This window comes from Dermacentor silvarum, chromosome 1 (assembly GCF_013339745.2).
Source record: "Dermacentor silvarum isolate Dsil-2018 chromosome 1, BIME_Dsil_1.4, whole genome shotgun sequence".
In the NCBI taxonomy this organism is placed as follows: Eukaryota; Metazoa; Arthropoda; class Arachnida; order Ixodida; family Ixodidae; genus Dermacentor; species Dermacentor silvarum.
In genome coordinates this window covers 233,698,477-233,810,028 of record NC_051154.1, presented here as the reverse complement: position 1 = coordinate 233,810,028, position 111,552 = coordinate 233,698,477, and the positions used below count along the sequence as shown (strand labels likewise).

At 45.9% G+C, this 111,552-nt stretch overlaps 1 protein-coding gene and 1 non-coding gene across 2 annotated transcripts; one reads left to right on the top strand and one right to left on the bottom strand.

Moving 5' to 3' along the window:
• Nucleotides 1-34,786: 34,786 nt before the first annotated feature.
• Nucleotides 34,787-34,858, bottom strand: Trnat-cgu (transfer RNA threonine (anticodon CGU)). The gene has a single exon. It is a non-coding gene; the product is annotated as a tRNA-Thr (tRNA).
• A 1,449-nt stretch (nt 34,859-36,307) lies between these two features.
• LOC119437815 (sodium-dependent multivitamin transporter-like) lies at nt 36,308-88,753 on the top strand. The gene is made up of 16 exons (XM_049660118.1): nt 36,308-36,383; nt 36,791-37,207; nt 43,718-43,783; nt 45,454-45,505; nt 48,413-48,480; nt 53,402-53,565; nt 55,316-55,456; nt 64,736-64,865; nt 68,925-69,013; nt 71,567-71,676; nt 74,596-74,663; nt 77,113-77,199; nt 84,669-84,826; nt 85,342-85,442; nt 86,036-86,130; nt 87,810-88,753. Exons 2-16 carry the CDS (start codon nt 36,827-36,829, stop codon nt 87,894-87,896), a joined length of 1,797 nt encoding a protein of 598 aa, XP_049516075.1. The 5' UTR covers nt 36,308-36,383; nt 36,791-36,826; the 3' UTR covers nt 87,897-88,753.
• Nucleotides 88,754-111,552: the final 22,799 nt, after the last annotated feature.

The following is a 111,552-nucleotide window of genomic DNA, read 5'->3' as shown; positions in this document are numbered from 1 at the left end:
TCGTGCCCACTCTGCTGCAGTTAAATATTAGGTTCTTCCCATCTGAAGCACACAGCATAACGGCCCTGGCCATGACGTGGGCTTTTGGTTAACTAGTCTATACTAGAAATAGCTTTTTTTATCGGGTATCTCATGACAAGTGCAACGACTTATGCCATAGTGCAAAGCACATTATTGTGAGCTTCCCTCCTGGTGAGTGAAAAGGTGCAACTGTAAAATTGACTGTCCGTTCGGTATGGAAAAAAAAAAAATGTTAGGGCTTTGGAGTTACTCGTAAGCATTAGAAGTGCTTTGTCATTATTGATATATATTTTTTAAAGGATAGTGGCATTTACTTCTAGTGATTGATGCCAACATTGTCGCCTACTTTTATTCACTCCCTCAATTTTTCTTTTTCTTTTTTTAGTATTGGAAGAGACAGTATAGTTGAGAAAGAGTTCATGCTAACCGTTCATAAACCATCACGAAACGTTCATAAACGAAGTTCTGACATAGTTCTCGCACTGGAATACACAAGTCGCACGATGTGAAAAAAGAAAAAGAAAAGAGAGAGAGAGAACAAATAGCTCATCCACTCTGCTCAATAAAATGACACATACCGTCGTGTTTCTAGATAGGTTTTGTTTGACGAACCGCAGTGCTAACACACTACGTAGTAGAGAATTTCTTTAAAGATGATGAACATGATCACATAACTGCTACAATGAATGCGTATAGTGTTCTAAGATAATCAAACGTTGACGCACATGCTTGACCAAGTGTTTAAAAGAAGAAATACCAGAATATAACTTACCAAGCTTTAATAATATAGGGGTGTTCGAAGAGTGAATTTTCCGAATCTAAATGAATAGAAATATTTGAGAAAAACAACCTCCGCGTATTGAATCTGATATTGAATATTTTCTAATTTCTAAACAAACTCAAACATAAATTTTGCGTGGAGTTCGTTTGGTAGAACAATAACACTTATTTATAGATTTTTTGACACATGTTTATAATACCGTTAGCAATAGGACGCCTGGGCAACGGATGAGTTTGTAATTAAGAAACAACTGCTTTCAGTTATCTGGGATACTATACAGAGTGTTGAAACAAAAACTTTCAAAAATTTTTAAAGGTTGCCTGTGGCAGATAGCACAATTCTAGTTCCCGAGCTGGTCTACTCGAAGAGGTGGACATTACTTGGACAAAAAAATTGAAATGCACAATCGACTACTTAACAAAATTCACTGATTAGGTTCTTAAATAATTCGAATGTTCCTAACTTCGAATGCTCACCCGTGATATAACGTTCTCCGTGTGGAACACACTAAGTTTTCAATCCAACCGACTGTACCACCTAGACCCTCCTCTTCGCATTCGCATCCCAGCTGGTCTCTGCCGACGCGACGCTACCCTGCTTTATCGAATATGGCTAGGAGTAGCCTTTACGAAGTCTTTTGCTTTCCGAATCGTATGGGCCGACGACGCCTCATGTGATGACTGTGGTAGCGAGCAGACGCTTCAACACCTTCTCTGCATGTGACTGTCCTCGCTACAATTTACAGAGACGATCGCTCGCAATCGCGATAGCGCTCTTGGACCAAATACCTTTAACAGAGGACACCATTTTAGAATATGCCGCCATCATAAGACATCGCACCCGAGGACGACGAAAGCTCTGTTGCAGTTTTTTAAAGACTACAGAATAGGTGACCCGTAAAACGAGCAATCACAGGGGATTGTGGGGTGCACCGTCTGCTAGCAGCTTCCGGTTCGACGGACGACACTGCGGCATCGGCGGCATGCCCTGCGCACGTGTTGTTCTACGCGATTTTAACTGTCAGTCGTGCGAAGCTTTCCGTCCGCTTTGTCGACCAGCAATGTCGTACCATTCATTCAGCCGATTTCCAGGTTTCAGTTCACTCTGGGTGCGACGATGACGAGTCAAGAAAGGCAAGGATACGCTGTTATTCATAAACGAACTCTGGTTTTCGTTTCGGCAGCCTTTTTTGTTTCTACCAGGTTTAGCTCTACGACATTTGCCGCTGCTTGGACTCACTATCACTGACTGCTCTACCTGCGGGTGAGTCAGACCGATGAACAAGCTATCTTTACCCGATAATTTATCAAGCGTATAGATGCATTACTAGAAAATCGGGTGCTGAAATGATGACTATAGCAGCCTGGTAAATACTGCCATGTGAACGTCGCTGCAGCCGATATCGTCAGTAACGGCGCAGCTAGCGTAATTAAAAACGAAGTGCTGAAAATGTTTGAAAACTCCGCGCTGTCAACGGCATTTCTTGGTCGCAACTCGAGGTTCACTTGAAGTGGTACGTAGTTAGAAGTTTTTGCTTTTTTGCCAACAAGATGGGGAAATGGCCGTATCGCCGACACTTTGTCTCAGTAGTGGAGTATTTCCTAAGCAGATGCAGAGTGCGAAAGTTATTGTGATACACAAAGGAGGCGATACCTCTGAATTTTCAAATTATAGGCCAATTTCTATTCTACCGGTAATTTCTAAAGGTATAGAGAAAATAATTCACACGAGAATAACTAAAATTCTTAGATAAGCATTCCGTTTTGTCGAATGATCAGTTCGGGTTCAGACCAAAAAGATCCACTGAGTTGGCACTTCTCAAGCAAAAGGAACTCATCATAAATGCATTTGAAGACAAGCTCCTTGTCCTCGGAATTTATATTGACTTTTCCAAAGCCTTCGATTTAATCAACCATGACTTGCTAGTAAATAAACTAAGCCACTATGGTATAAGGGGGATTCCTAATTTATTGATACGGTCATACCTTCAACATCGTAAACAAATTGTAGCACACAATGATGCTTTGTCTGATGGCCAATACATAAAATCGGGCGTGCCGCAAGGCAGCATCTTAGGCCCTTTGGTGTTTTTAGTTTACTTAAATGATATATTTTACACTAAGCTACCGGTGAACCTTACTGCCTACGCTGATGACCTTGCGGTGCTCATTACGGGTAGAAGAGAAAATGACTTATCCTCTACAGGTAATCAGTTTTTGCAATACATGTATCAATGGTCGCAGGAAAATTACCTAAAGGTGAACACAAGCAAAACTAAAGCCATGGTATTTCGAGCGAAAAACAAAGTTGTAAAAGATATTATGCTTAGGTTTGGGGACAACTATATTGAAATCGTGCGTAGTATCAAATGTCTGGGAGTAACCTTCTCGGACTCGCTTAATTGGGATGCCCAAATTAATAACATACGATCAAAAATTAACAAAGTGAATGGGGTGCTAAGTCGTCAACGGTATGTACTATCAACAAGAATTAAACTGTTAATCTACAACGCATTCTTAGTTCCAATACTTAACTATTGCCACACTGTCTGGGGCACAAGTACGAAGCACAATTTATCCAAGATTAAAATTAAAATTAAATTATGGGGTTTTACGTGCCAAAACCAGTTCTGATTATGAGGCACGCCGTAGTGGGGGACTCCGGAAATTTGGACCGCCTGGGGTTCTTTAACGTGCACCTAAATCTAAGCACACGGGTGTTTTCGCATTTCGCCCCCATCGAAATGCGGCCGCCGTAGCCATTTATCCAAGATTATTGTTACTCAGAAACGTGCGATAAGGTTGGTTGCTAACATACCATGGTATGCCCACACAATCTTTATGCCTTCAGGTTAATTCTTATGTACAAGAATGCTATTAGAACAAACAACGCAGATGTGTTGACGCTATTCAACCTTCAAAGCCATGTGCCCATGTATAATGTACGCCGTTGCACGGCTTGGTCTACACCGTTCTGTCGGACTGTGTACCGATTTCAATCAAGCGCCTATAAACTTCCCTGTTACCTCAACACACTTGAACGAAATAACATCTCATTGGAAGAATTATCCAAAAATAAGTTAATTAGTGTTTTGCCGCTCCTGCACTAATGGATGGTGTTTCATTCTGTGTTTCTTTTTTTTTTGCATGTTGCGTTATTGTTTGTTAAATCACACAATGTTAACGCAGTAAGGCTGTTCTCAATATTGTACGTATATTTTCTTACTGATCCCTACTGTAAGTATTTTTGCCCTTTTACGTTTGCAAGTTCAGAATGTATTCCAATGTTTTCAGTATTCCTCTGCGTTTGTCATAACTAAGCTGTTTCCTCGCCATACTGCCATGTGGGGCGTAATGGGATTCTCTCAAGCCGCTGCATGCGGCTTTTACCCTTACGTCCGCTCTCATTCTGTATTCTGTGGAAAGAGAGAAATAAAGATTATTATTATTATTATTATTATTATTATTATTATTATTATTATTATTATTATTATTATTATTATTATTATTATTATTATTACGGCTGCGCACTATCTCTATCTGTGTTCAAGGAACTAAGGTGGGCTCGTTGGTTACGAGTATTATGTAGGTATCTCGCTGTGTCCCGTTTAAATTTGTGCCGTAAAAGAATGTTTCATAATACCTCTATATGTGCATGCGAGTACTGAAATAGTTATTGTTGCTTGAGTCAATGTTAGAGAAATAAATATCTTGAGAAATCATTCCGTGTCGGCTCTTACACAGCTCATCGCCGGCTGATGAGTGCTACTGTACGTTCATTTTCTTTTTGTTCACTGATGGTTCAGCTTTGGAAGTGGCAGTCATGCCCCCGATGCTTGTGCATAGCTGACTCAGCAAGGGACGCTGCAAGGCAGTAGTTACATGAGTTTACCTTTAACGCTTGAATTTCAACAGCCGACCATGGTTTTGCTAGGCGCCTGCAACCGGGTAATCTTCGAGTGTGACAAAGCCGGTCAATGTCACAGACCCCGTGAACGAGGCGCAGACGCCGGACCAAATTCCAAAGCCGACTTATCAGCTTCCGAAAATAATCCCACGAAAGCAAGGACAATTAAGAGTGGGCCCTCTGGTGCGCCAGTGAACGCCAGGTTGCTGTCCAAAGGCCGATTCAGAGCCCAGAGTTGTCAAAACACAACAAAATATATACTTCACACAAGGCAGTTACACACACACTTGCACACTTAGGCTAGACAACACAATACAAAACATATGGGTATTAACAAACACAAGAAAATAATTCACGACAAGCACTAAGAGTCCAACACGTAAAGTACAAAAGGAATAGGAACACTAAGTGTCCAATCGTATTCACCATGCTGGGTTGGTCTTGGAGTCAGACGATCTCCGCGTAGCTCGGGCAAATCTCGAAGAAAGAACTTCTTCCGGAAATGCAGACGCTCGATGAAGTCGTCGACTAGCTTGCCGGGGAATCCCCTTCTCCCGCAGACGCCCAGTCTTCACGTTACATCACTTCACCGGTGCGGACTGAACTAGAGCACTGCACGGGCCGATTTTTGCGGCCCGGGCCCGGCCCGGGCCCGTTTTCACATTGGGTGGCCCGCCCGAGCCCGATCAAAACTTTTATGGCGAGACCCGGGCCCGGCCGGCCCGGGCCCGGAAATAATCTACGTTACCCGCCCGGCCCGGCCCGCCACCCCTTTACCTTAAGCCCGAGCCCGGCCCGAGCCCGACTCGAAACCGGCCCGAACCCGGCCCGAGACCGAAAAATACATGTTTTTCACAGTTGAGAAGCCCGAGAATAACTCGCAGAAAGCCTGAGCCCGGCCCGGGCCCGCGTCAAAAAACCCGAGACGGCCCGGGCCCGGGTCAAAAAGCATACGCCGTGCCCGAGCCCGGCCCGAGCCCGTGAAAAAACTCCTCTACCCGGCCCGGCCCGGCCCACGGGCCGGGCCGGGCCCGGGCTTTCGGGTAAGCCCGAGCCCGTGCAGTGCTCTAGACTGAACTCCTGAACTCCACTGAACGATTCTCGCACGGCGGTTATATAGCTTCCACAGGCGTTCTCGAACATTCTTATCGGAGTCATGATCTCGTAGCATGGCCAAAGCTTGGGAATCTTCTCGTCTTTTCTCGTTCCTTCGGCCGCCGCCGTCGGAGAGTTGTCAAGGGGGGGGGGGTGATGAATCATGCTGTTGGCGCACGCTCACGCTGTAGTTATCTCTTTCGACTCGCCGGGTGAGAAGATGTCTCGGCGCGCGCGTGCGCTCTCTCTCTCTCTTGTTACCGTCGTCTCGTCTATGCTCTTCTAGACTTCTAGGTGCCGTTGTTCGGGTCGCTGTTTGAGGCGTATGCGCTCTCCCCCTCTGTTGAAGTTGCCGCGGGGCCGGCGTGATCTTTCTCTCCTCTAACTGTCAATCCCACTTCTCCTCTGTGCAACGCGGTTGAGGTGTCCTCTATTGAGAGACAGTTATGGCGTTGCACTTAACCCAACTTTTCACCCCTTTCCACAACAATCTCCAATGTTCTTTCGCTGGCTTGCGTGACACGCGGCGCGCGCTTGGATTACGCGCTCTTTTGTGACAGTCTGCTAGCGCATCAATAGGGTTCAAAGGCGAAGCGGCGGCTGCGCTTCCTCGAACCGGAAACAGCGAGCAGACGGCGCATCCCAGAATCCCTCGCTCTTTTACGGGTCACCATTGGACAAGCGGCTGTAGCCTGAACTGATGTTTACAGTGCTACAAGTGCTACTGTGCTGTGCAGTGATTGTATGCGGTGACAGTGACCGACTGTGATTGTGCATCTGTGCTCCCTTTCTGTCTCTCTCTCTACTTTCCTGTCACTTTGCCTTGCTCTCCCCTCTCTCACCAGCGTAGGGTAGCAAACCGGACCTTCCCCTCCGGTTATCCTCCCTGCCTTTCCCCTTTTATTCTGTCTCTCTATTTTTATATTTGAATATATCGTAAATAATGTGGAATTTCGAATACCAGTAACAAATTAAGACTGGTCATTCGGGTGCGCGCTTCTTTTTTATTTGCTTGCTGTGCCTAGCCGCATTGCCGTTAATGAAGCGGACACATCCAGGATTCTGGTTATAAGGTGTTTTTAAGTGAAGCTTTCTCTGCCTATACTAGCTCCCTCGGGTAAGGGCTAGAATAGAGCCCGTTCTCGCCACCTCAGGTAATTCAGGTGCTTCACTGCTGTCGAGTTTCTCGCCGTGTGGGATCAACGGTGGGTATCTCGCGTAGGAGCGCAAACAGCTTCGTTCCGATGTTGGGCAGAGCCAAAACGTTATAACGGGTCGACGTTGGGCTAGTTGCTGTTGCATTTGGACGGGGAAACAGCGCGTAAGGCGAGTGGAATGAAAGATCAGCAACACAGCGCAAGTGTTGTTGATCTTTCATTGTCCTCGTCTTATACGCGCTGTTTCCCCGTCCAAACCAAAAGCGTTCCTAGATGTGTAGACAAGCCTGTGTGAGGGATTCGAAGGGGAGGGGTGGCGCTGCGTTGGAAGAGGGAATCGCATGCGAAGGATGGACATTTGTCGGAGAGGGTTCGCGAGGTTGCGTTGTCGGTGAGGGCTCGTGACGACGGTATACCATTGCAGTGTTTGGTGTGCCGGTTTATACGTCACTCGATACGCCCAGTTTCTCCATATATAAAGACAGGCCTGGCAAAATGGAGCGTTAGCGTTCTCCCCCAGATGGGTTCAAAACGTATGCCAACGGAGGAAGAGAAAGATGCCGAGAAGAAGCGTCGCGCTGAGTGGGAGAAAAAATTAATAAATTCTGGGGTTTTGCGTGGCAAAACCACGATCTCATTGTGAGGCACGCCGTAGTGGGGACTCCGGATTAACTTTGGCCACCCGGGGTTCTTTAACGTTCACCCAATGTACAGTGCACGGGCGTTCTAGCATTTCGCCCCCATCAAAATGCGGCCGCCGCGGCCAGGATTTGATCCCGCGACTTTATGCTTAGCAGCGCACCACCAAAGCTGCTAAGCAACCACGGCGGGTCCGAGCAGGAGAAGCTTCGTATTTATTTATTTATTTATTTATTTATTTATTTATTTATTATTTATTTATTTATTTATTTATTTATTTATTTATTTATTTATTTATTTATTTATACAAAACTGCCGGCCTTCGTCAGGCCCAGGCAGGAGGGGCAATACACGGTGAAAAAAATGAAGAAAAATATTTAGAACACAAAAGTAACAAAAAAATTATGACAGCAAGTTATCAAAGCTCTCAGTGTTTAGTAAGTTCGGCGGCAGCTGGTTCAAGTCGGTTACTGCTATTGGGAAGAAGGAATACTTAAAAATACTCGTTCCAGCGCGGAAAGGGGCTAATGAATGGGCATGACGATGCCTTGTTAGTCGCGTTGTGAGGGGGTTTAGATATGGATTGGGGCTCATTGATAGATTGCTATTTTTCAGCAGATGAAAGAAACTTTAGCCGTCGAGAGTTGCTCCAAGCATGAAGTGTTGGCATGCCGTGATCTCGCCCTTCACTGCTATCGGGAAGTATAGGAGAGTCAGGAGTGCGGAATTTTGAGGAGATGAATCGGACAGCATTTCATTTGGTCATCTCCAAGGCACTAATGTTAGTCTTAACAGTGAATAGATTCCAAACTTTGCATACATACCCTAGTATTGGTCTAATAACCAAGATGCCCGGCGCGGTGGTGTAGTTGCTTTGGCGTTGCGCTGCTAAGCCCGAGGTTGCCGGATCAAATCCCGGCCACGGTGGCCTCATTTTGATGCGGGCGAAATGCAATAACCCTCGTGCATTAGGTGCACGTTAAAGAACCTTAGGTGATCAAAAGTAACACCGAGCCGCCCACTACGGCGTGCCTTATAATCAGATCGCGTTCTTTTATCGTAGAACCCCTGATTTTTTATTTTTTTTGCATTTCGTTGCGATTTCTTTCTGGCACATTTTCAATTGACTGTCCACGCACGTTTGCGAGAATTGCTTTATTGCCGGAATGTGGTTATTTCACCTCACGTTATCATGTTTTGGTCACTCAACAATTTATAAAAGTAGCGCTTGTCCTTTGGTTTATACTTGAACGTCTCAGTTTGCACTTTTATGTTTCCCCTGAATAATTCATATATAGTTTGTGGAGCAGCCGGCGACAAAATTTGTTACTGAATCCAAATTAATCAAATAATGACTCAGACTCCTACTGCGGTTTATCTGGATTCACCGCGGTTCATGCGCACTTGGACTTACTTTGATTCCGTCAGACTCAGACTTGCAACTCTTAAGACTCAGTCGGGCTCATCAGGCTCGGACTCACACCCCCCGAATTTACTGGGGCTCATTCAGACTCAGATTCACGGGTGGCATTGAGTAAGTCAGAGTGAGTTAACTCATGAATGAGTGAGCTGACCTATGCATTTCACACTATTTCTGTTTTATGTGACAATGAGCTGCTGTGCAGATCTTAAACATAATCAAATTAAAGCAATAACACCACGGAAATCTGGTATCGTGGCATTTTCGTTGCCCGTGGACTCCATTTTAACCATGAGTCGCCTAGTATGAGGAGTATATAGGCCAAGCCACTGTGACGTTGATGAATCCTGTTCGCGCCACAATTTCTCAAATAGACACTTTTTCAGCGGTCAAATGAGGCCTCCTTAGTGTCAAGCAATGGCAATTTCCGTTAGATTTTGCAATTTGACGTGGTTGCAGTGCACTTGTAAACTGCATCGACAATCTCGGGTCCTGTATGCGAGGACAGTACTGAAAGTAATGATCAATTATTTTTTGTACGCAAGTGTGAAAGCGGACGAAAATGGGTGCTTGGTGGTGCGTGGTGCCGTCTTTTCTTCAATCATGAATATTCATTTGGCAATGAACAGGTTACATAATCTAGCCAAGTGTACGCTAAACAACATGGCAGCACATTACGTGTCTTTTCGTCAACGTGCGGTGATTGTGATTTCATTTAAGAACGTGCTGACTTAAAAGTACTACACGAAGAAACAAGATGGAAACACAGTTAGACAGGTGAAAGCCCGACTAACAACTGTTTATTTTTCGCACGTTTGTGAAATTTATATGGGTGCATGATGTGCCAGAAAGCAATAGAACATCGCTACACCCCTACACCATATCGTTCTCCCGCACTCCTGCAATCAAAGCAATTTCCACATGCGATAAACAGATAGATGGTACACTCACACATTTTTCTTCTCCCATGTGAAGCCCATGACTGCGGATTCGAAAATTATTATTTCCTTGTCGCCTTTTATTCGATCAACGATTTTGGTTTTGGAAAACTCCGGTGTGCATGAGCATCGATTACAATGCGTGGCTAGGTTTCCGAAGGTGGCGGGGGGGGGGGGGATTACCTGTTTAAAATTGTTTCTATGCTCTCTAATTCTGGTGTTAATGCATCTTGGCATTTGTCCGATAGGCTGCCTTCAACGTGTTAGTGGTATGCTGTATACGACTTCAACCTGACATCCAACAAACTTCTTCGCATGTTGTGCATATTTTGCCTTCTCGCATTAGTTTCTTTACCGCTGACCTTGTTACACCAACTTGTCAGTTTTTGCGGTGCGGAGAATGCGTCGGGTACCTCACGTTTGCTAGCTATCTTTTTGAGCCTGTGCGCTATGTTGTGAATATATGGGATAATTACCGGCCTTCGTTTCTTTCTTCCAGGGTCAGAATTTGTTCGCTTTTTCCCCGAAACATCACGAAGCATCTCAACCAACTAGCCCCATTTATTGCTCTGACGATTGTGAGTTTGTGAAAAAGAAGGAATCGGGTATATTCAACTATAGTTTGATTAGTACGATTCCAATGAGTTGGCTTAAAAATTGATAGCTTTTCTAACTAGCCCTTCAAATTCGTTTTGTGATGACCGGGTATCCGGGACGTTTTTCGTGAGACGATTTGTGGGAAACAAAACACGTTGTCCTCCCAGTTGAATGTCACACCGCCACTCCACCTTCATGTTGCACACCGACCGTATGCGACTGCCGCGACAAAGGCGTCAGGTACGCCGCATAGTGGGCGGCCACAGGACATGGCGTTCGGCGGAGCGTAGCCCGCTTGAGATCAGGCCCGTGGCCGAGCGTGGGTGGAGGTCTCGGCTTGGTGCATTGGCATGCACGGTTCGTACAGTCCGCGGATATGATAGGCTCACTCGCAGTGCAATCGCCAAAGGGAACGCTTGGAGGAGGCCGCGTAAACTGGCCGCGGCCAGCTGAAGGTCAAGTGCGACTCGCCTCGGTGGCTGACGCACCAAGCGTGCGTCATCGCACCAGAGTGGCCCAGGCCGAAATGACATCGATTCGACCATGAGCATGTGCCCGTGCTGCCAAGCAACACTCGCATGCGGGGTAGCGCGACGCCAGAGGGCTGACTTGACCTGCGTGTGTAATTGGGGCGGCCACAACACCTATAGAAGCTGGCTGTGAATGGAACGAAGTGGACGTCCAGAATGCAAAATAATGGAAATAATAAATCCGTAAGGTGCAGCTTTAGGCGAGTTAGTGCTAAATTATATGCAAATTAAAGCGTGGAAACTTGGACAGAGGCCACAGGGGCTAGTCATGCGTCTTTCCGTGTCCTCCATTCGCACTGGTACACCATAATAAGCCAATCTAATTTTATACAGGGGACATTACACTTTACGTTAAAACTCAAAGACGATCGTTTTCTGCTTGTTCCCCTTCTTTTTACACTCACTTCTTTGCTTTTCTTTTTAAGAAGAAGGTGGCAGAGTTACGATCATGCTTATCCTCCGAGACTTACACTTTGTAATGAAGCCAACGGGTAAGCGCTCAGTGAGAAACTGCGTCATGGTGTAAAGGCAAACTTTCAAGTTGAGGACTATGCAGGGAGCAAGACATGTCTTAACATTAGGGATAGCGCCATGCAGGGCACCCTAAATAGACCTCCTTGCCCAGCAGGCACCATTTTATTCACTGTGGTTTAAGAAAGACTGTTTCTTTCTTTTCCTTTCTGAACAACTAACTTGGAGACAAAAACCTTAGACTATATACGTACAAGACACTCTACCCTGTACAAGAACAGGGGCTGTTAATTACGAGCCTCATATGCACAGAAGGGTCAGATGAGCAGTGAAGATGAGGCATTGAGGCGAAGTCGATGAGACGGAAATGATACCTCGTTCATGACATGTGAAGGAAATGAAAGTCCGGAGGAGAGCAATCAGTTTGCTTTGCCGTGGATTCAAATTATTCTTTTTTTTTCTTATGTCATTCTTTGAACTTGAAACATTAAAAAGGCTATCCCCCACACGAGTGATTGTATAAATGCGATCGAATGAGTTGCTGCTGTGGAATGAGATCCAACATGCCACGAAGTGCGTCACCATTCCCTTTCAAAGGGGATCGCTGAAATCGTTGTCCTCATTGCCGTCACCTGTATTATTTCGTTTGAATAGAAATACCAGTTGAGACTTACGCTCCTGTCGTGCATGCCTTCTTTTCTTGTGTCCGCGTGTGTTTCGCACAACCCTACACCATGAAAGGCAAATCGACTGCGCAACGTCTCCCTTCCTACCTCTTTTTAACCATTTTCTTTTTCCCGCAAACCGGACTTTTTTTTTTTGTTTTTTGGTTTACCTCCCTGCCTTTCCTCTGCTTCTATCTCTTCTCTCCTACACCATGAACCACTGCCAACTCTCCCAGCTTTCAATTCTTGGGGGCGGACCTTCATGCGAACAGTTTCTTTCGCAATACAAACGTGCTTGGCGCTAAGCAAATGCTATTTTACCGTTCGTGTCTTAGACTTTCATTTTCGAGAAGTCATGCACTCGCTTGGCACATGCCCGCCTCTGTACACTAGTGTCTCTTTCGGCACGAAATTCTTAAAAATAATTACGTTCACACATCTAACGGAACATCAGTTTCAGTGCTTTTACTTCAATTTTTATTTGTACGCCGACTCATACTGCGGGAAAAGAGCATATAACGTGGTGGTTAAATTAAATTAAGGGGTTTCACGAGCCAGATCCGCAACCTGGCTAGAAGAGACGCCATAGAGGGGGGCTTATAATTGATTTTGTCCGCCTATACGGATCCATAGCGTGGACCTGAAGCACTGCACACGAGTGTTTTAGAGTTCCACTCTCATGCATCGGCATGCGACGCCGTCAACGCCGGGATTCGATCTCGTGCTTTGCAGCAGAACACCATAGCTACTGAGCCAGAGCAGTGAATCAGTCGAATGAGGGCGCATGTGACGAATAATTTATTAGTAGGTGTATACTATTATTTGTGAAGCATTTCGGCTAGTTTTCCTCTCCTTGGTTGGTTGTAATGCGAAGCACTCCTTGTCTCATACCAGATACTTAGTGGTGGGAAGGTAGTTTCCTGCCTTGCACCGATTTGGGTCCTCTTAAATAAATAATGATAATAATAATAAAAACCTGTTCGATGATGGGAACGAACCTCGGTCTCCAAGAGCCACAACCCGTTGCTCTAATTCAAAGTATTTCTCTCCAGTCAGCGACAACTAGCGCTTTGATCCAAATGGCGCGTGCGTCACGTCGCATAGCGCGCAAAAGTGTGCCGGTTGCTCCAATTCTTCTCTCATGCAGCTTTGAGACGCTGTGTTAGGCTGCACCACTTCCCGGGATTGGCCCTCCTTTACCCGTCCTTTCTTCGTAGCAGCAGCGCCACATAGACGCCGTGCGACATTGCACCGCCTTCCGGATCGGCCCATGTCGCAATGGAGCAAACTGTAACGTTTCTGTGTCGGATTACACAAAACGTCAGTTGTCACGCCATCGCCGTCGTCTTGTGCTGTCGTCACACACACGCTCGTGCCAGGCTACTGATGTGCGTAGTGGTTGAGGCGATGAATAGCTAATAATTACGGCACGCACAATTAAAACTCGGCAAGCTCAAGCGTCCAGAAATGCAGTTTTTAAAATGATTATTATTCCAATTTTTCTGTAGACTTAATAGTATGTTTGTGTTTTAGACATGTGTGCGTATTTAACAACTGTGTAATGGGATAGCCGGCTCTTATGCTATAGCCTACCTTCCCATCGGTGTGCAGTTTATTTATTTTATTTATTTATTCAAAATACCCCCAAAGGCCCTCATTATAAGGGTATTACATGGGGGGGGGGGGGTCACAGGCACTGGTCATAGATTATACATCATATTAAAGAACAAGACAATATAACAAAAATAATAATAGAGTGATGCAAAGGTAATATACAAAATGAGTCACTATTGTTTCGGAGAAAACATTAGTACATATTAGGAGAACATAAGGCAACTTCAATGAAAAGCAAAACAGCAACAAAACATCGAAAACACTGTAAAAGTCCCAAGATAATAATAATAAGATTAGTTGACAAGTCGTGAGCGAATTAAATCTTGAAACTTAGTCAAGTCAGGTTCCGTGGCAATGTCTGATGGTAAGGCGTTCCACTCAGTTATTGTGCGTGGTAAGAATGAATATGCATAATGGAATGACTGGCAGTTAATGCGTTTGACTTTGTATTGATGGTCATGACGTGGAAAGATAACTTGTGGTGACTGAAAGAAATCATCATGAAGTGATGGATGATGATAAAGCTTATGGAAAAGGGATAGGCGAGAAATTTTACGGCGAAGTGCTAAGGTGTCCAACTCAGCTTTATTCTTTAACGAGGTGACGCTGGTGTTACGTGAATAATCTGAAAAAATGAAACGCGCAGCACGGTTTTGCAAGGCTTCGATGTTACTGATGATATAAGTTTGTTCGGGATCCCAAATGGCAGACGCGTATTCTAGTTTAGGACGGATTAATGTTGTGTACGCTAGTTTCTTAACATGCATTGGGGCTTCTTTTAAGTTATGTTTAATAAGTCCGAGAGTACGGTTAGAAGAGGCAAGGGTAAGATTAATATGATTATTCCATGATAAGTTTGACTGAAGATTGATGCCAAGGTACTTGTAAGTTGTGGCGAGTTCCACAGCGTTGTTATCAAGAGAGTAGGTGGTTGGAATTCGTGGCCTATTGGTGAAAGACAAGAGTTTAGTTTTGGAAACATTTAATGGCATTAACCAATTAGAACACCATGCACTTATTGCCTCCAGGTCAGTTTGTAGTAAGTGATTATCAGTGTTACTTGTTACACATCGATAAAGTACACAATCATCTGCAAATAGTCTGATTTTGGATAACACGCAACTGGGTAAATCATTAATATAGATTAGAAAGAGTAAAGGTCCAAGTACGCTGCCTTGTGGAACTCCAGACGTAACATCAGCATGAGATGAGTTAGAATTGTTAACTGATGTAAACTGAGTTCTAGATGAGAGAAAATCGGTGATCCATGCAATTATAGTAGGGTGAATGTTAAGCTGTGAAAGTTTAAGTAACAACCTTTGGTGTGGAACACGATCAAATGCCTTGGAAAAATCTAAAAATATTGCGTCAACTTGAAGCCCAGCGTCTATCAGTGCATGTATGTCGTTAATAAATCCGGCTAGTTGGGTTTCGCATGAGTAGCCCTTGCGAAAACCGTGCTGATACTTGAAAATAATGTTATGGTCTTCAAGGAAGTTGATGACTTGAGTGTGTATTATATGTTCGAGTAATTTACAAATAGTACTGGTTAAGGAGATGGGACGATAATTGAGCGGACAAGCACGATCACCTGATTTGAAAATGGGTATTATTTTAGCTATGCGCCAGTCATTAGGAATACAGCCTGTTGATAGTGACTGGGAAAATAGAGCGGTTAACATAGGACAAATACTATGCGATGTATTCTTTAAAAATTTATTATTGAAGCCTAGATGCTTCTACTTCTACTTAAGAAGTAGAAGCCATCCAGGAACGGGATCAAATATGTGTTAACTACGCTACGCACTTCAGCAGCTTCAGCGCTCGTAATCAACTTATATAGTTCCAAACTTACTTTATTCTCGTAAATCATTTGCTTTGTCACAAACATCAGTCTGTTTATAATTGGTCGGTTTCAATATTGTTAGCACTGTATTGTTTAGGTGCACGAAAAAACCAGAAAACCTAGCGTACTTCCTAGGGATTAAGATAAGTTCTAGCACGGAGCAGTCGGAGGCACAACTCGCCATCTCGGACCAAGAGGTGCAGTTAGCACTTCTGGATCAAGTCCAGCGGCCGGCTAAGGCCATTGGGGCCCTGGACATAGGGTCCCACTCATAATCCACCAAGCCCCGTTAAGGGCCCCGAAACGTCTCTGTGTTTCTTCACCTTGACTTGGTCAGTGACCGCAATTATTCCATCGTCTGGTTACCTGAACAAACAGACCGGCTACCATGTGCTGGGCAAAGTGTGTAAATGGTATCACCAGTGATATAAGGAGAAACGAAAACAAAAAGAGGGGTAAAAAGATGTGCACAAGAACGCGTTGCAGCATGCTACAAATGTTCTATAACAGTCTATGACGTAGCCCGTTTAAGCATTTCACATTCGACAAGCCAGTTAGGAAGGCCACATTACACTGGCGCCGGATGTTAGCTGCAGCAAAATCATATCGTTTGAGGTAAAGGGCCCACAGAAGCTGTCGCTGTGAACTTGCAGAACTTGGTATGCAATCTCCACTCCCGCAGAAGTGTTGAATGTGTTGAATGTAGCACAAGCTAAAACAAGCTCAAGTATATTTTAGACACAATTAACAAAATCTAGAACTGCAAGAAAATTACTCTGTAAATTATCTTCAATTACACAGAGCTATTAAGACAGAGCTATTATACAATTATACAGAGCTTTAGTTTAGCATCGACATCATAGTGTCTGCCGATTGACTCGATTCCCTCTTCATTTTCATCCTTTTCCTCATCTACTTTGAGGGACCCCCCGGACGCTTTACCGGCTTTCTTGCCATATATTGCACTTAGCCTTCTCTAATGCTAACACCGTACCCTTCAAAGCACGTATCTAAAAGCATAGGTCGATATGCACAGAACCTAAATCCTTAAAATGCCACAAATTTATCTGCCATGTTAAAAAGAAAATGTCACAGTTTCGCCCTAAGGGCGAAGCAATGAATGCGATAGCAACACAGCAATGCCATACGATGTAAGGTGAGCGGCTTTGGTAGCTATATGAATTGTAGTAAACATGAGCTGATTAAGTAAGCAGGTGTGCTGCGGTGTAAGTAGACCGACATGAAGAGAGACTCGATGACCACGAGAAGGCGCGTGTGAAACGGTGGTGTTGATGAGAAGCGCTTCCCGTGGGCAGCGCGCGTGCGAAGGGACACACCTGTAGCGCTGCACTGCCGATCCGGGCAGCATTACATGTGTAGCGTGCGTTGGAAAATGTCGCCCGACTATTACTAACTGAATGAACAAGCGTGGTGTGAGCGCGCACAAACAAACATGAATAGATCACACTGAATGACTGCAGACAACGACCGTCAAAACGCTGGCAGCAAGCAGCGGGCGAAGGTACGTGCGGTCTATCGCTTCAACGGAAACTGAGCGTGCATAAAGGTCAGAGCCGTGTGGAGATAAGAGACGGTGCGGCGAGCGACGAGCGCGGTTGCTCGCAGAGGAAAAGTGCGCCCCCCCCCCCCCCCCCGCTCCTTCCGGCGCTGGCTGCCCGCTTCCTTGCTTGCGCGTGGGAGAGATAAGAGACCGTGCGGTCGAGCGACGAGCGCGGTTGTTGGCACAGTAGAAGTGCCCCCCCCCCCCCCGTTCCCTCCGGCGCTCGCTTCCCGCTTCGTTGCTTGCGCGTGGGAGATTTTATCTATACGGAACCTCACGGCGACGGCGACGGCGACGCCGACGGCAGAAATCCGGTTGAAGTGTCCATATAATTGCTATCGCAATAAAAAAAAATTCGTCGGCCCTTCCTCTACCGGGAACAGGGGGGGGGGGGGCGGCACGCGACGCTTGTCGTACGCTCAAAATTGGGCGTCGTGTTCCCTGGTCTCGGGGTTCGCTGCGCTTTGGTAAGACAGGCTTTCAACGTGCGATCCGCTGCCTGCCGCAGTAACCAAGCCTGGGCTTGGGCTGACTTGAACGCAGGATCCGCACGGCGAGCGCGAGCCTGCTCCCGCCGATGTTGTCGGCGTTTCTCGTCCAAAGCGGCCTGTTACGCCGCGGCCCGAACAACGCGATGCCTTCCCATCTGTTTGCCGAGCGGGCACTGAAAAGGCGAACCGACGCAACGCGCGTCAGGGCGTCAGGCCCTTTCCTTCCCTTGCCCATACCCCGGTGCGCACCCGCTCCTGATTGGGTGCTCCCGTCACGTGTTACCGGCGCGCGCCTCACGTGTTTCACCAGCGGTCTATTCTTAGCCTTTGCCGCCGTTTTCATTCACTTGCGAGAGAGGGTTTTTCTGCGATCACACCTTCAACGGCACCGACACTTGGGAGGCAATACAAGCTTCACTTGAAAAACATTAAATGTCGAACGTCCTGACACACGGTCGCACGTGTTCAAACACGTAGCCACGCTCTGACTGTCCTACAAAAGCAATATACCCGATAAAAACACACACACACACGAAAAACACTAATAGCTAATAACCTTGCCATTTCCAACCTACTATTTAAAGACTAAAAATATGACTCGCCATCCCGGCCCTGTGAAAGTGGATGTCCAGTGAAGCTGTGAAAACCGCCACTACAACTGCTGAGGGGGGTATTCTTTATAAATACGAAAACATTATGTGGCCCATGAAACGAAAAATTCGGCGTTAACATCCGATGGTACCAAAACCCATGCGAACAAGTGGTGACGTCACGTTTGACACGATGACGAAACGTGATTTTGTTATCACCTCAAACATCGCGTGATGACGTCATGACACCAAAGGTCACGTGGTGACATCACGTCAAACGTTACGTGTAACGGAATCGTCACGTCACGATATCGCCTGATGACGTCATGTGATATCACGTCAAACGTGACGTCACACGATGACGTCATCGTCAAGTGGTGATGTTACCTGATGACATCACCACTTTGCCGCGATGTCATTTCGAGAAGCAGCACACTGTGCACTTCCACGGCCGCTGGATAAAAAAAAAGGTGCGGCTTGCCGCGTATGGCGCGCTGCTATGGGAGCGAACGTGACGGCCGTAGTTGCATTGTCGGCCGCTTGGCTGGGCCGAACGGCGCTAGCTGAGGGGGATGGAACGCTTCGGCTTGCGCGTGCGACGGCGTTTCAAGCGCGTTCCTGACTCATTTGCTATGCCGATACCAGACAACAGCCCCCGGCGTGTGGCGCCGCGGCGGATCACACCGTTTTCGATGCACGCGGCAGGCCGCACTTTTTTTTTAAATCCAGCGGCCGTGGCACTTCCTGCTTCTTGCACTGTCTCCGCGATCGGCCTGTGATGACGTAACGTGATAACGTAATCACGTGAAACGTGACGTGATCGCATCAAAGGTCGCGTGATGACATCACCACGTCAAACGTTACGTTACGTGATAAAGGCATCGTCAAGTGACGATATAGCCTGATGGCGTAATCTGATGACGTCATCCCGTTAAACCTGACGTCACCCGATGACCTTCGTCAAGTAATGATGTCACCTGAGGACATCATGTGATGCCTCTTGGAGAAGTAGCACACAATGTACGCTTCCCGATTCTTTGCACTCTATCCGGGATCGGCCCAGATTTTTCTGTGAGCAAAGGGCACGGACGCGGACAAGAAAAATCGCGACCGAGTAGAGGCTAACAGCTTTGCTGTAAAATACTTAAAAGGTCACTAAAGCAAAAAAAAAAATCAACTTAGACTGATAGCGTATTCTTCGAAAACTCTGCTGACGTTAATCACACTGCAATGGCTCAATTATTAGAAGAGAAAGTGAAACTTATTTTTTTTTTAAATTTCGCGCGCCAACCTCAACGTCAGCATTCCAGTGTGTCTTCACGACATCTAAAGTCATTTTTCGTATTTGGGCCATGTTGGCTCAGTAAAAGTTCGCGAAACTAGCCATATTTAGTCTTGGGCTCCTTTAGAACACAACGCAGTCAATCTTTACCGCTAAAGAATAAACTGGGACCTAGAAGACGCTGTCAAAATCCATGACGTCACGGTGAGCTGGTGCGGGAACTTCAGGGTGGCGTCGCCACTCGCCTTCTGTGTTTTTCGTTTCTTTCTGGCTTACCAAGCGGCTTCTGATGATGAGCGGCTTCTGAGTGATGTTTTCGGTATTGTGGAAGGGTAATCTACTGATACAGAAGAAATAATTTTTTCCTTTAGTGTCCCTTTAAGGTACATGGTCACACGTGTTGAAACAGGGGGCATGAAAGGGCGCTCTGAGTGTCCTACAACAACCAAATATACCCGACACACACACGAAAAAAAATAATAGCTGATAGCCTTGCCGCTTCCAACCTACTATTTAATGGCTAATAAAAAACCAGCTGGACCAGCTTAAAAGGAAGCCGAGCAGCCACGCGCGACTCAGTGGGCTTGGTGGCACCACCCGGAGCACTATGACTTACTTCGCACTGTTCTTCGTACAGGTTGGTAACAAATGGTGTTTTTGTGCCTGCGTTAAGAGCAATGATGTCTGTCTGGTAGTGCTGCCGAGCCCACAGTGCGCACTGCTTTGTAGTTTGGAATCATTTCGCGTCATTCTCATGCTATTGCAACTGAGTGGTGACGTAGAGCAAAATCCGGGCCCCGATAAACTAGATGAAATATTGCGGGCTGTAACTGAAATCCGGACTTCGCACTCGACCTTGGAAACTGGTCTGTCAAATGTGCAGCAGAAGCTTTCACAAATTGAAGCGACCCTTTCGTCACTCAAGCAATATCACGAGAAAGTTGACAAGTGTGAAGCAACTGTGCACGCTATGCGCAGTGAAGTTGCTCAGATGAGTAGAAAAATTGATGACCTGGAAAATAGGAGCCGACGCAATAACCTCGTCATATATGGCATCAAAGAGCACGATAAAGAAAATCCTGCAGCCTTGGAATCGCTTGTAACTAAAGATATACTGCATAATATTCTAGACGTTCAGGTCAGAACTGTAGAACGTGTGCACCGAATTGGCTTAAAAAAGCCAGGTCGTGATCGGCCAGTCATACTACGTTTTTATGACTTTGCAGAAAAAATGACAGTTCTTCAAAATTGTTTCAAACTGAAAGGAAAGAAAATTTCAATTTCTGAAGATTTTTCCGCTGACATTCGTGAAATACGCAAGAAGCTATGGAAAGCCGCGGCAGGTAGTCGGGATAATGGCGATAAAGTCAGTCTACACTTTGACAAATTAAGGATTAATGAAAACCTGTACGTCTGGAATAACGATCAGAACAAAATGGAGCCATTACACGGCTCGAAACCCCACGTGACAGCGAATGCTAGCACTTCCAATGAATGACAAATACAAAGTACTGCAGGGCTGACGTTACTGTGCTTTAATGCGAGAAGCATTGTCAATAAACTTGAAAAATTTGAGGAACTACTGCTGTTGTACGGCCCAGATGTAATCATAATTACAGAGACATGGTTGAACTCAGATATTCATGATTCTGAGGTGGTTCTTCCCTCCTATACATTTATACGCACAGATCGGCACGGTCGTGGTGGAGGCGTTGCCATTGCTGTTAAGCGGCACTTGTTTTTTCACCGAGAAACCGGTATCGCTGATCATGAAAGCGCATGGTGTACAATAAAGGTCAACGATGTTACTTTACTAATAGGCGGTGTCTACAGACGACCAGGCGCTCCGGACAGTTACCTTGTAGAACTAGACGACTTCTTATATGACCACGTCAACCAAAGAACCAAATTAATTCTAGCTGGAGACTAACTTGGGAGGCATTGATTGGGATAACTTGTTAATTGGCAATAAAGAAGTCAAAAGTTGTGACCTTCTTTTTGATATTATGCAGAGTTTCTCGCTAGCTCAACTTGTGCATGAACCAACACGCGTTCAAGAGCAAGTGTGTTCAGTGCTTGACCTTGTCTTTGTGTCCACATCTTTAACAGCTGAAGTTAGCATAGAACCGGGTATATCCGACCATAAAATGATTTTATTGACGGTTGACGATCTTGGCACGGGTGCAAGGCACCCTAGTACTGACACCAGAATTTTGGTTAAGGATTACACAAGGGCAAATGATGAAAGCATAATTGATTTTTTAGGAATTATGGAAGATGATTTTTGCGATAATACGTTGGACGCCAACGACCTATGGTTAAAATTAAAAGGTGGGATTGTACACTGTGAAAATAATTTTATTCCTACCAAGTTCAGAAAAATAAAGCGGAGAACGCCGTGGATTACAAGAACTATCATACACCTAAAAAGAAGGGTGCAAAGGATGCGCAAGAAAAAACATAATTCCACTATGGTTAGTCAGCTTTCACGAGAACTGAAAGAAATGTTAAAAAGCGCGAGAGACAACTTTTTTTCTAATACTTTACTTGAGTTCATGACAAATCAGCCGCATAAATTCTGGCGGTATCTTTCAAAACCGGAAAGTGCTCCAATCGAATTGGACAATGCCGGTGTAGTGGTTGAGGATGCGCGGACTATCGCTAACTCATTCAATACATACTTTCAGTCGGTCTTCTCCCGTGCACACGTCCCTAATATGCCCTTGTCCGAGTACGAATCGGCAATGCCTGATATCCTGATAACAGAGTCCGGCATTTTGAATTTGCTGCTACAAATAGACGTTAAAAAATCCCCTGGCCCTGATAATTTATCATGCACCTTCCTCAAGCGATACGCGGGTCAGTTGTCCCCTTTCCTGCATAAAATTTTCAATGCATCACTTGAAACGGCAGTGCTTCCCGCGGACTGGTTGTGCGCAAAGGTCGTGCCAATTCACAAAGGTGGAAACAAGCAGCTTCTAGACACATACAGGCCAATATCTCTAACCAGCACATGTTGTAAACTAATGGAACATATAATAAATAAGGCTATCGTAACTTATCTAGAAGAAAATAATCTATTATACTTCAGGCAACACGGCTTCAGGCAAGGGCTTTCAACTGTTACGCAACTTTTAGAAATTATACATGACTTTGCTGTAATAATCGATTCAAGACTGCAAACTGACGCAATTTTTGTCGATTTTTCGAAGGCTTTCGACCGTGTTCTACACACTTTACTAATCTTCAAACTCAACTCAATTGGTATTAATCCCAAGATTGTTGCATGGATTGAAGCCTACCTCTCGAATCGGTCCCAGTCTGTTTCCGTAAATAATGCTGAATCAGATTATCTTGATGTTATTTCTGGTGTGCCACAGGGATCGGTTCTGGGGCCAACTCTGTTTCTTGTATATATTAATGGCTTGTATACATGTATGGAACCAGGGGTTACAATAAGGCTTTTTGTGGACGACTGCGTGATATACACACCTGTTAAAACAGTCGATTAACAGACAAAGCTTAACAAGTCTCTACAAAACATCATTACCTGGTGCAAAAAATGGGGCATGCAAATTAACACACAGAAAACTATGTGTATGACTGTAACACGTAAAAAAGGGCCCTTAAATTTCACATATAAATTAATTAATACTTCGTTGGAATGAGTAGACTCAGTCAAATATCTAGGTGTCACAATAACAAGATCATTGAAATGGGACGTACATATCAATAACGTTTGCGCACGCGCGTTCAAACAACTCGGATTTTTACGAAGAAAGCTAGCGACAGCTTCCACCTCGGTGAAATTAACTGCTTATAAAACTCTGATTAGACCGATATTAGAATACGGCAGCATAGTATGGAACCCGCATCAAAAATATTTAAACTTAGCATTAGAAAAGATTCAAAGCAGGGCGCTCCGCTTCATATACGCAAAGTATTCAAGGTATGACAGCGTAACTGCGCTTCGCACACAAGCAGGCATACCAACACTTGCTGGTCGGAGGAGGTTGGCCTGTTTGAAGTTCCTTTATCTTCTTTACCATGACCTGATAAACATAACAAAATCCGACTACTTGGTGCCCCCCGGACGTCATTCTAGTCTAACTAACCCTGATAAATGTATTAGACCATTCTTTTCGCGCTGTAGCACACTAAAATACTCTTTTTTTCCTTCAACAATAGATCTGTGGAATTCCCTCCCAAGTGACATTATTTGCTCACAATCTGTGCACTCGTTCGTTTCGGCACTCGAATTGCACCTCGAGTCATTATCGGAATGATGAACGCATTGTGGTCGTCTCAGCTGAGCGTTCCTCAAAAATTTATCAATGACGTATTGCCCCCAACTTCTTGCACACGCGCCGGTGTCCGTACGTTCTTTCGTACTTTTCTGCGCTCGGTTCTTGCGCACGTTTGTCCATTGGATGGTATGTTAATACACATTACACTTGATACTGTTTGTACACTACACGGCACACCCAATGTGCAATTTTTTCTGTATTAACTGCTTCTTACACCTTTGAAGGCGTAAGCACTGTATAGTTTGTTTTTGTTTCCTTGTATTTATTTCTTGCTTACATGGCACGGCGACTGTAACCATTGCCTTTTTGTTTTGAGCTTGCTGCAAACCACAGTATGACAAAACGCTATGCCTGTACTGTTTGTATGTCCACTCCTGTATGAGCCTTTAATTCAAGGCTTACAGTATTGATAAATAATAAATAAAAAAATAGAAAAAGAAACAGCAATTGTAAAAAAAAAAACTGTCAGTCCTTCCACTGGGCTGGAGATGGAAGACCAGCGAAGCTGTACTATGGTGGGAATTATGTATTTCCAATTATGACTATTAAGATGTGATGGTGTAATTGGTTATTTGAACTATTAAGAATGAGAAATATATATGATCTGGTGGTTTTCATTTATTTAGTCACCACAGGGACCATGGCCTTATGGTCGCTACGATACACCGCCATAGGGTGTACGGCAAAGGTTGGCACGTTCTTCATAAACACGCCATCAACGCCGCGCGCGTTCGGTGCGAACGCGGGCAAAACGCCGCCGCCGCTGACAACAGTTCCGTGCCTTGCTGGTGCTGCTATATGTCGAAGTTCATACAGCTCCTCAGAATTTTGAGAATGACAGCCCATAAACAGATGTCATGAAACAAAACACTGACAGCCGTTGCCTTTTATGTTAAATCTTCTCAGACTGTGATTGAGTTGCCAGTTCCCCTTGCGCCCGGTCGCAAGATACGCATTTGGTGCCGCAGCTAAACGTCGCCTCCCCTCCCTCTCTCCCGTCCCCCCACGGCCTTTCGCGCGACGGAAGAAGTAGCGTTTGCTCTCCGCTGTGCGTTCGCTCCCCGTAAAAGCGCGCGTCCGTCGCGCGCTTTCACTCGCACATACAGCATACGGCCGATGAGAGTTTTTTTCACACGCGGACACGACCATCGGAGACTGAGCCCTTAACAGCTTCGCTGCAAAAAATCCGCCTTCATTTTACCCTGTGATGTGGATGTACAGCGAAGCTGTTGCCGACGTTTGACAAGCACCACTACCACAAGCGATGCACGCCTCGCGCGCACGCACGCGTGCGGAAGTGCCGCATACATGCTCATTCTTCTAGGCCCTTCGCCAAGCGCACGTGCCTTATTGAACTAATTCAATTCTTCAAATCAACTCCTTATGGGAGTTTGTGCGCGAGGCCGTCTTGACCGGCAGGTTATGAATGTGTAGTTTATTTTTTTCCTTGGGAACCCCGCCATTGGCCCTTACCCCTGTTTAGGCCACTGAGCCACCCTTTTTTATTAAAGTTCATTCTCTCTCTCTCTCTCTCAAAGTAAGTTGCGCAAGATAATTCGTAAAGTACGACTTACAAACAAGCTGCAGACATGATAGCTTCGGATTAATATACGAGGATAACGGCATCGTCACGTGACGATATCGCCCGATGAAATCCTCGCGTCAAACGTGACGTCACGTGGTGACGTCTTCGTCAAGTGATGATGTCACCCGATGACGTCATGTGATGCCTCTTGGAGAAGCAGCACACTGTGAGCTTCTTTGCATAATCTCTGGGATCAGCCCACATTTTTGTGTGAGCGAGAACCGCGCACACAGCTAGACACGAAAAATCCCGACCAACTCGAGGCTAACAGCTTCGCTGTAACAGAAGCAAGCTCCAAACATGTGCACCGAAAAAAAGAAAAAAAGAAAGAAGAAATTGTTTTCGTCGCTGCCACGGAGCCCTGGAAAAACACGTCCTTCCGCCACCTGCTGCTCCAACTCGGCTCTGGCTAATCAGTGCTCCTAGCGGCCACCGCTGGAAGCTTCCCAGTTTTCAATGGGACAGGCTCATTTTTACGTGATAAAAAATTGTAGAGGCGGAAATTCTACAAAGTCCGTAGAAAGGCACATTCTAGGAGCTGTATCGCACTTCAGAAATGCAGCAGTGTTACCACCTGGGTTTCAAATTTTGTTCCCCGATGTCTATAGTTTAAACAATGGGATACTATGGAAGCCAGCTTAACTAGACTGGAGTCAGTTGTTGAACTCCCTGCAGGTGCCGTATATTACGGGTGCCTCTGTGCCTCGGCTTGCCACCAGATGGCGGGAGCGCCGCAGGTAGCTAGCTCTACGCGGGTGCAGCTCTGCGTTGGCGCTCGTGTCCTCCGACTTCGCAACTTACGCACGCAACAAGTGTTTTCACATATGCCTTTTTTAAATGTTTGCATAGCCTCGCGTTTGGCAGATTCATTTAAAACTTTACTGAGCTGTGAAAATGCTTCTGCGCTTCCGCGGAGTGCGCCGTTGGAGTCCGTTGGAGTCCAGGCCCCCAGCAGCCCAGGACATCGGCTGCGCTCTACTAATCAGCTGTTGCTTATTAGTACTAATTAAATGTGAATTAATTCATGACTACTACTAGTTGCTACTAATCAGCAACTGTAGCGGTCAGCAGGCCAATCGGTAAATAATTATGCAATTACTTATTCAATTAATTATTACTAATAGTTCCTACTAATCAGCAGTTGTAGCGGTCAACAGGCCAATCGATCAATTAATGAAATAACTAATTAATTATTTAGTACTAATAGTAGCTACTAATTCGCAGTTGTAGCGGTCAGCAAACCAATCGGTTAATTAATTAATTCGTACGAATAGTTGCTACTAATTAGCAGTAGTAGTAGTCGGCAGGCCAATCGGTGCACTTCTTTTAAAATAGTAGGAATAAATCCAAGGCACCTTCTCTTGACATATAGACCCTCTCAGCAATTTATGTCGGGAAGAAAAAAAAACTTAAGCTAGCACTATTTTCTTTCATCAGAGCACCACATACAAGTGCAATGTATACTTGTAGCATAATTATTGAAATGTGCATGACTTAACCTCCGCTGAAAGCCTTTCTAGTAAAACTAAGTGTGGTTGCGAAAAGTCTCCATCTATGTATCACGCGTCCTTTCTTCCAGTGCGGCAAAGAGCGTCGTGAAAAATTTAAGTAATATTTAGGGAAGAAACTCAACCCGTGCGGGCCTATTCGTGTGAGTGAAGTGTATTGGTGAAGACAAGCGATCCCCGCGTCGTGTTCAATGTACTTTTGCTGCACGCACCAAGAGCGACTGCACCTGTGCGTTCTTACGCAGTTTTTCTTTCATTTTTCTTTTTTATACATCGTAGACTGCTGTCGCCATCTCTGCGGTGAATAAGTGAGTTTTAGCGATCCATTTTGCTGTGTGACCTCTCGAATTTCGTTCTAAAACAAGAGTGTCGAAACCACCGTCAGCTGGCCGGCTTAATTAACATTTGAAGCACTGACGCTCAGATTTCTCCGGCAACCTTTGTTATTTGTGCTGAAAATTATACATAGATACATTTTGCTGTTCCCGAGTAGCGTCGCTGTGTTTTCGACTCACGTTCCATCTCAACATTTCAAGGCCCTCACAGTCGTTTGCTCCCAGGCATGCATGAATTCGTGGAATTAAGGGCTTATTTATTTCATACAACTCGTTTAGAAAAATTACACCAACGCACCTAAGAAATTATTTCGCTGCGGAAAGCTAAACACATCTGCGGCGACAATGACAGCCTAGTTAAACTAATGCGAAACAACCACACGACGAAGCACGCACGAGGGTATATACAGGGTGTCTCAACTATCATGCACCAAGATATATATAAAAAAAGAGCAATTGCGTTACTCGAAGAAAACCTAGTGCATATTGTTTTCAGTACAGTGGAGTAGCCGCCAGTAACTCTTTCGTTGCTGAGATTTATTAGGCAATTATAATTATTTATCTAATTCGAGAAGTACTGTCCTAATTATCAAAGCATCGATGAGAATATTGTAGAGCAACATGAAAAACTCCCGATATTGCTTTCTGTTGCTCAATACGTACTGCATAAAAGTGTTTTTCCGAGCGTGAAAGAAGCCTGCGAGTACAGGCAAAGTGCCTCGAGCGGCCAGTCATGCGGCAATCTTGCGTGTATTCGCGGGCTCCTTTCACACTCGGAAAGACCCTTGTACAGTTGTTTGTACAGTTGCTGTAGGACTCTAGGAAACGTTGCGGTTAATGGCTGTATGACACTTGATTATGTAACCTTATACAAAAGCTATAATTAAGCTACACAGACGAATAGTTTATCACTCGTTACTCACACATGCTTCCTACTTTAATGAAATTTGAACACCGTATCTTGAATATTTCACAGACGAGACCGTGGAAAAGCCACTACATTACTCGCATGAGGTAAAAAAATTGGTAGAAGGCAAGAATTAAGCAATTATTTTCGAAGCCCCTCATTAATCCGCACACTTCAAGATTTTGGCACACGTCTCACATAAAATGGCCCCATTGCTCAAAATATGAAACCTCTCGCATATTTAGTCTTTCCAGGGAAGTGGATGGACTTTTGAAGATTTTCATACAACACCTCTAAACGGGCCGAAAACTGGGGCATAGAAATTTTTATATCACCCCTAATTGACACACACACTTCAAATATTCCCTGCATATGGCCCCTTATATTCTTCGCATAGGTTTAAATTTAAATTTCGTGAGTGACACAGTTTTTTCCAGAAAACTGAAAACTGGAATATGACGTTTTTGACCGCTTCAATAGTCGCATTACCAGCTTCTCCGTAAAACTACTTTGTATTCAATGGAATCATAGTGGGAAAGCGCATGTTGCATTCAGTGATGCAAAATGTGTCCGAATGCTGTCTTGGCATTTGAAATTTTACAAATTAGTTCAAACAGTCAACTGATATCTGAGTAAATAAAAAAAAAAACTTTGGCAGTATGTTACACTCCTGTCACACGTGAAGGCAGAAGCCTGCTGCACATTTGGTAATGCGCCGTCTGGCATCGTCGCATTGCTGCTTTCTCAGTTCGGCTTCTTCGGCTTGTTTTCGAAGCTTCGCTGCGGCTTCGCGCCCTCGTATAGCAGGGTCGGACTCGCGCCAACGACGTTTCTCTTCGACTTGAAGTTGCATCCTCTCAGCAGGGTATTGAAACGTACGTCTGCTGCTCTGTGTGTTGCATGGGTGATTTCAACGAAAGTGTGCATTGTTCGCTTCACTTTTCTGAGTGCTTGGAGCCTCAGCCTTACGGGGGTATGAGCCATTGCTTAAGCGTGAGCATGAGCCATTGAGAAGGTCAAATATTTATTTTTTTACCACTCGACTAGACGCCGCGTTTCTGTACGTTGTATGCGTGATTCAAATGAATGAATGTATGCATTGTTCGCTTCACTTTTTTCAGAGCTTGTAGCCTCTGCATTACGACAGGGATGAGCCATTGCATTTTTGGTTGCTTAAGGGGGTATGTGCCATTGCTGACGATGGTAATTTTTGTACCACTGGACCGGACTACGTGTTTTTTTAAACCATCAGAGGTATTGACCCTCAGATTATTGCAAACAGGCTCGTATCCCAGACCGGCTTTATTACACAAGCTTTATCCCGACACTTATGCCAGTAGTTCTTGCAGGCACTGCAATGACTTCGCTAGCTTAGACCATATGCTCTGGCGTTGCCCCTCGTTACGAGGCACGGAACAAATAAATGAGGACAAGTGGCTCTCCGCTATCAAGAGCCCCGATGTTGGGGCGCAACTATGGGCTGTCCAGAGGGCCCACGATGCGGCGGTCGGGCATGGCCTGACTGTCCCAACGTGGGAGCGGCCCGCTGCGCGCTGAGTCGCGTACCTCAGGACGTTCATTAAAGTTTTACATCCATCCATCCATCGGAGGTATGAGCCACTTAAGGCTTTCGCATTAATAAAGATGGCTTATTTCTAACCATTTAGTTCGGAGACAAGTAGGCGAAAAGCGGCTCAAGGTGGCTTGAAGAGGATGGTCGAATAAAACCATCAAAGAAAACGATCCTTTCCGTTTAGTCGCAGCAGCTTTCACTACTGTCACCTACAACTGCGAAGTGCTATCGAAGTGCTTGCTTGCGAAGTGCTTGCGAAGTAAGGCTGTCGAACATAAGCGAGAGCCTTTCATCGCTGCGACATCAAAAAAAAAAAAAAAAAATAAATCATGACTTTTGTCTTCATTTCGGAATCTTCGTGTAAAGCCCAGCATCGTTCTTCAGTGTCGCAGCCCCATCTTTGCGAAAGAAGCGAGGATGAATGAATGAATTTTGGAGTTTTCGTGCCAAAACCAAGACAATGAGGAACGCCGTAGTGGCGGACTCTGGATTGATCTTGATCATCAGGGTATCTTTAACGTGTGCCCAATGCAGGGGACACCGGCGTTTTCTCATTTCGCCCCCATCGAAATGAGGCCGCCGCGGCCGGGATTTGATCCCGCGACCTCGTACTTAGCAACGCAACACCGTGTCCGCTAAGGCACTGCGGCGCGTAAGAATTAAGGATCACGAGTCACTTTCAGAGGATGGTTTGCCGGTCTTATCTGTATCATAGGTGATGACGAAAGCCACCGAACCCCGCTGCGTCGTCAAGGCTTGTGTTCAGAAGCAGGCTTTTTATTGCGATATTAATTTATGGACACTCTAGGCGCATTTTCGCCGTTGGCGTCACCATGATGTTCCGTATTAAGTCCAAGGGCGATAACACCGTCGCCACGCACCGTATGCTACATGTGCAAGGGAAAGCGTACGAGGGGAGCCGACGATCGCGGCTCAGTCTCGCGCGTGCATGGGAGGAAAGCGGGAAGGTAGCGCACCGTCTTCCGTCGCGCGCTAGGTTCCGGGAAGAGGGGAGGAGGGGGGGCGGCGTTGGACTCCCGCAGCAGCTGCGTATTCCGCGGCGGCGCGCGCGCGCCATATCTTGAAAGTGATCTGCGTTGAGGCTAATACCTTTTTTATTTATTTTATTTATTATACATTCCCACATTCGCTCAGAGAGCATTACAGTGTGGGGGGGGGGGGATAATACAAATGCAAAACAGTGGTAATTAAGCTTACATAACAAAAAGAACACGGTGACGAATAATACAGTACAGGCAGCATAACTATCTGCAAAACAAAAAGAAAAAAGAAAGAAAAGGACTGTATGTGCATATATACACATATACACATACATGTGCACATATAAATATATAAACACATACGCACATATACACTCTCATAAATATATATAGTAGGCTAGCAAACGCGAGAAAAAAAATAACATCAAAACACACGAACTGATCACATGTCACGCAGTTCAATGTAAAAGGCTGAATTTGATGCTTTAGAAACGGTGTCCTCAGGCAGAGCGTTCCATTCATTGATGGTTTTTGGGAAAAAAGAATATTTTAACAAGTTCGTTCTTGACTTCATTGGCCTTACTTTTAATGTGTGTTCACGGCGATGGGATATGTAATGTGGGTTAAGCATGTATTTTGATTTATTAATGCCAGTATTGTTGTAAAAAATCTTATGAAAAAATTTGAGGCGCAAGCAACGCCGGCGTTCGGCTAGAGTCGAAACCTCTAGGCGTATTTTCATTTCTGTGACGCTACTAGATCTGCGATAGTTCCCAGTGATAAAGCGTGCCGCTCGGTTTTGTACGCGCTCTAGAATGTATTTAAGGTTGTCCTGATAAGGGTCCCATATCGTGCACGCATACCCAAGAATAGGCCTTACGTATGTCGTGTATAATAAATTCTTAGTTGCCAGAGGACAGGGGTGAAAATATCGAGCCAAGAACATTAGTGTGTTATTCCCTTTTGCGGCAATCTCAGCAATGTGATCCTGCCAAGTAAGATCGCTTGAGAAGTGAACGCCGAGGTACTTGGCCCATGTTACGCTCGGAATGGTTGAATTGTTCACTCTGTAAGAATGGGAAACGTCAGTTTTTTCCCTAGAAAAGCACACGTAGTTGCATTTTGATTCAATTAGGGTCATGCACCAAGTAGCACACTAGTTCGAAATTTTATTAAGGTCCTGTTGAAGAATTTTGATGTCACTTGGATTGTTTATCGAGCGGTAAACAACGCAGCCATCTGCGTACAATCGTAGGTTCTACTGGATGTTTTTAGCAATATCGTTAATAAAAATAACAAATAATAACGGGCCCAGAACAGACCCCTGCGGTACTCCGGACGTGACTGGAACAGCTGATGAGCAACATCCCTTTACCACTGTTATCTGTCTGCGATTTACGAAGTAGTTTTTTAACCAGTTCATTAGGTCAGCGGGAATTTTTAAATGCTGAAGTTTGTGTATTATACAATCATGTCGTACTCGATCAAATGCTTTTTTAAAATATAAAAACAAGCAGTCAACGCTAGTACCTCGATCTAATGCAGTTGTTATGTCAAAAGAAAATTTCGTTAACTCTGTGTCACTAGAAAATCCGGCGCTAAAACCGTGCTGTTCTGCATAAAAAAAGTTTTGCGAATTCAGGTGCCTTATTAGGTTACTGTATACGATGTGTTCCATAATTTTCGAAGCGCCACATAGGAGAGAAATTGGGCCGTATTGTTCCAAGTTATTTTTTGGTCCTTTCTTATGGACAGGAACCACATGAGCAAATTTCCATTCGTACGGCATGATTCCTTCAGATAGTGACGTCATATACATTGTGAAAAGAAGATTACTAAGAGAGCTAGCACATTCTTTCAGCACGCGATTGGGTATGCCGTCAGGACCTGTCGCTTTGTTTGTGTCTAGGCTGGTAAGGATTTGAAAAATACCATGAATTGATAAAGTGATATCGGGCATTTCCTGAAGAACTGAGACGCATGCCGGTAACGTATTATTGTTCATTGCGGAATTAGCAGAAAAGGCGGACCTGAAATAGTCGTTGAAAGCAGCGGCTATCAATTCATCATTTGTTATCGTGCCATTGTCAGACGTGATGCATTGTATACCAATTTTCTCTTTCCTGGTTTTTTTGGCAAGCTTCCAAATGATTTTGTCATTGTTTCGAATCCTTGCATCTAAAGTACTGAAAAAATGACGCTTCGCTTCACTAATTTTCGCTTTACAAATTTGCTGGACAGAAAATAATTTTTCAGAAGGAACTGGCATTTTGCTTTTTCTGAGGTTCGCTGTTGCGCGGCAGAGTCTAGGGGCGCCGATGACTCATATCTTTGTGCGTGCTGCGTTTTCGCAGGTCAGTTTGTGTTGAAGCGATAGACAGCACGAAGGTCACTTCGCTCGCTGATGCGCGGCAGAGTCTAGGGGCGCCGATGACTTATATCTTTGTGCGTGCTGCGTTTTCGCAGGTCAGTTTGTGTTGAAGCGATAGAAAGCACGAAGGTCACTTCGCTCGCTGCTGCGCGGCAGAGTCTAGGGGCGCCGATGACTCATATCTTTGTGCGTGCTGCGTTTTCGCAGGTCAGTTTGTGTTGAAGCGATAGACAGCACGAAGGTCACTTCGCTCGCTGCTGCGCGGCAGACTCTAGGGGCGCCGATGACTTATATCTTTGTGCGTGCTGCGTTTTCGCAGGTCAGTTGTTGAAGCGATAGAAAGCACGAAGGTCACTTCGCTCGCTGCTGCGCGGCAGAGTCTAGGGGCGCCGATGACTCATATCTTTGTGCGTGCTGCGTTTTCGCAGGTCAGTTTGTGTTGGAGCGATAGACAGCACGAATGCCACTTCGCTTGCTGCTGCGCTGCAGAGTCTAGGGGCGCCGATGACTCATATCTTTGTGCGTGCTGCGTTTTCGCAGGTCAGTTTGTGTTGAAGCGATAGAAAGCACGAAGGTCACTTCGCTCGCTGTTGCGCGGCAGAGTCTAGGGGCGCCGATGACTCATATCTTTGTGTGCGCTGCGTTTTCGCAGGTCAGTTTGTGTTGAAGCGATAGACAGCAGGAAGGTCACTTCGCTCGCTGCTGCAGCCACGCTTCCTCACGCCAGTGTTGTGACAGCGAGTGTCCACGCTCATCGAGTGTGATGTGTTCATGTTTGCCTGTGCGAACTGACACCATGCTTGGTAATTTAGTTAATAAGCAAATGTTTGGAAGATTACACGGCCGATAAAACTACTATCCTTACTTCATATACATATAGCTGTCTTTTAGTTTGCTATTGCCATGAATGCTGCGCCTTTCGGGCGAAACTGCGCCTTTTTCTTCTCACGCTTTCGCCATACCCTCTTCCTCCGTTTTTCTCCTCGCGCTCTCTTTGCTATCGCCGTCTTTCATCCGTGCTCCGCGTTCGCTCTTTCATCCTTCGCTGTGCTCGTTCACTCGGTTACGAGGACGCCGAGGGACGACACCGACGCTCGCCGCAGGAATGGTCGCCTAAAAGCTGCGCTCTGAAACTGATACTTTATCTTTGCTGAAGATGTTTGAATGCTTGCTGCACGGACGAGGGGGTTAGGTTACAGAACATTGTGCTTGCCTGTTGCTCTTTGTTAGACATTGCAAGCCGCCTAGAGCTTCACAAGGTGCAGAACCCAATTGAAGGAGCACTGCTCTGGTGCAAAAGCCACTACAAGCACTGTTTTCTTCGCGTTGGCTGCTACGGCGCCGGGTTCATTTTACGTTACGTAGCGAAATGTTATGTGTGTCCCCAAAAAGGGACCGCCTGCTTGTTTCTTCTTCCTTATCGAATATTTATCTACGATGAACGAGAATAAAGGGAACCGAGGGGCCCGATTTGATTAATCATGTCATAAGAAGACAACAAACAATGATACCAAGGACAACATAGGGGAAATACTTACGAAGTGAATTAAAGAAATGATAAATTAATGGAAATTAAAGTAGATGCAAAAACTACTTGCCGCAGGTGGGGAACGAACCCACGTCTTCGCATTACGGGTGCGATGCTCCTACCATTGAGCTACCGCGGCGCCGTTTTCCCATCCACTTTCTGGGGTATTTATGTCTTACTACTATAACTAACCCTGGGTGTGTTAGCCAGCGCCACCACTCGCAGACCTTGGGGGCGGATGTGGAATATTCTTTTTGCCTAGGCGTCACGAGTACGTGATCTTTTTGGGTGAAGGCAACTGGTCAATAAACCCACATATGCTACCTGAAGGCATCAATGTTGCCGGATTCGAGACCCTCGTTATGTAATGAACGAGAAGAAAGGGAACCGAGGGGCCCGATTTTGATTAATCATATCATAAGAAGCCAACAAACGACGATACCAAGGACAACATAGGGGAAATTGTACTTACGAAGTGAATCTGCGATGTACGATGTTCTCGGTTGTTAACTGACAACTAAGTAGACGAGGAGATTTTGTTGAGAACGAGCGAATGTAACCTTCGCGTGACGTCGCGATGCCACACAATACGCACTAATGTGCCTACGTCGACGCTTAGCGAGTCACGCGCTTTGGTGCTCCCGCAAAGTTTGGAGTTGACGTACATGAGTTGAAATCACTGTTTTGCGGAAACCGTGCTGAATTTTTTTCCAGGAATTGCGTTGTGTATAAGCATATAACGTATTACCTCAATTTTTTTCTAGACCCCAGCCCCAGCACGGACAACTCCGCCTACCTGAATCTTTGTCTCGTCTGTTTGGGTATGCGAAATGTACTGTCTTCAGCCTTTCAACCGGTCTCGCTTATTGATAATTGTTTTGCATAAGTAATCAGAGATAGCTGTTGCGACAAACGATTTGCTTTGGTAGGATTGTCACATGCAAAACAATAAACCATGGCTTTTGCTATTCAGAAATAGCAAGAAGCTTTCTTAGGTATATGCGGCTATAGAATGTGCACTACTGTAAATACGAGATACTCAGGTCTGCAGTATTGTTTTGTGTATTGCATCTCTTGGCTCTACAAAGGTTGCTGATAAAAATGCGAAATAAAGCAAGTTTCTCTGCCTGTTATAGCCATGACAAAACGCAATAGCCATGCGCTGTGGCGTGCTGGCTCCCGTATCATAACGGAATAGGGTAACATTTTAGGAAACACCCATGCGCTGCTGGCATTTAATGGATACATAAACATTCGCACCCACAAAAGGAAATTGCCATTCGAAGAAGAAATAGGCTGAAAATGACAGCTGTTAGAACAACACAGACTGCAACAGCAAACACGTACAACTCGTTTCCTCTTGCGTCTGCCGAAAAAATCGCGCGCTCATAGACTGCATTGCAGACGACAAGCGGGATGGCCGTCTCCCCCTACGCATCAACACAATCGTTGCCGTAATAGCACGCTTATTTTTTTCTTTTAATTTTTTCCTCAGAGCATCGCCTACCAAGCACCAGGGGAGAAACTGGCGCTCATGACGCAATTCCCATTTACCCGGGGGATATACCAGATGACATATATAGCCGTATACTTTCGTGGCCTCTTTTATGCACCTGTCCTCTCGGCTCTCGGAAGGGTAGCAACTGCGCGGCGGACCCTCGCTTGTACGTTTATATGCTATCTTTCTCATACTGTGACTTACGAGTTAAACGTTTTTTAGGAACTGCTAAATTCATTAAATATGGGGTTTTACGTGCCAAACCACGATTTGATTAGGGGGCACGCCGTAGTGGGGGGACTTCGGATTAATTTTGACCACCAGTAGTTCTTTGACGTGCACCTAAATCTAAGTACAGAGGTGTTTTTGCATTCCGCCTCCATCGAAATGCAGCCGCCGTGGCCGGTATTTGATCGCGCGACCTCGTGCTTAGCAGCGCAACACTATAGCCACTAAGCAACCACGGCGGGTCGTTAGGAATTGTCGGCGACGCTTTGCCGCTGCGGAGGGAAGTATTATTAAGTTGTTTCTTCTGTTCAATAACGACTATTTCTTCGTCGGTATCCCTTACAGCAAAATTTGAAGATCTGACACTGAGCCCGAAACGGAATGGCCGCGCCGCCTCTGCACGTCGTCGACTACCTCGTGCTGGTCTTCCTCAACTCTCTGGGAATAGGGGTCGGTCTCTACGCGTCTTTCCGTAGGCGACGATTGAAGACGGTGACCGCAAGCGGATCCAATGGCGATGCTTGCGACGTTGAGCCGGAAGAGTCGTTCCTGGGCAGCCGACGCCTGTACGCCATCCCTTTGGCCATGTCCATGTTCGCTTCGGCGGTAACGTCTACAGCGGTGGTGAGCTTCGCCGCGCACTTCTACATGTACGGTCTGCACGTGGTTTGGTGCGCCGCGTCAACCGCCGTTGTGGCACCGCTCGTGGCGCACACGTTCGTACCGGTCGTGTACGGCCTACGGCTCACGTCCGTCTTTCAGGTGAGTCTGTGATTAGGCCAGTTTCCCAAACTGCATGGGTGCGGGAGAGCACAATGGTTCCACTTGAAGAACCCTTGGACATAACGTGAGCGCAAGCGTTTATCACAGGCACGACGAGTTTGCGCACACACTTGTAAACAAGCACAAGGAAAAAAAAAAGAAAAAACAATTCTGCAATTTTACGTGTCGAAACCACAGGCACGCCGTAGTGAAGAATTCTGGATTAGAGTTCGTCAATTGGGATTCTTAAACGTGCACCTAAATCTAAGTGGACAAGCACAGGGTATAACAGTGGAATCGGATTGAAGTAGCAGCCGACTTGGGACTCGTCTTGACTGTGATTGAGCCACAGCTTTACTCATTTCCTAGAGAAAGTAACGCTTAACCTTGCACTCGGCCGCGCAACGCTTGAAACAGCGAAGCTGGGCGATCATCTACAGCCCAGCATTTTTCGGAAGTGCGCCCGAACTTTTCATCTTATTACTCATGATGATGATAATTTATTTTCGCGCGTCTCAGACTTACGGCCGTCACTGCGCGTTGCATAGCGCAGCTTGCAACACCGACACCAAGTTCCAATGCCGACACCGCGTTCCACCGCGTTGCAATGCCGACAACGCGTTCCAGCAGACCCGCTCCGTGAATGCGTTTTTCTTCTCTCTCGCTCTCATTTTCTTTATCTCTCTCCCGAGCATAGCGCGCAAAACCTCTTCTTCCCCTCGCAGAGCATTGGCACGAGCGCGTGCGAACGCGCAAGCTGTCGACGAAGATGACGACGCTCGAACGTGATCATATGGTTCGCATAAATACACGTTCTGCAAGCGTGGCTGTATAGCCTAGTGGTTAAGACGCTCGCCGTGGGTACGCGGGTTTGAATCCCCCCTCGGCAAGAATGTTTACTTTCTTTTATTTCTTTCTTCATTGCTGATGATAGTTTCTTGATACGAACCACAAATTATGGCTGGCTTAAACAGCTTCGCTGTGAAAAATAGATGCCAACTTCATATGTATGTCCTTCTGGCCTTTCTTCAGTGCCGGGCTCCTCCTCGGATGTATAGACCTTTTCATCGGGCGAGGAGGAAAGGGCGCACGACGAGCCTTTCCTCCTCTCTGGCTTGTGCGAGCCGGCGCGGCACTGCCTAAATGTGTTGCCGGTCGCGCGCTGCGGAACGATTCGGATGTGTTTTAGCTAGTTCTGAGTGCAATTTACGGGATGTCAGTTCTTACGAGGTCGTCGAACAACCACTGTGTAGCCTTTAGGTGCAGCAGTAGCTACAGTATCCAACAGCTATTTGTAAGGATACAATTTCCGTAACGTCGGTGAATGCGTCGTAAATGACTGAACTTGGGAGACTGAAGAAAAAAAAAGTTCATATGTCCTCGTTTTGCGGTAAAATAAACTAGAACACGGGATAATGACGCAATAAGACTCTGAATGGTCGTGCCGCATGCTTGGACCACTTGGACCATGCGCTATATAGAACAAACAGATCTATAACACAGCATTTAGTACTGCCTCGGACGCTCGCGCAATCTGCAGCTGGTCGTTCGACCACTTAAAAAGTTTGATTCACACTGTACGGTATGCGGTTATTATTAACCAAACTATTTTATTTGTAGGCGGAAACCTTGCCCAGCAAACAAGGCAGTCGCCCAGTGTATTTACACATAACAACTTGAACGCTTGTCAAAGTAAACAGCACGACTTACACTCCAGCAGAACGGTACCCACGCTGTTGGGATCGTCAAATGTTTCGTAACTACTCGTTGCAGCTAAACCAGAGGTTTAGCTGCACCAATTAGAATTACAGTGCTGAGAATGCTGCAGTATAGGTAACATTCGTGAAACGAATTTTCAGAAATACTTAACTGATATCCGAGCCTAATTGTAAATACAAACAAACGCGCACACCCCGCGCTGGGTGCTCCGTCCGCCCTAAATTTAGCCAGCAGTTACTCCAGCCGCTTAATTACTTCAGACTTAAATTCCTTCACTACGCCTCACAGGACCATTCCTGTGAGGAATGGTCCTACGCCTCAAATTACGCATTTTTGTGCAAATACAGCTCATTGCATTTTTTCGCGTGACGGACAGATTTTGCTGAGGTACTCGCCAAAGAATACTTACGCATTAAAAGTGCCCTATACAACGTCTGTTCATTCAATGTTCGGCATGCTTCAACGTGATCATTTAGCTTTCCATGAGAGGCAGCAGTTCGGTTGCAAAAGGCAAACCGCCACGATGCCCGAATGGTAAAGCAACCGCCTTGTATGCGGGATAGAGATATATAAAACATCTCTATTGAAGAGTCCCTGCTGGGTTCGAAAGGTAAACGGAGAGACCGGGAGGCTAGTCCTGTAGAGCTCCCCTTTCCCTCAGACGCAGGCCAGGCCTTGAACCGTAGCGGCGTCCTGCGCCAGCCGGACAGCCCTGAGCTGTTCTTCTGGACATTCGCTGAGCAGTATAGCCTCCCACTGCTCAGGGTCTTTTTTTAGCATTGTGGTTTATGCTGCGTCTGATATTGTTTGGAGCTGATGGGCATGCCCACTTAATGTGATGGAGGTCAGCTTCTGGGTGTATTCGGTGCTTGAGTAGTGGAGCATAGGGAAAGTGCTTGTTCGTAGAAGTCTCCACGTAGTTGCTAGGGGTTTGTTTAATGATTTGTCAGGAGGAGGGTATTTATAGCAAGCATTTCTGTAGTATTCGAGGATTTCTCTGTAAGTAGTCATTTGTTCGTATTGGGAAAGTGTTCTTTTTTGATCTGGTTCTGGGGGATGTAGTTCTGCTTGGGTCTCTTCGGAGATTTGTTGTCCGGAGAGGGATGGGCGACGCAAGTGACTCTCCCGGTTGATACTTTCTCGGGCAGCGTCGTTCGCAGCATTGTTCCCAATACCCCTGCATGGCCTGGCATTCAGATCAGTCGAACAGTTCTTCTGCAGGTAGGATGTGTTCCGATGATAATCCGGTATGCTTGAGGTGATACTGGGTTCAAATCTCGGTGCCGCTGGAAACCCACCGGTTCTTCTAATGGGTAGAGAAGTCCCCCGACCAGGTACTCGGTTACTTCTGCTGGGGGTTCGCATATTGAAAAGGGGTCCATGCGTGGTCTTTGGGCGCCCCTTGTTCAACCACAGATGGCCTCGTTGAAGAGCATCTGAGACTCGGTGGGCCGGGAGCCGGCAATCTGGCGCACCGTATGAACCCGGGCGAAGATGTCTTGAGAATATTCAGTGGGAGTGTGCGTCAAGGAAGGAAGCAGTGTGTCAAAAGGCGAAGTAGGCCGGGGGCCGAACAGGAGGTAAAAGGGGAAAAAAACCAGCGGTCTCGTGACGTGACGAATTGTAAGCGAAGGTCACCAAGGGTAACGCGTTGTCCCAATCACTGTGGCCATGAGAAACGTACATAGACAGCATTTCCGTCAACGTGCGATTAGGCCGCGCCGTGAGTCCGTTTGTCTCCGGCTGGTAGGCGGTGAAAAGCTTGTGCTCGGCAGAACAGGAATGAAGTAAGTTTTCAACAACTCGGGACCAGAAGGTGCGGTCGCGATCAGTGAGGAGCTTCCGGGGTGCGCCGTGATGGAGGATGACGTCATGTAAAATGAAATCCGCCACCTCAATTGCACAGATTGTGGGCAAAGCTCGCGTGATCGCGTAACGGGTCGCGTAGTCAGTCGCGATAACGACCCACTTATGGCCCGATTTCGACGTCGCAAAAGGGCCAAGAAGATGGAGACTGACGCAAAAGAATGGTTCTGAGGGCACATCGATGGGGTGAAAGTGTCTAGCGGGCAGTACAGCAGGTTTTTCAGTGCGGTCGACATATTCAGGGTGGTCGACAGGATGACGGGAGAGGCAGTCGGCGTCCTTGTACAAGCGGTCTGATTTGAATAAGACAATAAATGAATACGCGTATTCTTGGAGCCATAGCGCCCACCTACCCAATCGTCTAGTGGGGTATTTAAATGACGAGATCCAGCACAAGGCATGGTGATTAGTAACCACGGAAAACGTGCGGCCGTACAAATAGGGGTGGAATTTACCTACTGCCCAAACTAACGCCAGGCGCTCCCGTTTAGCGATTGAAAAATTTCTCTCGGCGGGTGATAGGAGGTGGCTGGCGTATGCAATTACGCGCTCTGGGTTACGCTGCGATTGAACGAGTACAACCCCAATTCCATGGCCACTGGCATCCGTGTGAAGTTCAGTGGCGGCAGATGGACCACAATGAGCCAGTAATAGGGGAGCCGTTAGCAAGCCTACGAGGGTGGCGAAGGCTTTGGTTTGAGCAGGGCCCCACGTGAATGCAACGTCCTTCTTAAGTAAGTTGGTGAGTGGGGAAGGGGTGTCGGCGAAATTCTTGATGAAACGACGGAAATATGAGCATAGTCCCACAAAGCTTCTTACGTCTGCGGTAGAAGACGGAACAGGAAAGTTCTGGAGAGCGCGAATCTTGTCCGGGTCGGGTTGAACGCCAGCAGCACTGACGAGATGGCCAAGAACGGTAATTTGACGACATCCAAAGTGGCACTTGGACGAGTTCAATTGCAGGCCGGTGCGTCGGCCAGAATGGTCGACTGACGCGTTGGATGGGTAATACAGACATGTAGACCATTTCGAGTCACGAAGTAAGGAGTCCATCATTCTTTCGAAGGTTGCCCAGGCATTACAAAGGCCGAACGGCATAACCTTGAATTGGTAGAGGCCGTCAGGTGTTACGAAGGCAGCTTCTTCACGGTCCCTGTCATCTATACCGAGATTTGCCAATAACTTGATCGAAGGTCTATGGATGAGAAGTACTTGGCTCCGTGCAAGCAGTCCAAAGCGCCATCAATACTTGGCAAGGGATAGACATCCTTGCACGTGATTTTATTGAGATGCTGGTAATCGACGTAAAAGCGCCAACTGCCGTCCGTCTTGACAAGGACAACAGCGGACGCCCACGGACTGGAAGATGGCTCGATAACGTCTTTAGTCAACATCTTATCGACTTCTCGTTGTATCGCTTGTCGTTCGGCATGTGAAATATGGTACGGACGACGACGTATCGGATTGGCGTCACCGGTGGAAATACGATTAATGACTACCGATGTCTGGGCCAAAGGGCAGCCGTGTAGGTCAAAGATGTCGCGGTAAGTTTCCAAGAGACGGCAGATGTCAACAGATACATGTGCAGGAAAGAGGTCCAGTGCAGTCATCTTGCTAAGTTCATCTGTGACTAGAGTCGGTGAATCAGAGGTCCCTGCAGAAGGCGGCGGAATTTCGACATTCGCAATCGTTGACAGGCAAGATGTCGCCTAAAGACATGCCTCCGGGAACAATTTGAGCAGATCAGTTAAAATTGAGGAGAGAGAGCGAAGTCTGATATCTATATGATAAGTCATCTATGATAACAATATCTATGATAACGATATGTATGATAACGATATCTACGATAACGTCATCGAGTAGGTACGTAGGTCGCTAATGTTAAATGGGGTCTAACTCGAGAGGTTGGAAGCATGTGAATTAAATGGAGTAGCCGAAGGTTTCTATGCAAAAAATTTGTTTCCTTTAAATATATATAAATAAAAAAATCACCGCCCAAGCACTCCGCACAGATTGTTAACCAGCGAAGCTGAAACGTGCGGCCCCGGTGTTTAGCAGTGGGTTAATCCCGACGCTGTATTGAAGCGTTTCTCCATTATTGGTTACATGCTTTTGTTTCTAGTGGAATGGAAGCTCCAATAGGGGGCGGATACTGCTAACTACGACGCCGAGCTAACTCGAAATATCGAACGCATGCGACAACGGCGAGCCGAGGAGGCGGCGTTGCGGGCAGAGCAGCGTGAACGCGGCAATGGCGGGAACGCATTCGCTAACGGCGTCAATAACGGCGCTGCCAATAGCGCGTGCACTTGTGTGCGACGTAGAGAATGACGTAACTGACGGCGCAGCCAATGGAGACGTTTATCGAAACATGTGGCGAACGGTTTTTCGCTTCGCCTAGCCATATACAGCTTTCGCTGTAAAAAACATAATGAAAAGGGACCATTAGCACGCGCAAACACTAACACATACAAGAGTGAGAGAGAGAAAAAAAAAAGACGAAACATCAACAACGAAGGCGAGTCACTGCATGAAATCATCTCAGAATATTTAGTATTTCAAGCCCATGTCCGTACTTATCAAACAGTATTTCACTTCAATGAAAAGTGTTATTTCTAGGCCAGTTTGAAGCGCAGCTGGTGCCTGTGCTGGGCCCAAAGAGGACAGTCCGACAATACATGGGTTAAGTCCTCGTCCGCCACACCACGCACGACCAAGACGCGGAGATTGCCCGGTGGATTTTAACGAGAAAGTGGTTTATGTGGCTATTTTAAACCATTCAGATTTTGTCTCTTAATTTTTTTAGAATGAAGGTTGGCATGTTTATGAAGGCATGGGTGGCGGTGATTATGATGTTAAACTTTTGAAGTGACCTCATAGTGTAGCGCTTGCCACCTAGTGCTTGCCTTTCCATTGCATGTGCAGTACCTGCGGATGCGATACAACAATGGAGTCGGCGTCACGGCATGCGTCATTTACTTCTTTCTCAGTGTAAGTTGATCGCCAAGATACAGGGAAATGGGGAACTGGTATATTTGCCGGCGCGCTTCGCTGCGTACAGCAGCACGCAAGACAAAGAACAGGAAGTCGAGTTCAATGGAATAACAACACAATATACCCTAAATAAAAGCTCTTTATTATAAACACTTCTCAGTGCTTTCGTTGTATTCAACATACGCGCCGTTTAAATTATTCTAGGACTTCTACATTCTGACTCCTACTTCTCAACATACTGGAAACGCCTCTATAGCATTGAACGATAATTTATAGTAATGCAATAGGTACTGTACTGACTTTAGCAGCCAACAACATGTCTTAAATAAATAAATAAATAAATAAATAAATAAATAAATAAATAATAAATAAATAAATAAATAAATAAATAAATAAATAAATAAATAAATAAATAAATAAATAAATAAATAAATAAATAAATAAAACAAGTCATTAATCAATCGTGCTTTAGGTGCACATTAAAGACTCAAAAATTCTATGTTGTGGTGTCGTTGTGTGTGCGTTAACTGCTCTGCTCGTTGTTCTACGAACTAAGCAGAAACTGCACACACTATATGCATAAGTTTACAAAAATATATCGGTAACTGTACCCCATGTTCATAGAACATGAAATACCCTGCGCCGTATCTGTGTGCCAACATCTCTAGGGTCTAGAGATGTTAAACATTAAAAAAAAAGAAAAAAGAAAAAAAAATGTCGCAGAAATCTTTGAAGAAGATGGTCGAAGTCAACGATAGCTTTCTTGTCTAACTTGCTGAATATCCCCATGCCATCCGTGAAATATGAAACCATATGGGCACATCAGCAGACACACGAAGTGGCAATCTCGAGGCCGCCCACACTGCCGAATGATACGACGATACAGTATATCTTGTTATAATCAATGCACCCCAGCTGAAACTCCGTAGTAACCCCGTATCTCTAGTATCTTGGCAGCAGGATTCGTTGCAATGGCCATCAAGCGGCCCCGCTCAACGCGGAGGTACTAGCCACCGTATAGAGGAGGTGTCTGTTGCGCGGTCTGTCGTAGATGGGGCGCTGTCGCTTTAACGTAATAACGGCTACATATAACCTTTGCATCCCAAATTGGCACATTAATTCTGGGGGATTGGTCAAGAATGGACGCATACAAATATCACATACGCAGTGCCGAAGTTGTTTGTTCGGGCACACACCCAGTGGCAAATGCCCAGTGATCCAAGTTGTCTACTGGGCCAGACAGCTGCAGCCAGCAGCAAGTTGTGTATTAGGGTACATAACCAGCGGTACATGTCTGCTCGGCAAGACAGCAGTTAGCGCATACCTAGTGGCCCAAGGTACTCGGACAACTTGGGTCACTGAGTATGCGCCACTGCTTATTGTGCTAGATTGTCCAACCATTCAAAGTGGCCGAAGTAGCTGAAAAAAGCTATCGCTTTAAAACTCAAATGGCCAAAATAATCCAGAGCCCACCCCTGTACGGTATCTATTTGTCCATGCGTTGCTTTGAAAGGTTAAACAGCGCAATCAATCAATCAATCAATCAATCAATCAATCAATCAATCAATCAATCAATCAATCAATCAATCAATCAATCAATCAATCAATAAACCAATAAACTAATCAGTTAATGAGATGGCTAATTGCGATATGTTTTTATTTTGCAGGAAATAGTCGGTGGACTCGCCATCTGCAGCTGTTCCCTGGCTCTTTCAACAAGTGCGTTGTCTCTACAGTTTTTGTTTTTTTATTTTTTTGGAGCATATTAGGGTCAGGTTGCTGAGAGACATGGCAGTTCAGAAAGCTACTACTACGGGGTAAAAATAGAGACGAATATGTATGCTTGCAACAATAATTTCGACCAGACAGAAAAACAAAACTAAAATTGCCAGATATACGCTCAAGGAATACTTGAGCAATTTAATACGATAATATTAGGAAATCTGTGACGTTATGCGACAATTGCAAAAAGAAAGGGGCGCAGTGCGCATGACTATAAACGCGAGGACGAAGTGTCTTTTGACACAGTACTGTTCTTTCTAACTCTGGATTATTTCTGTGAATATGTAAATGCATCCGTCGGTCTTAGCTCCTTGCTCGGTGGTGATGGAAGTGGATCACACTGGGCGTCTGCCGCCGGCTACGGCGTCAGCCGCGGCTGCCTCCAGGAAGCGGATTGGTCAACAGAGCGACAGTGACAGCGAGGACACTCATGTCTACTCTCTCAGCAGTGAGGACCCTTCCGATAAAGACTTCGAAATTGTGCGGAGCTGCAAAGCGAAGAGAAAGAACACCAGGACGTCTCCATTGTCAAGTACGCAAACAGCAATACACACGCAGAGGCCGGATGCCAATACCAGATTAATGCGTATACATTGTTGGCGAGTACCCCGGAGAAACAGTGTCTGTCCCATAAAGCCTTGTAACTGGGAAATACGTGCGTAATTATTCAAGTTAAGACATTTAATTGTTATAATAGGGTAACTGTAGATGAGTGGTAGCTTTAGAATCGATAAAAAAAGGTCGCGTAGCCATCGCCTCAACATAGTCATTTGATGCAATAAATAAATATAAAATAATACTCACAAAAAGGATAGTCGACAGAAGGAACAACGATAACAGTGACAGGAACTAGGAGATAATCAACAGCAAGAAGAGGAATGGAGTTGTTCAGAAGTGGATCGGGAACGACGTTATAGGGCGATGCTCGATAGAAGACATACATACTACAGTACCAATCGACCAGTGCTCTGTACGCTCGAACCAGCACAGAAGAGAAAGAAAGAAGATGACGGAGATGCAGAACAAGCAGCTACGGCCACGCAGGAACAACGAGACATTCAAATCGAAGGAGAAGCAGGTTCCCAGCCTTCAGAGAAGAAATGCAGGTTGTCTGATTCAGAATAAAACATTGTACAGAACGTATGGATTGCATGGAATGGAGTTGTGCTTGGAACGTCATGATATGGTCTAAGCAGGGTAGACATAATAAGCAACAAAAAACCCTGCAGAAATTCTGAGAATTATCTACTAATCCGTAAGCATTCTCTGGCTCCGGAAAAAAAGAGATGAGTAGGCATGCATAAGCTTGCAACATAAGTAAGTAAAAAAGCGAAGTAACAGCTGAGACAAATAATGCCTACGCGTTAGGAGTAGACAATTCTCAGAGTTTCTGTAGCCTTTTTGTGCCAGTGCTTCTTCCTACAACCAACATGAAGCTACTTAACAGGCAATCTGTGTCGATGTCACTGGAAGCCCTGGTGCCAAACGAAATGTCTGACATTCGAGTGAACACCCGAAAAAATGTACTGGCGGTTGATGTCCCGCATGCGGGTACTCTGACGACTCTACGCATTGTAACAGACCTTGATGACATTCAGATGCGCTCCTACATCCCTCTGGGATCTGATGTAGTGAACGGTGTAATCTACGACGTAGATGTGGCCATCCTTAATAACGACTTGCCGATTCTTGTCAAGCCAGCAAATGATGATGCCATTGTTGATGTTACCCGGCTAGGCAGTTCACGTGGCGTGAAGATTGCATTCAAGGGTAAATCTCTTCCCTCGCATGTTAAGGTGGGACACATCAGACGTGCTGTGCAGCCCTTCATTCTGAAGCCTCTTCAATGCCACAACTGCATGAAACTGGGACAAGTGAGCAACATCTGAGAGAACCAGGCAGCATGCCCCCGCTGCGCCGAGTCCCACGCTGCAGATAATTGTGGCGCCACTGCAATGAAGCATTCGAACTGCAGCGGGTCTCATGAGGCTTGATCGAAGAATTGTCCCCATATTAAAGAAACGGCCATCCTGAAAGAGATGGCGAGAGATAATTCATCTCATCACGAAGCCGTTGCTAAAGTCAGGAGGTGACGTTCCCGTCGCCGACGTTCTTCAAGGAAGGCTGTTACCTCTGCGACGTGCTTGCCGCTTCCTACATCATCACCTCCTCCTCTGCCGCCCACACCACGCACTCAGGAAGTGACTATGAAATACAAGGCCACTTAGAATACCACATCTGCCGAAGCTTGGTTGGTCCTACTAACACAACAGCAAACATCAACAGAATTACAGCGTCTTTGGTCGGTGATTTGTCCGACCAGGACAGGTAAGTGATTGTAATGTTAGAATCGCTAATTAATGCGATTCGCACATTACTGAACAAGCAGCAAACACATGCAGCTCGTAGTGCTCTGCAAACACTGGATGCACTAAATGCAGTACATAACGTGAAACAACACGGAAACAGAGACACGAGGCAGGGACAACGCAAGGATACGCGTTGACCTCAACTTCGGCTTTACTGACGAACGCGTAAATTATAATAAAACATACTAGTGCGCAGTTAACCAGCGTGCATCCGAGAAACATATGATGATCTGTCCACTTGTGTCTACATGTGTTTCTTTCATAGAGCCCGCGTTCCTTATAAGATCACCATACGTAGAAGGCGGGGTGAAGGATAGTCCAAGTTTTCGCCCTGTTCTACATCATTCAGTTAGAATGGTCATGGTTATACTTGCATTAATTAGTAATTAGCACCTGTTTTCACATTTACGGTTTAAACCACATTACCGTATTGTAGTCTAAGTCCTTGTATATGTTGTTCCATCGTTTATCGTAGTACTGGGTGCCTCTTTCATCACGTGGAACGCAGTTATCGGCCTCGTGGGGACAACGTACACAGTACTGGTATGCATTGTTTTGACGATATTGCTATACTTCTTGTTCTGTGCCCGTGTGGCCGCTGTAGTTACGAAGGCTCTCACAGTTCTCGCGTTCCTCTTTCGCGTTCACACTTTACAGAGTCAGTTTACCGAGTAACTTTAAATATTAAGAGCAAATGCCTTATGCCACGATAGCGGGCGCTACGAACAAGCGCTATCTATAGATTTATGAGCTGTTGCTGTGCCTCTTTTTCACACCAGGTACTGTCAGTCACTCGAGCGAGCAATTTCGCCCTCGCCACAAGCGCAAAATAGTTCGCATTTTTTTTTCTGCCAGCCGTCATCCGTGCGGCTGCTCACTAAGATTTTATTTAATATTTGTTTCGCGGGCAGGGGCGGGGGCTGCGATGGCGTGGTATCATCTGTGTTTTCAGTGCAGAAATTGCAGTTTGTATCGCTGACTGCTGTCACGTCCTCGAGCTTTCCGGTCGAATGCGCAGCGGTGTGTCTTAGTGGCGCCTGTGTCACTTTGCAGCCGGGCTGCCTGATATCTCTGCCTCAAAGGCAAAGCGGGCAAAGTGCCTCGAGCGGCCCAGTCGCGCGGCAATATTCGGCGGGCTTCTTTCACGCTCGAAAAAACATCTTTTATGTAGCACGTCTTGAGAAACAGAAATCTGCATTGGTAGTTTCTCGTGTTGCTCTACAATTTTATCATTGACACTTTTAATCTAATTATAATATTTGAGAAGTTGATTAATTAATTAAGACTAATTATGTAATTCGGCGGTGTGCAAAAATAATCTGAGTATCTCCAAGCGACGGCAAACAACATTACCTTGGTTCGCTCCAGCTACGTGGCATTTGCATATTTTAAAATCTTGGTGCTTGATAGTTGGGACACCCCTGTATACGAAGCCCGCATGCTTATCGCTGCTAAGGCCACGTATGCTGGACAGCTTGGACGCGGTCTTTCATGTCTTTGTATACGAGCGCTGCCGGTGTACTCCGAAACAAGCGGTCCAAGATCGGTGCAGGCGGGAAGACGGGTGCGTGTGCGCTTCAATGTATTCACTGCGCTGCAACTGATATTCACGGAGGACTTCTAGCACGCAAGGCCTTCTGGTCAGAATGCATTGCGGTACGATATTTACGAATCACGTGAATCAAGCGTGGCGCCACGTGAAAGCAGTAAAGGAACCATTTAAGTTTGTGGGATAAGGAAGAAATTTAATATTTCTTGTAATAAAACACTTGTCTACCGAGAGATTGCTCGTCATATCTACCACGGAGGTGAGAAAAGCTGGAAGAGCACTTACTACTGTGCGAACCTGTTATGCGTGATCATTACCTTCGAGAACTGTAAACTCGCGCAAATATCTTTGGAAAACGGGCCTCTTAATAATTAAAGTGACACTAAAGTGCAATACAAAGTTAGTCTAGGGAACTGAAATGTTTCTTGAAGACTAGACTTGCATATATACATGTAGCGGGAAAAGGCTGGTCATTACATATACAGGGTATTTTTTTATCTGCGCGAATTTTTTAATAATTGCCTGTGGCTGACAGCACAATTCTCATCCTTTATATACATTACTCAATGAGGAGGCCATTACTTCTACGAGAAATCGAAATGCTTAGTTGAATAATTACCATAATTATGCCAATCGGCTTTCTTAATTATTTGCTTTACGAACCATATTTCAATCTACGAATTATAGCCGATGAGTTCTCACTTGGAACGAATTCTCACACCGGTTTCAAGATATTAATTTTCAAAGTGTCCGATGAAATGCATTAGCGCTTCCAGTTACTTTTGTGCTTCAGTGCGTAAAACAGCGCTGTCTTTAAAAAGTAAGTGGAACAACAGGGCATTTTTACCACAAGTTTGACGGCGCATATCTCGAAACCAGTGCCATCTTCAGAATTTGTTCCAAGTCGATATGCCTTGCATAAGCCCTAGCTATAATTTGTAGATTGCATATATGCGCCGTAAAGTAATTAATTAGAAAAGTTAATTAACGTAATTCTCTTCATTATTTCATTAAACGTTTCGTTTCTCGTACAAGTAATGGCTGCCGCATCGAGTAATTTAGATCAAGTGCGAGAATTGTGCTACCTGCCACAGGCAATCTTTTACAAATTTGGTGCAGCTAAAGCATGCTCTATATACAGGGGCGTCACCGTTTATATTGACCCTTTTCGCGGAACAGTTTGTTTTAGAGAAACGAGATGGCGCTTACGGCGGCGCGCCATACCTCTCCTCAGCGACCGCGCACGAATACGAAACCATTACCGCTTCTACCTTGCTTCTGTGCTTCTTCTTTCTGGGGTTTTACGTGCCAAAACCAGTTCTGATTATGAGGCACGCCGTAGTGGAGGGCTCCGGATTAATTTTGACCACCAGGGGTTCTTTAACGTGCACTACAACGCAAGCACACGGGCGTTTTTGCATTTCGCCTCCATCGAAATGCGGCCGCCGCGGCCGGGATTCGATCCCGCGATCTCGTGCTCAGCAGCGCAACGCCTTAGCTGACTAAGCCACCGCGGCGGGGCTTGCTTCTGTGCGATCAGCTGTCGGAAATGCTACTGAGTTTTCGCTAACGCACTGTGCTATATTCACTCGGGTTTGAATCCTGTGGATTGAAGACGTATGCAGTAGCTGGCTGCAAAAATAGTGACTGGCATATTAAGGAATGTAATGAATATGTGGGGCCAAGTTCGCGGACCGCTGCTGCAATTGTCCGTAAGTGTTTCCGGCACTTCTAGGTGTACGGCTCTCCTCGAGGATACACAGATTTGCTCATCCGCCTGCGTTGTATTGCTAACCTTCAAAGAAAGGGCTTCAGCCCCGGTACGTCGGCAAGAGTGAGTACTGCTCTTTAAGCAATGATAACGGGAGTAGCGCCGCCTCCTGTTGTAGTAGGTTTCGCGCACAGTATTTACGCACATCTACCCCAACCAGCACGGAAACTTACACCCACTCTTTCGCCAACGTGTCAAGAATAAGTGAATGGGCGCGCACTTGAATATATGCGCACTATATACGTAGAATAAGTGACGATACTACATCGATAGCGCACGAATGGTCGAAGCTGAATGTTTCGTGACGGTCCACAAGAGTAAGCGAGTTACTAGCTGTAATATATATTTTCTACAAGGTATTACAATGTACAAAACAGCTACGTTTCAAGCCTTGTGCGCAGCAAGAACAAATCTATCGAAACTAAGCACACCCGCGAGCGATTAGGCAGAAAATAATCAGATAGTCGCCGCACCGAGGAACTTCACTGCAGTCAGAAACTGACAAGCCGCTGCTTCAAAATATTTGCCAAATAAAGAACAAAGAGCAAAACACACTAATCCTGATTCAATTCACGGGCGGAATGTTTGGATAGCTTGGAATACATATTTAGCCCCGCTTTTAGAACAAACACAATATACACTGCTTGCGCCGTTTGAACATAGGTTAATCAGCTCCGAAAGCGCTTTTGCATGTCCTCTGAAGCTGTGATCAAAGCTTCGTGTCGTTCACCCAGTCAACGTTTACGATCTCTCCCAAAACAGGTTTTCTAAGCCGCGCCGGCGTCATAAACTTCCATTGTAAACAAGGAGGCAACGGAGGCAGTTCAGGCAATCAATGGACGCGTCACCACTTGATCAAACATGGCAGCACCCACGGGATCACCGCGAAAAGGGTCAATACACTTTGCTGACGAAGTCAGGTTAGCTGCTCAAAACTATAAAGGCCCACCTATCGTATACGGGCATCAATTTCGCAAGAGTATTGCTTGCACATAGAAAAGCCTGGTTTACGCGCCAGACCTTCGTATTTAGAGAGTCAGAAAGAACTTGCGCCGATGCCCATTTACTTCTGTATACACAGAGCTTCGGTTTGTATTGCTTTTTCCGGCTGTGTAGCCCCGCAAGAACACAACACCTGTGACCGTCAAGTTTCGCAAAAGAACGACACATAACTCAAGAAATCTGACAGAATCGAAGAGTTCATTAGCATCCCCTGTCATGAGCTGCACGTGGCTGATGAACAATTGACGCACCAAGATGTTGTGTAGTGGACTTTCTCAGTTATTTTTATTTGAAGGAAAAAAAGATGACGTTCATAAAGGAAAATCAAGGTTGCGGATTAAGACAAGAAACATTAAAGGAGGTCTAATGAGTAATTAGTAATCATAAACATCGGTGACCGTGCGCACGTGCTGAAGCAACTGTATACGTTATTTAAAGCTTCAAATATATTTCCGAAGTGATTAGATGCCGCCCTAACCACGAAGCAGCTAACTTCGGTTCCGTCGTGTTGCGACTATGCTTGAAATTCTGCAGGATTATGCTTGAATTATGCAGCAACAGGGCGGGTGCCTAATGAAGTATTCTTATTTTGTGGATGTTGCGATCAGCGTCAAGTGCTTGGCTTTCACTTCCATCTGAATAGACAAAAACCACAAAAAAGCTCCGAAAACCACCAGTGACTACTAAACTCATACGGAAATCTTTCACCTGTTCAATGAACTCAACGAGCCCGCTCATTACCTCCGACTCCACCAGATGTAAGAAAACTGTAATTCGAATAGACCAATATCGTCCTGTCATGCAAAGCTGAGATACGGCCTACGACCACGCTGAATGAAAAAAAAATTTCGATAACCTTCGTTTTCTGGGCTTCAATTTGGAGACGTCAAACTCTGCGTGGTGTCTATAGTAGTACAGAAAAGCATTATCTGATGCGGCAAGCTTCGTACCTCGAACAACACTGCCTTGTTGTAGTGGCTTTCATGTTGGAACCACTTTTCAGCGGGGAAGTATATATATATATATATATATATATATATATATATATATATATACGACAAGTGAGAGAAAGGAAAAACGCATATATACTGTGTTCCAAGAACGGCACTTGATGGTCATTTCTCACATTCATTTGTCCAAAGGGCAAGATTCGTGGCGTCGTGTGGACAGACACCGTCCAAGGACTCGTCATGTTTGCCTCGCCGGTCACGGTGGTGGCGAAGATTGCGTACGACTCGTACAGCGAGCAAGACCATATTCAGCGCCGGTCGATCTGGGATTTTGACTTCCGGAAATTTTTGCTCCAGTAAGGTGACCTTTAAGTTGATTCAGTGCGCCGGTTTTGTTGCACGCGGATATCAACAGGTGCAGTTTATCAGAGTTAGGTCCAAATTTAATGTTCTACCAGCGACATTTTTCTGCTGATGCAGGTCGCGCGCTTCCTATGAGGGCCCGAAATTCGTTTGGAAATTGGCAAAAGAGATATAAAATTACACGGGCCCGTCTCAGTATGAAACAAAAGAATCGCTCCTCTTTCTTCCCACCACTGAAAAAAAAAGATGAAAAAAAAAAAAAAAACGGCGCACCACATTAGTATTCGAGGGTGCACAGCGCAACGGTAACCACAAGGACAAAAAAGGAGGCACTGGACGAGCGCTTGTTCGTGTCTTTTTATTTTGTCCCTGTGGTTAACGTTGCGCTGTAAACACTCGAAGATGCCTCACCAACTAGCCCAAGCAACCCCTTTGCTCACCGCTTTAGATATGATTGGCGACGCAATTAGCATTCTTTCTTACGATAGGTGTGTAACTAGTTATGATAGGTGATGGATTCTTGTGATGGTAGAGTTAACGAGACAGAGACAGGGTTGTATGATATATTCAAGTGCAAAAATTCAGAGGTTCCCTTAGAGCCCAGACATTGTCAAAGAGGTTCAGTGAAGAGCGGCACACATCATGTTGCACATGCCCAGTTGCACATTGATGCCATTTGCCAAGTTGTCATCAAGGAGTTCCATTGAACAGAGGCATATAGGTGCGCAGTATCACATACTATAGTGACCCAAGTTATGTCTCAAGGTTGCTTTCGAAGCCAGTTCCACCAGCGCAGAAGCTCGACGCGCTACCCATTCCGACATGGACTACCCGTGGCCAAGAGTGGCGGGAAAGCGGCTAGAAACATAATTAGTCAGTCTTCTAAAAGTGCGTGAAGTACCCAAATAATGCTAATCACATAAAAAAAATTTAAAAAAATTAGCATGACTAGCAGGCTGTAATGTCCGTCGCGCTTTTAATGGCGGAGATGACATAGTTAAAACTCAATAATGTATAAACCTAGGCTTAAATCAAGCAAAAAAATCATGTCTGCTGTTTAACATTTTATTGACAAATAACCTAGTATAAAAGGCTCTAATGGAAGTCATTATATTCACGTGAATAGTAGCAAATGAATACTAGTGCACTAAATAACGTGTGACGTGGAGCGAATGCAAGTATACCGACGAGCGAGAGCATATAAATTTATTGCGCCGCGATGTTCCGGAAATCTGTCCTTATACGTATATCACGCACTGTACATACATTGGTTATAATTTCAGAGCACAGTTTTGTATACACCACTGGCAAACTCTGCCGAGTATTAAATTCTCTCCCTAACAGCACTATTAGTTTTTTTTCCTTCCATCTTCCGTTTCATTCTAAAGAAAGCATGTGGTGCAGTGTCCGTTTTTGCTTCACTGGCGATAACAATTTTGCGCATTCATGCATTCATGCGCCTCTTCGCATTGCTCTACAGAAGTTTGCGGACAAATGTCAACACTTGCGCATAAGTAAAAAAAAAAAAAAAAAAAAAAAAAAGGGGCGGAATCTCACTAGAAGCACAGACTGCGTCAGTTAAGCGTTACAATCATTCTTGTTTTTTCATGTTTCGTACCCGCAGTTTGGCTACGGTGTCACGATAATTAACAATATAGTAGCATAGTATACGGCACCAAGGTTCACGATGCGAGAACGAGAAAATATTTTTAATTAGCGACTTTGTGTTTGTACCAATTACAGAACCGACTTTAGCTTGTCCAACGACGAAACAGTGTGGGCCATTTTGCTGGGACTTGTGCCCTTCTGCTTCGTTCGATACGGCATCGACCAAACTGTAGCGCAACGATATCTCTCCGCTAGGAGTCTGCAGGATGCTCAGAGGTATGCTCTACTTCATCCTTTGTTGTGTGAAGAGTTCAACAGCTAATGAAAAATCAGAACACACTAAATGGTTGTGTCATTGAAACACTCTCGGCGCTTATAAGCGTGCTGCCTATACACACGCCGCCTATATTTTATAATACACAATTTTTGTGCATTTGCGCAGTCACCGTGATGCGCTCGGAAGCAACACACTGGTTAGATCACTTGTCTGCGTTAACGTGATTAACTTCGGCCAGTGGCTGCCATGACATATCAGAGGGAAGTGCTTCGAGTAATTAAAAGGTGATGTCGAACTTTTTCTTTACCTTCGGATCTTTTTCTTGTATACCATAGCTGCGGACTCAATGAAAGGTATATTTTTTCCCCATTTCAGAAGCGTATTGCACAAGTGTGCTTGACTTGGTATTTTCATGGAGTGCCCGTCTCAAAAAGAATTGCTGTAAATGATTCCGTGCTAAGTGATGTCATTTTGGTAACTTTACATAACCACGGCCATTAATGTGAACTACTGCCAGATTGAGACGTATACATGGAAGCTTCCCAAGTGGACGAAAGGCACCTATCTGGGGTGACAACATTAACCTTGTTCCGCAATTAAAATCTCACCCGGAAAAAAAAAAGTCTCTTCTCCTTCCCTTCCCACTTGGTTGTAAGTTGTTATACGGCTATACATTTCAGTGCATTATGAAAAATAACACACATTTACATTCCGGTCGCCAAAAAGGCTGGACGCAGGTGCCTCTTAATTCCTTTCGTTGCTGTTTAACCAAAGTTTCAGACAAAGGGGACATAAAATTAGGAGACCCTGTCGGCTGCGCGTACTAAAGAACGCAAAACGGGTGCAACAGATTCCAAATGCAGTTTTTTTTTTGACGTGAAATGTCTTTCACTTTGGTCAGCATAGGGGTCGCTTGATAAAGCTGAAGCCTAAAGTCCCTATGTAAGAAAAGTATCACCATCCGTTGATCTACGCCGCTTCGCTCTCTCCTGTATCTCCGATTGGACAATCATAGCACGCGCTTTGGCTTCTTTATATTTTTTCCCCGCCTAAGAGCCATGTTGAAAGACACTCTGCGCAGCCGCAGTCTCCGGCGGCGGCGGCGGCGGTGGCGGCGGCGGCGCGCGCCCGGCATGAAAGCTTCAACGTGGACTTTCTAGGTGGTGGTGGTGGTGGTAAACATTTATTGTTCGTGAGCCTTATGTAACAAAACTACTTGTGAGGGGGCTCAGGAGCGTGTAGGGTGGCCGGGAGTTTGTGGCCCTCGGCGACCCTCAAAACCCAGTCCACCAGCCGTATTTGGTCGGCTGGGTTGGAGCTAGACACCACGGTCTCCCATCCCTCGACGTCGGTGAGTTGCCACTCAGAGGGCGGCTGGAGCTCAGGGCATATGAACATTATGTGCTGAAAGTTGGCTCGAGGTGCGTCGCAGAGCGTACATTCCTGTCGATATAAACCTGGATGAACCAGGGCGAGAAAAGCTGGATAGAGGGAGGTTTGTGCCTGGAGATGGCGCCAGGTAGTTTGCTGGAATTTGGTTAAGGATTTGTGTGGGGGAGGATATGTTAACCGCATTTCGCGGTAGTGGAGGGTGATCTCATGATATGCTACCAATCGGTCTCTGGCGTTATCCAGCTCATCGGACAGCGTGGCTCGGTTGACGGCTACTCGAGCGACGGAATGGGCCATCTCGTTGCCTGGATGGCCCGCGTGCGCGGGCACCCAGATGAGCGTAATTGGTCTGAGGGGGGTCTGACGATTGAGAATTTTATTTGCCGGTTCATGAACCCGGCCTTTGGAGTAGTTGCGGATTGCATTTTTGGAGTCGCTAAGAATAACCTCGGCAGCAGTGGTGGATATGGCCAGAGCTATGGCAGCCTCCTCCGCCTCTAGGGACATGCGTGCCTGTATTGTGGCTGCTGTGGTGTAACGAAGCTGATGTGACACTACACTAACAGCATAGGCCGGTTTGTGTGGGTAGCTAGCGTCGTCGACACACACCGTGAGGCGGTCATGGTGGTCTTGCTTGTAGAGGGTTTTTACCCTGGCCTGCCTGCGCGCCTCGTGATGCCACGGGGTGCATGTTTTTAGGCAGGGGGAGGATAGTGAGGCAGTTCTGTATGTCTAATGGTAAGGAACGTGTCTGATCTTCCTCGGAGGTCGGGCTTAGTCTTAGTTTGTCCAGGATGTGCCGTCCTGTGGTGGTAGAAGGACAACCTCTCGATTTGGGCTGTGCGGTAGGCTTCCGTGAGCTCATCAAGTGTGTTATGCACCCCCATGCGAAGGAGGCGCTCATTTGGCGTGTGCCTTGGGAGGTTAAGCGCTGTCTTATACGCTTGGCGTGTAAGGGCATCCACTTTTTCCTTTTCCGCCCTGGTGAGATGTAAATATGGGAGCGAGTATGCTACTCTGCACATGACAAAGGCCTGCACTAACCTTCTCAGGTCATGCTCTCGCATCCCATTGTGTCTATTGGCTATTCGCCTGATCATGCGCATAGTGTGGTGTACTGTGGTGGTGAGAGTGGCTATGGTCGCCGTGTGTTTGCCGTTGTTCTGCATGACCATGCCAAGCACTCGTAGCTTTGTGACCTCTGGAATGGAGCACGTCCCCATGTGGATACGGATGCTTGGGGCTGTAGTTGGGTCTGTGCGACTCCTCGGAGGGTGGAGAACAAGAAGTTCCGACTTGGTGGGGGAGCATGCGAGGCCTATTGCCGCAGCCCGCTCCGCCACCACATCGGCCCCTACTTGTAAGGTAGCCTCCATGTCGCCTGTGTTGCCTGTGGTGGTCCACAAGGTAATATCGTCTGCGTACAGGGAGTGCGAGAGGTTGGGAATGTTCGCCAACTGTCTGGCCATGGGAATGAGAGTGAGATTGAAGAGGAGTGGCGACAGCACTGATCCTTGCGGTGTGCCTCTGCTACCCAGCTGGAGCTTATTTGTTGTCAGCTTTCCCACAGTCAGGACCGCAGTCCTGGCCAGTAGGAAAGCTGTGACATAGGCGTGAGTTCTCCCGCCTACGTGTACATCGGATAAGGCCTTCAGCACTGCGGTATGTTCCACATTGTCAAAGGCCTTGGTGAGGTCAAGTGCTAGTATGGCTCTTGTGCGTTTCGCATGCCGGGGGTGCAGGACTTCTTCAGAGAGCTGAAGCATGACATCTTGCGTGGATAGATTCCCGCGAAAGCCAATCATTGTGTGAGGGAAGAGATTAGGCGTTTGCATATGGTGTTGGAGTCTTTCTAGTATGACATGTTCGAAGAGCTTACCGAGACATCAGGTGAGTGAAATCGGCCGTAGATTTTTGAAATCTAGCAGCTTGCCTGGCTTGGGAATAAATGTGATCTTTGCATGAGTCCACTGTGGTGGGAGAGTTCCTGCGGCTCAGTGCGAGTTAAAGAGTTGGGTGATCGCCTGTATCGATCTGTCATCAAGGTTTCGAAGAGCTTTGTTGGTGATCTTATCCTCCCCTGGGGCAAATGTGGTTCTGAGCTTATGTAAGGCTGCCCGGACTTCTCAGACAGTGATGTCTGCACCCAGTTCTGGGTTGTCCTGGCCGATATAAGGAGGTAAGGGGACCCTTGTGCTGTCCGCCAGATATTGGGTTTGCAGAGAGTCCAGCAGTGCTTGGTCTTCCGCAGGGTTGTTGTGAAGCAACTGCGAAATACTCTTGCGCTGTTGGATCTTGTTGTTTTCGGGGTTTAGCAGGCATCGCAGGAATGACCACGTGTTATTTAGGCCCAAATTGACACTCATGCGTTCGCACAGCTGCCCCCACTGTTGGCGTGTTAGGTTTGTCGCGTGCTCTTCTATTTCCTTGACAAGGGCCGCGATTCTGGTTTTGAGTTTGCGATTGTGCTTATTGGCTAGCAAGCGTTTCTGTAAACTGTTGTGCGCCTCCCACATGTGTAACAGCGTACTGTCTGCGAGTTCTGAGTCTGATGTGGTTGGTACCTGGGATGTGACCTTTGTGGCGTCTCCCAGCAGCTGCTGCACCCACGTGTCGAGATTATCGATGGTTTCAGGTGCGGTTGCTCTAATCTTGCGAAACCTGTCCCAGTCAGTAATGGCGACTTGGCGGCGTTGTGTCTTAGAGAGCGTGCGAGTAGGGATACAGATGCTGAGGATAAAGTGGTCACTGCCCAATGAATTTAGCGTGTTGAGCCATGTAGCATTGGGTATGTGCTTAGTGAGAGTAAGGTCCGGGTTTGTGTTATGTTGGACACTGTTGCCTATCCTTCTGGGAAAATTGAGATCATTGAGGAGCGAGAGCCCCTCATTTTGATGAATGTCCATAGAGTGGTACCTTTCCTGCAGTTCTTTTTGTATCCCCAGCTAGTATGATTTGCGTTGAAGTCGCCCACTATTACTAATGGGTTCCTTCCGCAGATGTCTAAAGTTTTGCGTATCGCCGTTAGTAGCGGGGACGCAGGGCCCTTGGGGGGCCTGTAGATGTTGAGCACAAAAAGACTGGTGTCGTGTCTCTGTCGGGGAAGGAGTTCTACGAGCACTCCATCAATGTCCGGAATTTGAAGTGGATGGAGCGTAGCTGCATAATTTCGGTGTACCAATGTGGCTACCCTGATGGAGGTCGCATGGGCTGTCTCGAAAGGTGTGTAATTAAGGAGCTTCGCGGACCCTTGTGTTTCCTGAAGTGCTATGATTGTGGGTGTTTGATTTGTGGGCAGGGACTGTAGGTGGAGTTGGAGGTTGCTGCGCTTAGCCCTGTAACTCCGGCAGTTCCACTGCCATACCACTGCCCCGTTAAGGCGTACTGCCATGACGATGACTGTGGAGGGATTCGGCTACGGAGGCCAATGCTATAGAATTTGAAGGTAGCAGCCCATTGAGCTGAGTTTGTATTTGAGACACGGTTGCTTCCTGGGTGACCTGCCGTGGCTCGAGCGCCGTGAGTCTATTAGCTATGTTTCTAGGGCCGCCACCGTCGACTTGCTTTCGCAAGCAAAAGGAGACGGCGGAGGAAAGAGTAGATGGCGGTACTTTTACTATATAGGGATTTTACAGAAGCCCGCTTGACGCGAAACGACGTTATGCTGTGGTTTTCGGGGCTACATTAACTACGATTGCAGATTGTACGTTCAGGCGTCACGTTTAGACGTGAAACGCGTTAAAGTCGGTGAGAGCGGGCCGCCTGCTAAAACTGCATTGAAACGAAAACTTGTTGTAGCATCATTGCTTTGGAACATTGCAGCATTATAGCATTATCTTTGGAACCGTACAATATCCACGCGCCTTACTTTGGTATCGGATTGTAGAGGAAAGAAGCCATTACTCGATCATTCATTGGTCGCGTGCACAGATGGCGCCGTTGTTGGGACACGTATGACGCAATCGGAGCTAAATTTGGCCTGTCGCTAGGTGTTCAGATAGGCACAACTCGGCAATACGTTTGTCGATACGAGCGGGAGAGGTCGCGTCTGAGAGAGGTCGCTCAGCCATAGTAGGTATAATTCATCAAGCTCAAACCTGTATACGTTAGATACGGCTTACAAATGTGAAATTTATTGCAGGAATGTGATGGTTTCTCGGCTAGGATGCCCTCGCGTTCGATACGTTGGGTCAAGAAATGGCGTGGGGAGACTCCTTAAGCAAGACAGAGGGATGGGAATTCGCGCCCACTACCTTTAACCACAGCGGGCCCACTATGATTAGGGAGCGAGCATGATGGCAGGAGTATACCGTAGGATCTCCAATAACTGTATTACAATTTAAACATGCAGGCTTTATAATGCGTGAAAAATGTCACGTGCGTATTTGGTTACGTCATTTCAGTACATGCCGATGCGCACTAAGCAATACGCACAAGAAGTTTCACGTAACCCACTGCGGCTGCGTCCCCGATACAGCCTACCCGCTTTTTTGTGTATGCTAAGCCGCTTGGGTAAGCTGTTTCTAAAGCTTCCTAATGTCCGTGCATTGCCTGACCATAGTACGACTCTAAGGCTGATGAACTTATCTTAGACTCCAAAGCGAGGCTACAAAGGTACGCATGGTAATTCGGCATTTTCGATTTATATAACGTAGTGGAAAACTACAGGACGTATGCGTGGATGCGCTCGGGTGTCAGTCGCGGATGAATTAAGTACTTTTTTTTTCTAGATATGCCATGACGGGTTGCCCTTTAAGCGGTCTTTAAGCATTGAACTTTTAAGAGAAATGCATGAAAGAACATTTTAGCCCTCATGCTCGGTGCTGGATACACACTGCACTTCACATTGCACGTAGAGAAACATTCACTAAGAAATAATAGAACACACAAAGCAAGAGAGATAGAAAAAAAAAAAACTGGCTCCAATCCACGCAGTGAAGGTGGTTGGACAGCGAAGCTGTAAACGACATCCACAACGATTACCATTGTGACGTCACTTGAATTCACACACGTGGCTCTACAAAGAGTGAAACCAGAGATAACTGAAATGTACTTAACCACACCCATTATTCACAACGACATTATATTCACGCTGTTCTTTTGGCGTCTTTACTTTCCGTGGTCTACCCATGGTAGTCTGGAATGAACTGAATGAGTTGCTAGACCGTAGTGACGTCACTTCGTGATTTCTATGCTGTTGGGTTCACTTCTATGCTGTTGAGTTCACTCGGAGTAGCTTACGCAACCGTAATCTTTACCGGGAAGGAACGTTGTAAATGACACCCACAACGATTATCCATTGTGACGCCACTTGAATTCACACACGTGGCTCTACAAAGAGTGGAGCCAGAGACACTGGTTTCACGAGGGTTTTTAATGACGTCAACCCCTTTTGAAGCAACTGCAAACCTAATTTTACCGGAATGCATCGGAGGGTGTTCCCATTGTTCCCACACGCCTTATCATCCATCATGTGGTTTTGATGCTTCTTTTGTGGTTTTTATTTTGAAAACGAGTGCTGAGTTGTATGCTGTATGCCTGATTTCAAAGTAGATATGCTGTTTGTATTGAATTTTGAGCCGGGCGTTTTTTGATTATGCCGACACGAAAATTTCCTTGGCTGGTGGAATGAATGAATGAAAGACTATTCAAAAGGAAAAAAGGGAATCGGTCATAGAGTCTTATGGGTGGGGCCCTCCGTCCAGGGATTCACTGGCCTTCGCCGCCCGCCGGACTTGATCTAGAAGTGATAGTTGCACTCCCAGGTCCGAACTGGCAAGCTGTGCCTCCCACTGCTCCGTACTAAGTATTCTATGATTGCCTAAACTAGAGTTCAGGTCTCTCGGCTTCCACGCGCATCCCTACGAAACGTGGTAGAGTGTCGGCCTACCTCCGCACCACGGAAATTTAGCCGGGTAAAGTGCTGGATCTATAGCGCGTAATTTTAACAGATGCGGATATACGTCCGTCTGTATCCTTCTTAGGTAAGTCGCCTCTTCTCCGCTTAGGGACTTGTGAGGCGTTCCATACTTTTCGCGCGTGAAACGCTGGTGAGCAAGAATCTCTTTGGCTAGAATTGGAACGGGCGACAATCGGGGGTCAGAGAGCGCCGCTCGGGTACTAAACTTGCTAGCTAACACGTCCGCCCTCTCGTTACCCTCGAGCCCGGCATGGCCCATGCACCAAATCAACCTGTGGCATTGGGTCGGTGTGGGTTCGAGCAGCCTTAAGGCTGCGGCAGGTATTCTACGGGCCATGAAGAGCCGGCAGGCTTCCTGCGAGTCCGATAATATTATGGATGGCACTCCCATACGCTTCTGAAACCGTAATACTAGGGCTGTAGCCGTGGCCTCGGCCTTCGTAGCCGAGGTGGTTCACAAGGAAGCGCTAGTGATTAATTGCAAATCCTGGTTTACGGCTGTGATTACGTGGCGGTGCATATCGTATCTGGCTGCGTCGACATACACGGCACTGCAGTCTGTTCCGAATTGTTTACAGAGCCATTTGAATCTTGATGGTATGTCTGGCCTCGTGGTAGTAGTGGTGCATGTTTTTTGGCGCCGGTGCCACGGCGATTCGTTCCCGAACGTCGGGCGGCACGTCCTCCAACGCCTCGTCGAGATGCTGGGGGTGGGGCGGGGCTCCTATCCTGGTGAGGATTTCCCTACCCACTGAGGCTTTACTGAGACGGTCCCTCTGAGAAATGAGTGCCGCTGCCCTGAGTTCCGCATAGGTGTTATGGATACCTAACGCTAGGAGCCTCTCCGTTGGTGTACTGAATGGCAGCCCGAGGGTCGCTTTGTAGGCGCTTCTATAATTAAGGCGTATACAGCTTCGCTGTAAAAATTTCACCGACGATTACAATTCTTTCTAATGTGAAATTTGAGCGCAACTCTATGCGTGCTTTCATTTCGCAATATATTGGCTGGCGCGGACAATCTTTATCGTGCGGAACTTTGCAAACGGAGCGATGTGTGGCGCGACTGCCTCGCTAACCTGGAGATCGCGAGAGGCAGCGCGTGGGCGACGCGTAGGCGCGATTCACAGCAGCCGCCGCAGATAACCTCCCAGACGACGCCCGCTACTCTGGCGCCTTCTCGTAGCCATCGGCGCCGCAGTGCGCGTCTTGCACTGCAATACGCTTTTCTTCTCCGCGTTCGCTCTTTCATCCGCTGCGTTAGTTCGCTCGGTTACGCTGACGCTCGCCGCAGGAACGGGCGCCTAAGAGCTGTGTTCTAAAAAAGAGGAGTCAAGATTTACGGCCCCTTATCCCGTGTCCTGGGAACCTGACTTCGCCGATGCACTTTCTTGTGGCAAGGTTGCGCGACAATGCTTCCATCTTTTACTTGATCTTTCCATTGGTTGCCTTTCAGATATGCGCAGGAGTGCACGTTGTTGTGTTCCGTTGCTGTTAGTATGCCTATGTCACACTAATACTTGCATGCTCAGATAGCTGCTGTGCTTCATGCGCTATATTAATTGGCAAGAAATGAATGAACGCTGTAGTCCCGCCGGGGTGGCTCAGTCAGCTAAGGCGTTGCGCTGCTGAGCACGAGGTCGCGGGATCGAATCCCTGCCCCGGCGGCCGCATTTCGATGGAGGCGAAATGCAAGAACACCCGTGTGCTTGCGTTGTAATACACGTTAAAGAACCCAGCTGGTAAAAATTAATCCGGAGCCCTCCACTACGGCGTGCCTCATAATCAGAACTGGTTTTGGCGCATAAAACCCCGGAAAGAAGAATGGACGTTGTAGGCCATAGAGTTAGTGCATGCAATAGACTGATGCTTTGTTGACGTCGAGAGCCAATTTCTGCTTCCGTATTTTTTAGTTATTTCTCCTCAAGGTGGCTCTGCAGTGATTTCGCTGTCTGTGGATGCATTTCAGGGTAGCGTACAGAGGGTGCGCACTAGCCAGTGTCTTTCTCCTAGTAGTGGGAGTTATGGCACTGTCACTCGTCTACTGGCACAGAGACTGCGATCCAGTTTTGGCCGGAGCTATCGCCAGATATGATCAGGTGAGCAGTCGTATGTTCATAACGCTAAACAAGACGTAGATAAATAATCAAGTATAAAAGCAGTGCCCATTTGCCTTTTGTATCTGTGCGGTACTATTCTAGGTACTTTACGTTTAACAGTCTGGTGGTGTCAGTCGATGTTCACGCGTTAGATTACCGCCTAACGTACAAAGTCCACGAGAAAGACTGTAGCAATTAAGGAGTGAGCTCGGTAGTAGCTGTTGAAGCTTTCCAGTCCATGGCTTGCTTTGTGACTAGTTGGAATAGCATACAAAAATATAGAATACAGCGCTGCAGAGTTAAGACAGACACACAACGTGAATACAAGCACAGACGATGAAGCGCTTCTATCAACCAGAAACGTTTCTGCTAACGAGTTCACTTCCCCTATGTTCTTTCATAATAAATTAGCTGATAGAAGCACTTCATTGCCTGTGCTCGTGTTCCCGTTGACTGTCTTGACACTGCAGCGCTGTATTCTAATTGTATAAGGGAACTACTTCTTTCATCTACTTTTATTCTTGCCAGTCAACGCTCTTCAGTAGCCGATTCTAGTGACAACATAAACAAGGCGCCGCTCGGGCCAATGATGAAGCGCAAAAAGGAATACAACTGAAATGACATTGCTGTATACATTATCCAGACGCGTGCATGCATACTATATGTGATGCATTATGTATTTGCTCTGATACTTACGTGGTTGCTCCAACTATTAATTCATCTCGTCTCGTGGTGCCGATCCTCGGCGTGCCCATTGTCGAGTGAGCGAATGACACAGCAGCCGACTCTTCAGGCAGGCAAGTGCCCAACAGGGTTTATTCAGCCCTTATATAGCCGTGGATGCTGTGCTGCCATCCAGCGGTACTGACGAGTACACTACATCCTCCCTTCGGTAAAACCAAACAATAAAACAGAGGAACTCGTACTCCGGCCTACCGGTGCATACGTGGGCGGAGCCACCGACTTAGCCTGGAGGCTTTTGTCCTCCGGCCCTAGTTTCTCTGGACCAAAATTAAGTTCTTGCCATGCCATGCCCTCGTACACCGGAAGAAAGCGTTCATCTAAGGTCGACCCTTCTCGGCCTGTGGTTCTTTCTGCCGTACCTTGAGACGCGTGGCGTAGAAGTAGAACCGCGGGGTACCTCTGCAGTGGAGTTGCTTTCTCGAGGCGATGCGGTTCTCCGGTCTTCGGCTGCTCGAGCAGCTCTCGGCGTTGCTGTGGACATGGCGGTCTGTGCCGCCGCGGGAGTTCCAGGTGGGCTGGTAGTGCATTCCGCAGGACGTCCCGTCGTTGGTGCCAGGTGCATCCGGTTGCACTGGAGTATACCCGTCGGAGTCTCCACCACGTAGGAGCGGGGGCGTTGAGCTGGCCCCATGACGGTCACGGGAGAGTTGACGTCCCGTACCCAGTCCCGCTCGCCGGCCTGAAGAGGCCGTAGTGTGCGAGCCGCGTGTCTTCGGTTGAAGTTGGATGCTTGGCGCCTCCAGTTGTCTTGGTCACGCCAGGCGAATGGTACCGACGGGGGCCAGGCTGACTCCAGCTGGTGCGACGTCTTCGGTACCCGGGTCTGTAGGCGCCTGCCCATGAGCAGCTGAGCAGGGCTCACTCCGTTTACCCCATGGGTGTCCCGGTATGCCAGAAGCACCAGGTAGGGTTCATGTGCCTTCCGCAGCAGGTCCTTCACCATCCTCACCATCCGTTCCAACTCCTCGTTCGACTGTGGAAAACGGGGGCTGCTTGTGACGTGGCGGAAGCCGTAGGACTCGGCGAAGGCGGAGAACTCTCTTGCAGCAAACTGAGGACCGTTTTCACTGCGCACCAGTCTCGGGATCCCATTGGGCGCGAAGACGCTCTTGATAGCGTTGATGACAGCAGGTGCTGTTGTCGAGCGCAGACTGATGACTTGCGGAAAGCATGGCCGGTAATCCACCAAGAAGGACGTAGTCCTGGCCGTTCAGATGAAAAAGATCGACGCCCACCTCTTCCCAGGGACGAGTTGGAGTGGTTGACGGCAGCATGGTCTCCAAAACGCTGCACCCTTAGCCCGCTTGCACAAAACTCTTAAATCCAGTCTGTCCCGTTTCCAGAGCGATTTCAGTCTTTATGGAGTCTTAAGATTCTTTAGGCGGTCACGAGCCTTGCGCTCGTTATCAGTGTCTTCGTGTTGGCGAACGTGCGTGAGCGCTTCGTGCAACTAGCTAACTTGAGTTTCGACAAAGCTGGTGAGAGAGCTTGCGGTCAAGCAAGCCCACGAGAAAACGGTCTCGGACGAGCTGCTCTTCGACGTCGGGCTAGTAGTAGTTGCAGCGCTTGACCATCGTCTTGAGCGCAGTGTAAATGCGTCGGCCGTCTCACCCGGTTGCTGCGTACGGCGGTGAAAGCGTACTGACTCGTACATCTCATTCGGCGGGTGGACGAAGTGGTCGGTGAACGCCTTCTTCACGGCGGCGACGTCCTTCAGGTCCGCCTCTCCCGGCGTGGTGGACGCGAGGACAACCCTGGATTGTGGGCCCATGCAGTAGATTATAGAGCGCACCTGGACCTCCGTCGGAGCGGCGTAGAGTCCGGTGGCGAATGAGTAGTCTTCGTACTGCAGCAGCCATGTGGGCCAGGAGCTGGGATTGTCAAAGTCAAACGCCGGCGGAGGACGCAGCTGGGCCATGCCGTGTAGAAACGCCCGGAGCGGCCGACGAAACAGCGGATGTCCCGGCAGAGCCTTCACCGGTGGCCATGGCGTAGGGAAGGTGACTTCTTCGACTGGAGAGCGGCGGTGGCGGGGCCAGGCCGTGTGTCGAAGACGCAAGCATGGGATCAGCCGAGGTGGATCCCGCCCACTTCTGACACCATGTTGAGCGAGCGAATGACACAGCAGCCGACTCTTCAGGCGGGCAAGTGCCCAACAGGGTTTATTCAGCCCTTATATAGCCGTGGATGCTGTGCTGCCATCCATCGGTACTGCCGTACACTCCATACACTAGTGACTCTCATAGTTCTGTAGGTCATTCACGGCTTTTCTCGGATCGCGGCCAGGTAACCGCGCAAAGCTCAACTTTGATAAAGCTGGGGTGTGGCTAAAACTGTGCCTGTATATACAGGGTGTCCCAACTATCATGCACCAATATTTAGAAATACGGATATGCCACGTAGCTGGACAGAACCAAGGTAATGTTGTTTGCCGTCGCTTGGAGATACTCAGATTATCTTTTGCATTCCGCCTAATTACATAATTAGTCCTAATTAATTAATCAACTTCTCAAATGTAATAATTAGATGAAAAGTGTCTACGGGAAAATTGTAGAGAAACATGAAAAACACCCGATACAGCTTTCTATGGCTCTATACGGGCTGCATAAAAGTGTTTTTCCGAGCGTGAAAAAGCCGGCGAATACACGTGAAATGGCCGCGCGGCTGGCCACTCGAGGCCCTTTGCGTGTATTTGCGGGCCTTCTTTCACGCTCGAAAAAACACATTTATATAGCACGTATATGCCATCTTGAAGTTAACCACGAGTTGATTTTTCAAAAGCCTACATATAAAGAAAGCTAACTACAGAACATATTGGCAGGCGGTGTTTAACGTCCCAAAAGCAGGCACATGTTTTGGGAGCCACCATGCTGGAGTGCTCCGGCATTATTTTAACTACCCGAAGGGCTTCCTTTACCACGCACCCAAAGCACGGTACACGAGCCTATTTGCATTCTGCCCGCATCGCTATGCCCACTGCCATGGCAGGGAATCAAACCCGCAACTTGGGTGAACAGCAACAGAACGACATAGCTCCATGAGCCAGCGCGCCTGGTCAAAAATATTATCCAGATTGCCAAAGTGAGGTGCGATAAACTATTGCTGTTATTTCAAAAAGCTGCCCATATTTTCTACGCTATTGCGTTTTATTTTTAGCCGCTGTTTAATACGTTGTTGATGTCCCCTACGTGAACGCAACATGGATTTTTCTTTGTAACTAGCAAGAAGTACTTTCCTCACTGCCTACGAATACGCAAGCCAAGACATCCGTCATTCTGCAAATTTGTGCATTTATTTATCTTCATTTATTTTAAGATTGTGCCCTACCACATCAACGAGAATCTTTCCGGATTGGTCGGATTGCGTGGCGTCTTTCTTGCCGGTGTCACTGGGGCAGCGACTAGGTAAGTCTATAGGCGCTTCACTACTTCCTCTTTATTAGTTATTAAACATGTGAACTTTGACCACAAAAAGAGCGGGCTATTCAAACATTATAGCTATGAAAAACAATAAAAACAAGAAAGATAATGAAAATACCGAACACTGAAAAGTCTATAACAAAATAGCAAAATACAGATAGAGCAAGTCCACGGATACACCGATTCAATTACCGTCCAACTGCCTCTCTAAGCCTTTCCCGTTTGTCATGGGTTACATTGTTTGACAATCACCGACTACAAGAACAACACAAGCCCGAACAGTTCATAGGGACATAGAAGAACTAAATAATGCATAAAAACTACTGTCCACAACAAATTTATCAAGTGATTGTCCCCGAGAAAATTCCGTAGAGACTTGAGAGTTAACCTCTGCTTGTTGAAGCACGACCAGGCTCCAAGCTTTTTTGTATAGAAAAAGGGCGCCTATATAAAGAGATCAGATGACTGCGAAATATCTTGCCAGTTCGTAAGCGGGAATGCCTGAACTTTTTGTTGCTCAACGCGTCGTAAGAAACCGCTCTATATATGAACAATCAAGCAGTTTGTTGACCGCCAGACAACTTATGAAGCCAATCACTAGGCAAAAGGACCCGCCGTGGTTGCTCAGTGGCTATGGTGTTGGGCTGCTGAGCACGAGGTCGCGGGATCGAATCCCGGCCACGGCGGCCGCATTTCGATGGGGGCGAAATGCGAAAACACCCGTGTACTTAGATTTAGGTGCAAGTTAAAGAACCCCAGGTGGTCCAAATTTCCGGAGTCCCCCACTACGGCGTGCCTCATAATCAGAACTGGTTTTGGCACGTAAAACCCCATAATTTAATTTAACTAGGCAAAAGAAAAGTTGAACTATGTATGTGGTTATCGGAGTACCATATTTGAATTAGTCTAGGTTATTGTAAAACAATGTACCCATGATAAATGGGAAGCACTTAGAGAAACAGTTGGACGGTAATTGAATCGGTGTGTGTGTTCAGCCATCAGCGTTTGTACAAGTTTTCTACACGTCGCGTGTACCGCCGTGTACACAGCCCCATCATGTGCTCTCAAGAGGGTGCCCGTGAGTTGATCTGAGAGACTGACCTGTTTTGACGCTTCTTCCATGCTAGCCTATTACTCAATTTATTTTTGAAAATTATTTAAATTATGGCGTTTTACGTGCCAGAACCACGACCTGATCACGAGGCACGCCGTATAGTGGGTGAATCCTTCTGAATTTGTCCACATAGGCTTTTAAACATGCACCCAAATCTAAGTCCTTCTTCTTTTCTGGAATTTCACGTGCCAAAACCAGTTCTGATTATGAGGCACACCGTAGTGGAGGGCTCCGGATGAATTTCGACAACCTGGGGTTCTTTAACGTACACTACAACGCAAGCAGACGGGCGTTTTTACATTTCGCCCCCATCGAAATGCGGCCGCTGCGGCTGGAATCGAACCCGCGACATCGTGCTTCGCAGCGCGACGTCATAGCCACGGAGCCAGCAGCGCGACGTCATAGCTCTGCCGATTCACACAACTTATTTCGCTTTACTTCACTGTCACCCAAGAATCAGTGCATACGTGCGTGTGCTCCGGTTTTGTACACTTATATACGATGTAGTGTATAACATGGGATGCCTGTTCACTGCCTGATTAAATGTGCCTGCGTGCGTGCATGCGTGTGTAGTTGTGTGCATGCGCGCGTGTGAATCGTGAACTTGTTTTGCTTGCGTATACTTTGGGCCCCTTAAAATGCCGGTGCAATCTTAAATGAAGAAAATCTCGGCGTATTACTTTTGGCAAAGGAATGGGCCGTAACATGAACCTGCAACGTGCACACGCACATACATGCGCTTATACACACGCATGAAAAGGAAAAAAAAAATACAACCCCCCGTGGTTGCTCAGTGGCTATGGTGTTGGGCTGTTGAGCACGAGGTCGCGGGATCGAATCCCGGCCACGGCGGCCGCATTTAGATGGGGGCGAAATGCGAAAACACCCGTGTACTTAGATTTAGGTGCACGTTAAAGAACCCCAGGCGGTCCAAATTTCCGGAGTCCCCCACTACGGCGTGCCTCATAATCAGACCGTGGTTTTGACACGTAAAACCCAATTTAATTGATTAATTAATTAAAAAATACATACGTTACACGAGGACTAATTCATTGCTTTCAAGTTAAGTCGAAGTTAACAGAAGTCTCGTTCTGCGCACAGTTCCGCATACGCGCAAGTCTTCGAAACCTGAAGCATGCTATGACTTAATAAAAGTGGCGAAACCAGCGTACGGTTACCCAGCACTCTAAGCTTCAAAATAGATTCCATTTCTGCTAAGAAGTAGGTCTAGAGTTAATATGTGAGAAGTTCCCATCTGCTTCGTGATGTTTGCAAGCTAACTTTAAGCAAAAAGGGTGCATGGTGCAGAAAACATTCGGCTGGAGTAAATGCAACAGGGTTTTCACGGGAATGAGATCACGCAGTCTCAATTGGTTTGTGGTTGGATCACGCAGTCATGATCTGTTTTGCTTTATTGTTTCCAGCACTGTGTCGTCGATCATAAATTCTCACGCTGCTATATTTTATGTTGACGTGATAACGCCGTACTTCCCCACGGCGACAAAACGTTCAAGCTACGTCATTTGCATCCTGGGTGAGTACACGTGGAATTGGGATTTGGAGCTTCTTGTACCATGCAACGTTACCTGAGTTTGAGTTTACAAACAAGAACAATGTACCATCGTGAATAAAATTGTATTTTCACAGCTTAATATGTATGTATGTATGTATGTATGTATGTATGTATGTATGTATGTATGTATGTATGTATGTATGTATGTATGTATGTATGTATGTATGTATGTATGTATGTATGTATGTATGTATGTCACCCGCCGGGGTGGGCTCAGTCAGCTAAGGCGTTGCTCTGCTGAGCACGAGGTCGCGGGATCAAATCCCGGCCCCGGCGGCCGCATTTCGGTGGAGGCGAAATGCAAAAACGCCCCTGTGCTTGCGTTGTAGTGCACGTTTAAGAACCCCAGGTGGTCGAAATTATTCCGGAGCCCTCCACTACGGCGTGCCTCATAATCAGAACTGGTTTTGGCACGTAAAAACCCAGAAAGAAGAAAAGATGTATGTATGTATGTATGTATGCATGTAGGGTGGGTTTGTTGTTATGTCAGATAATAACTTCTTGGAAAAATAGAACAGTTGTCCTGTGTGAGCGTCTGGGTTTGGTTAACCTTGCTAAAGGAGTCAACAAAAGCAAAAATAACACGCTGAAAGTGTGCTTTTCGGTGAAAACGCACAAGGAAGGCTTGCCTTTCAGAACAATAGTTACTGAAAAGGGATCGTGGCAGAAGCAGCTTAGCCTTTAGTTGTTGAAACATTTGAGTAATGTTGATATAGAAGATCCGTTTTTAACGAAACGGTCCGATGAAGTGTGTGAATTTTCGAAAACTGACAGTGATGTTGGTCATGCATTTTCCGTGGATGTTGTTGACTTATTTTATTTCGTTCCTCATAAGGCCTTATTTACTGCAGTCATGGAGTGTATTGAATGAAATGACCCTGTTTCTTTTCAGAACTCTGCTGGTATCTTTAATAATGACTTTTTAACCATTTTAAAGTTTTACTTAGAGTCCACCTTTATAACATTTGACGAGTTGTTTTTTCTGCAGAAAGCAGGTAGCTGCATTTTATCCTGTGTTTCACCAGTGCTATGCAATATATTTCTTTCACAAATGGACTAAGTATTGCACCAGGTTTTACCAGCTAACAAGGTTTTAAATTTTTTAGATATGTAGATAATTTTTTATTATTTTAACCAAGGACGAAAGTTTGAACTTCACAGAAGCTGTGGGCGATGTTTTATCCCTATATTTAGACTGCATGGAAAAGGCTTGGATTTTACGAGGGAACTGCCTGAGGGTTTTTTTAGTTTTTAGATCTGAACATTGAGTTCTGTACAGATCGGCTCTGTTGGGGCTATGTTCCGCGTGCAAAGAAAGGGCTTCTGCCTTATGATTCCTCCTATTCAAAACTAGTAAAAAGAGGAATTCCTTCACTTTGCCATGAGTCTGCGCTGAGGTAATGATGTATCCACAGGATGCAGTCGAGTTTTGAAAACCAATTGGCCAGGCTGGCTTCCGCTGGGTTCCGCTGGGTTCCCTGGTTTGCTTGTGACTAGCGTCGCCGAAAGCCTCTTGCAAAAAATGAAGAGAAGGGCAGTGAGAGCTGGGGCAGAGGTTACTCGAGAAGAGGTGAGACCGGTGGCTGTGCCGTATGTGCACAAGTTGACCCATAATTTGAAGAAGGCTGCGAGCAGGCATGGTGTTCCGCTCGTCTTTACAGCTCCTAAAAAGCTCGGAGGCCTTTGCTTCGCATAGGAAAAGGAAAGGAAAAAGAAAAAGAAACAGGCTGCGGAACTAAGCATGGACGACCGTTGATGAGATGTGCCGAAGGGGTAGTTTATGAAATTCCCCACTCCTGTGGTTGTTCCTATATAGGACAAACCGGGCGCTGTGTAAATGAGCGTATCAGAAAACACGAATGAAACGTTGAGAAAAATAAAGAGAGCCCAAATTTGCCTAAGCATATTAGAAACTGCCCCTCGCGTTCCTGTGGGCTATGCTTTTTTGATGCGCGGATTCTTGCCAGAAGTAAAGACACGAAAGCCAGGTAAATTATGGAAGCATTCTATATCAGCAAGAAAGGTAGCTTGTGCGTTAGTCAGATTTCCATATCCTTATACAAGGCCGAGAAAAAAATTTTTGAGCGTTCCTTATCATACCACACTTGATGCTTGAATGAATGTGCTTGTTGCGCAGACGCCGACTAACGGTATATATGTATGTGTCTTCCGTAAAATTACGCAGTTATGAGTGGCGCTCTGTCCTGTTGTCTTTTTTTGTGTGTGTATGTGTGTGTGTGTGTACGTACGTATTCACCGGGGTGGCTCAGTCAGCTAAGGCGTTGCGCTGCTGAGCACGGGGTCGCGGGATCGAATCCCGGCCGCGGCGGCCGCATTTCGATGGAGGTGAAATGCAAAAACGCCCATGTGCTTGCGTTGTAGTGCACGTTAAAGAAGCCCAGGCGGTCAAACTTAATCCGGAGCCCTCCACTACGGCGTGCCTCATAATCAGAACTGGTTTTGGCCCGTAAAACCCCAGAAAGAAGAAGAGTGTGTGTGTGTGTGTCTTCCGTAAAATAATGCAGTTGTGAGTGGCACTCTGTCCCGTTGTCATCTCTTGTGTGCTGTGTGTTTTTGGCGCCTTAGTATAGTTATGATGAACAGATACCAACTTGCCCAACATGAAGCTCTCTTAATCGTGATTTTGAGCAGTGCATGAATTGCTTTAGAAAAAAAAAAAATGTGCAGAGAAGAACGCTCTTTCTTTCGCACTTTTCCCCTAAAGCCGTTTATGCGTAGCGCAAAACTCCACCATGAATTTTGCTCTCTGGTGTCCTTTTTACCCATGGTGAAAAACAAAAATGACGAAAAAAATTATTGGACTGGCGTGGTTTTGTCATGCCACAATTTAGCGACTAACAGCGGCACATCTATCCCCAGCTCTAGCGAGCGGCGTCGTCATGACCGCGTTTGCCACCCTGCTTCCGTACCTGGGAACAGCTGCCAGAGTAAGTACACTAACGACGCAACTTTCCCGCTTCAAGGACATATCAATTTGAGGTGGCTTGTGTTCCTTGTGAAGGAATTTTTCTCCTTCAAAGTGCTTAAGCAAAGCAAATTTTTTTCTTTCGCTCCCCAGCCTCTATAGAAATAAATCCTGAGAAGTAGCTTCCTCACTACAGCTGCTGAGTGAAGCAGGGAAGATTTTACAGTGACAGCTACGAAGTTGAACATTGATAACGTGCGTGAACCTTGACTTCGTGCCTTATATCATCATAAAATAACGCAACCTTTCTTCTTAGTATGAACTACTCTAAATTTAACGGTGCTATTGGAGCCTTTTCACACTAGAAAGGACCACTCTAATGACCGCACTGAATGTCCATCAGCGATCAGGCCTTGAGCTACGATACGTATACTTGGCCCATGGCATAGTACCGCCGGTGCGTTTCGCGCTACGAAGGTGTTTTTTAACTCTTCTGTGACACACTGGTCTCAACGAGATACTTTATGTTTTCACATTGTGGGCTTTGTGTGTGTTATGTGTCTATAGCTTTGTGCACAGCATTTCAGTTATTGTGGCGTTCACTTGGATTAGCATGCCAGGCGGGTCGCCATGCAAACATCTCTGGTTTCCATTGAAGAACCTCTCTCTGTTTCTCTCTAAGTAACTAAAACAAAAAAAAGTAAGCTTTACTTTTTTTAATAACAAAAAACTGCAGACAACCAGACCGACCGCACTGCGACTATGTAATATACTGTACACGTGGTTGCGCTGGCAAAATCTCCGGTACAGCATTGACATCACGACTACCGACATATACATTGCGTACCTACCCCTTTAATGGCACTTCGCCACATCCAGCTCTCACCCGCTCTTGTGTTTATGACCGCCGTAACATTACAGCGAAAGCTGCTAAATGATTCTCATTTTCGTTATATCTGGTTATTGCCATATCACGTTACGCAGCTTGTCTTACAATAAAGCAGCACAGCGCAAGGGAACCAAACCAATATATATATATATATATATATATATATATATATATTCACTATAATAGCAGCTGAAGAATCGCGACTGTTAGTTTATGTATGATATAGGCTGAGGCAATTCTTTTATGTTAGTTTAAAAAAGAAAACCCTAAGCATAATTTGTGTTAGTTTGCCTACGCGTTACTAATAGTTGTCATTCAATCCCTCCAGAGTCCCCTAGATGACGGCGTAAGGGTTGCGTGTTACAAATGCCCTTTAGTCAGCGCACGGGATTTACGACTCATTTGCAGAGCGACGTCTAAGCGGCGATAAGAGCAGACGGTCCAACCACTTCAGCTGCCGGTCCCGAGCGCACACACCACATTTGGTACGCGTGTCCCAGGAAGGAGCTGCAATTACGCACAACGCCTGCTGCGCGTGTCTTGGAGAGCGCTCAACACAGAAAAAAAAAGCACTCAGCTGTCTCTGTCAGTGTTCAGTGAGACAACACGTAATTTCGACTTTTGATATAACAAAAGAAAAAAAAAAAAGGTTTCGAAACCTTTTTTTTTCTTTTTTTATATTGCACCATAGTATGGCTAATAGTCACCTGTTGTGCGCTATACTCACGAACGGGCCATTTGTCGCGAGTTCTTGTGAGAGCATGAGCTGACCTTTTTTATTTTACTGATATACATTTTCGCCACATTGCCTTACCAGAAGTTAAAACAGTTTTAAGAGACTAGCGAATAATTTACAAGCGATAGCTACGCCATTGTATATTTTTCGAGGTATAATGACACTGGTGCGCTTTGGTACGGAGAGGCGGGGGGGGGGGGGGGGGGGAGAGAGAAAGAACAAGCATGCATGCTTGTCAGTCGGGTAGCCTTTTGTGCTTTTATAGATCTGCAGTGTTAGTACTACATTGAAGGTCCCTGTTCGTTTACACAAGGGGCGCAGTTGCTACTGCGCAGCAAAAGCCACTACCTTGGCTTAGCTACTACTGCATTATGCTGCTGAGCCCGAGGTCACGAATTCGATTCCCTTCCGCGACGCGCGCTTTCTTTTGTGCGTGGAATGCAAAAACGCTTGTGTATTACAATTTAACTGTATGATAGAGATGCCCTGGTGGTCAAAACTAATCCCGAGTTCCTCACGTCTCTCGTAGAGCCCTGTACGTGTCAGCTTTGTAACGATCTCACAACTGAAACTATACTTCGATCCACAGACCTCGCATACTTGCTCACACTTGAGTGTTTCGTGAATGACTGTTGGCCATTGACAGCACCGAACACATGTACAGTGCTGCGATACGCCAGGGCTATTTTACACTTATGATTTTCATTGTAATTGTAGTGTTTTAACATCGCTTGCACGCTGCATAGCATAGTGCGACCATAGCCTAGCATGTGCCCCAGGGGCCGCGCATTGCGGTAGCAGATTGTGCTAAATGCTTTGCTGTGACCTTTTACTATTCTTCTGCAGGTGACCATAGTTATCTGCAACAGCATATCGGGTCCTCTTTCGGGACTCTTCATTCTCGCCCTGTGGTTCCCTTGGTCGAACACAAAGGTTCGTAAAATAAGCTATATATATATATATATATATATATATATATATATATATATATATACACGACCTTTTTTGTGTAACCTGAGAAAGAATGCACTGATGTCTTTGTCGGCTGTGGGTCCGCAGATCAATCATTCTGCTATCGCAATGGAACGACTTACTCGTCCCCGTGCGCCCAGTGTAGTGTAGATGCCACAGAACCTTAGAGCACGTACCCTGCCTTTATTCCTGCTTCGAGAAACCATACCAGACTCTCCGGCGCGCTTTGAGCCGACTGGGCATTCGAACTTTTACTGAAGTCACGATCCTGGGAGCGTGGCCTCACCCATCATCAGCCCAGAACGCCAAAGGAATGCCTTTTAAGTATCTGAAATCTGCGTACTTGCGGTTATAGGATATCCTGCGTCCTGTAACAGTTCTATTGCGATGCTATTGCTTTTCACGCTTCGTTAGTGGTCCATGCGGCGGATGATAAGAAAGGATTAAAATCACGCAGAAAGAATTATTACATTATACCGGCCTAGAATACTGCCACTGCGCGTCACTCTTCTGGCTGCGTTACGCGACGTTCATGCTGCGCCAGCGTTTAGCTTGCTGCACGCGCTGATAGCGAGCAGTGAGCGGACCGATATTGTTGAAAGCGTGGGCATTGAGACAGTGAGAAGAATCAGCTGGAAATAGCTGATGAAGATAAGAAAAGGTGACAAAAAAAGCTGAAAAAATCATCAGCGGACTTCTTCTATATCGTCGATGGGGTATACGTAATAGCATTAGCTAGATATTTTTTTAACACGAAAGTGTTTTATGCCGGGGTCCACCAAGACTTCACTGACGTATTTCCGTCACGGAAATACGTCATAGAACATAATACAAAGAAAGAAACCAGAAGAAAAAGTTCCACAAACATGCAAAATTTGGAAATCGAACCCACGACCTCTCGGTCCGCGACGATAGATCGCCGAGCGTTTAACCCATTGCGCCACAAACGCATTTGCAGAGAGCTACACAGACGCGCCTTATATATCTAACACTCCTCCGTGTACCCGCGCTCTTGCTCGGGGCGGTGCCGCCGCCTACGAGCAGAAAAGAGAAGTACTGCATTATGACACTAACGCGCACCGACAGTGAACGCTTCGGTGGTTTCAGCACTACGACGCCTCGATGCCAGCATTCGAAGGGACGCTGGCATCAAGAAGCACTACCAACGCCACCTAGGTGGCGTTCACCGTACTCAGCACAGCGGAGCGTGGCCTCCGCAATTAGCTCTGAAAATGTTTCTGAAGTTGATCGCGGAGGCTGCAATTACGACGCGCTGTACGCGCTGATTTGACTCGGTGACGATTCAGTTACGTGCTTTGTCTTGCGCGTTGTATTAGTGTGTCAGTTACGTGCTTCGTCTTTCGCGTTGTGCTAGCGTGTGCAGCGTAGTGCAGCTTCCATATGCACGACGGTTGCTCATGGTCATCGACGTTGGTAGTCGTGATGGAGGAGACGTGCCACCAGGCGTCAGCGTGGGTGCATCAACGCCTAAGGGCGCTTTAGCCACAAAACACCAATAGACATTATATATCAATGTGCAATAAACATTACACTACTTCTGTGAAGACACGTTTCACTTTCGTGTTCTATACCGATTCCTATATAAGAGGGATCAACCACATTTTTTTACATTCACAGATAGATAACGCGCCTTCTTGGTTCTTTTCATGAGCATGTCTTGTAGCTTCTCGCCGCCTACTCTGCGTTCTCAATGTACAGCGGTGAGCACTGTTAGGGTGAACACGCGAGCGCATGGCCGACGGCACTGTCAGCGCCCCGTTACGGTCATCACTGGAAACATTGCGCATGCGCATCACGCCTTCCGCGAAATAATTGTTCCACCGCGCGCATGACGTCATGAATGCACTTGTTCGTCGTCTGCTAGCCGCATTTTTGTTTTCTAAGCCCATGCATCCTGCATTTTAAGATTTCTTTAAACATCTGTGCTTGAACAGAACAAGACAAAAAAACTTGTATATCTATGGGGGCGTGTCTATTCGTTCCCTTCAAAGTTGTTGTGCATGCAACGCCGTATATAAAACAACCAAACATCTTTCGCAGCCGTTCACTCTGTCGCCAGATCGTACTATGGCTAGGGTTCCCGATGATGAACGGCGCTCAATTGTCGATCTTTCCCTGAAAGGTTATTCCCAGCGGTATAATGGCGCTTTAGTTAATAGGCCCCTGAAGACTGTGAACAGGATAATTCAAGCTTACAAGTATGAAGGTCGCCTTCATGATGCACCCCGCGCGCCCCGCCCTAAAGCTACCACAGACGATGAAGACGCCCTCATAGTTGCAGCTGCTGCTCGTAACCCTTTCTTGCCAGCCCCAGCAATACGCGAGGACTTGGATTTGGACGTTTCGGACACCACTGTTCGACGTCGCCTGCGTACTGCGGGCCTTCGCAGTCGCGTCGCAGCGCAGAAGCCACTACTAACGGCGGCAAACAAGGACGCACGACGGCAGTTCGCTGAGCTGCACGAAGCATGGACATCAGAAGAGTGGGGTCGCGTCATCTTTTCGGATGAGTCGACGTTTTCGACGCGACAAGACCAAAGATTGCGTGTTTGGAGACTACCAGGCACACGGTGAGGCAAACTTCCTGCTTTGAAAAGCAATTGTTTTAGTTAACGTCACAATGCCACGCAGGAACGACCCGGACAACGTGCAAGGTGTTTCTGCCAGTGGGAGATCGAGTGTGAACGTGTGGGGTGCTGTTTCAAGATATTATTTAGGGCCCCTGCAACGTATACGTGGACACTTATCGTCGGAACAATACTGCAACATTTTGAACAATGTGCTGTTGCCATATGCGAGCAGTTTATTCCCAGACGGCGATTACCTGTTCCAACGGGACCGGTTACTGATACACACGGCGCGGGCTGTCAAGGAGTTCCAGGCGGAGCAGCACATGAAGCTACGGGAATGGCCTCCGAAAGGAGCGGACCTGAATGTGATAGAAAACGTGTGGGGCCGTCTGAAAGCTTCTTTGGCAAGGAAGCCCCTTTATTCCGCGACTTCGGACCAGTTGTGGGCGCAAGTCAGCAACGAGTGGGAAAGGCTGAAAGCCGATCGGGAATATGTTCGATCACTTTACGACTCGTTACCGTCCAGAATAGCTGCAGTCGTTGCTGTAAGTGGTCACATGACTCGCTATTAGATTTGCTCATGTTTTTATATTTGTTCTCATGGTCTTGTTTAACTTGAATTGCAAAAGTGCAATTTTCTTGAATAAAAAGTTTAATAATTATCCCTCTTACACTCACTTTTTTCCTTCACGCGCCAATCTTCAATCCAGATGGACCTTGAAATGCAGAAGGTATCAGCTCAGCGAACAAAAATGCGGCTAGCAGACGACGAACAAGCGTATCGATGACGTGATGCGCGCGGTGGAAAGAGTGTTTCGCAAAGCACATGCTGCGCATGTGCAATGTTTCCAACGATGGCTGTTACGCGGCGCTGATAGTGCCGTCGGCCACGCGCTCGCGTGTTCACCCTAACAGTGCTCACCGCTGTACCTGTATGTACCGGCTCCTTTGCAGCAGATGGTATCGGCCTCGGAATCTGCTGCACGAACCGGAAATTCCCTTGCAACCTCCCTGACATGGCTGTGGGGGTTCGCTACTTATGCATTTGTGACTGTGACATACCCTCCCGGTACATAAGGAAACTCACGTTGAGAATATATGTTATGGCGTTGCTAAATTAGTTCGTAACTATAGGAAAAGTGCCTTAACGTCAACATCCTGCAAAGTGTTTCAACACAGTATCCAAATATATAAGGGAATGTCTTTCCCGCAACAAGTTTTTCAGTGAGCTTCAGCACGGATTTCGTAATGGCTTGTCAACGGTGACACAACTTGTAGAAACTACACACTTTCTCAGTGAAGTGTTTGATAGAATAAGACAGATTGATATCACTTAACTATATTTTAAATAGGTATTTGATACGGTTAGTCATCAGAAACTATTAATGCACTTGGGAATGATGTTGTGAAATTGCAATGTTGTTCGCTCGATAGAGGCCTTACTAACTAATCGCCAGCAGTTCATTACTGTTAAAGACGTTCACTCTGCCATAGGTTGTGTTGCATCTGGGGTGTCGCAGGGTTCCTTGCTCGGACCCCTGCTGTTCTTCATATTTATCAATTACCTCATATATGACTCACCGGTTCAAGCCAAATTGTTCGCAGACGACTGCATAATGTTTACTCAAATCAAATTGGTAGACGACCAAATCAAACTCAAACGAGTACTTGCATAAAATTAATGAATGGTGTAGGAAATGACAAATGTCCATAAACTTGCAAAAAAAAAAAACAGTATGCATTACATTAACACATAAACGTACGCAGTTGGAATTTACCTACACGGCTGCGCTGTGTTCGCGTAATAGAGTATAAATACTTGCGTGTCACTATACTTCAAACCTGCGCTGAACAAAGCACATAAATAATATTGTTGATAAGGCGAGTAAAATACTGGGTTTATGCAGTGCCTGGCGCTCAAACTCGCGCCCGCACCGACCGAACAAACCGCGTTCAAAATGCTAGTACGTCTAATATTGGAATATTGGTGCGAAGTGTGGAATCTGCATGGACAAAAAAGTGGGCTTCGCTAGAGGGCGTCCAACGGCGCGCTTTGCGTTTCATTTTTTTTTTCAAATATCGAAGTGACGACTCAGTGTCACCTCTTCATTACAGAGCGAACTTCCTTTTACTGAAATTACGAAGGAAACCAAAAAGAAAAAAGGGAGTCTCTTTTATGGCATAATAAATGAACTTGTACTAGTTAACAAGCATCGGTATATCAATGAAACGAAGTCACGGGTGACAACAAACAATAATACCAGGTTTGTTAAAGATATTAGTTTTTCTGAAGGCTGTTACATTAACTATTTCTTTTTACGAACGGCCAGTGAGTAGAATAATCTGCCGCAACGTGTGGTAAGCGCGAATGGTCGAGAACAGTGTTTTTTATCGTATTCAAGAGTGTCTTTCTTAGTAGGGGACTGTTTCTCTCGCCTGATTGCGGTGCTTCTAATTCGGGCTTGATGTTCGTGCCAAAGACAAAGGCGCAATTGTAATTGTTTCAAAATGTTCGTATTGTTGTAATGTGGTTGTGACATGTGATACCGTAGGACATTGTAATATTGTTTTTTATTGTATTGTAGGCATATTGTTTTATAACATGTGATTTCGAAGTATGCGTTTTATGTTATGGTAATGTTGTTCAGATTACAGCACAAATATGACCCACTCCAATCTAGGCCCTGTAAGGGTTCTGATAGTAAATTCTGATATATCAATAAAGACAGGGGGAGGGGTAGCAAGGAAACAAGGGAGGTTAAGCAGCGTCTCCGACGCTAACGCCATATGAGTACCAATCGCTCTCATTCAGCCTCAAATCAGAGACGCATAGTACCCGCTTATAAGCGAGGCTGCTCCGGTACTTCACCCAACTTATCGCTTACGAGCTCTAGATACGGCTCAAGCAGCAACGTAACTGCAAATGACACTGTAGGTGCGTACGGATTCCAGCCAAATAAATCAAGTGACTACGCACATGTGCACCGTACAACGAGAATCCGCATGGAGGAAGTGTTCGTCGCTTTCCGCACGCAGCAAAGGACAACACGGTAGTTTAACTCGGATTCGCTGACATGCTCTCCGTTAACTGCGACGGCTATGTTATGTCTCCTCTCTTGTGTCACGCGCTACGTCAGCTGTAAGCCACTGATCCGGAAACGCTGAAGCTGCCGCTAAGTTACCCCTGCCATCGTTAGAGGGAGGAGATCCTTCTCTGACAATACGCTTTTTGCTGCTGAAAAAAAGTCGCAGTTTCGCCCGAAAGGCGAAGCATCGATTGCACTAGGAAATTAATAGACAGCTATACAAAGTAGGGATATTAGTTTTATCGGCCGTATAAACTTGCAAACGTTCGCTTACTAACTAAATTAACAAGCATGGTGTGAGCGCGCACAGGCAGACATGAACAGATCACACTCGATGAGCGCGGACACTCGCTGTCAAAACGCTGGCGTGAGGAAGTGCAACGGCAGCAGCGAGCGAAGTGACTTTCGTGCTGTCTATCGCTTCAACGCAAACAGAGCGGCGAGAACGCAGCACGCACAAAGGTATGAGCTCTCGAAGCGCCTAGACTCGGTCCTCAACGCAGATCGCTTTCAAGATATGGCGGCCGCGGCCGCGGATACGCAGTTGTTGCGGGAGTACAACGCCGCCCCCCCCCTTCCCTACCCTGCTCCCCCCCGGAACCTAGCACGTGACGCATGATGGCGCGCTTCCTTCCCGCTTTCCTCCCTTGCGCGCGCGAGATTGAGCCGCAATCGTCGGCTCCTCCCGCACACTTTAACTCGCACATAAAGCATACGGCGTGCGGCAACGGCGTTATCGCCCTTAGACTTTATACAGGACATCACGTCGACGCCGACGTTGACGCGAACGGCGAAAATGCGCTTGGAGTGTCCATATAATTGCCATCGCATTAAAAGTAAACTAAGCGAATGCAGACCATAGGGCCTGGCAGGCAACAAACGGGTTTTGAGAACAAATGACTTTCGAGAGCTCGCGGTTATCGACAGCGTCGTACCCCAAGGTCAGGCTTTAGTGGCCATCATGTGAACGTTATAACGCGTAGAACCCCTTCAAGATTACAGCCAGTGCGGATCAGTAGAACCCAGTGGATTATTATGATCCATTTATGTTTGGTTCTGCTGAGGTTGTATCCCTGTCATTGGGATGAATAGGTACAAGGACAAAACCTTGTGTCGTGTCAAACAGCTCTGAAACTGCTACCTTTGCATGAGGGAAGAACATATTTATCCCTGACATGATAGCCTTGCACAATCGTGACCATAAAAGAAAGAGGTCAGTCATGCGATGCAAGATCGTGTCCTCATTTTTATTAGCACAATTCGTAGCTGCTAGCTGAGGAACGTTGGAATGGCATGACGTGTAGCGCAGCAAAATCAAGGACACAATAAGAAACGAAACACGCACTTGAGCGCTTGTGTGCGTGTTTCGTTTCTTCTTGTGTCCTTGTTCGTGCTGCGTAATAGTTTATGCCATTCCAAGATGATGAGCCAACAAGCCCACATCGCCATCCTTGTTGATGAATATACCATGCATTAGTAAACCCTGCAGTATTTATCCTTGTTATTCATGCACAAAATACAAAGCTTATTTCAATTATATTTATATTTATAATGTTCCTATTTAATTATCATTCCGACAACTCCGCGCTGCGTGATTCTTCTTAAGCAAATTTCAAGATGGCTCTTTTATTTATTTGATGCGGGCGTACTCCGGAGACAGCAGGACATGGGCAATATTTTCACTGGACTCACCATTGGATGAAGGCATCAGGGTATATTACTGAACAATAATGCTGCTGTTATGATGACCCAGGGCGCCACTTGTGCGACACTGCTGGCGTTGGCGTTGCAGCTGTGGCACTCGGTGGGCAGGAGTTTCTCAGGCATTGAACCTCCCAGAATGGACGTCAGCCTCAACCGTTGTCCGTACAACGTCACAGCCGTGCCCGCCGGCCTCGTTCCTTCCGTAGGGTGAGTTGGTCCACGTACAGTCGAGTCGATGGGACAGCAGACCCTGTAAGCAGAACTTCATGTCACAGATAATGAACAGAATATTTTATTTGACTGCCCCAAACTCCCGCTGAAATTGTAGCATTGTAGCTTATTCAGAAGGCCGTATTGACAGTTTGAGAGGAAAACACTTTGGCGTGGAGCGTATGCCGTGCGTCTTTTTGTGGTCGACTTTCTATGGTGACATTACTCGCACACCTAACAGTCACGTGCTAGAACTGTCATTTTAAACGTACAAACAAAGTTATATCAATATTTATGCGGTTTCTCCCTTGCATAGCAGATGGCGGTAACCATGTTCTATCACCACAATATCCGTGGGTTCAATCTGTTTTGCACGTTTGTTACTGAAAAGTACTTGTGGGCGATGTTTTCCTTTATTGACTTACACATACTCGTAATGTTATTCAATACGCCCGCGACGTCGTCACTATTTGCGCCCTTAAATCTTTTGTGCATACCTGTTCTTTCCTTAGGTCAGATGTGTTTCCACTCTACGGCGTGAGCGCCCCTTGGATGAGTGTACTCAGCGTCCTGTTCACCATCGCGGCCGGGCTGGTCATCAGCCTGGCTACAGGTACTTCATAATTGATTTTCCTTCAGTGTGGACACATGCTTGTACAATGGATTTTCACAAGTCCTCAGCGTGAATATTTGACTGATGTCTATGAAACTGACAGCGTCGGCAATGGTTGTTATAGCTTGTAGAGAAGATATAAGTTTTTGCAGATGCGATTGGGATGCACCGCCATGTAATAGAGACAGCGTACAGTTAATATTACTGCTGAATGCAAAAAGGAACAGAAATAGACATATTCGCACTTAAAACAAAAACCAGAGTGAAGCATGGCTCATTCTGCGTCCAGTCCAGCTATTTTACAGCGTCTATATCATGTTGGCTCAGTTTTCTTGCAGTATAGGAGGAAACTAAGGTGGTGGTGCAAAAGGCGGGGACGTGCTTTGCCTGAAATTGTGGTACGCGAGCGTCATTTGCTCTGGGAGCACGGGTATTTTACCGAACATTAATTAACTGAGAACACAAGACGTAAAACATGCAGATTGTCGTCAATGAAAATAGACACAACCTGAATACAACTTTTAAATATAGCAACGTCACATGCATTGGATCCGTTTTTTTTTGTATTGATCACCAATTATTTAAATTTTTAGGAAGCCGAAAGGAGGTGAAGAGAAACTTGCTGCTATCCAGTGGGGCAATTGTTCGGATCTGGAGGTGCGTTGGACTTCTTCGTAGAGAAGCTGTGGTAAGGTTCACTTACGTTTCCCGCCGTTTTATACAGGGTTCCTTCTTGTTTGTTGAAGCAAGTTTGTGCACATGTTGCATTATTCATGCTCAACAAATTCATATCAACCGTTTTTGGTTTGCTATCCGGCGTTGCATATATGATGATAACAACTGTAGTGTCTAGCAAGAAGATAATATATCAAAGACTCCAATGAAGTCTTTTTCGGAGCTCCTTATCAACTTAGCCTTAAAGTGATCGCGACACGTTTGACGTAACAATTCCGTTTGCCGCGAAACGTTGAGCCCGCCTATGAAGGTGCGCTCGTGGACACCTCAGCGCAATATCATTCTCATGCGTCTGTCTCACGACATGCGGCGAAATTTCCTGGTATACAGACACGAAATCGGAGTAGAGTTTGCGACTGAAGTCTTCAGAAGGCGCCCATGGAGAGACAGCGGGACAGAGCGAATACCTGAAAGCTAGTGAAAAGCATGGTGACCACATTTTGACTGTCTACCGCGCGGCTGATGCTTATACCCACGCGATTTTGAGGAGAGCGACGGAACGGCGATGGGTTTCACGCCATCAGCAGAAGTCAAAGACAAGGGTTGATTCTCAATGGCACCGTCTAGATGTCCGCGTATTGGACTAACTAACGTGGACTATTTTCAATATAAGCGGTGCCCCTAAGGAGGGCCAATGCAGTCCCGGGCTTGTCATCGCCCTCCGGGATGCAGGTGAGGACGGCGAAAGTTTCTGAATCCGAGGCAGACAGCCGCTTTTTCCTCACATGTATATAGCCTGTAGCAAATTTCGCCGCGATGGCAGCGATGACCACGCTGCACACATACATCCACGTATACAATTTGTCTCAAACGCGTTCGCTGTCGAGCTGGCGTTGCTGTTGCTAGCACAGGCCTGCTCCGTGTACGTGCGATATATTTTGTATATGGCATACGAGCTCACAGAGCAGATCATCAAAGCCGTGTGAAGCGCTGCCACAAGTCCTTGCTACAGCTTCGGCCGAGACCATTGTGGCTTGGGTGAGGCAGGTGACATTGGTTCTTTGATGCCTTTCTTTTTAAGTATATGCAGTGTAGATACAAGCAATTGCGTAGTTGTACCTATCTGAGCTTTGCTTTAAGGACAAAGTTGCCTAAGGTCAATCTTCTGAGGCTACTTTGCCATTTCCAGGTTAGAGAGAGAGAGAGAGAGAGAGAGAGAGAGAGAGAGAGAGAGAGAAAAGTAATAAAGGAAAGGCAGGGGGGTTAACCAGGCTGAGCCCGGTAGGCTACCGTGCACTGGGGAAGGGCGAAATGGGATTAAAAGAGGATTCCAGTTTTGAGAAAAGAATGCGCGTCATGACATGGCGGCAGTCACGTCAGTATTTGCAGAAATTTAGGCAGTGCAAGTTGAAGATCACGCTGTTTGGATACAAGTCATGCCAAATAATAATTACATACAGTGCATGTGTCCTCCGAGAAAAATATGCTATCGGTCATCTGTATGATCAGTCGGGCCGCAAGCAAATCACTGGCGCGCGCTGCAGGTCCACTGTTCCTTATAGTTATTAAAGAAGCACGAAGGGATGGCTGTTTGAAATACTGAGCTATCATGATGAAAACACATAAAATTGTTTATGCGAAATAATGTTATGTGATAATGTTATGCTGAAATATGGTGCGTCTTCTTCGCAGGCTCCAGAAGCAAGTATTGAGGCGCCTAATGCTAAGGAAGCCACACTGCTTCTTCAAATAAGTGAACAGAAAATTGGGACGTGTTAGTTACTGTGGAAATGAACGTTTTGCCTTTTAACCCTGACATTGCTGAATATTGGACCAGTCCGCAAATGAGGTTTACGACCGACGGCATTAGCATTATTCATCGAACTTTGCAGCCATTATCGAAAGGATCCTGAGCATGTAAATGCTCCTCGCCTTATTCTACAGGAGCGAATTCTAATGACCCCTGTGTTCTGTTCTTGCCATTGGAGATGTAATAGCCATTGGGAAGGTACAGCACGTTTAATGTTCTTGCATAGGCCTTCGCTACGTCCTCCAATTTGTTTTGACTTCATGTGGTAGGGCGCTGCGTGTCTATGTCTCGAATGTGCGTGTTTTCTCTTCTGCTTTTCGCCATACACGTTCCACGCCCCGTAACTATATAGGAATACGTTCATAGAACTCTGTCTGTCTTTTAGACAAACCCTCGACATGTATGATTTGTCATCTACGGAACACTGGCTATGCACGACCGTAGGGTCATGGTGGTCGCGCGCAATAACAGAAAAGCACGTACTATTATAAAAATGGCGCATCATGAAAATCCTATAAAACCTTTTTCTAAAGCTTATGAAACAATAACAGACCGTTCATCTCCTGAAAAAAAAAAAAAACGAAATAAGAGGCACAAGCTAAATAGCCTTAGTTTACCAGAAGAGGATATCAGTGTGGTTTGTATAGTCATCTTGGTCATTGATGTCAAATCAGTTGACGTTATTCGACACTTAGTGCAGGATAGCTGAATTTGGTGCGTAATAGCTGGGACACCCCCTGTGCGAATGTATACGTATTTCCAGGATGACCTTGACGTCGTCCTTTTGGAATAACCACTGCACCATGTGCACCACGCAGTTTTTCTACAATGGCCAAATAATACAATTGTCAACTGGACAAACGCTTAATAACACAAATCAACATCCTTGTAAACTGGCCTACACGAAAAACAGCGCGAGCCACCTTGAAGGCACTGCTGCGTTATTTAAAAGACACCAAACTCAGTGACAAATTGTGACTGTACACTGTGTGACGTAGGATGGGACGTTGACACTATTCAACACTAGAACGCCTTCGCAGACTGACAATGCCCACAGAAACAGTTCAGTTGTGTGTGTGTGTGTGTGATTTTTTTTCTTTCCTTTTTTCCCCTTTTTTGTACTTATTTTTTCTCTCTCTCTCCTGTCGAATCCCTTTACCCCTCCCCCGGTACAGGGTAGCCAACCGGAGATAATGTCTGGTTAACCTCCCTGTCTTTCCTTCACCTTTTTTTTCTCTCTCTTTTTTTCTACAATGGCAACTTATTTTCTACAATGGCAAATATTGTGCGTTCAACCATGCCGTTTACTTTATGGGGAGGATTATAATATATAAATAACAGCTGCGAAGTTTTTCATGCTTGGGAGAAGGTGACGTGCAATGCCGATAGCAGCTGGTGCGTCGACGAGTGCTGAAAATGTAATAAAATATTTTCGAGAATGTCTACAAGAACACGTTTGAATTTTGAGTTTTAATCAGTGTTATTGAGTGCACAAGAGGCGTTTTTGTACGTTTGAAAGACATTCAAACGCCGACGCTTAGAGGAATTTGGAGGTATGTGAAATGCCCTGGGAAATTCCCGAACACGTTGCGTTTTTCTGGTATCTCCCGTTACATCATACGCCACTTTGCGTTTTTGTGTGTCTGAGGAACATGGATTCCATGTTTCGCGCCAGCGTAGCGTCTCCGTCGCTACGCGACTTCAGTTGCCTTCTCTTAAGAAGTTTGTTGCTGCCTCTTGTGGGAGAGTCAGCACGCTATTAGGCGAATTCTCTTTAACTTCCCTGGCACAGTCGACCAACTCCTGCAAAATCTTAAGGATAAGTGCATAGAGGATCCAGGCACAACCGTTGAAACCCCTACCGAGTATACGAGGTTTCCAAATGAGACACTCGACCAGCTAATTACTTCGCTCCAGCTTATGCAAGCTCTCAACAAGCTTACACGCAACGCGTAGCCGTCGTGTAACTTGCAGCTCTTCGTGATGGAGTTCGTCGTGTTGGCAAAGAACAACCTCGAAGAGGGACCATATCTGCGATTCGAAAGTGACGCTGCAGACTACCATCAGCCCTGCAGTGTGGACCATACGAACAACTGGCGTTGGAGATGAGAGATCTCATTCATACGTTGACCGAGAAGAGGCACCATATCACATTTCAATGGCTTCTAAGTTACTGCAGCAACATGAGTAACGATCACGCTGATAACGCTGATCGGTCAGCTCTTGAAGACAGCACACAGGAATTGATACCGTTGTCACGGTCAGATGAAGCTAGAATACTTTTCGTGCTTGCCGGAGACATCAAGTTCTCTGTGTGGAACCCTCAAAGTTTTCAGCACTGACAGCACCGCCTGCACTGTTCACTGCGCCTTTGTGTACCTGCAGGAATCCGCTGATGCGATGCTATTCCGCGAGAAAATCGAGGAGCGCCTTCATGCCGGCGTCAACTTCTTTGCTTGTAATGCACAGATCAACCATCCTGTTCAGAAGCGATAAATGTGTGACGAGTTCATCTCCTGTCTTCGTGAGCAGCCTCTACGTGGAGCAAATTCCAGCCGCGGCAGCCGCATTTCGATAGGGCTGAAGTGCAAGAACGCCCCTGTACCGTGCAATGGGTGCCCGCTAAAGAACCCCAGGTGGTCAAAATTAATCTGGAGTCCTCCATTACGGCGTGCCTTATAATGATATTGTGGTACTGGCGCGTAAAACCCCAGAATTTGATGTTTTTCTACGTAGAGCAAGATAATCTTTCCTGCGGAACTAAGTTTCGTGCTGCTTGCTGTCTTTAGTTAACGCATTCCTAGTAGTCGTTTCTTGTGGGTATCGAAAATTTAAGAAGCCTAATGGGGGTGTGCCTACGAAATCCACTTGTTGAAAAAGGTATGTAAACGTTATGAGCAACTCAATCGAAGACTGAGTACATCTTGGATAGGCTGTCTCCATCTCAAAGGACGGAGACCTGCAGACTGTGGCGAAAGGGAAGAAAGCTTACTCGTTGATGCATGTTATGATGTCGATTTCAGAGAAGTTCATTGAGGCTGTTTGTGTGTGTATTTCTCAGATGATTAGGGTGTGTTTGAAGTGTTTAAGTCGACGACCCATTAGCAGAGATCTCTGCTCATTTCGTGACTATGGCATTTTGGGTAATGAAGAAGGAAATACCAATGCCCATTCAGCCGTAATTGTTTTCTGCACTCAAGTCAATGAGTGAAAATTGTAATTCCCAGGATTCAAGGTAAGTGTGTCGAGAACACTATATATGAAAATTACACTCTAAATTAGAAGCAACCACTGAGTGGTCACTTAAAAAAATTTTCACGAATAAGAAACACGAGCGACGAATTTTTAATTCATTTATTTAGCACAACTATATTGAAGTACAGAGAAGTCGTAACCACTGCTTAAACGTCCAACTTGAATATAGTAAATGAATGGTGAAAACAAAATCTGAATACATGTCGATGGAGATCATCAGCAAAGATGAAATATGTAGGCGACGATGGATATGGTTATTAATGTTTAATTTCTACAATTAATGGCAGAAGGTAAATTTAAAACAGTCAAAAAGCTAGAGGGTGTGATTATGATCAGAACTGGACACGTAGAAGAAAAAAAAATGGATGTGAAATTGAAGTGAGGCATAGTTACAACACTTCGTTCCCATCCCCGACCTCCCTCGATGGACCGCGCAGTTTTTCGTTCCCTTACTTTCATCTTTTCAGTAGCAACTACCTCTGGTTAACCTCCCTGTCTTTTTAGGCATCCTTTTTCTCTCTCGTTTCGACACAATGTAGGGTTAGGTTATTGTTTATTTGACGCATACAAAGAAAGCGTTGATATAAAGTACGGTGCCCGTGGCACCGAATAGAGCAAACCTGGAGACCAGTCGGAACGCTATGAATAGTTCTATCATTTTGGTGCAATCCAGCGTTGATATAGTGATACGATCTTGGCGTTTTTCATGCATTTCATATTTCTTTTTCTTTTTTATTCTTAAAGGGGCGAAATATTTAATAATCTAAAGTTATGAGCTCGAGTTTTGCTGCGTGCTGAGCCCATAGGCTTCTCTTATAAAACGAATAATGGAGCGAATTACGATGCCCGAGTTACAAGCGTCAGCTTAGAATAACTGACACGGTAGTAACTGAACATACAAATACCATATTACCTTATAAAAATTAATAATCATATCAGCTAGTGAACTATAAAGAAAGGAACCGCAAGGCGTGACTGGGCGTGTTGCGTTTAGCACACTGGGTTGACCAGCCCAAGTTTTTTTTTTTAAGTAATGACAGTAGTGATGGCTCCGGCCCAGCTTCCGGTTTGTGTCAAAGCGTCAAAGCCTGATAAAGGGAGCGGTAACAGACTGCACACCAGATAGCTGCAGGGACAGCGTCCGGTAACAGAAGCGGTTGAATGGTAGGGTTTATTCGAGCGGGTTTGCATTTATCTTTTGCGCCACGCACCCTCATTCTTTCCGTTCGCTGCCGCAGTAAACTAAACGCGGTAATATACAAATGTTACACGCCTGCTTCGTTGGCGTTATAGCGTCTCAGATAATTACAACTCTTGAACAACAAAAACGACTACGCTGAACTTTCGGCGCTGTCCCTGTCCGAGGTCGCCTTTTCTGGTTTGTCACTGGCCTCTTCTGCTTGCTTGTTAAGGGCGGCGAAGTCAATTTCGAAAGGCCAACGCAGTTCTCCGCGGTCTCCGAAGCCGGGGCTCACTCCTCCACCGCGTCGTCTCGCTGCACCACGGGTCACCCTGGAGCCGAATTGCGATTGCTGGGAATCATCTTGCAAGGATGCGGGCCACGACGACGACTGTTCGAGCCTTGTGGGCACAGGATAGCCAGGCAGTTGTCTCGAAGGTGCCGGGAAATTCGGGTGCTCCCTCATGGATGACTGTTCCTCGTCATTTAGTCCGGCGGAAGGAGGCGCTGTCTCCGGCTTGTACGCTGGGCCAGACGGCCCTGTCCAGCCACGAACTCTATTGTCTTCGGCTCGGACACCCTTAATCGATTTGTAGAGGGGTGCCGAAGGTCTGATCCAGCCGCGGTGGCTGTAATCTTCGTTGCGGTCGCCAATGGAGGCCAAACCGGCTCGTGGATTAACGTCGGAGAAAGCGGTGCTGCGGTCGTAGGTGTCCAACGACGGGAAGCCCGCGGGAGCGCCCGACACACCTGAACCGGGTACATTGAAGTAACTAGTAACGATGGCGCGCCCGATGGGGGCCGGAGGCACGTACGTCTGGGCATGGGATGTCGTCACCACGTGGTGGGGGCGGTGGTGGTGCGTTTGGAACAACTTGGCGGTAGTCACCGGATGCTTGAACGCCAGGGCTGTGAAGATGGGCGCCGGAACGTGCGTCTCGATGGTGGCTGGCTTAACGTAAGCCGCGATGGGCGCTTGCCACCCATTGTAGAGAAGAGGTCTTGCGCTGGTTTTGTGGACGGTCACGATGGCTGGTGCCTGGTGGGCGTAGTGGATCACCGGTGCGCCGTGGGTGACGATGCGCTGGTGCGCGTAGTTTGGTCCCGAGGGTAGTATGTGCGTGTGCGCGTAACTACCACCATGATGCCAGGCCGGTGCGGCCGCGTCGATGGGCTCCAGGCTCACGACGGGTGCATGGAAGACGGGCTGATGGCTGCGACTGCCTTGAACAAGAAACAAGGCCAGCAGCAGGAATTCCTAGAAGGCAGAGAGAGAAAGAGATACAAAGGGAGAGAGATAGAGAGTAAGAGAGAGAGAGAGAGACGGGCTATATTTTACAAATGGCTGGAAGTTTGAAGTTGAATAAGGTACTGTAGCAGAATAATTATAATAGTGTAAGCAGAAGTATTTACGGCATGTACTATAGAAAGGCGAATACAGGCTGTCCCACGTAACTTTAGTCGAACTTTTAAAATATGCAAATGCCACATAGCTGGACAGAACCAAGGTGGTGGTGTTTGCCGTCACTCGGAGCAAGTCAGACTATTTATTGTATTTCGCTTAATTGCATAATGAGCTATTATTATTTAATCAACATCTCTGATATTCAGAACGAAAGTGTTAAGAGAAAACTGTAGACAATCCTGAAAAATTCCCGATCCATGCTTTTTGTTGCTGCATACAGGCTACATGAAATATTTTTCCTAGCCCGAAAGAAAGCCCGCGAAACACGAAAAAGTGCCGCTCGCTTTTTCTCTGAATATAACATTGCAGAAGTTAATTAATTAATAATAACTTATAATGTAATTGGGCGAAATACAATAGTCTAACTTGCTCCAAGCGATGGCAAACAACATTGCCTTGGTTGTGTCCAGCTACGTAGCACTTGCATATTTCTTTAAATTCTGGCGTCAGCTACGCGAGACACATGGCATAAGCGACCACGACGTTAGTGCCCCTTTGCTATCCAAGTCCTCATGGTGTCAGCTAAGAATAGCACTCCGGGGCGGACAAGATATTACAAAGAAGCATGAAATACAATACGTGTCGCGGTGCGTGCACCTGTGACGTTTACGTCTTGAAGAGTTGGTGATTTGAGCCATGTATCTTGCTGCATGAATTCATCATGGGTATACCCGCCGTTGTGGCTTAGCGGCTATGGTGTTGCGCTGATGAGCACGAGGTCGCGGGATCAAATCCCGGCCGCGGCGGGCGCATTCTGATGGGGGTGAAATGCAGACTCCCGGGTACCATGCATTGGGTTAACGTTAAAGAACCCCAGGTGCGAAAAATAATCGGGAGATTGTGATTATGGCACGTAAAACTCCTGAATTTAAAATTATGGCTATCTTCAAACAAATCTGTGTATCTAGGTAATTTTATTCGTGATTAAGAAGTGAAACCAGACAGCTGAAGAATAATACGTGTCCCCAACAATGTCAGAAGCACGTGGTTGTTTACAGCCTCGCGCACGTTCAAGTTCGAGATAACTTTGTATTAAGAAAAAAAAAAATGGAAATTTGGGTGTTCGTTGCTCGCGTGCTTGGGGTAGTATATTCAAGTAATATTCATTATTTTGAAGGAAATCTATATTTCACCTGCCTACGGTGAGCTGCAACTTCCCTACTGGTTTTGTAACGAGTGGAGAACACGGCGGTGCCCCCATATGTGTGCAGCCACTCGCGTCACAGTATACGTATTCGTCCGTCACGCCTGCAATTAGCGTGGCGCTCAAAATTACTGGATGGCGCGAAACGCTTTCGTCGCCTGTCCTTCATCAAGACGCTTGCACAATAAATTTCTCCTTTCTTAAGATGTCATGGTGATTTCAACGTTCCTAAGCATATAGAGGTGCGCACGTCAGCGGGGCTCGTCCCCCATTGAAATAATAATAATAATAATAATAATAATAATAATAATAATAATAATAATAATAATAATAATAATAATAATAATAATAATAATAATAATAATAATAATAATATAAACTTGATTTACCACCCAGGAAAACACGGCGAAACATCGAGAGAAACAGCTTGAAATGGCGTGACTGCAACGTCCGAACGAGTGATGGTGAATTACTCGGTTTGGTACAAAAGAGCAGAAGTAAATTAGTATTGTGAAACATACGGCATATTAAAAAAAAGCGTGTTTCTTTATTTTTGTACACTGTGGAACAGACAAAACTGACATGCATCATCTTTCTAGAGCGTTTCGTTAGTCATACAGAGTAGCTCTCCAGGCAGAGGCACAGAAATTTTCGCACGCCGGCATATGCTTCGCTAGGTTTATCATCACCCGCCGATCAACGTGCGTCAGTGAGTGAGACATCACTCGGGACGTTGCCATTGGGTGCTTCTGACGCTGTTACGAACAGCTAAAAATCTCAATTAAGCGTCTGTTACCTTATGTATAATATTGGCACGAGGCAATACTCAGTGACAGGGCATGCATTTCACGCTACTCAGCGACCTTGTTGCAACTTCAACCGAAATATGATTGGGTGATGCTAAGCTGCTTCATCTCTTAACAACAGCACAACTTAACCAAGAACTGCGTACCCATGGAATAAGCAATACCCTTGTTTATGGGCAGGCGTAAACGGCATCTTTGATGTTTCCACCGTTGAAAAACTGTTATTTACAAGGAGGAAAATAATAATTTACTTTCATGAATTCATTGCGTTATAATATTTCAATACCGCTTCCAAAGTGTTCAATAAAATATTGTGCGCTAGCTATACGACTGGTCCAACCAAGCCCTTACTGCGGAGCGGCAGCAACAAAAAGAAAAAGGAAGAAGAACATTTAACGTTCATACATACGTATATATTACGAATTCGGGAATGACGCTTGGTTCCAGATGTCAGCAGCGTAGTAAGTAAGTTTATAAATTTAAACATTTCAAATAATTTTTTTGCATTATGTAATAAATCACCATCCATACTGTCACGACGTGATGCACCCTTCCAGCTCGTCTATGGCTTGGGGCAACACTTACTAACGCGTACTACTATGCCCACTTCATAGTTAAGGCTTTCTTACTCCTATCTCATCGGAATGGCCAACACAGTCGAATAACATATACGGACATCAGCGCGAGCTGCGACGGACACGCTACTGTGTTATATACAAGATAACTTATTATATGAAAACTTGTGACTTGGTGACAGCGTACTGTGCCAAGCTGTGTGTCGGCGTATGTGACACTGACACTGCGTGTGACTACGTGGTGAGCTCACAGGCTGTTGTGATAGTGCCCACACATATAGTCTTATATTGTTTAATCTCCCCTTCCTTTTTTACATTTTTTCTCATGTTTCGTACCCCTTCCCCAATACAGGGCATTCAACCGTATATATATATATATATATATATATAATTTGGTTAACCTCCCTGCCTTTCATTTTATCTGTCTTTCTATGTACTAAATTGACGTCATATATACCAGCCAGTTGGGGACGTCAGGGTGAGACAACAGCCAACAATGCCTTGCCCACTTCATAGTTAAGGCTTTCTTAAATGTGCAGGTAGCAGATTATATCTAACATAAACCTTGAATTACATTATCCTTTATTAGATCTCTAGTATAGTCCTAAACTTGTTGAATTCATATGTTTGTAATGACGTTTGTGTAGGTGCATTTATTATATGACACGTTGTAGGGTCATGTCTTCAATGATTCGCTTTATGCAAAGTGTTCGCAGCGACGTGTTTTGACGTGTCTGCTGGGACAATAGACTGCGTTTCTTCTTTCCCCGCACGTGGCTAATCTGTTTGGGTTGTGATGCTTATGCAAAGCTACGTTTGCTTCTTATCAGAGAGCATTTGTGAACTTCAGAAGTAATATCAGTGCCTTCTTCTCAGTTTGCTTTTTTGTTTCCTGATAATAACATTGCTTTAAAGCTTTCTTTATCATATAAGAGGATTCGTCAGCGCCTGCTAGAGCTACTGATTTCTTCTCGAACACACCAAATAAGTCAAGTTGCTCTCCTAATAATCTCCCAACTTCTGAATACGCTTGTCCTTTGTTACTTATGTTAATATTCTCATATGCTATTTTATGATGGTAAGCTTAATTAAACGAGTCGGCATCCCAGACCTTGTCGCTTTGTTTCTTAAGATAAGCGCTAAAATAAACACTTTTCATTATAGCAGCTTAAGACAAGTTTGCGCTCTGACCATGTACAAGCTTGTCGGAGCACCGAAATTTATTATGTCATTAGATATCTTTTTATATTTACCAAAAGAGCCCACAAGTGAACACTGTAAAATATAATAGGCACAAAAGTAACCACTACGACGATAAGACAGTACAGCAACCTGTTCAAAAAGACAACGCATGTGGTATTTCTTAAAATGCGCGATACTTGCATGCATGGAATGAAACCAATGTGCCAGATCAAGTTGCCAAAAAGCGTTGATATTATCGCTACATATCGTAACGTCTTTTAGCACCAGTTGGACACAATAACAAACAATATCAGCTAAGAAGTCCCGAAAGATCACCACGAAAACATATCGATATCGAGCTCACGGCGTCGACGGCGTCAGACTCGCTGTGGGCTAAGGCTATAGCAAATTGGGAACCGATTACATTGAACGCTAGTGTAGATTTGCACTTAGTGATACAGTGAAGTTCGTGTCACATGGGTCTAAATTGCGCAAGTGAATTCAACCCTCTGTTTGTAGCGAACCAGGGTTTAGAAAGCGGACTATAGATTTCGTTAAATAGACAAGCAGTAAACATCCAAACAACCTTCCTACTGGGAAGAATCAGTGCAAATATGCTAATAACCCATATCATGCATTGTAACGCGCGGAAAGCAATAGTCTAATAACTGCGAGAGGTGACTTACCGAAAACAGCCTCATACCTAACTCGCGTATCCTGGGAGCTGTCCAAGACACGTCGACAGTGATGAGCTGTCAGTCGAAAGGCTTTTATACCAAGCCACTATCCCCGGTGCACGCTCACGTGCTAACGGCGTCGTTAGGGCGCGCGTCCTAAATATCTCAGAATTTCTTGTCGCATCCAACGCGGGGTCCCGATTCTTCTCTACTCTTTCTTTGCCGTTCGTTCATTTTCCTTCACTGTTTACTCCTCGCAGACTTGAGAAGTCGATTTGTTGAAATGCTCGTGCGACGCGTGCCATGGCTAGCGACGATGCGTTGATTCGCGACACAGACCTCGTTTCTTTATTTCTGCCCAGGTGAAAACGCGCTCCTCGGCACAATGGCGAGAATTGAAGAGGCAGACTTTGAAGGTTAATGACGGCAATCTGCTGGGTGCTTGGATACGTGGTATAATTGCTCGTTTCCACACGGTGTTTAAAGGCGTGGTAGCAAGGAATTAGGGCGGCGCTCTTTTTTTCCTCTCTCTCTCTCTCTCTTTTTGTGTTGTTACGTATGCAGCGAGAACGCCGCCTCGGTGTAAACAACATCACGAAGTCTTCAGTACAGTTTCAAGCCTAAAAGTTAAGCCTGACCGTGAGCATGCTGCTACGCATTTGAAATTACAAGGAACATTTTTTTTGCACCCTGCTCTTCAGCTGCTGCTCGTCCATTGATGCGCAAACTTGATACACAGTTTTTTTAAAAGTTAAATCTGGAATATTTGTGCCACAAGGAAAAAAAAGCACATGTTCATGACCAGGAGTATAATTAATGCTATAAAGTATATTTTAATTCGTGCATTGGACTGCCGAGTATTTGTTCAGACAAAGGAATGAAAAGAATTCCGGCATGGGATATGAACGTCTACAGGACCAAAGAAACCTCCCAAGCGTCAATGCAGGTCGGTGTTGGACAAAACATAGACTATCGGAGTGGATACGATGACAGAATATTAGAAACAATAAGCAGATTAGTTCCGCGACAATCCGCCATTGTTCCAGTTCATGAAACTCAACCCACCTTGAGGATTTCCACAGAACTGCTTTCTTTATTCAATGTTCGCGCGCTTCATGTGATCGAAGCACTTCGGCCTCGCGCTGACATCTGACATCTGCTAGCTTTGGTTAGCTCAGATGCCGATGCTTGGACCGGGATAAACTTTTCTTCAAATGTGAAGTCTTCTTTCTGAGAAACCAGTTTGAGACAAAGAGAGAAAGAAAAGGAAAGGCATGGAGGTTAACCAGGTCGAACCTGGTTTGCTACCCTACACTGAGGGAGGGGGACAATGAAAATGCATAAGAAGTGATGCGCCACGCACACATAACAGCGTTCGCTGAATAAAATGCGGTCGCAGAGCTCTGTCGTTTTCAGTTCACTTTACTGGGTCGCTTGTTGCCATGGGAGCGGATATTGCAAAGGCCTGGGGCGTTATAACGTAAAATGATTCCAAACTGTTTTGAATCCAATTTCTGCAATCAGCCTCCACGATTGGTCAAAACATTTTTGGGGCCACTCCCTACCTCGCCTGTCTGTCACGCGACGTAACGAAAACCGCGATAGCTACCCATCTGATATAACGTGTGCACACTGATTATGCATGATAAAACCGCGCAAAAGAAAAATAATCATTCCTGATTTGACGCATTTTCACCATTAGTCCTCTGCTATTGGTCCAATGTTTTCTGTCTACTCCCACTTCGCCTGTCTTTCACGCGACCTCACAAAACCGCGAAAACTCACCACGTCAAAGTGACGTGTACGCGAAAAAAATGCATTACTATGCCGAACAAAACTGAAAATTTCTCTGAATAGCCACAGACTGCCCCGTTCCGAAAGGAATAGAAGATGGCTGCCCGCCGATCGCTCAGGCCCTCGCTACTCGCACCAGCCGGTGAGCATGTATTTATTTGCGCATGATAAACCATTTTGCGTGGCAGTAAAACGTTATCGAGCCCTTTGGGCATGCATACGACATCGCTCTGCCAACTCTTCCTTGCTGAGGATCCGTTTTAGCGACATTCTTATCCTTCCGTTGCATGCCGCCGCAATTTTGAACCAGCCACCGTAAGCTAAGTAAGGCGAAGCGGACCAATCGGAGAAGCCGGCACCACCCTCTTCAAGCGGTTATCTATTTTCACTGTGCTGGCTCGGCTTCATCGAAACCCTCTCCACTAGAGCGTGCTCCTTGCCTCTTGTCAGCCAATTATACAAGAAAAACCGCTGAGTGTAGACAATGCTATTGGTTTTGAAAGCGAACAAAGGTGACCTCCTATAAACGAGGAGAGTGTTTGATTGGGTTGTTCAGGCAACGCTGCGGGTCACCGGCCGATGCTTGCGTCGGTGGTTACGTAAATTTGACGTCATGAGTTTTGAATCAAAACAGTTTGGAATAATTTTACGTTATAGCGCCCCTGCTGTCTTCCTCTTGGCATGATTGACAGTACATGCCAGGTGCAACTTTTGTGATTAAGACGAGACCTTAGAATACATATGCTCATCTACTGCCATTCTGTTGATGTGAAAGACAGACTTTGCGTGCCCCCTCTTTAAGCCGTATGATGACAGAGCGTTCAAGGAAGAAAAAATATTGGTACCATGGACTCGACCGTTATCTGCACAGACAGCCATCAGAGCACTGCTGCACTTTTTAGGGAAATCCCTATGGATTCCGTTTGTAGTGTAGAACCACCAAGCACAGTTAAGAACACTGGGGCTTTAATTGTGCGTCCCTTCACTTGATTTACTCCATCGTTTCACCTCCTCTTCTTCACCTTATCTAGCCGTCCCCCACTACTGGCTCATGTCTAAACCGGCGACGCGCCAGAATAAGAAGAAAAGTTTGCCACAGTAGCTTCGGGCTAATTACCGGTGAATGACCATTTTTACTTTGCCTTTCTATATAAGAACGAGAACTAACCCCACTTGGACAAAACCAGGCATATCCGACAAAATGCTGCAATCTAACTGACGCGAGGCTTGGTTGAGTTAGCGAGGTTGCATCAGAGCGGATGACACGCCGATGGTCTTGTCGCATACAGCTGTTACTGTCAGTGCTACGTGTCACGAGCCAGAAGACGATGTGTGACGTTTGTCGAGTGAAGAATGTTTGATGAGTGATCTGCGCACAGAGAAATACGACACATATCTAACCACATTTAAGGCTTTTATATCTATTGTGCGCAGTTCCACATACCCATTCTGTGGTATCTCACAGTGGCACATACGGAGTGGCACAAGAACGAAGTAGATCAGATATAAAAAGTGGATGTAAATCAAAGAAGCCGCTGAATATCACGTGCTGGTTCATTAAAGAAGTCTATGTGCTTTGCATATACAACCAACGTTATAATGTGAAGGTTTTATGTGACGTATTGTCTCATTACGCAGAAGAGAGGTGCGCTCACTGGCACTACATTGTCGGTCAAAATTTTGTGCTATACCTATAGAAGTCATATCATCCGGTGGGAAACAGCCATGTGACTGAGAAACTGGTAGCCTAAGTATAAAAAATATTCAAGGAAGCAGTTCAATATCATGCACTATTCCCCCCGGGTTCGATCCCAACGGGAACTGGGTATATATATATATATATATATATATATATATATATATACATACATATATATATTTTCCTGGCGATAGCTGCGGCGGCCACCGGCGGCGGCGGACAACATCGCCAACGGAAATGGCTATTGGAATGAGCTCATAACAGCTTACGCTGCAAAAATTGACACGTACTTGTCTAAGAACCATGCTACTAGAACGCTCAACACGCCAGCATCATCCAGACGAGAGAGAAAGATAGATAGATAAATGAGATGGGAAAGGCAGAGAGGTTAACCAGAATAGAAACATGCAGATTTCTAACCTTTGCTGGGAGAGGGGTGTGATAAAACAAAAAAAAAAAATGGAAAGAAACGCGGAGAAAACAATTACGGGCATTAAAGACATCGCGGGAGTGTCAGAATCTGTTTAATAAGTAACTTGAACGCAATAAGCTAAGTAGTGCCGTGATCACCGTCGGTTGTGTTGAATGTGTAGCACACCAGGATTATCTGCTCCGAAAGCGGCCGGCTCCAAGCGAGCTAGCACGGTCGCGAACGACCACCTTGGCGCGCTACAGCGATGACAACGACGGCGAAAGTTTCCTCACTGCTCGATGGTTTTCTCACTGTTAAGGTCGTCCACTTTCAGCCATTTGGTTTTGGTAAACAGAACATTCGGTTAAATCTAAACAAATCCACAGACAGCGAAGAGCACTTGCCTCGGTTAGGAATGAGATGGCAGACAGAATCGGAGGGAAGGATTCAGGTGATAGGGGCGGAAGGAAGGAAGCAAAATAAGAGGCGAAAGGCAGAGAGTTTAACCAGGTTAAGTGTCCGGTTGGCTACTCTGCTCGGGGGGATGGGGTAAGGGCAGAAAAGATTAGAAAACAAGAGAAGATTAAAAAGAAGAAAAAAAAAAGAACAAAGAAAAACATCTGTCCGCATAATTCTATAGTTTTTCATGAAGTGCTGTTTCTTTTAAAAAGCGTACTAGCGCTTTTAAAGCAGTTCGTTCCGACGTCGGCTGGGACCAGGGACCAAGAATTCTGGCTTCCGTAAGGGGACGGTTGTCTATCTTGTCGAGCGTGGTTGTGAGGACTTTCTTTTGTGCACTAAAACGACGACAATCACACAGAAGACGTGCTATAGTCTCTTTGCGCCCGCAAGTTTCACAATCTGGACTTGTGGCCATTCCCATCAGGTAGGAGTACGCGTTGGTGAAAGCTACTCCAACTCTTAGGCGACAAATGGGAGTTACCTCCCGTCGTGGTAAGACATGTGGAAGGCGGAGCTTCAGATTAGGATCCAGGGAAGAGAGGCACTGGTTTTTAAAGTCCGTTGAATTCCAGTGTGCTAACGTAAGGTCGCGAGCAAGCGCACAGAGCTTTCTTGCTGCGTCTGTTCTGGACATGGGGATAGCGACGCAATCGGTACTGGTATGTGAAGATTGAGCGGCGGCGTCCGCTTGCTCGTTTCTAAAGATACCACAGTGACTTGGCAGCCATTGAAAGAAAATGTAATGTCCTTTGTCAACTGCCTGATGGTAAATTTCGCGTGTGTCCGCGACAAGTCGTTCGTGGGGTCCACGGCGTAGTGCCGAGAGCAAACTCTGGAGGGCGACTTGGAATCGCAGAAGATAGACCATTTCTGGGGCGGTTCCTGTTCGATAAATTTCATTGCTGCACACAGAGCTGTAAGTTCTACAGCCGTCGTCGATGTCAAGTGCGATGTCCGGAAATTAATTACTGTAGATTTTGCTGGGACAAATACTGCAGCTGCTGAACTGGAGTGCATGACCGACCCATCTGTGTAAACATGTAAGCGGTCACTGTGGACCTCATGTAGTAGCAATAATGCTGCCTGCTTCAATGCTGCTGACGGCATTTGTGCCTTCTTCTTTACGCCTGGAATGGTGAGGCATATTCGAGGTGAATGCAGAGACCACAATGGTAACTAAGGCCATGCTGCAGGGACGTAATTCGATGGTAGCGATGCTCCGTGTATAGTCAGGAGCGGCTAAAACTCGTATGCGGCCTAGTTGTTGGCAGGCAAGCAAGATGGCGAAAGGGTATCCTTGTGACATGTCGAATGTGCACTCTTAGAGCGTCGACTGCAAAGTACGTTGATACAGGGTGGTCACGTGCTATGGCGATTGTGGCCGCTGTGGATGCACACTTAGGGAGGCTGAGGCACGTCCGTAGAACTTGGGCTTGCATACTCTGGAGTGTTCGAAGGTTCGTTTTACTGGTGCTTCCCAGCACGGGCGGGCTGTATCTTAGGAAGCCCATAAATAATGCATGGTACAGCTAGCATCGATTGCACAGATGCACCCCAAGACGGGTTTGCTGTATACTTGGCGGGGTCTACATGGACCATGTAACATCATGCGCGAGTATCGAAAGTTTTGTTCTTGTTTCATCTGTTATTAATTGACAGCTGGATGGTTTCCAGCCCGCCATCTCCGTTAACAGGCCGAACAGCTTCATCGGCATTTTCCTTGCCCATGATGCCACAATTTCCTGGAGGCCGCTGAAAAGTGACGCCGTAAACTTCCTCAGCGAGATGATGTAGAAGCTCTCGAATTTTAAGCTCTAGTTGGTCGTGTGATCGAAGTCGTAGGGTGGACAGCAAGTACTAGGGGTGTGCGAATAGGAATTTTTGAGACCGAATCGAATACGAATCAAATGGTGTCAAAAGCGACTCGAATCGAATGTCGAATGCTTTTCGAATAGTTTTAGTATGAGGAACAGCCTTCTCCGTCATCAATATAAACAATGTTGACATCCAAAAATTTATACACATTTGCTACATGAGCAAGTTTTTGTCATTAAGCCGCGCAATATGAAGTATGCTTTATCAAATTCTCGAATGAATCTTCAGCAGCGTTTAGCACTGGACGTGGCCCGCAGACCTCGCTTCTTGCACCACGCGAGATGGAAGACAAACTCCAACTGCAGACTAATGTGACGCGCCAGACGCATCTGTGGACGCATACTGGTGGGCTAGTTGGTTAGTCATGACGTAACACAGAATGAACAAACACGAGCGCTGTGTAACAGCGCTCGTGTTTGTTCATTCTGTGTTACACGTCGTCGTATCGAAGTGCGCTGCCATATTCCATCGCATCTGTGGAGCACTTTGTCATAGACTATCCACAATGTGATCAAGAGAGTCCATTTGCACGTTAAGTTAAATCACTTGGACAGACGTAATATTAAAGCAAAGCTTTCTTTGCCCGATGCTCTAACCGTAAGGCCACAATCGCGTGTTTTATTTATTTATCTAGGTCACGATTCCACGTATACTTTTATCAACGCCGACTAGCTTTGCAAAATGATCGCAGCGTGTGTCACATGCGTAGCACGGGTGCGCGAGATCACATCAGCGCGCACCCGTGCGCATGTGATCCCCAGATCCTGCCACCGGCAATTTCGTTTGCGCGAAAGACGCAGGAGTGAAATGGGCAGAATTAAAGCATTTGATTAGCCACTTCATGAAAACTTCACTTCACAGAGATCAAAAGATGTGCTTTGGACCGGCATAATTTTTTTTTTCATACCAAGAACACTTGGTCATGCCCCGCTATACAGAAATGTGCTTTGACAGAAATACGAGGTTTTTTTTTGTACAGCAAGCTAATAATTCGGTTTGAGTTGCAGATCGTTATGAGCTCTACGTATATTAAGTGTTTCATGTTAGCACACCTTGAACAATTACATTGGTGTGATACGCGTATAATACTATTTTTATTACACAGTGCACATTACCATTTCTAACTTAACGCGAGTGCATAAGTGTGGTTTCTCCGACTTTTTAAAAGTTTTTTGTCTTGTGTATATTTACGTTTTTTGTAGACTGGAATGTTTATATGTTTGTGGTATGGGTGTGCAATTTATGGAGGAAATTTGCAGTTTCAGATTAATAATTGTGTCTTGGGATAGCCGGCTCTAATGTAGCCTATGTTACCGTTTATCTGACGTTAATAAACAAAAATATATATACATACTGCGCGCTTGTGTGCCTGGATCGCCGCGATCTCAATACTCAATCATGTTTTCAGAGAACGAAGCCCCGGTATGCAAACAATGCAGATACAAAGATGTGGCTTCGTAACCCACGCTACGCGAATATTTGTACGTATTGTGGAAATATCGAAATTATCTCGGTGCTTCAACGTACAATGGTTTGTGCCCATTTCGCCATTCACATGCAGTATCACACTATATTCTCACGTTGTGAATGACGTTCTTGGCGGTGAGCATGTGATATGGTGTGCATATCGACGATATATATTGAAGTCTGAGCAGATATGTGTAGCGGGATGCGCGAGGCAGCTATGCAAACGCGACAAAAGCGGCTGACGCCGCATGTTTTTCCCGATATCCATTACGGCCTTACGAAAACATATACATAAAGCGTTCGCGACTATTTTTTTAGGTGCGAAGGAATCAGGCAAGGACAGTACCAACGGATGTGAATAATTTCTACATAACGCGCTCATTTGCACACAAATGTTGTCTCACGTTAGTTTTTTGGTATAAAAGTTCATTGTCTATAATAAAGTTCATTATCTCTCTGTCTTCGAAATTATTATTACGTTTCTCGAGAAGGAAAAGTTGGAGTGTGCTTCCGGTTTACTACTCATTACAACCGGCCACTGTTTTCCCTGTGAACAACGTAATTAAGGCCGCGATAAACCGCAGATGGGAGGCAAATCTGATCTTATAGACTGTGTGACTGTTTATTTAATCATCTTATTTTCAAAATTTAGCTGTTATCAATATTTTCCTCTGAGTAATACATTTTAAGGTAATGTAGTAAGCATATTAGTCTATTTGTTCCTCTTAGCAAAATTACATTCCCACTTAAAGTAGTTTCGCACTGTGCAGAAACCTGTGATCGCGCCACCAACTAATTGCTGCAGAAATACTACTATGCAAGGCCCGAGTGTTAACGCACAATCGCACAATTATGGGATCATCTCCAAAACTTTGATTGCGCCTTGATATTTGAAAAGTCCAGTATACCTACATAGTTCGAAGAGACCTGCCGTCAGCACTATTAAGTGCTACAGTGTCAGATATCCCAGAATACGTAGCATGCGAAGTTCGGTTTGGCCGAGTAAATATCATTGTTGTCAATGTTTATCTACAGCCTTCTACAAATATTTGATTTTCCACATTGACGAGCCTTCTTCAGAAATACACAAAAGATGTAATATTTTGCGGAGATTTCAATGCACACCATGTCATGTGGGGAAGCGCCTACTGCGACCGTCGTGGAAATGAGCTAGAAAAGGCAATTCAGAAGAGTGGTCAGTGTTTGTTGAATGACGGCTCAGTGACCTTCCTACGGGGTTTTAATTACTCCAGCTGCCTCGACCTCACGCTCTGCTCATACGATATTGCATGTGGAGCAACATGGAGAACAGACATTGAAACAAGGGGCAGTGATCACTTTCCTATCCTAATACAGCATCCTAGACTACGAATTTTGACTTATTGGTGCTCTGCAAAAATAACAAATTGGCAGACATTTAGATATCACATTACAAGTCAAGCTGATGCTGTCAGTGATACAGACAGTCTATTATCACTTATAGAAGATAAATTAAACATTTGTTCAAAATTTGTTAAGATTATTGATGGTTACGCTGGTGTAGACTCTGAATACGAGAGGCTCAGAGCTATACGACGCAGAGCTGAGAGAAAATATCGACACGCAGGCCTTCTTGAAGATTACCGAGAATGCCAAAAGGTGTATGATCGTATGGGTCGGCAGCTGGAGCGACTAGGTACAAAGCGCTGGCAGGAATTCTGCGCTTCACTCACTCCCTTTACACCTGAATCAAAATTATGGAATGTTCTGCGCTCTTTAAGTGGACCAGTAACGCACCAACAGCCATTCAGAGCTCTAACTTTAGTACAGAAAGCACCGGAAACAACTGTTGCAAACGAGTTTTCTCAGCTTATCACACGCCCAAGTGCAGCAGCAAACACATCTGAATACAGTAATTCTGCCGAAGAAGTCAAAGCATCGATCAATTTTTCTATCAGAAGCGATCATCATGACCTAGATCAACCGTTTTCACTAGAAGAATTAAAGAACGCACTTGTATCGTGCCGTCAGAGGACAGCAGCTGGACCTGACGGGGTCACATGTGCTACCCTGAAAAACCTGGGTCCTGTAGCCACAAATACTTTATTAAAATTACTGAATGATGCGTGGATATCGGAATGTCTTCCTCCTTCTTGGAAAATTGAGCGAGTGGTTCTGATACAAAAACCGGGTAAAACTCCTTTATCGTTAGATCCTTTCCGCCCTGTAAGCCTGACAAGCTGCGTTAGTAAACTTATGGAAAATATGATTGATGCTAGGCTTCAGTGGTGGACAGAATGCACCAACGCACTGCCCGAAAATATGGCGGGCTTCCGCAGGCGCCGGTGTACGATGGATGTTATTTCAGATCTTGTTACATACGTAGATCATGAGAGGAGCTGTGGAAGAATCACCATTGCAGTGTTTCTAGACATAAAGTGTGCATTTGACACAGCCAGCCACACTCACGTACTGCATGGGCTAATTCAGTTGGGCATAGTTGGCCGAACACTGAGATGGATTGCGGAATTCTTAAGAGACAGGAAAATCTATAATGAAACTGCTGATGGCAAAAGCACAGAGCATAAAGTGAATCAAGGCGTTCCACAAGGTAGTGTACTCAGTCCATTTTTATTTAACTGTGTTATGGCTGAATTACCCCATATCTTGCTTGCTACCTTGAATTATTCACTATATGCAGACGACTTGTGCATATGGGCATCTGACACGAGTACTCAAGCCGTTCAGCAAAAGTTGCAAGCTGGCTTAACAGTGATTAATCATTTTTTTGAAAAGTAGAGGTATGATTATTTCAATTGAGAAAACTGCTGTACTTCCTTTAAAAGGAAATGCCTCAAGGGATTCCAGCTCGTGCTAGACTCTCAGCGTTTGCAACTTGTGCGACAACACAAGTTCTTGGGTATTATTATAGACAGACGATTATCATGGGCTCCCCAAATAAAAGCATTAGAGGAGAAAGTCATCTCCCTAATCAACATTCTTCGTCGATTTGTTGGAGTGAGATGGGGTAGTTCAACCTCTTCTTTATTACGCATTCACTCGGCGATCATTAGACAAAGAATAGCATCATACTCTGCCCCTGTACTACATGGAATGACGCGTAATCTAGAGCAAACAATTCAAAGAATAATGGCTAGAAGCCTTCGCATATGTCTTGGCGTTCCCCGTGCATCTGCCAGTGCTTTGGTAATTGCTGAGTCCCGCCAACCAACTTTTCATGCACTAAGATTTATGGAAACTTGTCACTTTTTTTCGTTTGGCAACACAACACGCGAATCATCCACTATGCCAAGACCTTCAAGGTAGAACCGCTGCACGCATACATGATGAAATACGGCGGTGCAAAAACTTACTACCTTCTTACGAATACTGACCTGCATGCGCAACTTTACGCAATACTTTCTGCATTACGTTACATATGTCAGCATTCAGGAGCTCTTCGCTTGGTAGTTCTGAGTGATTCGCAAGCCTCATTGCTGAGCTTAAGTGAAATCAGCCTCAGAAAACAAACAGCACATTGACATATGAAATACAGAAGACATACGCCATAGCGAAATATCTACGCGACATGACTTTCCAGTGGATTCCAAGCCATTGTGAAATCATAGGAAATGTAACGGCTGACCACATGGCACGTGCAGCTCATCAAAAGAATGAATTATCACTAGTTCCTCTAGCAACGAGTGATGCGCGTTGTTTAGTGAACAAACTATGCGGTAAATTGTCCAAGGAAACTTGGTTCATAAATGATGCGCAGAACTCTCAATTATATAATATTGATCCTGTAATAGAATTCAATATTACGTTTAAAATTAACGGCTCGGTTGAAACAACAGTACACAGGCTTCGGCTAGGCACTGCATATACTAAAAGCTTCCTGTATAGGATAAGAAAAACTAATAGTGCTACATGCTCATGTGGAGAGGCTGAAGAAGACATAGAACGCCTTCTTCTACACTGTAAAAAACATGATGCTCCCCGTAAGAAGCTTTCAGAAAAACTAGATGGTTTATATAGACGACCACTATCCATAGGAAAAATTTTGGGTCCATGGCCGACAGAAAAACTACAGAACATCGTTGCGCGCGCCTTAGTACAATTTTGGAGGACTCAAAAATATCACAAAATTACTAAGTCAGATATCAGTTATTGCTAGCATTGTTATTATTAACAGGCACTCTTGATTACATGTTTATTGTGTCTTCGTGTTCATGTAGCATTGGTGTCTGCGTAAAAGACTGTTGTATTTAGAGCGCGGAATTCAAGAGGGACCTAATTTGCAAGTGCCCAACATTTTCTGTGTGAACATCTTGGTTTTGTGAACATTTATGCCTTGGGAACTCGTGTGTTGCGTGTGGACACTTCCGTTTTGTGAGCATTTATGTTATGTGAACTCTTCTGTTGCGTGAACATTTATTTATATTGCAGTTAAGACTTAGTACGTGAATGTTCGTACATGTGGTGATTAGTCCACTTTTGTGATTTTTGACAACTTTCTGAGGACAACTATCATGTAAGAGAAGAGGAGTAGCCGGCGCCACATATAGGCACCAACCTCTCCTTAAATACATTTATTAAAAAAATACCTACATAGTATAACCCCCCCTCCCTTCTACCAACACCCTACACTGCCTGCAAATATACTTCACCATCTTGTGTCCGAAAGTGACTATACGCGCTGCAGTGTTACACTTGCTGCCGGCCAAGCCGCATGGTTAGGTTGCTCAGGAGCGTAACACGGCATCTTAACAGAGACCGCTTGGCAGAGTCGTCAAAAACTGTTTTGATCTCCGTGCACCAGTATTTTCGTAGTGAGCGCTCATACTGTAATACTCATATTCTAATAAATATGAAAGTCCTTTAAAATTTAGTATGAGGTGGGCCATATATAAGCACTCCTGCAACGCCAAGAGCGTCTGTGCCATCGATTTAAAACTTCCTATTTGCGGCTAACTGCTATGTACTGTTTGTCTGAAGTCAGGACGTACGACGGTGTATTTACTGGCACCTTCCAATACCACAATAAATAAATTTAGGAAGGCAGGCCATAGAAGGGGGGGGGGGGGGGGCACAGTGGTAGGGAAGTTTAAGCTGGGTAATTAGTGTACCAGAAAATGGAGCACCTATGTTTGGATATATGAGGACATATCATCGCCAGTCGTTTGATCTTGATTACGCACGTGCCCCAGCAATAAAATAAAGTCATAATCAGTGCGACTAGATCTTTCTCTGTGACAGCGGCCAAAAAGCGCTGTGATCGTCAATCGGAAACGTAAACGTTGACTCAGCTTGCACTTTGGCGTTGTTGCGTGTTTCAAAGGCCGCAGTGAAAGACACGCTCGCCCGTTCCTACGTTCTTGCGACCCTGACCGCAAAAAAGTTTACGGAGCAAGAGATCCGCGAGAAAACAATACAAACATCAAATTGCATCAGTCAACGCATCCGCCCTAGAAACGAAACATGCCAGTCCTTGTATTTCCATCTGAATTGCGAAGCCGTGAGTAGATCTGGATTTTTCCGTAACTTTTTGTCCATGCACCAAAAACGTTTACGACCCGGTGTAACGTTATATTTGTGGGCAAAATTTACACGGCGCCTGGCGTTGCAAAGAAAGAAAAGACCAGGTAAACAC

What these genes read in the sequence shown, in the direction of transcription:
- LOC119437815 (XM_049660118.1), top strand. Translation starts at nt 36,827, where the DNA reads ATGGCCGCGCCGCCTCTGCACGTCGTCGACTACCTCGTGCTGGTCTTC. An exon ending in GGCTCACGTCCGTCTTTCAG is followed by an intron (nt 37,208 to 43,717) that starts GTGAGTCTGTGA and finishes TTGCATGTGCAG; the next exon opens with TACCTGCGGATGCGATACAA. An exon ending in TTCTTCGTAGAGAAGCTGTG is followed by an intron (nt 86,131 to 87,809) that starts GTAAGGTTCACT and finishes TCTTCTTCGCAG; the next exon opens with GCTCCAGAAGCAAGTATTGA.